Source organism: Astatotilapia calliptera, chromosome 4 (genome assembly GCF_900246225.1).
Source record: "Astatotilapia calliptera chromosome 4, fAstCal1.2, whole genome shotgun sequence".
NCBI lineage: Eukaryota > Metazoa > Chordata > Actinopteri > Cichliformes > Cichlidae > Astatotilapia > Astatotilapia calliptera.
The window spans coordinates 10,851,250-10,973,145 of NC_039305.1; the positions used below are offsets into that span (position 1 = coordinate 10,851,250).

General features: G+C 39.7%; 2 protein-coding genes and 1 long non-coding RNA gene across 5 annotated transcripts; all 3 read right to left on the reverse strand.

Moving 5' to 3' along the window:
* Positions 1-10,427: 10,427 nt before the first annotated feature.
* olfm2a (olfactomedin 2a) lies at positions 10,428-51,381 on the reverse strand. 2 transcript variants are annotated; one of them, XM_026164621.1, is made up of 6 exons: positions 50,869-51,381; positions 22,496-22,645; positions 15,992-16,147; positions 14,122-14,341; positions 13,147-13,253; positions 10,428-11,410 (listed from the first exon to the last, which is right to left on the reverse strand). In XM_026164621.1, exons 1-6 carry the CDS (start codon positions 50,923-50,925, stop codon positions 10,736-10,738), a joined length of 1,365 nt encoding a protein of 454 aa, XP_026020406.1. In that variant the 5' UTR covers positions 50,926-51,381; the 3' UTR covers positions 10,428-10,735. The 2 variants fall into 2 exon arrangements, with proteins under 2 accessions (XP_026020406.1, XP_026020405.1); XM_026164620.1 differs by lacking the exon at positions 50,869-51,381 and adding an exon at positions 31,875-32,318.
* Positions 51,382-62,092: 10,711 nt separating this feature from the next.
* LOC113020005 (uncharacterized) lies at positions 62,093-62,764 on the reverse strand. Its single transcript, XR_003272131.1, has 2 exons — positions 62,602-62,764; positions 62,093-62,504 (listed from the first exon to the last, which is right to left on the reverse strand). It is a non-coding gene; the product is annotated as an uncharacterized LOC113020005 (long non-coding RNA).
* Positions 62,765-70,529: 7,765 nt separating this feature from the next.
* On the reverse strand, positions 70,530-116,904 carry col5a3a (collagen, type V, alpha 3a). Of its 2 annotated transcripts, XM_026164623.1 has the most exons (67): positions 116,626-116,904; positions 106,740-106,904; positions 106,264-106,477; positions 105,898-106,060; positions 101,597-101,719; positions 99,770-100,183; positions 99,196-99,315; positions 98,971-99,087; positions 98,819-98,872; positions 98,691-98,732; positions 98,429-98,491; positions 96,969-97,043; positions 96,718-96,801; positions 96,519-96,575; positions 96,081-96,134; positions 95,880-95,933; positions 95,702-95,755; positions 95,073-95,126; positions 94,773-94,826; positions 94,201-94,245; positions 92,906-92,959; positions 92,669-92,713; positions 92,092-92,145; positions 91,558-91,602; positions 91,137-91,190; positions 90,298-90,342; positions 89,898-89,951; positions 89,393-89,437; positions 89,201-89,254; positions 88,984-89,091; positions 88,492-88,545; positions 88,097-88,150; positions 87,920-87,964; positions 87,652-87,705; positions 87,306-87,350; positions 87,142-87,195; positions 86,980-87,033; positions 86,795-86,848; positions 86,571-86,678; positions 86,223-86,312; positions 85,949-86,002; positions 85,645-85,752; positions 85,225-85,332; positions 85,086-85,139; positions 84,874-84,927; positions 84,666-84,773; positions 84,508-84,561; positions 79,376-79,429; positions 77,746-77,799; positions 77,565-77,618; positions 77,348-77,455; positions 77,187-77,240; positions 77,031-77,084; positions 76,825-76,878; positions 76,654-76,707; positions 76,451-76,558; positions 76,283-76,336; positions 76,107-76,160; positions 75,911-76,018; positions 75,772-75,825; positions 75,306-75,341; positions 74,796-74,849; positions 74,403-74,703; positions 74,072-74,184; positions 73,877-73,945; positions 72,900-73,133; positions 70,530-72,667 (listed from the first exon to the last, which is right to left on the reverse strand). In XM_026164623.1, the coding sequence occupies exons 1-67, from the start codon at positions 116,708-116,710 to the stop codon at positions 72,521-72,523; spliced, it is 5,619 nt and encodes a 1,872-aa protein (XP_026020408.1). In that variant the 5' UTR covers positions 116,711-116,904; the 3' UTR covers positions 70,530-72,520. The 2 variants fall into 2 exon arrangements, with proteins under 2 accessions (XP_026020408.1, XP_026020409.1); XM_026164624.1 differs by lacking the exon at positions 99,770-100,183.
* Between the last annotated feature and the right edge of the window lie 4,992 nt (positions 116,905-121,896).

Genomic DNA, 121,896 nt, shown 5'->3' on the forward strand with positions numbered 1-121,896 from the left:
CTGTTGGGGCAGGTGTGAATTAAAAACAACAGGTTCTGTTGTGAGTTGGTAGTATTTCACACAAAGTCAAAATATATTAGTTCATGTATCTACTATGAAAAAAAAATACAGAGCAAATATAATGCATATAGAGACAAACTTGTTCTGATTCACAATTAAAACTATTTAACTTTAAAAAAAATTAACCTATGAAGTCCAGTTTACAAGAGCGAGGTCCTGGAAATGGAGCACTTTGATCCAGCTATAGTTCTGTATATTTGTGGCTTACAACTACAGGTTTTTATAAAAAGGAGGTCTCATGGCCATGCTCTGGTGTTTTTTGATGGATCACATTTTTTTCTTCTTTTTAAAAACTGTAATTTGCCACAGAACAGAGAGGAAAGAGGAAAAAGTTCTGTCTCTTCAGACAGATCTTTTGATCTTCTGGGGAGAGAACAGCATCTCATTTCCGTGACATACAGTACATGAGGCCTGGTCTCTGACAGTCTTCCCACTTAACCTAGATTTCACTTTGTATGTCACTCTGTCTCCTTCACAACATTTTACTTTCCTTGCCTGAACTTTCTTATTTAGCCTGCCATATTTGATGTTTCCTGTATTCTATTGCTGCTCATGAGCAGCCCTGCATTTCTGAGCATGTTTCATATATCTGCACCCTGTCTGAAAACAGAAACTACTTTAATAAACACATCCATCCAGTTTAAATATTAGCTTCCAGCCAGTGAAAAATACTAGTAAACAAACCTGAGCGTTTTTCCCCCCATTTATAAGATTACAAACCTCCTACCTATACTGATTTTGGTAATGGGATACAACCCAATGGTGTTAAGTAGGTCGGACCAATTAACGCTAAACTAAAACATAATAACTTACTAAACACATGTCAAAATGTTTCCCGCTGGTTTAATGCAAAAAAGTAAATTTTGAAAATGCTCTCATTTGTGAACCATCCATTTACCAAACAGATTAAATAAAGCCTGTCTGATATCTGAAAATAACTGCAATTTCAACACTATTTCTCAGTTCAGTTTGCAGTGAGTCTATTGGCACTACAAACAAATTGTCATAATCCAAAGAAAGAAAACAAAGGCAATATTGTGAATTTTCCTGGTTAATTAGCAAGCTGTAAAAGTGAGAATGATTCAGATCTTTAGCTGATAACAGCTCCACTTCCATTCTTTACATGTTTAATATAATACTTCCTGAATCAAAATAGAAATGTTGCCATCTTCTCTGCAGTTTTTTAAATGGGCAATATTTCAAATGAGCTGAATTGGACACACACACACACACACACACACACACACACACACACACACACACACACACACACACACACACACACACACACACACACACACACACAAAAATTGTTTAAAAACACTCATTATGACTATTATCCTGCTTTGAAGTTATGTTCAGAGTCTGGGAGGTTTCTTGACTTAAGTAGGCTAAGCAGTGCTTAACCTGCGTAACAGAGAAAATATCCAGTGATTCATGTTTTAGTAACACTTTATAAGCAATTTATGAAAGCTTTTGGTCTGTGCTGGTGCCTTAGAATGAGAATTTATTCAAAATAGCTCCTTATAATGTTCAAAAGGATATCAGTTATCCCTTCATGTTTTGAACACTGCAGGCCTGATAGAGCAATGCTTTGAGAGGAAAGTGCCCATACTGTTTGCACCAAGTCTGAAACTGATTTCTTTCTTCAAACTCACCTCCACCAGAAGCACTAATATGTAAGCTTAAGAGAATTTCTGTAATATCATAATCATTCCTCGACAGTTTCCCGTACTTGGGCAGCAACAAAATAAAAGCTTAGCTGCTAAATATAAATGCTGTAGATATTCTGCATTGACATCAGCAATCGTCAGTTCCAGCAGGTTGCCTGAAACTGCAACTATTCTGCAGTGATTCTAAGCAAAAACATTATCCAGTATCTGTCAGAGACCAATGTAGGTTTGATAGGCCTAGCTGAGGAAATACCAGAGGTGGGACCAAGTCATTGTTTTGCAAGTCTCAAGTAAGTCTCAAGTCTTTATCCTCAAGTCTCAAGTCAAGTCTCAAGTAATGTCAGGCAAGTCAGAGTCGAGTCTCAAGTCACTGGTGTAAAAGTCCGAGTCAAGTCACAAGTCTGAAACTTTGAATTTCAAGTCCTTTCGAGTCATTCAAAAAAACGAAAAAAAGCATGTTGCAGTTATATGCTAAATGTAAATATTAGACCATGTAATTTTTAAATCTGTGTTTTTCTCAACACATGACAAAATAGTGAACTTAGAAAATATACACAAATTGTGAAATTGCACCTCTTTAAAATGCAGCTCAATTAAACCTAGCTCCAAGAATAATTTTCACGGACAGTTCTGAGATAAGCTGCATGTTATTCTTGGATGCGCTTGTAGGACCGGCTTTAAAATCGCATGACAAAAATATCATACACATTAAAAAAAACTGCATCACCAACGTAGCCTGGACAACATTTGCTAGTTAGATGAAGTCAGCTATCTCATCTTAGCATATTTATATGCATATTTATAATCATACGGTTCTTGGAGTGAGTGCATACACTCATGAAGTTTAGTAACTTCAGGTCACTGCAACAAGCCCAGGTACAGTTTACCGACGGATGGGTACAGGACCTTGAAATGCACCGTGTAGAACGAAAGACCATCGTACGTATCATAAGTTTACCAGTCTCACAAACTGTCGTCATAAATACACATTCCTTAACCGTTTATTAATAGGACCTTTGAGCTCAACGATAATTAATTAGTAGTGGAAATAATTTCTGGTAGCATCACAGAAATGTAGCAGTGACAATAATACTGTATGCTGTAATCGTACTGGGCAATTAGTGATACAAAAAAACCCGTTTTATCCTGTGAATAAAAGTATGTTTTTGTCAATGTACCATAATAACAGAAGCGAAACGCAATATTGTCAGGACAATTCACTATTTATGCACAATAAATAAAGGAGCATAGCGCGACAATTTCTGTTCAGCGCCAGACTTGCTTGTAACCTATATCACCAATTATGTTATGAAAATGACGTATTAACTACTAAAAAACACTGACCTTTGTGTAAATGCTTGGAGCAGACTAACCTGTGAGCTGGAGTGTTCTGGGACGTTATATTTGGTCTTTGAATGGCTGCGATCCAGGCCATCCGTCGCGTCTTTGTTACTTCGGAAACATGGCTCGAACAATTTCTCTTCAACGACGTAATCCGATAACAACCGATCTCTTTACCCGTCGGCTTCCCGTGGCTGTCATGCGACCGGCTATTGCAGTTAATAATACAACAGCTTCTTGACATTTTTGTGTTTCTTTTTATCGCTGTATAACTGATTTCAATTGAAAGTCTGTGTGCGCTAGTACTTCTTGCCACGAGTTCCCAGAATCCTTTGCGGTTCTACCCGTGAATGACGTCACATTTTCAATCTCTATATAATATGCGTGTTAAATTTTATATTTGGGGTAAAATATCAAGTCTTTTCAAGTAAACAGGTTCAAGTCCAATTCAAGTCCCAAGTCATTGGTGTAAAAGTCCAAGTCAAGTCACAAGTCTTAGAACATTTTTTCAAGTCAAGTCTAAAGTCATAAAATTAATGACTCGAGTCTGACTCGAGTCCAAGTCATGTGACTCGAGTCCACACCTCTGGGAAATACCAAATGAGCAGATACTGATACCACCTGCAGTATCTACAAGCTACACATACTTTATTAAAGTAAGCAGAAGGATTCAGGAAGTCTTCAAACTTTCAGGTTTTCCACATTTTACGTATTATTTTTAAATTGAGAATTGTTTTTTTTTTGTTTTGTCATTAGCTTACTCAAAGTACTCTATAATGACAGGGTTTTGAAGTGCTGGGCACAAATCTTGCAGGGAGAATTCTCAACTCTCAGAACATAAGGAGTAAAATCCTTTGGGGGTATAGAATGAAAGTTTACGTATTTGGCTATGATGTTCAGTGGTATATGTTTAGGAAACTTGGCATTGCAGATAGGAGTGGCTCTATTGTGCTATTCCAGGCAACTGATGATGGTCGATGTGAATACAGATTATGTACAGAGGCTATTTTTAGCTTTTAAAATATGCTTTTGTTGCTCCTCAAGAACAGGATACTGTTGAGGAGTGAAAACTGTGAGGCTTGCAGTGACCAAGAGGCTAGAGCCTCTCTATCCAATTTGGCTAACTTTGAACAATTTTGAAGAACTACAAAAACTTTCAAACAACATGCATGACAAAAAATATCAACTGAATAGAATGATTGAAATATTTTTGTAAAATTCTGCCCTCCACAATTACTGATGGCCCATTTAAACAAAAAGTTCCCTCTCTCTTAAAACATCACAGAGCAGGGTCACCTGCAGTTATCAGCGGTAAAAGCAAATGCAGTTTAATACTACTAATCATAAATTCTGGGACCTGCAAAACAAAGTGTTGTCACTTTAATGGATGAAGCAGACAAAGATTGGCCTTTTTTTTCCATCATTCTGGGATTTAATGCTGCATGTGGAATGAGTCTGAAAAACACAGTTTGGGGGAGAGTGACCTTTGCTCAAAAAGCCTGTTGCCTGAAGCTCTTCATAAAAGACTCTTAAACATTACATGGAGTAATGGAAGAAAAACTAATTTGCTGTAAGACATTACAGTTTTGTTGATTGGCAGACTCACTACAGGAAAACACGCTAAATTTGCAAACAATGACCTTGTATTTTCTTGGTAAAATTCATAATAAAAGCCAATGCATATTTCACCAGTTAAATACTACTAATGTGAAGCTGCAACAGTGAACCAGTTAACTCCACGATCCTAAAACTGCAAATAGCTTATATGAGACTTACAATATGTGCATCAGTGGGCCTGATTACAATAGATTTGCTATCTAATTTAGACAGTGATCGTGACTTATTAAGAGAAATATATGTACATTAAAAGCTTTGCAATTTTAATCCACCTGGTGAAAAAGTAATATAATAATTCCCTTTGTATATGGATGTGATTTGTGGCTCCTTTAGCATCTTTCATTTTTTTAGCTGGTGAAAAGTGTTTTCCTTTTTCTAAAAGTTTCTTTTTTCAGTTATATTGACTTACCAGCCTGTTATTGCTCAGCTTGTGGCTACATTGTGATGTTTGTATTTATGTATCCTGACTTCTTTTCCCTTCTGGCACACCAGAGCTAAAATTTCATCTCTTTTCTCCAATAGCATCTTACTGTAATTACGGAAAGAGACATAAAAAAAAAATCAGTTCAAGGGTAAACCTTTACTGCCTCAGCGAGGAGTGCATCAGGTTATAAAATGGAATCGCCCGTGGTTGCAGCCCAGAATGGATCTACTGTCCTTCCTTCATAAAACAGCACCTAATGAGATTAGGGATGCAAGTGCTGAATCAATGGAAGTTTAAAACACAATTAAAGAGGACATTAATGAGGAAGGTTCTCCAAAGAGGTGAGTAGAGTAAATTAGCGTCTTCTCCAGCTAACCCATTATTCCATCTCGACACCCCGGCACCTTTGCTTGCCTTTAGAGTTCAAACATGAATATGGAGTGTGGAAAAAAATTAGGAAACTGAGTGCAAGTTATGTTTAATCATGAGGAAACAAATGTTCAAAGCCCTGTTCATAGCGTTTCTGTGTCACCTCAAGGGGCAGGGTGTAGAGGAAATGTTTACTGTGAATCTGAACAAGAGGTGGGGTGTTGTTCCAAGTGTGGCTGAGGGCACAATTAATGAGGAAGGTGATGTAAAAGGTTACAGTGAAAGGATGCATAAAACAAGGCTGGGGTGATTTGCAAGTTTTCCTTTCAGAGGACAGAAGTTGCTGCATGACCTACTGTATGAGTAGAAGGGACAGAAAGCAAATGTACTCTCAAGTTTAATCAAAGAGGAGTGTCTCAGGACCAGCTGCACTCACAAAGATGATTGTGTTTCCATCAAAACAAACCCTTCTTCTCGAGGATGGGTGCGTGATTAAACTGGAACTGGCTTTGCTTCTTAATTCTCGAGCTGTTCTGTAGCTCCGCTCCTGCCGATGAATCTCACCCCATGCACTCTATCAAGCCAGTTCTGTCGCTGCCACCTGCACTCAATCAGTCCGACTGCATGTGCGAATGCATGTTCATAACCACTTTAAGGAAATCAAACCGGCAAAGCCACTCTGTCGCCTATTGTTCTTTTTAGATTTCAGCTCTCCATTAATGGAAGCTGCTCATGCTGAGAGATTTCTGTAGGTTAATACGTTCTGTCTTGGTTATTATTCATGCAAACTTTAATTTTAAAGTTTGTTGTTTTGTTTTTCCTGGGGTCCTGTAGCTGTGACTTTGCACCATGAGAAAATGTGCAAAGTCACAGCTGACTCCAACAACAATGAAAAATGCAACTGCAGAAATAGCTAAAGGTCTTTCCACATGAACTTTCTTTCATACTTTACCACAAATGATATGAATCAACAACTTTGCTGTAAAATTATTCTTTGCTGTCCAGCCTGGAATGATGAAATAATAACACAGCAAGTCATTTCAAACATTTTAACCATTAATTTAACCCTAATCCCAATTTAACATCTGAAACATTGTCACTATGAATTTTTAAATTAAATCCACAGTTTAAATTGGTGGTAAATGATTTTATTCAATCATTCAATTTACAGTACTGTGCAGTACAGCACTTCTTTCTTTATGTTTCACCTCCAATGAGGCAGACGTTCTTGTAATGTTTTAAAGTGGTCTTGAATATTGGTTCACTTATTATACTGATTGTCAGTCCTGCCCTTTTATTTGAGGACATTTAAGAGGATTGTGTTTTGTTTGTTAAACTGTTTTAACGCTGACCTATGTATCACTCAAAGGAAGTGTCAAAGACATCACAGTCTGACAGTCATAAAATAGCATTTTTGTATCAACAATGTGATTCCCAAATAGCTTTTAGCCAAAAAAGCTTAGCAATGAATCCAAATGGGAAGATTTTGTTTCAGATCATCATCAACATGTACAGAGGAGGTCTGGTAAAAGGTCATTATGGATCAGACTTTAATCCACAAACACGTTGTCTGATTGGCAGTGGCTTCTTTTTTCAGCACAACAACAATCCTGAACAAACTGACAATGCAGCACAAGCATACCTGGATAGATGCACAATGGAACAGTATCAACTATGCAGTGGTCTCCCCAGAGCCCGGACCTCAACATTACTGAAGCCGTGTGAGGATCATCTTGACAGAGAATAGAACAAAAGGCAGCCAACATTCAAAGAAGAACTCTGAATATCCTTCAAGAAGCCTGAAGGACATTCCAACGAGATGACTACTTAAGGAAATTACAACAAAGCTGCCCAAGAGCTTTGTTCAGGCTGTGTTGAAGAATAAAGTATACCAGATGCTTTCAAGCTTGTTAAACGTGTACTAATTTACAAATTCTGTTTTTTGCTTTGCGTAAGATTTTTCCTTGTACTGTTGCACATGTGTCAATTCTTATGCTTCTGTTATATCATAATCACTCCATGACAGTATCCCATGCTTGAGGAGCAATAAAGGCATAGCTTAAATGCTAAATATAAACTGTACTGTGCCTTCTCATCCACAATCAACGAAGGGTCAATCTCTGCTTCCATTGCACTTTTGGAATGGCATGTAATTTGAATTAATACAAGATCCCCTGCAAAATGTGGTGTAATGCACATACATTTGTAGTTTTTGTCAGCACTGCGTCACTAGTGTTAATTCATAATTAAACAGAACACATTCTGAAGTGTGTAGAGCTGCTTTTCACTTTAGCAAAAATCCAGTAAAGTTCTTCTCATTACACATAGAAAATCACCCAAAATGCTACTAAAGCAATGCAGGGAGTATTATAAAGCTAGAAAGTGCAATATTCTTCAGTAGCTAAGTTAGTTCCCTAATCTCATCCTGACTGAACAAGCATTTTACTGAAGAAAAAACTAAAGGTAGAAAGATTAACACACAAATAAAAACTGAAGATAACTGATATAAAGGCTACGCATATAACCAGAAAGAAGGAAAATCACACGTTGGTGATATTCATGAGTTTAAGACTTCATGCGTCATTGCTTGCATTTTTTATGATTAATTCATTGAAGGCCTTGCAAATAGAAAACTGTTTCACAGGGGTTGATGAAATATTTTTGTTCAGATATTAAATCTGAGAATCCACACTTTATTCATCATACTGTATTCATCATACTCTGATAGAACAATAAAAACACTTATTTAGCTAATAAGCACAAAATCACCATCTTTCACTAATTATTATTTTTTAAATTCAATTTATCTATTCAACTAATACCTCTTGCTCTAACTTATAATATATTTTTCCCTCATATATATTTTTTAAAAACATTTGACATGTCGCTTCTGAATTTTTACTACAGTACATTTTTACACGCCCTGAATCACAACCACCTTTTTCAGCCTACTGTCTTTTATCCTTAAGATGATCCTGAGGAAAGATACATAAGTACTGTTGCTTGGCAGCAGGGGTTTGTGCTCTGACAAACTGGCCTTAGCTGAAGATGATCTAGACTGACACAGATGTGATGATACAATACTCAAATGGGGTCACCACATAATGATTTGGTGCTATTCTTTATACCCCTGATCTCTATCTTTGTTATTGCCACACCTACTGGCACTAAGTGTGAGAACTGGGTGGCACAACAGCACATATGTTGGTCCTTGCAAAGCTCTCTTTTGATTCTTATCTGTTTTGAACTCTGTTTCTTTTGAAGAAACATTAATTTAAAAAAAACCCACTGCTTAAAAAATGTCATATTTTGTGGAATGGATAAATATTCCATTCACATTTCTCAGAGGAGTGCCTGTTTCCAGTCTCATGGCTTTATTTGTCTGTTTAGTATGGGTCACTATTTCCTTGCTTTCTTTATGTTAAGAAGAAAGCAAGAACGTTTGCTAGCTTGAAAATGCAGTCCTGTCTTTACCACTCATGGCCATAATCAGTCACGCCTAACTTCAAATACTATTTTGTGCTTATGAAACTATAAACTATAAAGTTTTTTAAAAGGTGAAATTCTATTTATACTATAGGTGATGTCTTGGTCTGTTGTATATATTCTTGCAAATTCAGGATGTGCTGCACTGCTTTTTAAAACCAGTTGCGTGTGTGTGTGTGGGCAGTGGGAGAGCAGTGAGTGGTGGACCTGTGTTAAGAGCACATTCAGTCTCTGTTAACTTTTATCTGTTTCTTTGTTAACCAGTTACTTTTACATGTGAAGTAATATTGTGGTAGCTCCAAAACCTTTATTTTTCCCAGTCAATACTGTTTCTGTTTGATGCTGTTAGATGCTTTGTACCTTTTTTTTTATTGCATTGTGCTTTAAATGTCAGCTGCTACTGTGTATGAACTCATCGGGGTTCTCTTCAGCGTAGCACTTATTGATAGAAAGGTCATCTAGGATAAATCCACCATGGTTACTACAAAGAAGAGAAAAGTTGAATCTACGATATTATTTTATGTTACAACCCCTGCAAAGCATGCACAAACCTTATAGATGAAAGCACAGAAATGAAGCACAGCGGGCTGTTGTCTCCTCCATGCAGCACAAAATGCCAGTATGGCTTCTGAAATATTTCAGTGGTAAATAATGACAAAGCTGCAATAAAAGGACTGCAGGTTGAGAATTTCATGCGAGCCGTGTGCTACTGTGTGGTTTGCATTTTATCATTTTTCTGCAGAAAGCATCTGAGAGGAGCTGTGGGACTAACAAGATTAAAGCAGATTGGAGCCTGACAAGCAGCAATAACAAAGAAGTGTCATCTCTAATGTAATACCTTTTACATTCTGTCTTTCATTTGCTGTGGATTCTTCTCGACCCTTTGCACCACCATCTGCTCTTTTTATCAGATGTTTTGCTTGCACTTTCAATTCACCTTGGTAAAATGAAATGTAAGTGGTTGCCGTTGCAGTTAAATTCAACGCTGTTTGAATTTTATTATCCTGCGTTCACAGAGTGCTGTGCTCTGTTGTTTTCAGATGGAAAATCTTTGGTGATTTTTCCAGACCTATAATTTAATGCAACCTTAGAAATGGTCTTGTCAGTATTCTCATGCTGTCCTTTCATCATCTTGTGATTTGGTAGAATAGAGTAGATATAATTATTGCATTATTTTAATTGGTTTAAAATGGTATCATTTGGCATATTTTGTGTGTTTAAGTATTTCAGGCTAGAAAAATAGCTTCAATATTATTCTAAATGCATCTTTTGTGCTTTGTATCTGTCTGAGCTAGGCTTCAAGGAAATAACAGGAACATTAACAACACAGACAAAGGAAATGTTACTCCTATTTGAGCCTTTCACGTTTGAAACCACATTTTCAGACAGATTTTTCACCTCTTCCAAAAATTCATCTAAGGTTTTTGAAATCAAAGTGACAATGAAATACAAAAGCATAAATGGTAAAGAGGATATTTATTTATCATCACAAATAAAAAGAACCATGCTTACTCATCACAGAAAGAAAAAAAGAGAGAGAAGCGCTCAGTCTTTGTATCTTTGCCGACCTTACTGTCGGATGGTTTTTTGAGAATGTGAGTAATAGCACTCTATGAAGTTTGAAATTCATTTAAAAAAAAAAAATCCAAGCCTATACCCATACATTAAAGCCCCCAACCCACACCTCCCATAGTCTGTGCCCCCCACCTCTGACACCCCAGAACAATAATCACAGCATTTTTTAAATCAGTCAGTCTGAGGGTCCTCAGTCTCCAGAAGTCTTAATAACCTGGAAGAGTGTGACATTGTACAGCACCTGGTGTCCGTTGTTCCAGGTATAAAGGACCCTCTCCCTGGGGTTATAGTCCATCATGGAAATATGGGAGTATTGATTGTGGAAGGGGATGTCTGTGTACTCATAGCTTGATGTGTTGGTGTAATAAGCAAAATAGATCTTGGCACCAGCCAGGTGGGAGTTGGTGACATATAGTGTGCCGCAGATCATAAAAGACTCTCCAGCACTGCGCTTAGGAAAGCCTGTGTCCCAAGTCTGCAGCACCTCCAGACTCTGAGGCTCCAGGCGGCTGATGACAATGTTTCCAGCATTAGGGATGGTGGTGTAAACAGCCCATAGGCCATTCTCGTCCGCCATCAGGTCGATGTCAGAGGAGCCACCCCAGGAGTAGGGAAAAGTGTTGTTATAGCCGGCCCCACTCAAACTGCGCTGCACCAGCACACTTCGAGAACGGAAGTGGTACTTGATGATAATGTTGCTCTGGTACTTGTTGTAGTACAGTGAACCATTGTAGACCACATGACCAGTGCCAGCCCAAGGGTGTGGCAGCAAGTGTTGCACAAAGTTCTGGCCCTTCATGAAATCATTCATTGTGCGATATTCCAGGACCCGACGTCCCTTGAAGTAACCGTCCATGGACCACACCTGTGGAAAAAGGAAAAATGAATAACATCGGAAAAAAAGGTCAGAAAAATAAGTTAATGAGAAGGTCTCGAGATTACTGGAGAAAAATATTGTTGTGTTAAACTTGACCTTTCTGTAAGAAAATGTAAGTCACAGTTCATTATCAGTAGCTGCAATGGCCTAAAATAAGAATGTTTAGTGTGCTTGTTTGAGTGTGTGTGTATATCGATTCTCTGAGTTGTGCATGCATCGATGTGTGTGCAGAGCTACTGATCTGCCAGGCATGTGGGAGTGAAGATGTTGCCTGCGCTTTGCAGTCAACCACTGCTTGTGCTCCTTGCCCTTTCCAGTCCACATTTACAGAAAATCAATCCATTTAGCAACTCTATCTTTTTCCTCAAGCACTCTCAGCGGATCTCTCCACTGACATGGCCCCTCTCTGGCTGCATTTCCCATCTCATTCCCTCAGTGCTCTCACTGAGGCACAGTTCAGCTTTTAATTGATTCAATTAAACTGCAGTTGGCTTAGATGGTTATTTTTCTCTTGAACATTTGAAGGAAAGCTTTGCTACGATCTACTGCTTTTTCTGATTCTCTTACTGCAATTTTTCTTTCTTGTCCCACTTTTGCTTGCTTCTCCATTGTAGAGTAAGTATTTTCAAATGCACAGAGGAGAAAGGAAGGGTATGGGAGGAGCTGATGGTGAAGAGACACAGCGGCTGAATTATGTAGGAGGGGAGATTATAGAGCATTAAGCGTTGTTTCTCCTATGCCTGCTAATTTGGGTCTCTAGAATAGAATAGGAGACAGAAATTGAGTAAAGCAAAGCTCTTGCACATTCCGATTTTTTCCTCCTTTGCCTTTGGCTCATGAGCAACAATGAAATTTCCCCAGAATGATTATGATTATTGCTGCGGATCTTAATGTGGCATTGCTGATGTATCTGCCTATTAATACTCGGAGAGATTGAAGTGATTGAGCCAGGTGATTAAAGACAAAGATCAGGACATTCAGTCACAAAAATTGACCTTTTCTGTCCACAACACCTATTTAGGCTGTTATGATTCATTGCAGGAAAGAAAAAGGCCAAGCTCATCTCTCCTCTTAAACTTAATCAGTTTCCCTTCTCTTCTACACATGGCTAATAATGCAGTCTTCCACTTTTCCAACACCACCATTTCATCTCAGTCACCATAGACCACCCTTAATCTTCTATATTATTCTTCCCTTGTCTCTTTCCTGCTGCTTCTTGCCATGTGCCTGGCCGTACAAAACTGCATGTCATGTCTGATCAGCTGAACCCATTACTATATCATTTGGGTCCAGAGCACACTCCTGGTAATTACCCAAGTGATTTGGAAAACTTTTGCCCAAACATCTCATTCATTTCTCCACTGATGATGAAGTGATTAATCAGCTGGAGTTGTAGTGACAGAGGAAGACAGGGAGGAGGGAAAGATACGCTATCCATCAGTGGCACAGCTTTGGATTCCCATTTTTCTCACTCTCTCTCCCCCTTGAAAGCTCATGAGAAGTCATTTTCATGGAAAACAGTGCATCAGTCACTGAAGTGCCGTATAGTGGCACTGCCCTGACACATATTTTCTTCTTTTTTTTCCTCACTGAGAAGGTTGACTGTGGTTATCCTCTTTGCTTGGTTATCCTAATAATAACAACAACAATAATAATAATAATAATAATAATAATAATAATCCTGTGTTCCTGTATTTGTGAAATGCAGCAGTTGAGAAACTCACTCTGTTGTCGGAACTGGGTATCATAGTATCTGTCATCCAGGAGCCGAACCTTGACCCTGATGCACGTACTGTGATGGGATTACTGACGCCAGTGAGCTTCCCACAGCCTGGAGGTCAAAGAGGCAGAAGAATTAAGAAAGCATGTATGCCTACATACCTAAGAGGCCACACAGACGCACATGCACTCAGGTGATTTCTCTATCAGATCACACTAGTTTTCTTTTATAATTCATCTGAAATATGGCATTGCATTTGTTTTGGTTCAGATTGTTCAGTTCAATTGTTTTCACTGTAGAAGTTTAAATTTTTGTACACTAAGAAAATGTACTATTTGTATCATTATCTCAGATAAATGCGTAGATAAATATTTTGTGCAGTCATCTTCTGTTGTCTTGTTTTCATTTGTGATTCTCCACAATGCGATCTTGTGTTTGCTTTTTGAAATCTGTAATACACAAAAACTGGTTCACCGACTGACTTTGCGGCATCATTTTTATATTTCCATTGTTGTTTTACTGTCCTGGTTTTTACCCAGTACTCAAAAAGTGAGCATTATTTTTTTTTTTTAATTCTCTTGGTTCATTTTCAAATGTAAAACTATAATAAAACGCAAATTAGCTAAGGGCTAAACTGTAACTGCAGTCTTTTTTGTTAACTCATCAGTTTATATGTGTGGGGTTTTTGTAAAATCATCAGTTTAAGCTAACATATTACACACAAATGCAATCTATTATTCATTCCATTTTTCTAGGCCAGTTTTTCTCAATTTATGCAGATCATTTGAGATCAGAGCAACGTGGAAATGTTAACTACATGCTACAGAGTTTTGACCAGCGATGATCCTAGTGTAATCATTAATTCTGTTCTGTGCAACTGTTGTCAAATTGATTAAATGCTGCAATGATATATGGTAATACATTTTTAATTGGGTAACAATGACCACATACAAACACCCACAATCGTTTCCATATATACCAAGTTTCTGCATGCAGGAGTGGAGTCTGGTTTCAAGTAGCAGGACTCTCTGTCGCAGCTCCTCATAATCGTAGGCCCCCATCTCCTCTTGGATAGCCATAAGCACCAAGGACAGATTCCTTACTTCCTCCCGAAGACGCAGGATCATCTTGGCATCAGTCTTGTACTGTTCCAGCACTGGCAACAGGGGGAGCAGCTGGGTCACCTTGTCTTTTAACTCCTGTGATAGTTATCACAGAAAAGGGGGAAGAGGATTACACCCTTAGAGAATAGTCAAGATAGGGGACACAACTGCCCTGTGATAGTCAGTACATGGGAGTGAGTGCAATCTTCCCTTGGTGTTTGTGGTTCATAAAGCTTATGTCTCCATTAGGTTCTGGTTTATCTGTTCAAAACTATAGACCTTTGATTTTTAATGAGATGTACAACGTCTATTCTTAATATTTTATGTCAATACCCTGAAATTAGATGTCCTTTTATCTTCTTTCAAGGACAAAAGGAATATTTTATCTATTTAAAAAGCAAATATTTTGTTTTTCCATGTCTGTAAATACAGTTTTACTTCCTTTGAAAATATTTTGGATTGGAAAGCCACCTATATGAGAAACACTATTCAAATTGGCCAAACGCCTGTGATCTGTTTTGGGTGATGAAACTTCACCTACTTGCTGCAGTTGCAGAGCTAGTTGTAAATAAACTTGGACTGTGACTCATCGTGTGTTTAGAAGTTAAAAGAACAACATGTCCGTAGGAGTACAGGAAGCTGCAGGAGAGCCTGGCTGCCTACGTGGAGAGAAGTGGGTTCAAGAGAGAATTGGGCGTATCAATAAAGTGTGGCCGCCACAGGAGGGACTGTTTCCTCCTTGTTAAGGTTTATCGTAAATCTGGTGATGGAGCAGCTCTCAGCCCTGTGGCGCCACATCATAAATCTCATTTTCACTTTTTCAAGAAGAGAAAATTCACTCTCGTTAATCTCCCGCACTCTGCCATCGGCAACTTTAAGCTGCACGCATTCATCAGCCAACCTGGTCTGGACAAATCCAGCTTTTTCCCCTCTTTGTTGAATTAAGATAGATCAGAAGATATAACTCATTTCATTCTGCATATTTTAGTCATCTCAGGCAGTGCTGATGAATTGGTTAATTTTATAAACATCTTCATTACCTTCTTTGGAATGGCTTTCATAAAACACACTGAAAGCAAAACACAGGCATTCGTGCTTGTCCTTGTGCTGCAGTATGGACCCAGCAGTAAAGCACACTTATCATTTATCAAGCCATCTTTTAATCAAACTATTTTATGGTCCATCTAATATCTGTAAGAGTGTGAGAAATGTTAAAAAACCCCAGTAGGACAGCCTGCTGACAGGAAGACAAAAAGGCTTACTAATAATGGCAGCTAAGCCCTAGCTTGTAGACAGATAAGGTAGAGATAAATGTGAATGTATGTGCCTGTTATCTAAAGGCAGACAGCAGAATGTTAAGTATATCAAGTAGTAAGCTCACTGAAGATAGAGAACAAATGGATACAAAGAGACAAATGCAACCCCCCTCCCCCCCATAAAAAAACCCCATACTTTTTCTAGGTCCAAGAATTTAATCACTCATGAGTGTGCGATTTACTTGGATTTCTCTGTGCATGACAAAAGAACTCATATAAGACTGGAAATGAATTTGTGTACCTATGTTTATGCTGCAGTGCATCGCGAGTCATACAAAATTTTATTGTCTGTGAAGAGCAAAAGAGATTGCAATGCATAAGTTTGGCGAGCAGTGCCAAATCAACAGTGTCTGCATTCACTTGACAATAATATACACACATATAAACACCAACACACACACTGTACATGAGGAGACACAGAGCCAATTACCTGAAAGCCCTTTGGATTGAGGCTGCGGGGATTTTCAGAGGCCACCTTCAGCTTTCCATCTACCACTTTCATTAGACTCTCTGTGTTTCTGACATACTGTAGATCCCTGTACGTCCTTAGGTCCAGCACCTCCATTGACTGGCTGATGTTCTGAACCTGCGTCACAAAAACAAACCCACAATGACACTAATGATCGCGGGTTATCTTAGAGGAGGAGTTTTTTTTTCTCATTTTACACCTCAATCACAGATCATTTATTGTAAGTTTCATTTTTGCAGTTGTTCATTATTTAGTTTAAATTGCAGTAAATGAGTCAGGCAAGAAAAAAAGTCCTGCTGTAATCCTGCCTTCGTAGTTTGGGGTTGGCATGGGTTTTCCAGATACACAGGTGGGGTGAACTGAAAACTTTGTGGCCTCAGCTGTGAATGTGAAATGTCTATAAACTTGTCCTTTACTTGTCTGTAGGCATCTTTTTTGTAGTACTCGTGTGCAGATACTAAAAAAAAAAACTAAAAAAAAACTTCTGCTCCCATTTCGTTCATATTCCAAGTTAAATATTACAGCCAAAGAAGAATGTGGAGGTGGCTCTGTTTTTGAATTTAAATATGTTAAGTTAAAGAAGTTGGTTGAAACTACATAATCTGTACTGTTTCATTCATAAGCTGTAAAAATTACTGAAATAAAGAATGGGCTTTAAAATGTACACTAATCACACTGAATATAGAATTAGGCATACAACTCTCAGTTTAAATAATTATGATGACAGGAATATTCAACAGTGATGACAATATTATTTCTATGGTTAAGAAATACAACTTCACAATCTATGAAATTTAAGAACATTCTTGAAGAGGTAGCTGCATCATTGTCACATTCTACAATCAAGAAATGCCTTCACGATAGGAAATACAGAGGGTTTACAAAATGTTACAAAATTGGTACAATCAAACACAGGAAGGCTCGACTTGGCTTTATCAGAAAACATTTCAAAGAGCCTACAAAGGTCTGCAAAGAAAAAGAAATCTACCTACCGTCTGTCAAACATGGTGGAGGCAATGTTGTGACATGGGTATGCGTGCTGACCAGTGGAACAAGGCAACTAGTGTTTATTGATGATGTGACTGCTGATAAAAGTAGTAGGATGTATTGCAAAATTTAAAGGGCTATATGCTCAGCTCAGATTCAACCAAATGGTGCAAAATTGTCAGATAGCACTTCCTAATGCAAGACCCAAAACATATTGGAAAAGAAACCCAGGAGTTTCTCCAGGTTAAGAAATAGGATATTCTTTACTGGCCAAATTATTAACCTGAAATCAATCCAACAGAGCTTGCTTTTCAGTTACTCAAGACAAGCCTGATTGCAGAAAGGCACATAAAGAAATGGCTAATGAAGGTGGCTGCAGTAAATGCCTAGTGGGGCATCTCAAGGGAGGGAATGTAGCTTTTCAGCTGAGTCTCTGAAAGTGGGGGACTATGTGCAGCTAATCTAATAAAACTAATCAAAATTAAAGCTGAATGTCTCTACTTTAATCACATTTTCACTATCTGGTCTATAATCCATGGCAATGGTGTGCAGAGGCAAAATTACATTAAAATGTGTCATTTTTCAAAAGAAGTGATATAGGGGTAGGATTTAGTCTATAACTGCTAACTGTGTGATTTGTGGACTTTAATACATTTAATGTGCTGCTAAACATTTTTAAATGTGCGTTTTGGCAATTTGAGCACCACAAGGTCTTTTCCATTTCTTTTATTTATTTTCAAGGGAAGGCAGGCATTTCTACAGCTGAAGGTGTGCAAATCGCACATAAAAAACACTATAGGTCAGAAGAAAGTTATATATGCTTTTATTTACTGTCAATTTATATATATATATATATATATATATATATATATATATATATATATATATATATATATATATATATATATATATATATATATATATATATATATATATATATATATATACACACACATATTAATATTAATAAAAATAAGTAATGAAAAAGAAAGTTGGCAGCATGGGGAGGTTAAAAAGCAGCACAGTCCTATCAAATCTGTCGAGATAATAAACAAACAACGCAGCTATACATGACTTTCAACATGCAATGAAAGTCAACAAGTTTCACTCATATAAAAATGCTACAGCTATGAAAATAAGGATAGTAAGCTCATGATCATGACAGCGTGCAAAAGGTAATGGATGCCTATGAAATGTTACTAAACGAACCTCGTGGAGGAGCAAACATGCTGTTAAGTAGGCGTTTATTGAACACTCAGTTTTGCACTATGTTTAATTTTTACTAAGTACTCAGCTTATTCACTTTTGACAGCCCACTCTGTTTCTGCATAACCAACCTACTGATTCATGCACCCCCTCATCTCCTGCACGATGCACTGAACTGGCCAGAAATCAGTTGAACATTGATAAATATTACTGGGCTGTCGTGTATACTGGAGGCGTATGGGTACATATGTACAACTCCCCACAGCAACAGACGCCCACCCACAATGACATGCGCAATCAAAACTCCAAGCAAGCAAAATATACTTATTCATATCACTCCTAACATAAACAAAAAACAGGCCAAGCTCTCAAAGGTCAGCGTTTGGAACAAATTCTACTTTGCACCAAATGCTTTGCTTGCCTACTCTCTGACAACCCACTCAATTACTTTGTGTCCCTTGTTTTCTACAACCAGTTCATTCCTCATGTGCTTCATGAACCGTTCTGGTTATATTTGGTCAGAAAATATATCCCTTCACTAATTAAAAGTTGCTTTACAGCACTACATGTGCATTAGATGGAAGAATGTGGAAGGGTAAAATGTTCCAGCAGGATGGACTCTAAACAAATGCAGTGTCACCACCCTCCAGGGCAGTTGACAGCTGGGACCACTCAGTCCTCTGAGTTGTGGCATTTCATGCTTACCTTTGGTCACATAAGATTCTCTCTACACTCACCAGCTCAGATGAATCAGTCACAGGTGTATCTGCTTCTTGTCCAGCGCGATGACTCACTTTGTAACAAATCCTAAAAACTGTCTTTATGTGTATGGCTGACTTTGGCCTCATATCACTTTTTTTTTTTTTTTACCTCAACACAGTTACATAGAGAGGTTAAAAGAGTCCATAAGGTGTTTAAAAGTATGTTGTGAGCACTCTTGCACAGTATTCTTCAGGTCAGCTCTGCATTAAATGGCATTTTGTCTGGCTTTACAGAAAGCTGAATAGAGATTTTGCACAAGGCTACTTTAAATTCTTTGAACAGAGGGGCTGTTTTGACATTGTTATTGTATCCTTGGCTTTCTTTGTCAGAGAGAGATTTTGTGGATCTGGTCCAATCAAACATTTCACCCGCATGCTCTGAGTTCAAATGAGGATGCTTGGTGGGCATGGAACTATAATGTGCTTATACACAGAGAATAACACGTAGTCTTTAAACTAACGTCTTGTGTGCAGCTGAAACAGCATTGACCCCAGGTGTCCTCAAGCTGGGCTGTGGACAGTAGTAGATGGGAGTGTTTGGTTCTAATAACTAGTGTCTTACAAGTAGTGTGCATGCAAGAAATTTAGTTTTTTCTTTTTTTTCTTTTTACAATGTTGCATAATTCCATTTGAGCATTTCACCCACCACAGCAATTCAATCAGGTCGATGTCTGGACTTTGACTTGACCACTGCAAAACCCTGATTCTTTCAGTTTTTAGTTGTTCTGCTGTAGATTTGCTGCTGGGTGTCTTGTTGCATGGACACATTTTGGACAAGGTTTAGCTTTCAGACAGGTGGCCTTACATGAGCGTTAATATTTAACATGCTAACTGATGCCTGTAGAGTCTGAAATGTAGCTCTCGGGTTTTTTTGCCATTTCACTGAACATCACATTGGGTGAATTTGTTGTGATATCCACTCGAGGGAAGATTGGCAACTATCTTTTCCACTCATGCATAATCTTTCTCATTGTAGAATAATGGACTTTAAATAGTTTAGAAAGAGCCTTAGAGCCATTCTCACCAATATTTGCTTCTTTGAGATCATTCCTTTGTCTTTTCTCCATGGCATTGTGTTAACACACACCTGGCCAGGAAACTACCTCTGCCGTTATAGAGGTGTCCACATTAGATGGTCAATTAATCAAGTGCATTTGATTAGAAGGACTTGTCTGCTACTTACCCTCTTCATTTCTAAAGAAGCAATGTACTTAGTTTTTCAGAAGACTGCATTTATATATGATTGTATGACTCATTTGAATCACTAAGGGGAAAAAAATGGCAAAGTACTGTAAGCCATTTATTTATTTTAATTTAATCAATCGCTTACTGTTAATCAATGCAGGCTGCTTTGTTACAACAGTGAAAAATAAAAATCTGGAGACGGGCAATAAACAAACTGACTTGATCAATCCATGCAACACTACTCCAGCCAGTCAGCAACAAAGGGGTGTTTGTACTTGTATGCAGGGCAGGAGGCCAGCGGGGGAAAAAGCTGACACCTTGCTTATACTGAACTCCAGGACATATTTGGAAACAATCAAAAAATAAAAGGTCAAAAGGGAAACCACTGAAAGAAACCACACTGGGATCTATGTCGGAAATGCTAATTATAATTTTACAATGGCATGCTACTGAAGAAAAAAAATCTATAAGAAACTACAAGCTTATTTTAATAAAATGTGTCATCCTCCAACCTGGATTAACAACACCGGTGCAACTGGCTGTGAGATAAGTACTCAAGAACTGTATGCAAAGTACAACACCAAAAATTATATGTCGAAAATGACTTCACTTTCGTTAAATGGGTGGCACCAAAATCGAGCAGCCCTCTACATGCCGGAACATGGAATTAAAGGAATTAAAGGAAAAAACTCAGACAAAAGAGGGGGATGAGGAAATAGTATTAATGTGCACTTGCTTTGCGTTCAGAATTAATCTAAAGTTTTCCAAATATAAACAGTATTTTATAATATGCACTTTTCATATACATTTTACCAGGTTATTTTTTTCCCAAAGGTTCAGAATGAAAATGAACTGAATCCTGTCAGTTCCCAAAGAATTATATTTACCAAAAATGAGGGGGAAAAAACATCAACATGCAAACAGACTAGTGCATTTTTATAGTGCATTATTATAAAACTGAACTTGCAGTCTTTTAATATATATAAAAATCTATTCTTTACACACACACACACACACACACTGTAAGAGCAAATATGGAGACTATAAAGGAATATATACTTTGCATCGCACAAATGTGTAGGTGAACTTCTCTCACCAGTTTTACTGAGTTTGTCTCTTTATGTTCAAGGCTCTTCCTTTTCTGTCGGAATATGCTTCGTTTCAAGTGTGGATGAGTGTGGATTTTGTTAGTGTGAACATGTGCTTTAAACAGGAGCAGACAGAGACTGTCAGGGGAAAAGGGAAACTTCAATGAGAATGAATGCAATATGTGAATTCAGGTGTCTCATTGATCCATCAGGGCCTCGGAGCTTATTCAGCATCTCAATTTACCACCACCTCTCCTCACAAGACCACATCAATGTCAACCCCTCCTGTCTTTCCTCTCCTCCATTCCGCTTCTTTGCTCCTAGGCTTTCAGTTACTCGGTGAAGCCAGCCTCTCTTTCACCTACTCACTGGTTTTGATTGTCCAAGAAAAAAAATCAACTGTACTATGAATGAACTGGAGAGCAGACCGAAGATACTCTGCCATAGCCCATCAAGTACTTGAAAGGTGTTTAACATCATTTCTCTGGTTTCTACTGTTTAAACAGACATGAATACAAATTAAATGAATTAAATAAATAAAAAGAGACAGGTGTGCTGCCTGTAGATCTGGATATTTAACAAGCCTCTGCGGGTCATTTATGAACCTACCTGTTGCCTGACCTTAGTTGTGTGTTTGTGTTTGTGCACTAGGTATTAGCATGCTCTACGTGTCAGTCAGTAATGCTTTACTGCATCTAAATAATGCCTAGATTTATTCTCTGCCTGTTGAAAACTGCATTCATAATACACACTACATCATTAAATGCTATCAATATCACAAGTAAGCACAAAAGCTCTAATGAAATGTCCTAATCAACCCAGATTTGGTGACACAGTATTTAATTTACAAGTCTCCACCTAAAGTACTTGTAATCTTCACTGACTTGTTAAAAGTTAATTTTATTAATTTCTATCTCATAAATTTATATTTATAATAGAAACATTGTAAGGCTAAGGTTCAGTGAATTCAATTACATGGGTTGGTTTTTGGATATTTTTCATTAGCAATTCATAATTCATTAATTTTCAGGTACTCAGCTGCTCAACAACAGTCTTCTGACTGGTGTCGTGTTCATATGCACAACTGATCAACTGCGGCGTAAAGGAAAACCGTTCACTTCAGCAGCCTTTATGTGACAGACGGCGTCAGACACGAGCCCATTGTGGCAGTTTGTGCTTGCATGTCTGTGTGGGTAATACTCGTGTCCCAGTGTGGGTGTGTTATTGACAGCTGTCACCTTCTCCATGAGCTGGCGAAGCTGCCTGCTGCGTGGGTCGCGGTTACACATGTTCTGGGCTGGTGCAACGACGGTACAGATACACTTCCCATCTGCGTCCTGTGCTGAACTGTAGATCTCCCAGCCCTCCTCTGGTCTTGGGTATAGAGCCTGCAGAAATACAGAGACACATATATCTTACAGGCATAAAATAAAAAATAAAATATGGTTGTTTATGTCTGCAGTTGTTTATCTGTGCTACTACCAAATTGGCTTTTCAAAATGCATGAGGGCAGACAAGATATTTTATTCTGCCAGCACGCATCAACGGTAATCTGAAAAGTGTTCCACCCTTATAAAACGTGTCTAAGACAATAAATTTATCTAATACTTAAAAGTGTTGCATAAAGCCTTTTGAAGAAAATAAAAGACTCTTTTATACATCCTATATCATGATTGGTTGAGCCTATTCTGTCACCATAAATTAGCTGCAAAGTCATAATTTCTCTATTACATTACTTTTTTCTTTGTGACTCTTTCAGAAATGAATCCTCTCCTAAGAAAATTAATGACAATTGCTCACCCCAACTATTCAAAACCATTTGCAGTTTAATTTCAGTTTTAACTGGAGATGAAGAGACTGACAGAGCTGGTAGTCACAGTAATAAAAGACACCAGCAGGGAGAGATAGAGGATAGAAGAGTCATCTAGAAGATAATGGAGAGGGTGAAAGCTGAAATGGGTGTCGATTAAGATAAGACAAGACAGACTGGTGGAAAATACACAAATGGATGGAGAACACATTGACGTGACAAAGACAGAGCAAGAATTTTGTGGAGGATGAAGAAAGACAAAGATAAATTGGTGGAAAATGGGGATTTCAAAGAAAAGAGGAAGGAAAAGGGATCAGAACAGGCTGTACAAAAGCACAGCATCTAATAAGTTTGGACACAGAAAGGAAATGGAGCTGTTCACGATCGATAATGCAGCCCCTTACCAGTGAAGGAGGGGAGAGGCTAAAAGGATGGATGTCTCTCTCTCTGTCTAATCCAATCAAAAGCAGCGCTGTGCGCTTGCAATCACACATGTATGCATTACACAATTTACGCAAAGGTTTTTCTATTCTGATTTGCTCATTTACATTGCATCTAGCATAGCCAGCATATGACGCAAGCTGTAATAAGACAAGAAAGAGCCGTTTTGGAGATGCAATTAAGACCCATCCATATAAGAGGTCGGAAAAGTCTAGAAATAAAATGTTATGTCTCAGCTCTGTGCCTGTCTCCTGCTTTCCTCTGAGCAGTGTTATGCTGTGATCTCGTCTCCTTGGGTCGGGGGATCAGATTAAAATGTCTTGGGGGACAGGGGGACTGTGTGATTGGAGTGTAAAGTAGCAACCACCCTGCGAGCCAATGTGCTCACTGTCACATCTTGTCATTCCTGCCAATCCCTTGGCACTCCACCCCCTCTCCACTCTTTCTGTTCCCTCTTTCACTGCCTTCTTCTTCCCTTGCAGTTGCAGAAAGAGCGTATCTTAAATCTGACTTACTTTAAATCGAGGGATGGCAAACAGACTATAGCTATGTGAGAGACTTAAATATCCTGTGCCAATAGCAACAATAAAGTTCTACGCGTAATTCTTATCACATTTACTCTTTTTCATTATATTCAATGCATATTAAATAGACTCATGAATTATTTATATGACTGCATCTAAATTTAATTAAGCTAAGTAAGGAGAAATATTCTATTCATATAGTATTAAATAGATATATTAGCTATATTTCAGGATGACTGAATTTCTACTTTCCATGTGAAAGACTCACCGTGGAACGTATTGGCACACTGGTTAAAATATCTTTACAGTATTATCAGTTTTGCTGCATATTTTCCAGTCCCTGCAGTGACTTGCACTTTTTTCTGTCACTCAGTGCCTTTCTTATCATTAGTCTTCCTTCTCCGAGGCAATCGACCATCAAAAGTCTATAATATGGTGATACAGAGGCACAATAGCCAAAGCCAGAGTTAAGACAAAAGAGCCAGTCGCCACAGCAGAACCTTTCATCTTTGTCTGATGGTCTGTTTCATTCTGCCATTGCCTTGGCATGAGGGAGTTTGTATGTATGTGTGTGGGTGTGGGTGTGTTTGGTGGGGGGTGCATCTTTTTCAGCATCTACTTCCCTGCTCACGTCTCACTCACTGTCAGGTTTCTGTATGTGCTGAAGTCTGTGGCTATTCTCGCGTGTGAGAGCGGTCATCTGTGCTAAAACTTGTTCTGTCATAATGTCTATGTATATCAGTATGAGTATGCTTCAACATACAGTACTTACATACATTCTTGTGGAATAATACATACATTGTGGGATCACACTGAAATGCAACTACACATCTGATCCACACCCTCAAGATGCTATGTTTGGAAATTCCTGCAGCTGTAATGCATGCTTACTTCACAACTATAGAGTCTATGTAATGGCTGATATAATACTGTGAATGTGTGTAAAATACTAGAATGTGAAGTCACAGCTGGTTACAAGCACTTTCATTAAAACTGGCACCCTGCAGTGTGAACAGGTGGAGGTTTTCTAGATACAAACGGCAAAATCTACTTAAGCTGCTAATTCTTAAGGTGTCTGCAGTCTTTGGTAAAATAATTCTGCATATCCACACACCTAGGGCTTGTCCGCTTATGCACGAGATATTCACTTTGGGCTTAGCTAGATTTTTGCCAGTGGATGCAGAAGTGTGCATTAATTTTTCATATTGCTATCAGCTTCAAAGGGAGCCACGGTCGGTGTCGCACCAACTTTTTTTTCTTTCCCAAATGAAATCTTACGTAGCGGGCAGTAGAAATTCAGCAAAATAAAATCAGAGGCACGTTGGGTTTCGTCAGAAAGGCATCTACTGTAAAAACTTTGCCAAATAAAACATGTGGAGCTACTTGCTGTGGCGACCCCTTGCGAGTAAGGGAGCAGCTGAAAGTAGCTTCTTTTAATATCAGAGCCATGTCAGCCTATTATCATGCTTTCTTCATTTTCCAACATGTTTAATATCACGCTGTGCTCTTCCTGTGCTTTTCCAAGCCAGAGAGCTTTCACAGCAACCAATCTTCTCTTCTGTTCATTAAAGTTTCATAAATGCTGAGCTGAAATTAAGAGCTTATTTGAATCACTTCCAGTTTCATTACCACCCACCTATCCGTTCAGCACTAACTTCACCGTTCTCATCACAGTGACAGTTTAGGGAGCAGGAGAGAAAAGGTAATTCTTAAATGCAAATGTGCCTTGTCCTTATATGCTTTGTGCCCAGACGGATCTTTATATCAGAGCTAGTGATCTCTCACATTGAACATAGCGTCATAAACTTAAATATGTTTTGGAATGTATTAATATGATATTAATATGAGGCATCTCTACAGAATGGGTCATTGACATTGGTTCATTTAAGACAGTCAAAACTATGTAGTCTAGCAAACATCTCATTAGTAATGAAAAAGGCTAATTTCTCAATATCTTCCTTTATCCATAATTATGTTCAAGATATGCAGAGTGAAAACGAGTGTGAGTAATGTTTGCATACTGTATGCAGCTCGTGTATTAGTTTGCTACACTTGAGTAGAGACGATAACATAACCTGAGCTGTCGCCGTGCTATCAGTGCGGCTATCTGGAGTACCTAAGGTTTAAAGGATGATCCTTTTCTCCCAGACACAGATGGTGGTTTCAGCAGAGGGAAGGCGTTTAGCTCCCTATACCAGAAATTTATCCATTAGATGTATGGGATGAAATAAAATATGTAATGGACAGGTTTGAAACTGTAACATGGCTGCTATGTAAAAGCCCATTAATGGCGAAGACAGCAGCAATGAAAACAACAGGAAACCACAAAGGGTTGGAGAAATTAAAAATCAATTGGGTTTGCTCACTAAAATGAAAATTACTCGTTAATATTTCTGGATTTCCCACTTTGTGCCAACTCAGAGTCTCCTCCATTTCCATGACCTCATATCAGATAGCCTGGATGCATGACGTCCCATCACCATCAGCTGCAAACATATCTTCAAACCACAAACTTCCATCCTCCCAAGGGAAAACTGATCAAAGGAGGAACAGCTTACTTTCATAAGCAGAAAAGGAGAAGTTGTGCTTTCAGAAAGGCTGACGGAGAAGAGAGAAGTGGCTCTAATTTCCTCTAGCTTGGTTTAAACGGTATTCAGTTACAATGCTGATTGACAACTTTAGGGGAATCTGTGCTGAGATAAGTGAAGATTAGATGCTTCTCCACTGTTTCCTGCTGCAGAGAAATCAGAGCTGATTCCACCAAAAAAAACTTACTAAGTTAAACCATTATCTGAGTGATTCTCTGTAGCACAAAGAAACTAAGACTGCTTGGTTTTGTTAATGATTAGCAAAGTTTAGAGGTATTATCCAATTAGACATTTGAGCTGGTGGTATCACTGCTGATTTGCAGGATGGACTTCCTCTGGCGTTTCATTAAACCAACCCTGGAGCTTGCTGCTGTAAAGCCAGAGTTAAATGAGATCATAAATCTACAGCTCCCTACTTTATGAGCATGACGGGAAGTCTATTATAACTTTCATAAGCAGCAGGCAGAAGGGGCAAACAGGCAGAGGCAGGCACAAGTTGTGAGATATGGAAGAGAGCTGACCACTACACTGTGAACTGTCAACACGGCTGAGAAATTGCAACACTACCGAGGATGGACAGGTTAAGAAGAGGAGGAGAGGTCGAGCTGTACACGGAGAAAGACAGAAGACATAGAAGAAGATGAAATCTAGACGTCATTGAGAAGGGGGATTCTTATTCAGGAAATAAAATATGAAGTTCTACCTAAATAATCTTTTTCTTTCCTTCATTGTCATCCAGCAGTGCCAGCTTTCATAAAAAATGCTTTACTTTCCTTTCCTCTCTGTCAGCAGAATGATGCTTTATGCCAGGCATTAACATCCATCAGTACTTGTCCCCAAAAAACTAGACATCTGTCTCTGTTGCACAGTGTTCGATTTTATCTATATTATACCCAAACAATCGGTTCTCATTTTCAGATTTGCCAGTTATTGCTATAATTGAGTGTATATAGATAAACATGTCAATGCACACATTCACTCTTCAAATGAACAATCAGTAAATCCCTAATGCCAAAGCCAGCTGCTGGGCTTTAAAATAATAAAGACACCAAGTGAAGTCCCAGGTCTCCTCTGCTCCCAAGGAAAGTGATTAACACAATCAGCTCAGCATGGTTGCCAGTCAATAATATGAGTCATAAACTCATCATGGCCCTGTCCCTACTGCCTCATTTTGGCTCCCTACTGCCTTTCTCTCCGTCTTTCTCCATCACCCTCATGACTGCCGCCTTTCTCAGTGGCGTCCTGCTCGCTTTCCATCTGCACCCACAACCCGTTCCAATCCACCTCACACTTGAGTGACAGTGGGGGTGGGCATATGCATCAAGTGTTTTTTGAAGAGGGGGGGTTCTTGGAGAGGTTAAAGAAAATGACACTCGCTGGCACTCGGCATGAGTGCGCAACTGCAACTCTACACTTTTTCCAGCCAGCGCCGTGCCAGGTGCCGTAGTGAAAAGCATTTGGATTCTGCTCTTCTGTTGCAGCGATGCAAGATAGCTCTATCATGTCTGGTGCTAAACACAGGCAAGAGAGTGCCAGGGTGGCTTATGTGAGAAAACACTGTGTAAACTGTTATAACACAGTTAGTGTTTCATTGGTAGAAATATGGATTACAGAATTGCTTTTGAAAAATGGAGGAATTGCAACAGGCGTGAGTCCTGCAGGGTGGAATTATACTCTTATAATGACAAATGAACCATGTCAAAACCCTGATTCCCTTTTCTGGGATCAATGCTTTATGCTAGACGATCACATAATTAATTAAAGTTTAAAACAATTGAAAATGATCTTTTATAGATTGGCTGAGCTTGTCGCTGTTCCCACTGCATCCCATTAACCTGACGTTAGATTACACTTGTCAGAATCCCAACTGAGATAAATTTAATCGAAAGCAGCACAATGAATGTAAAAAATAAAGTGTGCAAATAAAAGCCTGCAGTCGTATTTAATTTTTAATCCATAGCTGAGAATCAATTTTTACAATACACTTTATTGGATTCCGCAGTGGAAGTGATAAAGTTTACGGTCTCACATCCTGACAGAGGCTGCGTGACCCCAATCAGTTTCTGTGTCCTGCCTCTTTGTACACTGACGTTTGTTGTTCCATTCTCTCCTCTGATGGTGAGAATATTTTATTCAGACTTCTTCCTCACAGCTTTCTTAATTTAGATATCAAAGGGAGCGTCACCACATGCATACACATCCAGGCACCCTGCTGCAGTTTTATTGAGAGGAACCTATCTATGCCAGTCTTGTGCACACATACATGTATTTATTTATTTATTTTTATCTATAATGAGACAGTTATCCTTGACTTGTGCTGTGTTCACTGAAAGTGTTGAGAGATTCAGTGATTATTATTATTATGTAGAAAAGCAAGCATTTTTCATCTCAACAGATTTTCAGCTTTAACTTAGAGCACAGCAGGGTTCGATTCATGGACAAGCCTTTTTTTATTATGTGTCTCGCACTGTGAATGTGTCCTTTTATTTCTATAACTAAGGACAGACAGCTCTTTTTTTTTTCAACGACAGTTTTTGTAGGTTGAACATACTAAGCTGAAGAACGCCAAACTGCATTAGAGACTTGGTGTATCTTGTGTCTCACAATTTATAGCAGGTGATGTTTGAATTGCAGTAGTTGTTTATGGTAATTACTCTTTTTGGAAGGCAAATTTGGAAGTCTCATTATTTCTCCTAAACCTCTGCCCGAGATAATAAGTGCTCTCCTTGACACTGTTTTCAGCTTTGAACATCGTGCTACTTCTTTTACTTGAGTAGCACTTGTCACTTGTTTGTCTTGCGGTCAGACAGAGAAGATATATATGCTATACTAAGAAATTAAAACTCATTTTTAATCCATGCCTTTATGTCTCATTGACCAGAACTTGATAAATAATTGGAAAAAAGTGCAGAAATTTATCAGATATACCCCTGGTATCTGCTGTGTGTCCACACAGCACTTTAAGAACATTTCTTTTTAAATGTATAACACTCTTTATAGATGAATAAATCATTTTGCTATCATAATAAAAAAGATGATTTAGTGTGTACACTCTGTCTGGCAGGTTTATAGCTTTAACTTGTCTTAGCAATTCTTTATAGCCACGCTTCTTCTGTGTAAGTGTTTCCAGGGTCTCGTCTGCTCATTAAGGAACATGGTTCTGCACTACACAGATGTGTACAAGCACCCAGGCAGTGTTGTGCTCAGTGCCATCACAGAAAGGCCCACATGAATTCAGTCAGCTGTGTTCTTGGGTCAGCTGGTTAGAAGACAGGCACAGAAAGCAAGTGAAGCAGACTTGGAAAATAGCTCTGAGCTTAGAGAATATGCAATGCAGCATGCATGGGTGCCAGGGTGGAAAGCAGGCAGGCAACAGCTACTGGCATGTTAGCACCAGAGTGTCACAAGACCACAGCTAGATTGTCTTTGATTCAAACTCTAAACAATTTGTGAGTCATGACTGCTTCTAAGATCATCACAGGCAAAAGTCTCATTAATAGTGACGGGACTTTGAAGCAAGGTTTTACATTAAAGTTTTATTTGCTGCCATTGTTTATGAGCGGAGATTATCCCTGTCTCAAAGAGAAGACATTTCCCATCACAACAGACTGTTACACAGTAATAATTTGTGGCACCATCAAACGGGCTCATCAGTTTTGTTAAAACTTTGATGAAATGAACTTCAGTAGCAACATTTTTCCTCCTTTGGCAGTGAATTAGGGCTGCCTCAAAGAAAATATCCACTCATGACTATTTATTGTATTTTATTGTATCCAGTCTTTTGAAATGCAAATGATTAAGCTTCTGATCTCAAATCTTGTTTGGAAAGAGTTTATTGAAAATAAACATGGCGATGTTTATTTTTATCCCATCTGATCCTGAGCAGAATGAGTTGGTATAGAGAAGAAATCAGCGATTAACTAAGCCATAACCTCTAAGGAAAACTGGAATAATAGAATAATATAAAAGACTTATAATCCAAACATTTCTTACCTTGAGTTCTGCTCTAAATTACCCGACATATGCGCAAGTTGTTTGAAAGATTAACAGTTTGAAGCAATTTTCCAGGTGCTTGACATTTTCAAAAAAAGATATTACTGTCTGAAAGTGTTCTTTAAAGGGGAAACATTTCCACTGGCACACCACTGCTACATTAGGAAGACATAAAGTGGTAGATTTATGTTTTAACAAGCCACTTTACATCCTAAAACTCTTCTTACCACAGATGGACCTTCACCCCTGAGACAAGAATGTCTAAACATTCCGTGTGTACATGTCTGAACACACAAACACTGTCATGCACAATATGCATGCGAAACCACACATCCAGATGGTCACAGACCTCTTGGGACTTTCAATTTCATTCTGTCTTTTTGAACAGACCAGAACATTTACTTAATGGGTAAGCTGCCATAGAAAGACACTCAGGATAGAGGAAAAGCGATCACTTACTGCAGATGATCCGGAAAATATTACATTCATTTCTTTCTTTCTGTTTTTGTTTGTTCCCTGTCTGTCTCATTGTCTGTGTTACCTCATGAGAAAGAGAGTACAACATTATGCAAGCATTAACCACTAAAAAATATTCAAAATAAATAAATAAACTGCTGTTTTATTTATAAAACACCTTAATTGCCCTTATGACCTTTCAGGATGAGGCCAGTGTTTAATTTGAGGCGATAACAATCTAAAATGCTTAAAGATAGACATAGCAAGGGAGGAATAAGACATACTCAAAGCTGTAAAACTGTATTAACCTCTCGGTGTTCCTCATCACCTCCTTCCCACCCTGGAGGTGACTGACAGATAGGATCAGCCTGAGCATCAGTCAGGACAGCTCTCTACCTCCTGTCACCCTGGCAAAAACATATGGTCTCCTGCAAACATCCACACTTAGACTGTCCGCCACTCACCATCACTCACAATCACAAGCCAACAATTCTGCATCCTTATACTTATGACTCTCCCACAAACATATGCATCATTCATGCTTCACTGAAACCTTGTTCTCACATGCGTATCTGTCTCCATCGTCTCTCTGTTAACACAACGTGGGCTCTTTTATTCTTACTCGCGTCTTCACACGTCTCTCTGAAACCTCTCTTCTGCTTCTTCACTTTCTCCCTCTGTCTGCTGCTGTGTCACTCTCTTTAATCTGTCACATTCTCGCTTTCTTTCTCACATGCACAACAGCATGCTCAAACAAAAACACTGCACACGCACTTGCAAATAAGCAAAAAGAATTGATACGCACGCTGACAATCCTTTCTGATGTGCCCCCTCTGGAGATGGTGGTTCCGTTGAGTCCCACCAGAGAGGGCAGAGTCTGAGACATCCAGTTGGTCACCATGGCCATGGTGCTGAGAACTGCCCCGATCTTTAGCATAGGAACGCTCATGTTTGCTTCCTGTGGGGCCCTGGCACAAATGGCCCAACAGCCAGCCCTGCCCTGCCCTTCCCTAGACCTCAGCTCCAGTCAACCCCACTCTGCCTCAGACAACCTAGCCAGGGAACCAGCCAGTCAGCTTGTGCCTGAGCCTGAGCAGCAGCAGCACCCCCCACAGCTGGTACAGCACAATTACTAGACCCACACACCACTTTTTCAGTCAAAGGGATGGGCAGAGGCTGGTTAGAGGAGAGCAGCTCACATCCAAAAGCACCACACTGGAGCCTTCCCTCTCAGAGTGACTGCCTTAGCTTCACCCTCTCCCTCCCTCCCCCACATTCTCGCTCTCATCTCTCTCTCCCTCTCTTTCCACCTCTCTCACTTCCTTACTCTCCTCTTAGCTCTCTCCCTCTCTCTCCCCTCCTCTCTTCCTCAAGATGCAGAGCTCCGCATTGGCTGCCTCTCCGTCTCATCCCCTCCCAATCAGCCCTTCCTCTGTTCTTTCCAGCCCTGTTTTGCATGCATGTATCCATTCTTTTTCCTTCCCCTCTCGTTCGCTGACATTTGCCTGTTCTTTTATGACTCACATCTTGATGTGTGCGCGCGTGCACTTATTTCTTAAGCAGAGAGATCTGAGACTGATTTCATAGGACTGATCTGTGCTCTATGTTAAGTGACATGTGAATGCCCAGGGCAACTGAGTGCAATGTTAGGCACAGGAGACCATCCTGCAGTTTCATCATCGTGTTTGTACTAAAGACAGGACTGAGAATGTAGACCGGTGGGTGTTTAGATTAAAAGGTTGGCTAAGGGCTCATCAGTGAACATGGGCAGGTGGTTTGGCAAAGTGGGAGACATGATGTGGGAGAGATGCAGGTGCTCCAACCCACGGCTGCTTCTGACAGCTCATCTTTCATTCTGCTTCATGACATATCCTAAATTAGCCTGTAGCTTGTACTTTTAAAGAATCAATGTCGGAGTGATAAGAAAAGTATCTAATGACACTAACTTCTTGATGCTCACTGTGTTAATTTACTCTGATGTTACGTCGTGTAATTGCAAACATCTGCAAGAGGACTGCTTTTTTTTTCCAACTTGGAATTTTGGCTTAAAGTTATAATAAACCTGCGTTTTCTCACTCATCCTGGTGCTGTGAGATGACCTGCTGAAAAAATTATGCTTAGATTACTTTTCAAGTAGCAGAGTTTTATTGTTGTGATCAAACAGAAGGTAAATCAGTATCAGATAGCTTACCAACTGTTTCTGTCTCATTTTACTGTCATTTCCCTTGGTGAAAGTCTGGTTTGAGCCTGTGTCAGGCCAGACATCCAGCATGTTCTGAAGTCTAGACCGATTTCGTGGAAACATTTTGTCTTTGAGATCATAGCTGCTTGAATTTTCCGCTCACCTCTACAATGGACCAGATGGAGCGGTATGAAAATTGAACCATGTCTCAAGCCTCTGCTCACAGCAATTACTGGAAAGTTATTTGACGACTGGCCGTGTCATTTTATGCCCTAAATGATGACAGAATGGCTTGCTCAGGCAAAACGGCCAGGTCATCCCCTTTTCTTGCCTTCTTCCTGGTCTGCTGACTTATTCATTTTGTCTGCCATGGCTGGGCTCCCTTTCTCAAGCAGTCACATTGGATGAATGATATGGGCTCTTCTGTGTGGGGTGTACAGTGAAGTGATAATCAGAAGAGACAGCTTTCTGAGCCCCATCCAAAACACGTCAGCCATCCTCAACTCACCTGCTATTGCCTAAGTCGTGCTTGTTTGTGCCCTACATGTGGCAACACTGACCCCTTGTGGTAGCCAGTGGAATTGTAAACAAGAGCCGTCAACATACAGCAGGTGATGGCCACTGCCTGTCGTTGTTATTGAGCAACACGGAATTTGTTGGCAGGTAGCTGTCACCTTATGAAAATTCTTCAAGGAGATATGAGGGTGAATGTGGCAGCACTGTTTAGAGTCACACTTTTCCATGTCTAACAGAGGTTTTAGTGAGAAAGGTAAAATGTAATGTGCATGATAGCACACGCACGCATTCACACGTGACCGCGCGCACATACACGTACATGCTTTCACCTGTTTCTTAAAAAGGTTATTCTAATGGAGCCCACGGGCATTTTAAAAATATACTCTTGTATTCATCTTTCATTATTAAATTAATAATATAACAGTTTGCTTCTTTTATGTTTTCTAACAAACCAGTTATATCTGTATATTTATCTCTGGATTATAATGTGCATATACAGGTCTCTAATGTAATTATATTTTTTAGAGCTGAGTCTTTTTGATTAGTTTCATTTTATTTCAGAAGGTTTTGTTCACATATGGAGGTTGAGGGAAGCAATATTTTACAAATTCCCTTACTGTTTGCTTCCTTGAACACATCATCTGTAAAGCATGCAGTATTGATCATATTCACAGGGTGGCAGCAAAGATTTAAGTATAGATACAGACATCTCTGAGTCTTTATTCCGTAATCAAATGAGCCAATCTTCTCAGGTTTCTCAAAGAAAAGCTGGTAACAAAGAAAGATGCCTGAGCGAAAAGGAAATTTAGGATGATGCTTAATATAGATATAGATATAGAGATCAAACATTCAATGTGCAGATGTGGCAACTAGAAGAAGTAAAATATATTTCACTTTGATTCGAAGAAAAAATCTATTTATTTGTTTTGCTCTTATTTTGTTTTTGCTTGTTTTGTTTGTTTGTTTTCTTTTTGTTTTTTTGTTTTTTTGTGGCTCCAATTTGTGCAGTTTGGCTGCTGAATAAGAGTTCAATAATGCATTATGCAATAGCAAGATAGCACAGAAAATGCTGAGAAAGTAAAAACACACACATTACTCTACACTTCCAAGGATGTTTTGACAGATTGCTGTTCCTAGCCCCTACTCAACAATTTCCATCATCAGAAAGACTGGCATCATGCCAATCTAAAGTAAAAACAAACTCTTATCCCCTCCTGTGAATGAAAATAAGGCAATACAGCTTCCGTTTTTCCACTATGTCATACTCAAAATTTCACAAAACATAAAAGGACATACACAGATAAAAGTAGTTATAATTTGTCTTTTTTTTAAAATCACAGACGCATCTTTGCATCAAGCTCAAGCTCTGAACTTTCTATTTTCAGATCTCAAAATAAACCAAATTGGTATCATTTAGGTCAGTTCAAAGAAAACTGTTATTTCCATCAGCTGTAATTTATATTTGGCAGCATGGCTCTCGTCTGCAACCAGCAGAATGAGAAATGTGGCATTAGGTACGTCAGATATGCCATAAAAGTTGGAGCTGTGGTGGTGGGTGGGCTGCAGAGTGGCCTGCAAATGCAGTAATGGTGAGAAGGCTAAAGCAACCTAAAGACCATGTCCTTTCTGAGATTTGCCAATTAGATGAGTAGAAGGGTATCAACTGAGCCTTCCGCTGGTGTAGGCTGACACAGGTCTATGGCTGAGCTGGATTTAATGGCCTGCCTGAACTATTGCTATGCTCAATTAAATAAAATGACCAGAGTTTTGATATAACCATCTACAGTCAGCAGCCATGAAGTATTCTGTACTAGTTATGTACTGCTCCAGCAATTAAACAGAGCCCCAGACATTGTCATATAATGTTCTCAGAAGTAATAGTCCAAATAGGTCAAACTAGCCAAAAAATAGTGTAGTCCTGTAAGGTTATTGTGATGGCTGCTTTGGTGTGCAGAACGGTACGACTGAAGTAGATTTGATATACATAACCTCAAACAGAGAAATGATTCATTCTAAGGAGCATATTTTTTTAGATGAAAGATTATGGCTGAATAAAAATGCATCAAGTTTCACATGGGAGGAGTTTTCTTAGCCCTCTATTTTCTACTAGCAGTGTACACAATTATGTATTCTTCAGTCTGATTTTTTTAGTGCCAGTAACAAAACCACATTGATTCCGTGCCTGCTAATTGTGCTGGTTAACAATATTGAAGGAGGCTCATGTAAGATCCAGCCTCATATCTTTTCCCCGACGTTTGACTTTTGCACATTTATCTTGCTTTTTGAAGCATCACTCAATCAAAGTCCGCTGCTGATAAGTGGTGCTTTAGCGGTTGCTGTATAGATCATGTTTCCACTGAGCTCTTTAAAATTCCTTTCACAGACTATGGGTCATATGCCATCTTTTGTGACTAGATGGACTAAATAAATGATGGCAAAAATGGGCGATGAGGACAATCTGTTATACTTCAAAGAATTCCAGCCTCTGCCAATCAACTGTCTAATCACAAAGTCTGTTGGCGGAACAAGCTTTTATTAAATATTAGCCAGAGAGGAAGTCAGCCATTTAACCTGTATTAATTTAATCCTTTTTGATTAATTTTCACTGCCATTCCATTCCATATCATTTTGACTCGAATAATTGGCCAGCATAATTTTCTGCATAACTCTGCTGTGTCATTGTCTGCAGTTTTTTGTCCCTCCCTTTTGTACTTCTTCACTGTAAATGTTATATAGCCTCTAAGAACCCTCACTGTCTCCCTTTTGTTTCTCTGTGCTTTTTGGGCAATGAGAAAAGATGCACATGATGTTTAACTCTTGTTCTGGCAATACATACATTACTGTGGAGGGATGCATGTTGCGAAGCTTTGCAGCACAGTCACACCAACATGGCCTTGTGTTGTTATTATAAACATCTAAAAAAAAGGCCATTCTGCTCTTGCCTGTGGGTGTGGATATAAAGGGCATTTTTAATCAGTTCAAATGGTGAAGCTGCCCTCCAACTACAGAAATGGAAACACTTGTGCACACCCATGGGTGGCAGTAGAGCGCTACAAAGTCCAGAGGCTATAGGGACAAGCTTTGGGTGAGACTACAATACTAGGGAACAGAAAGCACCAAGCACAAGCAACATTGTCACCAAGCATAAATACACAGCCAGCTACAGATTCACAGCTAAAACACAGAACCAAATTACACCTCAGCTAATTACACAGACCTCTATCATCATGATGCAGAACTGTTATGACTGAAGTAGCAAGACTTCGCAGAAATAAAGCCCCCGCCTGAGCGCTGAACGATAGCGGAGTCATCTGGCTCTAAGAATACTGGCTATTTTTCTGAGTCATAATTCATTAATTAGCTGATGGACACGGAGGCCCACTTCCTTCTAAATGTATCAAGATCAAAATCAGCTTAAACAAAGTGTGACCTCATTACCATGGCAACTATTTAAATCCCGTAAATAGGTTGTACCCCAAGGTTCAGGCCAACAGACACACTGGTATTTGCAACATGGAATGATTAATCTATTAATTGCTCCTGCAGGCCTCTGATTAAGGAAATTCATCTGGCGTTTTACATTTTACAGTAGTGACAGAGACCATGTGAGGACTGTATACACAATTCAAGACTTGCGTGCATAAAGTACAGAGGACACGCCCTTTTCTGAAGAATATGGTCAATAATTCAAGTAGTGAACAATCATCTGACCGCAGAGATGACTGACGATGATGAGTATGAATAATGACAGGATATATGACGCTTGCATTCAGACCTTGCATGGGAGTCTGTTAATCTTGAACTTGCATCAGGGTAACTTTTAAGCTTAATTAATCTGATGACAATTAGGTAACCTTAGGTACATACTGCCCGTGAGAGCTACAGTACAGCCCATTTGTTATGTTCCTCCTACGTTTCGATTTAAGTGTGGGTGTGTTCACATATGCATGCCGAGTTTTGCCTGTGTATGTCAAGGCTTTTTCACATTTGTGTCCACTTCCATGAGCAACAGCACTTTTTCTCCACTGAGCTGTGAATTTTTCTGCATTACCCTTTTATGGTGCTTGCGTGACAGTCCTGGTTAAGCTGTGCAATGCGGGTTAAAGTAAAATAAAACAAGGAACGTGACAGCATTAGCATCAGGCTAAAAGCGCTTAGCTAAAATAAAAGTCATGAACAGGTGAGAATTTGTTCTTCTCACCTGTGGTGTAGGAATATGTAGTAAAGGAAATTAATTTGGTTAGTGTGTCTGCATGGCTATATTGACACCAACACAATACCTTACTGCTGAGCTTATTTACTGTCTTTACAATATAGCCCATAAATCCCATCTAATCAAATCACAATGAAAGCAAGAAGATCCATCCACAGACAAAGCAAGACTGAAGATTGAATACACATATCAGGCTCCTGAACCTCTAATATTCTCGACTGAGCTCACAGAATGGTCAAACTTACAGTAAGATTTCAAGAACTATTGTGCAGAGAGTGAGTAAAGCATTTAAATCCAAGCCAAACTCGCAGACAGTATTTCTCTTTTACCCAGCACACATGACATGAAAAAAAAAACAATCTTGTATAATATACCGGGTAGCTTTCTGAATATACTGCTGGAACATGCATTCAAATTTATTCACAGAAGAACTGATTGCTCCTGATTGCTCCCTTGATTACAATCCTAACTGTCTATGGGGGGTTGTACAGTATTATTTGTAGGATACGATAAGCTGTATGTGTTTGGTTGAATCTTAGATAGCTCAATCAGGCACAAGCAGGGTGCCACATTTTGCTTTGGGCTTGGAAAAAGAAATGCCTTGATCAAACCAATACACAAGGACTACATGTGGCAATCAGCAGCAATGCATTCTGCAGCCCAGCATGGCTCTATGTTCTGCTCCTTCTCGTGCCCTCATCACCAGCTGAATGTGACTCAGTGCAGCCCTTCCTGAGGCTTGATACGCCCAGTTAAATTGCCCCCCTCCCCACCCAGACACACACACAGAGCCACTGCACATATGTAGATGCGTGCAGACATGCATTGACACTTACAGATACTGTAATACTGTAGTCATTTTCTGGATATGTGACCTGTTTACCAATGTCCCACACACCAGACCAACAGCAGAGCCCATGCCACATATTGACCTTTTCTCCCAGCTAATCATTGATTCTCTGTAACATAGCGAAAGCTATTACTGTAAATGGAGTAATTACTGACAGCAATTTGGAAGTCTTCTTCACAACAGAAAGGTAACAAAAGCTCAAAGAAATCCTCCTAATTGAGACAGCCCCCCCATAGCTACCTGCCTCTTCAAAACAGCCTTTACTGAACTTACAAAATGATTTTTTTCATCCAGATTTTAACTTGTCTTATTCCGAGTGTTAGAAACCCTCAGATATTGAATCACTTTAAGACATTTCAGTTGATAAAATACATGTAATTGACATAACATTTACAAATCTCTATATACAATTTTGCTGTTTAGTCTTAAGAGCATTTTCAAATCTGCTTTAGCATGCAGCATAAGTGCTATTCCACCATCTTATCACTTTACTTTCAAACTGCTTTGTTTCATTAATGTTCTGTTCATGTGTGTTTGCAGTAGAGCTGGTAGCTATTCTTAGATAGCATGTATCTAGTACCTTGTTAGATGACCAAAGAGACAGCCAGTGGACAAAGTGGCTGTGTTTGGTCTTTGTCTGAGTCATTGTTTACAAATGTCACCAAGTCACAAAGTGAAGGTATCACAGTGATTAGCTAAGCACAGTGGTCGGTTACACAAAAGGAAAGTAAGCCAAAGATAACTCTGGAAACAGACAAAAAGGTTATAAAGGAAACTGTGATGCTAATAAGAGGCAGAGAGAAAGACAGCAAGACAAGGAGAAGGGTGTAAGATGTATTTTGAAGCTCCCTGAGGTAATGAATTTACATCTTTGTCGGTTTTCTGCCATGTCTGCAACAGTGAAACTAACAGGACCAGAGAGGAGTGGTGAGGTCTTGCCAATTGTACTTTGGTTTGCTGAGAGATTGCAACAGTCAGATACTAAAAAAAGAAAAAAACATGCTTGACATAGACAAGGAGCAAACAATGACCAGAACCTAACAGCTATGTACCGTATATTAGTAATTAAGGGACAGAACCAGCCTGCAGTCTTGTGTCCAACCTCTTTGTCAGAGCTCACATTGAAGCCTCCATTTGTATCCTCTGTCTTCAGGTCATTAATGCTCACAGAAGCTGTAACATTTAATTAGGGAGACATTATTAGTACAACACAGGCCCAGTGTGCAGCAGAGAGAAATCCCCAAACAGCCCCTAACTGAATATTACATTTACAGCCACATGGAATTATGAGGGTAAAGGTTAGCAGAAACTTGTAGATAAACAAATTAGCTTGTCACTTTATACTTTTTTGAGTTGGGAAGAAAAAGCCTGAAAAAAAAAGGCTTATTAGAATAAACAGTCCTGTAATAGCCTGTGTTCTTCCTTTGCCTTCCTCCAACTCCCTGCCGATTTCAGCCATATACTATAATCTGCAGTGTCTGTGCTGCACATCAAAATGAGGAGCCACTGATCCATTCAGTGATTACACAAACAAACAGACAGGAAAATATCAGCAAACTGCAATGCGGTGCAAAAATGAGAAGTTTGTACAAATATTATAAAGCGGTAATATTGTGTGGAGTTAGTCAAGTGTGAGATGAGAAGATTGGGTGAGTTAAGTGAGTGGGGAGGTGATAGTGGGAGGAGGGTGGATAGGCCCTAATGGTAAAGAGTAGTTATAACGTCTTCTGCTATACCACATGGGACATTAGTCTGGATCTCTCAGCAACAGATGTAATGTTTAGCAGTTACAAAGCCGTAAACTAATAACTGTAGTAGCATTTGCTATGTTACTGTCTCTAGTCAGTTCTTCTTCAAACATATGAATTACACTGCAGGATTTATGTGAGTTTGTCTGTGTGCTAAACAAAGACAAGCAGCTTTGTGGATTTGTCTGCAGAAATTCTGTTGATGCAAGATGTTGTACAGCCTGCGTTTCACAATGAAGGCACTGCAAGATCTGCAGTGCAACTCGTGAGCGAATGTCTGCGTTCAGATAAGATAAGAGAAAGGTCATTCTTTGCACTAATATTTCATGCAGCACCAAGCACCACCTTTCTTTGCTAATCAATAGCATAATTACTTTCATTGGTGGTCTTTAGGACATGGCAGTCTCCTATACTGCTCGATCCTCATTGGACAAACCATTGTTGACTTTTAGCTGATTGCCATGGGTAAAATGCATTCAAAATAAGATCTACCCTTTAAACAAAGGAGTTTCTAATAACAGGGAAAAGAATTCTGGTGATATTTTTTCTCCTCATAGACTAAATCATTCATTTAAATTTTAACGACACCCGTGCAAGGACCCACATCTGAACAACAACTGAGTGTTTGTGTCATTTTGAAAAGGAAAGACTTATGATTAAAGATGGCCCTTCCGAGATGCAGTCAATAATAATTACATTTTCTAATTTCCTTGATAATTTCCACTTATAAGCAGTTACCAAAATCCAAATCCTTTATGCTTAGATTTTTTTTTCCTCATTTTAAATGACCTCTTAATTCATCAAACTATGTATGGGCACAAATCGGTTAGTTTTACTTTGAAAGGAGTCCCACAGTTCACACGTAATACCCTCCTTCTGGGCTGTTTGGAAAAGTTTAGCCCTGATTTTAAGTATGGCAGCTGCAGATATTGATCCTGACATGCCAAGTAGAAAAATGTGGATGACATGTGAGATGTATTCTTCTGTGAAGATACTTGCACCAGCTCATTGCAAGCTGTTACTCTCACTGAGAAGAGTAAGAGATGAGAGCTGGGCCGAGAGGGCCGGTAGCCTGAGGCACTAAGGCGTAAAGAGAGAGACCTCTCCTGAATACCTATTCATCACATCACCATTAGTGTGGCTAAAGCACTCAGCTCTGCTGCTCATACCATATAACAAGAAATACTGCATTAGATCCCATTTCATAGTTTGACATGACTATCACTGCTGCCTGATACACAGCAGTACTTCAACCTGCTTGCTTTTCTCACCTTGTTATGCAACGAGATACAGACATAGTTATCATGCAGCTCATCTACACACACACACACACACACACACACACACACACACACACACACACACACACACACACACACACACACATAAACTCAAAAGTAGACAAACAAGTGTGGACTCTAATCATCATGAGAGCAGGTTTTTATCAGAGCATGGCGCCTTTTTTTCCTTCCTCCAACAAAAATGCCACTCTACATCACATTCTTGTCGCATCTTGTCTGTCAACACTCATCCTGCTGCTTCCTGTGCCTCCCCCTCCCAAGCGACAGGATGCACATGTCATTGTTTTGTCATGGTCATGGCCGTATTGATTAAGCGATGTGAAGCTAATTAAAGACAATCTGCAAAAGAGTGTCGTTGCCAGTGAGGGGAATAAAATCACAATGACAAAGTGGTAGGCCTCTAATTATTATTCTCTTCTCGTTCAAGATGCGAGAGATAAAAACCCTGCAGACACAGTCGTAAGGCTCCCTCTGACTATTTCTCCTTCTGTCCCTGCTCACAATCTGAGTTTTCATTTTCAGTAACTCTACTCTGTCTTTCACTGTCTTTTCAGTTTCTCTCTCTCTCTTTCTATCACACACTCACTTACCAGCCATGCTGCCCTGCTCGGCTACTCCACTGGGCACTAATTCAAACTCAGTTCACATCCTTTCACTTTGTACTGATACTGCCCACCAACCCTGATCAACACAGCAGCTTTAGTTCACAGCATCTGTCCACAGTGTGTGTGCCTGTGTGGCAAAAACGTATGCATGCACACTATATGGTCTCGGTTATAGTGGATTAGCTTTTGGAACTACACTTTTTCCTACACACACACACACACACACACACACACACACACACACACACACACACACACACACACACACACACACACACACACACACCCACACACACACACACACACACACACACACACACACACACACAGAGTAGCTTTAATATAATTTAGATGCAATATGCATACGCATTTCCAAGAGTATTGCTAAGGGACAAGAGGGGGGAAAGGATGCTTTCTTTTCAGTACTTGAAGTACATTTTGTCCTTTGTGCAGGATATCTTCGTGTTTCTGAGACTGCCATTATTTTTTTTTAAAATAATAATAATAATAATGGATTGGATTTATATAGCGCTTTTCAAGGCACCCAAAGAAAAAGATGAAAACATTTTTGTTATGAAAAGTTGCTTTGCTCTAACAGGCTTATCTAAACCTGAGCTTTCTAATTTAGCATTGTGTTATCCATGACCCTACTTATTTCAGGACATTCAGCAGTGTCATGAAATAAGCCAATGTCCTGTGCATATCATAGTTCTTGGTTAATATATATTCATGTGTTGGTTTTTAGCTGCATCATGGTCTCTACTTCCAGATGTTGCATTCACATCCAGTACTGCGCACTAATGTGTCCATGTATGTTTTATAGAGTTGGAGAAATCCTGGGGGTTTAGGCTCAGCTATCATAATGTAATGCAAGCTGGAGTTCCTTCCACTGGATCATCTTGTTATCGCCCCCTCTCCGGCATGTAGTGTCTTTATCAAAGGACCTTTCTACCTTGCTCACCGTGGGGCTGCAAAGAGCAGCATTGCCAGCCTGCTTGATATGCAGCAGTGTCTGGTCGCTGCTGGGCTCCCACGCCTCCCTGACTGGAGCCTTTAAGCCCTGGCGCAGTCAGAGAAAGTGAGTCTCCCTCATCAATGGCCCTACTGAGTGGCTGTGACAGTGCCACGTGGAAAACACATCGATTAAATGGTTCCTCTTGCCTTCTACTTCCTCCTCTACTGTGCTAAATAGCTCTCATCCTTCATTACCCAAAATTATCACCCTGCAATTGAGTTAGCTTTCAACATGGGAGGCAATGCTGTCACAGTCACACATGGCGGCGAGCAGACGATTCGATGGAACAAAGGTAGCAGGGATCACGAGAAGTAGAAGCAGGAAGAGATGAAAAACTGAGGAGATGAAAGGGAAATGAGAGAGAAGACGAAGGATAGCACAGTTTGAGCAATTCAACCAACATTTACTCTGTCACTTGTTTATCACCCCTCATTTAGTGTCAGTTACTGCTACAGCTCTCTGCTTCATACGATGGATGTCAGCAATTAACTAGGACGTTGAAAAGGAAAACAAAATCCACGACTGAGAATCTGACGTGAAAACCAACCGCTTTTAAAAGAAACAAGTTTGTATGTTGCCTAACGATATGAGCGAGCAGGTAGAGGCACAATCTGTGACTGGTGTTTTTGAATGCACAACGCTCCTTGATGTGTTTCTTCCAATAAAAGTGAAGAAATGTAAAGAGCAACGTTCAAGTAGCAGCTTGCCCAATCTGCTCAGTCTTATGAAAGCTTTTGTATCAGAGCGGGAAGAGGAGCTCTAGGCGCAACAGCCATATTTATATTCCAATCTTCTACACAGAAACCCACATTGCCAGGCTCATAAAAGATTCATCGAGCAGGGGAAAGCAAGGTCGTACAGAGAGCTGGTCAGGAGGTGCCTACTGCAATGCAAAAAAATAAATAATTTTTTTTTAAAAAGAGCCGATTGGCACACACAAACCCACACTCACGTACACCCCAAAACACTGGGTCACTCCCATAGTGACTGTTACTAGGGCTACATGTGTTGTTATCCTTATTACAGGCAGCTGTGTGTTCAGCACTGACCAAATGATCAAGCACGTCTGTGCACTAATTAGCATCTGTCACTTAGACCATGCACTTCAGCAGCCTTAATAGCTTTAGCCACGTTTGTTTGAATCGATTCTGTGAATTGTCTGGCTCTTTGTCTACTGTGGATCCGATTGCTGACATGCTTGGAAACTAGAGCGCAAAGGCGAGAGAGAAAAGGAGACAAAGACAATGTGTATTTGCGAGAAGAAAGAGTGTGCGTAGAGGTGCATGTGTGTCTGTGCTGGGTGTTGTCAGAGAAATGTCACTCTTGCTTAGAGTCACAGACATAAACCTCTGGGAGTCCTGCACCCTCGAGCACACTCACACAGAAGGAAAGAGAGAAAGTGGGGTAGAGAATGCGATATAGGGATGATATTCATCCCACCAGTCAAGCCGATGCTTCTATACTCTGTCGACAGGAAGCATACAAATAACATCCTATGCGTTATATTAGCAGCCAGAATGTTTTGAGAAATTATTTATGCATGAGTCAAACATTGTAAATGCTATAGAAGAGAGATCAGGAGTCAAGGAGGGGGACATAATTTCAAAATATTTTTTAGGTCTCCTGTATGATTTTTTTTTTTTAATCATCCAGTTATTGCTGGTTAAATGTCAGGTTAACCAACCATTTATGTAGAAATGACAAAGCTAAGCTTTCTAATAGTGATTGCAATCTGTCCTCCAGTCAGACAGCTTGGTCCATGTGAATTCTAATGGTTGTTATACGACAGCAGGCTGCTGGATTTTCAACACGACAGAAAACAGCAATAGAGGTCATTTAGGGCCCACACATGCCTTGAGCAAATGTAGTGGACAGTTTGTGACTCGGAATGAGTAAGCGGTCATTTAAAGTGAAACTAAACTGTAATGTTCTATTTGATGCTGGCAAGCCCCTTTTCAAGTAATATTTAAATGTCTGCCAAGTGTGTTGAAGGTTTTACAAAACCTATTTTTTGGTTTGGCAATTGCAAAAGCAAACAAAACAAACACATAACCTATGTAAAAAGGTTATTCCATATGAAGAGGTATGGCCAAGCTTGTGCTAGCTCTACCTCTGGAGGCAATCATGACAGGGAGGCAGTATTAGTCTGAGAGTCAGGCCACTGACCTCACATGCTTCTCTACTCAGCAGTGCACCCGTTAACCAATTACCATGCAGACCACTGCCTGCCTGTGAGGCTCATCCAAGGCACCGCAGTAGTAAAATCAGCTACCCGTTTCACTTTGTCATTGAGACACACCTCAAATAAACTCCCCAGCATCATCAGAACCTAAGTCACCCAGGAGTGAGTTGCGAACAAAGTGATGAAGAGCAGGTAAATCATCATTAAGAACTCAAAAAGCACAATAACCTTCCTTTATCTGTCCCTGCACAGTACTACTTGATCTAAATATAACCGGCATCATTCACAGCTGTCCCAACTTTCAACTTTAATTTTACAACTCATTTGCTCATAGTGGGGTCATCTAATTGCTGGGGTTTTTTATTGTGGGGTCTTTACCTTACAATGGAAACTGAGTCAAACTGAATTTAAGTTTTTTTTTTAAAAAAGTCTTACAGCAAAAAAAATAACCTCTTCAAGTCCTGATTTCCGTTCTTAGTCGTGAATCCATACAGTGTCGGTGCTTGTGAAGATTATTTGTCCCTGCAAACGCGATCACACACACATAAAAACGCCTCTGATGATTAAGCAGCAGGCTACATGAAAGCACATCAAACATTAAGATGAGGGAGTGAACAGTGGACAGCACAAAGGCTCGATAGCTCTCAGTGCATCAGCCCCTTTCTTAAGCAGTATCTCTTTTATAAAACAAATCTCTCACACAATGTGGCATCATTATCGTGCCCTAATTCAGGCCCTACCCTAATCAGTCATGACACAAGCACATACTACTCAATCTCTCCAAGCAGCAGTGAATCAGATATAACGCAACCTCATTATCTGTGGCTGATTGTGAAGCAGCACCTTTGTATATTGATGGGGAGCGCATGAAAGTGGATGCACAGAGGCTAATATAACCCTGCCTGCTCACTTACTCACCCACATCATGCTAAACATGAGTCACAGGCAACACAGGTATTAGTTCACATAGGTAATTATGTGGTGTTTTATTCAAGAAACAGATGAAATTTACAGTAAACTTACATATTGTTGCCATGTAACGCAAAATATGTCTTTAAAACCACATTTTTTAGCAGTGAGTCAATTGACTCATCAGTTATGTGTAAGCTACACCAATACTATGTAATGCTCTTGGCGTATGAAGATATATCTTTGTTGCTGCTTGACCTTCTAATTACATGGGCTTGTGTGGTCATGCAGTGTTAATAATTCATTCAAGCTCTGGAGCTGTCTAGTCCAGCAAGGTGATTTTATCAGCTGTGTCTTTGCCTCTCGCTGGCAGATTTACACCCATGCTCCTGCAGCTTTTCATTTGTTTAATTCTCTAGTTGGAGGTTATGATGCGGCTTGGCAGAGCACACTCAGTCCAGCGTGCTACTTAGTGTCCTTCTTCCTGGAAAACATAGATTCACATCTCTATTCTTAGAACATTATCCAGCTACACGTCTGTTTTCTCAACATTTATATAAACCTTTGCCTAGTGGGTTCTCTGATAATAATGGCAGTGGGAGAATTTCTATAAAGAAATATTTCTGACATACAATTTTTTTCTCTTAGATTTCTACTGTAATAGGCTTTTGGTGTGGAGACGAGGATGAACATTTAACATGGCTCTGTCACGTTCGTGTCTAGGGAAGGGTTTTTATTATGATCATGTAGCTTTGCTCTCATTCAGCTGGCACCAGGCAAAGCCATTTTTTTCCAAAGGGTCAATGCCAGGGTGGTGGATTATTTAAAACTGTCTCATGTGGACATTCGCCAACCAAGCTTTTTGTCCTGTCTGACTCTGAATGAACAAAGGTCTGTCCTTTTTGTCCTCACATGTAGAAGCACTGTAAACAGCTTTACATTAGGTCAGCTTACAGCATTATCGTTACTGTTTTTTGCACTTGTGTTACTAAAAGCATCTAGATTCTCTGACACTTATGCTGCATCGCTAAACTACTGTATAATTAGCTGAATGTAAATAAACGGAATGTTTGTGCCAAATGATGTTTTAAACAGCAGCCTGATTTACAAGTGCTTGTTCTGTTACACTGCTCGCCTTTCAGCTATAAATTGGCCCTGGCTGGGCAAGTTCCTCCTACAATCATGACACCAAACTAGAATGAGGAAACAAAATTTAACAAGGTCTTACAGGGTAGTATTTTCAAATTGGTTGTTTATCATGATCACTGGCGACAGAAGGGATCAAGAAAATTACTGAAGAATCTAGCCAATTGCTTACACAGGCTCCTGTCTCCCTCTTTGAGAACAACAAGGATTTCTCCCCCAATGCACTTTGTGTCTCAACGGCAAAACACCAAAGCAAGTGTTCATTTCCATCAGTCTCAACCACACTATTATCGGCAGGCTTCAAGGTGAGGAATCTTAAACCAATAAAGGCATTTCTCTGGCACTCACTCACTCGTCTGGGATAGAAGCGTTTGTATTTATTTATTTATTTATCAATTTATTTATTTTCCTTGCCCCCAAAGCCTAAGAGAGAAAGTACACGAACCAATCACTACGCCTTAACCAGTAATTGTGCCGCTCTAGAAAATGAAACAAATAAATCATTTGTTTAATTGGAACAAAATACACATTACATCCCCATCAGGCCCCTTGCATGCTTTTTAAAAGAGCTTGATTGTCGAGCAGGAATATAGTATTCTTCTCAAGTCTTTGATTGTAACATTAAAGTTATATCTATTGATGAAGAAGTCACCTTATTATTCATCTTTATTTCAATTCAATAATTCATTATTTTTAATGTATTACATTAGAGTAATTTTCCAAGCTGCAATACATTACACTCCCTATCTTGTTAATGATGAAACAAACAAAGTATACAATACATGCAGTATCACATATTGATGTAAATCCTAGCTCTTGATTGAGTTTACCTGCATTCTGTCATGCGTCACTTGGTGTGCACATTATAGCAAGACATCTGTGCCAAGGTCAAACAGGTGCCCATTTATATCAGTGGCACTAAGGACCCCTGGGCTTTATGGGCACTTAACAAACACACGCAGTGAACGAACAAGTGCATCTGTCTCATTAAAGCTGTCTAAATATTTCATAAAAGCCTGTGTTGAAACTGTGACTGAAGCTTACTGTGGATATGAGCTCTGCTGGAGTGTTATCCCCGTTGCAGTACATATGCAAGAATTCATCAATACTTTATGTTTGCAATGCAATCTTAAGACGATGGGTGGTGTCATATTTTCTTTCAAACCGTTCAATATTTAATGTAAACACTTACAACAAATTGTCCCCCAAAGGCAGCTACTATATAAATCCACTGAAGAAGAGGTTGAGATATAAAACTGTATCATCAGTTACGTTGTCAGGATCACATTTGCAAGTGTTTACCATTTATTGAAGTGCATCTGTGATGCCGTGTGAGTATTTGTTGAACAGAGAAAGTTGTGTAATTTACAAATTTCCTCCAATTTTGGCCAAATATTTTGGTTTGGATTAGAATATATCAGTTTTTACTCCATAATTAAGCATCAGGGAAGTTTATTCATGCTGGGGTTGTGCTTGAAAATAAATTAGAGTTTTGCACGTTGTTACCACTCTAGGAGTTACACACAGTTCTCCTCTAATACCAGCTGTGCTGTACATGATTTATTTTAAATCTACCAAACAGGTGTATGGCACATCTACTCATCTCCTATAAATTGAAAACGCACAACAGCTTTCCCTCCTTTTACAGGTCAATTGTAATTGTTTACTCGGCTGGTAAACATAAATGAGTGATGTATGGCTAATGCAAATGCAATGCGAAATATTAGTGAATCTGAACAGTTCCAACAATATACTGCATTTTACAATGATAATCGACAGCTAAATGGAGTAACAGGCTGTGCTCATGTTTGAGATGAAAAGTCCATTAGTTTAACAGTATACATTTACTGCAAATACCTAAAGAGCCATTCTGAAAAAGAAATGCAATCGAAGACAATGTAATAGAGAGCTGATGCAATTCTATTGTCCATGAGTGACGGCCATATTATTCACTGTTATTTTTCATACCATTTTAACGTCGAGTATTTCACTGACCTTGTAAATGCACATATATTCCGTGTCATTTGATCTTTGGTGTTATATCTGCAAGACCCTGAGGCCTCTAGATGGCCTTTGCCAAATGGTGATACTCACCTCCAACGTATAAGGAGGCGCTGTCTTCGGTGCTAAATTGACTCAGGCGCGACACAGCGCTGTCCACGGTCCTGAATATAGCTTGGTTTGTTATTAAAGGTATAAACAGCGCTGACCTACAAGGACCATTGGCTAGTTTGTGTGATCCTAGTAAATGTGGAGAATTGTAGCTGGCTTCTCTGTAGACGTTACACTTTCTAATCCATCTGAGTTATGCTCATCACTGCACGTATGTTGACCAGCTGAACCCCTGCAAGTTCAAATGCTCTTGCCTTGGCCGAAAGCTTTTCTGGGTCAAATGATTTACCGTCCTTCACTTTAATTTACAACTGTCACATCAAAGCTCGTCATTTTTCCAAACTGGCACGGCTTTTCTCGAGTGTCATACACGAGAGCACGCCACACAAGCAGGCACACATCCCCAGAAACTACAACCATTTGTTGGCGCTGGTTTGGTACAGTATAGTAATTACTCATGTCTTGCATTCACGGCCACAAATCACACTTCGTTGCGTGACGCTTAAACAGCGCAATATCTGATTCTCGGTGAGCCCCGGGACCCCTCTGTCACTGATGTAGAGGTTGATAGGAAGATCTGTAAACAACGACCTCCAGGGCATCAAAAGCATCAGAGCGCCGACAAATCAATTACTATACTGTCAGAGGAAGATGGTACTTTATGTATTCTTACCATTCCCTTAAGGCAGTGACCATAAATTGCATGACGATATTCTTTTTTTTTAATGTGTAAGGGCTCTAGTTTACGTGGATATGCCATCGACTGTTACAGCCCTTCTTATTGTTATGCTTGAACTTTCTCTCTATGTTTCAGTAGCATGATAGATTGCAGACTGAACTGCGATATTTTCGGATTAATAGGTCTTCGCAGTCGTTTAACATATTTTACCTTCTTTGAAATTGCGATGTTGTTCCAATCAAAGCGTTGGTTCACAGGTATAATGTCAATTTTGAGATTCGTAAATAGGTCCTTCAGGAACTTTTGAGCAATGCTTATTCATCGTATACATGCGTCCTTACCTCACCGGGCATGACAGCTAACATCACAAGTAGGAACATGGCACTGAAGAGATGCATTCTTGTCGAAATGTTCGCGTCCCAGCCGACACCGGTTCCGGCAGCTGTTCCTCCGTGTTTTTTTTTTTAATCGTTACTGGGGCGGTTTCTTCACATACAGAGGGATTCCTTCAATGCTGTATCGGCTGTGCGCCACCAGCCTCATCACCGGGACGCAAGGCAGCCCTATGTGGTTCGGTAAAGCAACCAGTCGCGTGTCTTTTGTGGAGCATAGACAGTTTTGCGGGAAGCGAACGCTGAACCTCCTATCTCTGAGAAGGAGAGAAAGGAGGTGAGAGAGAGAAAGAGAGAGAGCGAAATAGAGCGCAAACTCCTGAGATGCTGTAATGAGTCAAAGTGAACAGACAGCGGTCCCCTCCGTCCTGCAAAATAACTGCGACTGAGCGCCAGGAGCTTGGGGGGTGGGGGACCAGAGGTTGGAAGGTGACTGCTGTGCTTGCAAGGTGCCGACACTAGGAGCAGCACGTCTACGTGCCACGAGTCCAGAGAACGAAGTACCACTCTTTGATGCAGCCGAGGTTGGCTGTGCACCTGTGTGTGTGTGTGTGTGTGTGTGTGTGTGTGTGTGTGTGTGTGTGTGTGTGTGTGTGTGTGTGTGTGTGTGTGTGTAATAGATAGATAGATAGATAGATAGATAGATAGATAGATAGATAGATAGATAGATAGATAGATAGATAGATAGATAGGTCCTTAAGAATCCGACATTTAGCATTAATGTCTTCCTGCTCATTATGATTGATAGGTAGAAAGGCTGTTAGATCAACATTAATACCATCAATTCAGCTCTGACGTATATCCAATTACAACATGCCAAAACAAAGGGTTTCTCTTGGGTTTAGGAAAATGATAAAGATTATTATTGTTCCGATTACAATTAAAATAATGAATGCTCCAAGCTTTATCCACTCAATTATCTAAGAGATAATTATCTAAGAGATAATTGAGTGATTCTGCTGACATTCATTTAATACCTATTGTCCGAGCCAGGTGAATATAGAATGGGTGTGCACACAGCTTCTTTGGTGTGTGTTCATGTAAGCTGTGACAGGCTGTGTTTGTGGTGATGGTGATGCTTTCTTGGGTATAAAAAAAAAGTATATATTTCAGCCTCTGCTTCCATCTTGTCCTAACCTCTTAAGGATGTTCTGGCTTAAAAAAATCTTTGAGGTAAATGCAAAGTGTGTCATCTGTGGCTCTGGAATCTCTTGACTGACCAAAGACAGCTAAAGCTGCAAAGGCAGGACATGAAACGAAAGGTGTATTGCTACTGAATAAAACATGCCTGTTTATAATTTTCATTGTCAAATCCACACAATACGGCAGTGTTGTTGTGTTTCTTATTTATTTTTCTTCTAAGGACACAGTAGTTAATTCCATAAAACATTACTCTTGAAAACAAAACCCCGTGGCTGCAGTTCAAAGCTTTCCAAAGCTAAAATAGCATAGAATAGTTCAAATAAAGGATATCAACTGTGATGAGTTGTTTCTACTATCCCTTTTGCCCCTGTATGGTTCGCGAGAGGGTTGACTTTCTCCACCCCTGCTGCTGCCCTCAGTGACATAGTGCACACCCCTCTATTTTCCCAGCAGGAAAAACTACAAGGAGGTGAAATGAGTAGCTAGAGGAGGGCGAAAGGCAATGGTGATATCTGAGAAAGACAAACATAAGAATGCATGAAAGATTCCTCCTTCCAGTCATGCTCTTTTCACCAGTGTTATTGTATTTTAGTGTTTCATTCTGGATGCTGTCTTTGCTCATACATACAGTAAAGCATGAGAAGCTCAAGATTGCCATAGTGTGTAAAATTGGTGATAAGTCATTGGCCAGGGTGCCACTGTTATTACTGAGGAAATACTGTACACTCTACTAACAGACTCATCCCTTCTCCTGGTTGCTCTACTCCATCTCCATCCCCTGTCACACTTTGCAGTCCTGGGGCATTCGGAAAATTGTGGGACTGCTTCTTGGGTAAATGCAAACAAAGCATGACCCATTTGTCAAACAATTGCACTATTTTTCTCTTGTTATCCTCAAGTCAGGCCAAAAAGGCCAAGGGAAAGAAGAATGAGACCTCCAGAGCCACTATATGTCTTCTCAGGCAAGCAGGCATGATCTCTCTGTTTCTGTATAAGGCAGATGTAGCACTAAAACCATGATGATCCCAGGGTTACTCTCAGTGATGATCTTATTAGTTGACTGATTCAAGATTCGGGGATCAATTTGACTGTGATCATGGAATATAGAATTGTGTAAGTTAAGTACAAACTTCTTTCATACTACTGACAAAAAACAAATAGATATATTTACATGGATGAATAAATAATTATTAAGAAATGTCGTGATATTGTTGTGGTGAAGGAATAATGTATTCTCACAGCCTGAGGAGAATACAGGCTGTGATAAAAGTTTGGTGGTATGACAGATAGCTCTATATTGCTTGCCAGATATTGTTTATAGCATCCTTTAGGCTTTGCTCAGACACCTCACATAACCAGAATAGCTGATTTAGCCATTTTTAGTTTTCTTAAAAAGAACTATGTGATCAGCATCACAGGTTTCTGTGATATTGATTGCCATGAACCTAAAGCTGTTGACCTACTCTCCCTCATCTTCATGGAGGGAAATGTGTCTTTACCTTCTTTGTTCTATAAAACCAGCAGTCAGCTCCTTAGTTTTGTTTACTGAACAGTCGATTGATCTGGTGTTGTATCTGTAAGAGTAGAGTTCTCTCCTTATTTGGACAGTGCGGTTGTACTTCTATAGTATGAATTTGGGGTGGTGAATACACAACTGTAGGGATGCTTCAATGCTGAGAAGATTTGATTTGCGATCTCAACTGTCTGGTATTTTTTTGTTGGGATGTCCAGTATCCACGCCCAGGGAGGTTAATTTGTCAGTCAGTTTCATGGGGAATTTCTATTTAGGTGTTGTTATTTTCCAGACAGTATGAAGACAGGGAGGAGGGCATTCAACATGGCATCCTCTGTGGATGCAATGCAAACTGGTAGGAAGCTGTCTTTGATGTACTGGCGAACCAGCTTATCAAAACATTTCATCAGAATAGAGTTGATTGGTTGTGTGAATGCATTTCATGCTTTGTGGTTCAAGCTAGGATTACCTGAGGTGCTTTTCTCCGAGTTAGTGTGTGCATTGCAAAAATATTTGCAATAATGGAACACACTCAAAGTGGCCTAAGGACTATATTTAACAACCATGGCATCTTGGTGCTTAGGTGTATGTGTGTGCAAGTACGAGTTTGCACGAGTGTGTCTGACTGCCTGCAGGCATCTTGCTTGTCAAAGCATTCTTAAGCATTAAAACACAGCTGTGCAGATGGGGCCATTTATATTGAGCCACCGTTGCCAAGCCTATTATTATATAGATTTTCAATTTCCAAGACTTGACTCTCTTAAAACAATTGGAAAGCAAGAAGAATATTAAGAATACTGTGAGAATGAACTGTGGTATAGAAGCGCTAGAGAAAGAGTAACTACGCTTTGTTTGTGGTTCTAGTAAATCTAAGACAGGTGCATGGACCCAGGGAGTGACTAAATTGCAGAGCGCAGCACAGGCATACACAGACAGTCTAATTGGATTGTGTGACGTTGGAGTACATGAGTGGCTCCATCCATCTAGAAAACATTGGAGTCTGTCCCATAACAGAGCTTGTGGTTTTCATTGATCTTTGTAATGTTACTGCTGCTGCTACTGCAGCTGAGTTATTATGCAGTAGAACTGAAAGATCATGTGCTCCTTCAAAGTATCCAGATCTTTAGTCTATATATAGTATGTTCAGCTGGCATGTGGGAAAGTGTAGAGTTTATGGAGTTCTTAGTATCTGGCTTAGAATGTATGAGCAGACATTAATAACAATGTAAGATACTTCACTACAACATCAGCTTTTTGATAATAGTACAAATAGTGTAACCCTGGCATTCCAGAAAACATAACACAGATTTCTAACAACAAAAAAGCAAAGTGCACAGCTTCCTAGAGCATGCATCTCACATTCATACTACCTAATGAATCTCTAATGCCTAAACAGCATGAAACATCTTATTCAGCAGTCCCAAAAGTACAGTGTCTTTGTGCAACCGAAGACTGCCACTGCTAACACTCAGCTGCCTGCTGAGTTTTCCTTTTCACTTCACTAGGGGAAAAAATCGTTGTTAATCTGACTTTGAAATTTTCAAATATCTAGTTCCAGAAGTCTAGGCTTGGTGAAAAGGGCAACGTGAAGTCATAAAATCTATTATCCTGATGTTTAAAGATTAATAATACAACAATGACAGCTTACTAAATCTCATCTTTCTCTCATATCCTGATAAACCTAGGAGAGAGCCTGGGTTTATCAGGATATGTCAAATAATATAAGGAGAAACACGTAAATGATGGCAAAGTTAAAGCAGTCAGTAGGACAGAAGGTTAAGAATGCAATGTGCCCGACGCAATTCTCGGCTGAGTGCCCAAAGGGAGAGGTGTGAAACCTTCAGTGTCTGCCTGAAGATAGAATTTAACATGGCTTTTCACACTCATCTTAAGCTGCTTCACTTCACTACCTGATCATAACCAAGGCAACGAAGACAAGGACAGCTCAGGTTCAGTTGGATTTTTTGCAAAGAGGCCTTGCCATTCTTCCTGTCTGCGCCTCGCCATAAATCAGCAAACATCATCAATCACCATCTAGAAGAACTGTATGGCAGTGTGCTCATGTTGCAGAATCAAAACGGCGAGTTGCTGCCCAGCACAGACTCACAGCAACATAACAAATGAGAGGAGACGCTGGCTGACCTATCAAACATAGAAAGGGATTGTTTGCCAAGAGTTCCATCCTTAAGTAAAGCTATGTACACGCACAATCTTCCTATTGTTTTATCTTGTACTATCCTTTTTGTTGTTCATTGTTTCATTGACAAGTCTTCCTCTGTTTTGCTCTGCTTTTCTCTCCCAGAGTGAATAGTAGTGAGATGCTCCCTGAGTTGTTCTGTTGCCTGTATTTGTGCTTAATTGGATGAAAAGATGATGCATAATGCGGGAGGAAAGAAACATGAGAGAACCAAAGTCCATGTCGCCTGTGGCAATAGAAACCAGCAGCTATTTGTTGTTGACATTTTTCTCTGCTGTTTTTTTTTTCTGCTCCATTGAAACTGTGGCAGCTTCCTGTTTTTTCATGCATTTAGGGTTTTTTCTCCCTTTGCAGCCTGTCTTGGCGGTAAAGTTCCCAAGCATCACAAGATTTCACTCTCCACTGCCACACTCTCAAGGGTGAGCATGTGTTTGTGTGCGTGGAGCTTGTACACTGCGATATGGTGATCTCTGATGTACTACCGAAGGGGAGCTTTGATGTGGGTCTATCTAAAAAAGAGTACAGTCAGGTTCTCTCCATTAGGGACAGAAAGAATGATGTTTACTTCATTGCAAATAACCCGCAGCAGCCAGCGCACATCTTCACTTCCATAAGTGTGAAGCAGGAAATGTGTACAAGTGAACTTGAAAGAAAGAAGATATGAAAATTGCATGCACATTTCTTTTGAGCTGTACTATTCTTCTGATCAGTACTTAGGAGGGGTAACAATAAGCTCCTCCACCAATAAGTGGTCAGGGCTTTGTGCTCATTTTTAAAGTAGCTCCAGCTAGTATAAATCCTTCAGTGCCCATTTTTATTACTCATTTGCCACTGTACTCTATTTTCCAACATCCACTGTACTCTATTTTCCAGCATCCATTAAGACCCAAATATGTGCCTCAGGTTGATAAGTCCAAGGATGTGTGTCCTTTTCTACTGCATTTTTACGATTTTCTTGTACATTATTTTCAAAATATGAGACAGAGATAGAGATTGAGAGGGAGAGAGGAAGAGATAAAGACCTAGACATTAGTAGGATAGAAAAATGGTTTTACATAATTAAGCAGATAGAAGTGATTACAGCAGCTTATCCACAGAGCACGAACTGCGCACATTCAGCCTCATTATGATGTCAAAGACTCCAAACTGTCGCTGATGACTTAATTACAGTTTCACAGTGGTGCAAATGTTGTAGAGCCATTGTGGCGATTCACAAACCTTTCTCCTGAATGCAATCATCAGAGAAATCAGAGACGGCGCTTATATTCCACTCTATTTTTTGTAATCTTTTTCCTTCTTTTTGCTTTTCTCCTCCCACTGATATGTTTTATCATCTGATTCTGCTACATTTATGGTGAAAAATGTAGAAATGAAGGGGATGGAAAGGTTCACTTTTTCCCTTCTGCTTGCATCACTAGGGCTCCTTGCAGTCCTCTGAGTGGTAGTTGTGGGCTGAAGTTGTCCCTCCAGCTTTTGCACTGCTTTGCCAAGCTCCATAGAGGAAGGCCGACAGGCAGCTGAGTGTGGATTCAGCACTTCTCCGGAGTTAGTTTCTAAAGCCAGTCACAGGGGTTCTTATTCTCCAGTCTGCTTCTGCAATATTGAATAAGTGAAGTGCCTGAAGCGTGGAACTGGACACAGCCGAGAGGCAAGATGCAGATTTGATTAATCATTATATTGCAGGGGAACACTGTGCAGAAACGACATGTAGAATATATACACTGGTAGAATGGATGGTATAGAACCAGAGCAAAGGATATCTTATATCTGCTACAATTGCTTATCTTTCCATTCTGCAGTTTTAAATGCCCACATATGTATATAGTCCTTGAGCGCATACATTGCATATCACACCTGTACGTACATACAGTCACACACACATCCTCAAGCACACACATACAGATATAAAACACATAGTCCCGTGCTCCTTCCCCTGAAGGCCTTCATTAGATAAAAGGAAAACAGCTCTTTCCAGAGCTGCAGTGCAATTATTCAGTGTAGTCAAGCATGTCTCTGTGTGACAAAGCAAATTGCTTTTTCGGTTTGCTGTTCCTGATACAGATAGGGCTTTCAAAATCTGAGGGGAAGACTCGCGCCACTGCTCTCGATGCTGCAAGAGATACCGACAGTTATTTACCCCACTGTGTGTGCTCGTGTTTACAGATGACTTTATACATGCCTGTGTGCCACCTATTTGCGTGGAGATAGCAGTGTTTTGCGCTACATAGTGATGTGTGACAAATATCCTTACTGCATTTCACTGAAATCCACCTTGATTGATAGAGGTTTTGAGTGATATGGTCTGTTATAATCTGTGCAAAATAACTTCAGGCCCTGCACACTCCTTTGATAACATAAGATAAAACAGAGAGGCACCTGCTTTTTTCTGCTATGTAGTTTAGCATGCTCAGTACATTAAGGCTTATGTCCATAAACTTTGTAGCTGCAGTCTGTTTAATTTCAGTTTTAAAGAATAGACTTATAATGAGTTTCACTGACGAACTATAGTTCATACATAAAATATAATACGACTGAGTCGACAAGTTCTACCTTGAGTCTACAAGCCATTAAATTGTTGCTGAATCTAGTAGGTTTAGGAGCATGTTACAGTTGGCCCTGGGGATCCTTGTGGTGAAGGCAATAGTTGAGGCACTTTGCATGAAAGTAGCCTGAAAAAAATACATGACCACTTCCTCGAGCCTGGCAGATGATTATCCTTCCCTTCATGTTAGGGTGAGCGAGAGAGCTGTTCATGGCCACTGACTCTTTATTTATCTTATCCCTGCACCTTCCAGTAGGGTCCCAATCAATAACCTGGAACCTGAAGCGAGAGAGAGAGAGAGAGAGAGAGAGAGAGGGAGACAGAGGACAAGTCATCTGAAGAGAGGCAGAGAGAGGGAACAAGGACAGAGCAAAGCGTGGAGATTTATTTCTGCTGCCCGGTGGTTTGTGACCACACACAGGGAGACAAATGCATATGGGAAGCTTCAGGAATCTCCCCTGCAATTATGGAGACTGTCAATTGATTTTGTAGTGGTTTTCATCTCTGTACAATATTGACTAGCTGTATTTTATTCAGAGGTAATTTTAGTATATAATGAGACTTGCAAATAGGAAAACAGAACAATGAAAGTTTGGCATTTATTTGGAGGATTAATTATTGTTTTTGTCCAATAATCTTTTACAAAGACGTGTTAGATGGGAAGTCTTCATAGTGTGTTACTGTGGTGCTCAGTGTGTCTGTGAGAGGAGGAAAGGGCAGGTTAACCCCTTATGGCTCAGAAGGAGGTATTGATTATCATCTGCTCGCCTTTCACCATGTGACCAGGAAAACGCTTGAAACAACACGACATGTTCAAACAATAGTGATTATTGTTGCTGGCCAGCCTGTTGCCATAGGAACAGGTTGTTGTAATGCTGCCAAGTTAGGTAGCATATAAGGGACGGGGTGAGGGAGGAGACCATCTTTCAGGCTGTGAATGCACACAGCTCAGACAAGGAGGGCTTGGAGGTTACATCAGTATTAACATAGGATGAGAGACACATAGAAAAAGAGTCTCGAAGTCTGCTGAGGAAGATGTTACACACTTTGGAAAGCAAAGTAAAAGAAAGAAATTTGGCATGAAAATGGAGCTAGAAGAGGAGGATTTCATCCACTGGTTCCACAGAGCTTTGGCTGCTCACTATAAGCAGTCTGAAGAGCCCTGCATGGGCACTTCAAAATACTCATGATTTATGCCCATCAGTGCTGTCCATATGTGCCTGGAATATCTGATCAATTCTACTGATGTAGCTCCACGCCTGCTGGGTGGGGGAGGGATAGACGGATGGAGGGAGGCAGGAAGAGAGAGGGAGAGAAGGTTGAAAATGGTGGAAAGGGAAGTACACATAGAAAAGAACAGGACAGGATGAAAGAAATAACAAAGGAAGTGCAACAGTGAGAGAGAAAAGAAGCTTGGGCTCACATGAACATACTGACATTTGACTTAGAGATGCTAAAAAGAGGCTAAGAAATGGGAAGAGAGTGAGTGAATGCAGGGGAGATAGAGAAAGAGTGAATGTGAATGGTGTTAGACCCAGTGGAACCCCCTGACCAGTCTAATTACACCCTATTTTCTTCAGAAATAGTTGGGTTTATTGTGAGTCAGTCTTCTGGGACCAGAACCAGTTCCTCATTTTCTCTGAGATTCAATTCCACTCCATCCTCCTCTGTCTTTTACATATAAAACACTTTCTTCAATTATCCCTCTGACGTTCATATCTGTATTATTTGACGCCTTTGCCTATTCAGAGTGACTGCTCATTTCGCCCCACTCTTGTGTGACTAGAATCAATCCCAGGCTCATTCCAAGATGTGCGGAGAGAGTGAGCGTGTGTGTGTGTGTGTGTTGGTGTGTTCATACACCCTCTATCTAGCTGTGTGTTGAGTTTGATTGAAGATAAGACACAGAGCAAGATTGGAGAAAAAGACAGACCAGGGGAGGCAGTGAGGGGTGGAGGTGAGGGCGGATATAATTTAAAAGGAAAGTGCAAATGAGTGTTTTTGTGTGTGTATGTGCACGTGCATGGAAGAGTTAGGCCAAGGAAGTAAGTGTGCTGGAGTGTGTGTTTGGTGTAATGAAGGTGTTTCCAGCTTATCCTTGCCCTGCTCTCTCCCTTGTGTAGGACAGCATGGTTTATTTGAGATCAAATGAGGCTACAATTACACAGTGGATGCCTTTCTCTCTCAATCGATTACAAACAAAAGGAGCATTCCATCAGAGTATTTTAACTTGGCATACAGCTGCATGCATGGTCATCTATAGCTTACTCCCTTATTGTTCCTCAGCTTTGAATCTTTGGGCTGTAAGAATACAGAGAAAGTGATTTTAAAATGTTTTCCATCTAAATAGATGTTTAGTATAAAACTGAAATTGGACTAAGCAGTCTTTTGCAGTTTCTCTCTCACGGAAAGCAGGTACTAATTACTCAAAAGATCTAAAGAAGTGTTCAGCAGATACATTATTTGATCAGAAATTGAATATTAATGTATATGCAACTTAGTTTCTGTACTGTTTTGTGTGTACTAAGCATAAACATGAGACATTTGGACAAAGAAAAGAATTAGTCATGAAAGTAGAGTAACGTAGTATGTGTCACAAATAACCTTTCAAAGTCAATTAATTTATTCTATCATTGATGCATGATTATTAGAACTGAGTGAAAGCATCATGATGGCCAGGTAAGAGTGATTCTCAACACAAAATGCACACTAGTGTAAGAAAATATTCACAGCTCTTATAAAAAACTTGATTGTGTTATAAAAATGTAAATGAATAAAATTCTTATTTCCCCTGGTGAATGGTATTCAGCCATTCACCAGGGGAAATGTCAAAGTAAAAACATAATTTTAGATATCTTTGCTAATTAATAATCAAGAGCACCTAAGCGAGTCTAACCGAGACAAAATGAATGATTTGGCCACAATTAATCCTGAATAAGGCAGTTATATTTGCCCTCAAATTTTCTACTACAAGAAAACTATTAAAGAAAATCTTTTTAAAGTTTATGATTTGGTTCCTTCTGAATGGGAAAAAGTGGCTTTTTATTATTTTATAACTAGGTTAAAACACAGCAACTGATCAGTCGCAAAGTTGGTCCTGGCTCAACACAGTAACGCAGAGATATCAGATGTGCTCCTAGAATCAAAGAGCACTCAATAATTATGAGAGGGGAGCAGTTTTAAAACCAGCATGGCTGGAGGTGGCCAGAGAGATGACCAAGAATCCACTGATCTCTCTTAAAGGACTTCATAAATACCATCCACTTCAGTAAACCAGGCCTTTATGACAAAGCAGAAAGAAGCCACCCTGAGTTGAAAGCATATGACAAACCGCTGGAAGTTCCTAAAACAAACTCAGAGAGCATGGAGAGAAATATTCTTTGGTCTAGCCAGTTAGAAACTGATCTTTTAGAGCACTGCTAATAACATTACATTACCTTAATAAAGGAGAATAAATGTAGAAAAATACAAAAATGTCCTTGAAGAAAACTTGCTCCAGAGTGTACATAACCTGAAAACACAGCTACAACATACAGATAAAGTAATACTTTAGTGACTTTAGGGACAAATCTCTAACTTTTGGTAATTAACCAAGCCACAGTTCACATTAAAACCCCATTGAACATCTGTGGACAGTTTATAGATGGTTCTATTCTTGTCTGAAAAGCTCGGCATGATCCGTTAAAGATGAATGTGATTAATACGCATTTGTGTTACGGCCGGGACCGTTTCAGACGAGTGACAGGACTCAAACGCAAGACGCCGAACAGCTCGTAAATATATTTTAAGAATAATGTTTAATGTGCACACAAAATATTCATAAACAAAAGGTGAGCGTAGACGTTAACTAAATAATGATCTGGTCCGGGTCCGGGGATTGGACTGGAAAGCAAGTCACAAAAGGTCCAGGAAAAGGTCGGGGTCACTGTAACAGAATGCAAATGTTCAAAACATAGATAAGGAGGCATATGAATATGTTGTTTGGCTCAAAATCCTCCTTCGTACTGTGTACTTGCCAACGGAGGTCGGAGATGACATGGAGGGGGAGTAATCCGGGTGTGTAAATCCAAAAACTCCTGGCGTGGAGGCAGAGAGGCAGGTAGGTAGTTTTGGTGGTAGCCTGAGGGACTGCCAGAAAGTCCAGCATCCAAGTAGAAGCTCTTCGCCAGGGGTTTAACAGTTAGGTGTAGCTGAAAAAGGGAGGCGCACAAAAAACAAACATACAGTGAAGCAAAGGTGATTCACAAAAAAACACGTAAGGAAATTATGGTGGTGGCCTGCACTGACTGATGTTTAGCAGAGAATCTGGCGAAGAGAGATTGAGAACGCTGGCCTTATGAGTCCCCCGGCTAATTACCCACAGATGTCAACGATCAGCAAAAACACTGAGGCCCCTCCCAGGGGTGGAGACGCCGGCTCGGAGGGAGACACACTGGCACACACCCGGACCATGACAATTTGTAAAGCCAGCTGAGTCTCTGGGAAGCTTTAAGTGCTGCAAAATGAATTTCCACTAAATTAAAGATCTGAATACTTAAAGCTGAGATTCTAGCTTTTGAAATTTAATTTTAGGGTAGAACAGTTGCGCAGTTGTTAGCACTGTAGCTTCACCACAAGACAGTCCTGGACTTGAATCTGGTCAACTGGGGTCATGCTTTGTGGAGTTTGCGTGTTCTCCCTGCATGAATTCTCCCTACATTTGCTGGCTATCACCCATGATCTAACCATGTGCATGCTAGGTTAATGGGTTATTGTAAATTGGCTATAGGTGTGAACAGTTATCTGTCTCTTTGTTAGTGCTGTGATAGACTGGAGACCTTTCCAGAGGGTAACTCAACTTTACACACCATGACAGCTAGGCTGCAGCCCACCCCGTTACCCTCAAGTGGATCAGTATAAAAATGTCATTATTTTGTGGTTCTAGGTTATTGAGTGTAGACTAATTGTAATATTCAAAACTTTTCAAATATTATATTATTATAGTATATCTAGTTATATTGCAACACAGTGTATGAAATGTGAATGAATCTAAACAATTATGAAACATAATGCCCAATCCAGATGTTTTCATTGCCAGATAATCTCTGTTATTTCTGTGCAGTTCTGCCAAAATGTCTGTAGCCTACATTAGTTTACCTGTTACATTATGATTGTCTTAGCTCTTGTGATTTTGTCCTTTATCCGCCTGTCTGTTCTTTGAAAAAACCTGTTTTTGAACATGGTTCTAAGTAGACTGTAACTGCCAAGTCCTTTGAAAGCATTTGAGTCCAGCGTGTGTCCTGTTGCCAGTTACTGTGAGCATAGCTATCCAAATGAAAGAGAGAGCAACATGTACACCATTGAAGTTCTCTCTCTCGGCACATCTGAGATTTAATGCTAGTGGCATTTGATGGCTGAAAAATATGTATTGACTTCTTTTATTTTCTTTTATAATCATTCACTTAATGAGCACTGTGTTTGAAGCTTTCACTAAACTGTTTTTTGTGATGTGTTTGTCTGAGGTTTCAGCAGGAATTAGCACCCCTTACATATTACTGACATCTTTTCATTTGATCATACAATCTAGTCAATAATGCTTTAACTGAATTTCACAACTATTATGCATAGTCAGTTTTGTTTTTGTTCTTTTTAGAGCTCTAATACTGATTAGATAATACATTTCCAGTACTCCATGGCCCATATTTTTCTAAATGACAGATTATTTGTAGTTGTAATTTCTTTTCACCTTTCTACCAGGACAGGTAGCATTTCATGCTTGTTGAGTTTAATTGTCTTAGCTGACAGTGCCAATAAAATAAGTTCAAAACAGGGATCAGTGCACTGAAATCAACACATTTCACACCATATTTGTTTTTCACACATCAAGCATCAGCTCAGTCAAGCTTCAAACATACGCCACGTATTACACAAAGTTATGCAATGGCTGAGTAAACAACTGACTTCCACACAAACAATAATTCCATGATTTCCACTATAAATCCTCAGAGCTCACAGAGTGTGAAAGCAAGCCATGCATATCTAAGATCAAAGACTACACTATTATACATGCACAAATTAGTTTATAAGAATGGTTGAGATACAAAAGCTTGAATTAGGGCCAGGAATGAAATGGTGACAGGGGCTTAAGTGACTGGGTGAATAGAGACGGGTGAATAATGGGCTTGGAAGTACTCTGGAAGTGAGACCGTGTGGGTGGGGTGGTGCTCATTGAGTAATGATGTCATCATTCAGCTATAGCTCCTGTACAATAAGAGGAGGAACTAGCATTTTGGGTGAATGGATGGTTTCTGGGAACTAATATAATTACAAAAGCTGCAGCACACGGACACCTCCACACATATATAGATAGGGGTGGAATTAGGGCAGTGGATGTTAATATTTATTTTATATTTCTAATAATTTTGTCATGCTTAATAAATAACTTCAGCATTCACTTCTGTGTCACTGAGGTCTCAGGGCCTTTTGCTATCTTTGATTGTAGTAATGAATGTTAAGCGAACATCCAGAGACAGGAACTCTGATTTAAGACTGTGTCTTATTTAGCTGTTTTGCTATTTACTTTTTGATAGATAGAAAGTTAGTAGTAAGGCTTTTGACAGATTTTTGCCTTCTGGCTTTGTCCGAACAGAGAAACAATATCAGCAGCTGCCCTCTGCATTTCTTTTTCCCACCAAGTAAGCTAAAGAAACTGTGAGGAAAGAAGAAAAAGAAACTTTCTTTTAAAAGTGTTCATTTTTTATGTCTTGACAGCTTTCAGAAATGGGATATGTTGTTTTAAAAGAAGAAAATGAAAAAGCTTACTTAACTTTTGACATGCCATGTAATATATCACATAATGCTTTCAGTATCCTCCTGGGTTTGCCTTCTGATTTCAAGGAGCTCCAGTTTCAGATTATTACATGTTTAAGACTGAATTATTTGGAAGAACAGCATGTCACCATTAGAAATGTAATGAAACATGAATGTATGTCCAATATCTAGGTCACCTTTCTTTGGAACTTTTACTTTAAGTTGTTAAAATGAAAGAGACAGACTCTGGAGGTAGCACACAATTCCTCATAACAACAGCATAAAAAGTACTGAATGTCACTTGTTCTGCCTTAGCTGTAATCTTTTGTGCCTTTTGCACTCTGGACCTCATTCAGAATTTACATCTAGAAGGTTTTTCCATATTCAGCAAGGGTCTTGCCCCAGTGGGAGTGGTAGGTGCATACAGGTAATAGCACACGGTGCTCATGCTGTCAGAGGGAAAGGCATGATTGGCCTCCACTCGACAGCAGGCACAAGGGATCCAGATGAAGGGGATATGAACTGTGTGGATGTCTGTGTGGTGCTCATGTTGTTCACCAAATCCCCATAGGATTGCACATATGTGTGTGTATTTTCATATTGGTGTGTTTATGTGCAAATGTGTGTGTAAACATAGAGGAAGGGCTGCTTTTCCAGTCTGCTGGCTGACAGACAGTCTCTTGGTTAATGAGCAGCTGTCGGCCATCACTATTCATGAGCCCTGTCACTCACCTCCTCTCTCAGCGCACCAGCACCTGAAACCCTGAAACCCCTAGTCTCTCATTAGTACTGCAGCAGCAAAGAAACACATCAAAAGTCTCTATATCACAAGGATACATTCAGTCTACATCATGACTGTAATACTTGTACTTGCACATAAAAAAGAAGATATACCGTACGCAGAGCATAAATGAAGCCTGGATCTTCATTAGAATTCAAATTGAAGCATTGTGCATTAGAAGAGTAGGTTTATTCAGGAGGCAATGAATTCAATCAAAACATCATTGCATTTTCATCAGATGCTGAAACAAGCAGACATTTGAGAGTTACTGTAACTAGAAACCTCTGTTTGGTGTGCCCTGGAGGAAATGAATAGAGAGCTGGGGGTTTAACTAAAGACCTCTGTCTGTGCTCCATTCATACGAGAAAAAGTGAAAGAAAGCGAAACACCAGCATGAGTTTTTTATTTGAACATTGGCCTGTTTGCTATGTCTTTGTCAGCTATATCCCAGAGAAACAGGTCAGGACTTATCAGTAACAAAGACAGGAACCTTTATCTATGTGTAATGAAATAAAAAATAACCTAATGTTTGAGGGGTTGAATTTACAGAAGACTTTGTCGAAAAGCTGGAATTCTTCATGGATTTCTTTAGATTGCAAAGTGTAATTTATAACAGACACTGATTCTGTCACCAAAAAAAGAAATGCTATTCATTATCAACTTTTCCTGGATGCTTTTGCACCAAAGAATTCCCACTGTAGCAACCAAAGCCAACAACACACTCCATTCGTATGCACAGTAAAGACAGCATGGGGCTTTTAAGCGTTAGTGTTCGATTATGTAGCGAAAAGAGGGAATCAGAGTAAGTGAGTAAGACAGACGGGTAAAAAAAACAGTGCCTGGAAGAAGACTAATTCCCAATTGTAGTCTGAGAATATTGCTTCATGTCTCCAGTTAGTTCTAAATTATTAAAGAGCGACAAAGTCAGGCCCAATTGTACTCATTACTGTTAAACACATGAAAGCATAATTCAAATGCTGTCAGTTGCGCTGTCAAGCCAGGAGCAAATGATGCAGTTTATCTTTCTAGAAAGAGTATTGATTACTTGGACTTATCCATTTAGGTAGTATAAATATAAGCTGGTATAAATATATAGATTACATTCCACTGGCAGGTTTATACAACCAACAGGGAAAATGTTATTTCCTACCATTGAATGGCGTTTAGCACCCGCACACTTCAAGCAGAGTATTTTGTCTTTGCAGTTCACTTCTGCTTTGCAAGATTTATGAAAAGTGTCCAGGTGCCCATGAAATGCTGCCACTTCTGATTCTCTCTGATAGAATAACAACCTTGTTAGTGCCACTACTGATGCATTGATCACTCAGTGAGTGAAGTGAAGACAGAGGGAAAGGAGGGGGAAAGATGGAAGGGGTGTGACTGAGTAAGAGGTGGAGGATTTCTTTGCATTCAGGTCCACAGACAGGAGACAGGACTCACTGAGGTGAATGGAAACAATTTGTTTCCCTCGCTTTTCAACTGAAGTCTGAGCCAATGTGTTCTCAGAGCTGAATCATTCGGTCTCTGTCTTTCCTTTTCGCTCTTTTGCTCACAGCCTTGTCTGAGTTATGGCAAAAAATCATTTTGTATTGAGCGATGGGGTAATGCTGCTACCACTCTCTCACTTACTCTTGCTCACTAACAAGTCAGAAGCACACATGCATGTGAAACATAGCTGAATACAAGCCCCCTCTGATTATTCCTCATGTCTTTCTGATCAGGGCTAAGTTTGTTCATTAACACTGTCTGCCTTGAATTTATGAACATCTGTTCATGTTCAAATTGCTCTGAGTAATTCATCCAACTCTTGCCTGTCTAGTGAATGACTACCACTCTCTTTTTCTCCCATCTTTCTGATTTTCTGCATTGCTCTACCTCTCATTCTGTCTTTCACCCAATCTGGTAAGTAAGACACACTGATTACTTTGGCTGTCAGGAAAGACCAGCAAAAAAAGTTGTCTTCCTTTTACTTAGGACTAAGTTAACTTAAGTGAGGCTGGCATGGCGGTAGCAGTGCTTGCGGATTTAGCCGTGGTGGTGCTGAGAGTTGCAGCAGACGGAAAATTACGAATAGGATGTGTGTGCTGGAGGTGGCGGGGGTGTTCTCAAGCTGTGTGTTTAAATCTGGGCTCTCTGTCTGCCAGATAATCATCTGACACTCTCAGACACACAGGGCCTTGGGCTTCCGAATCATCACTGAGCTGTTTGTCCACTCGCCCAGGGATTTCTGTTTCCCTCCCTCGCCTTCAAGTCATTTTTTCAAACTGCTTTACTAATGTTAGCTTTGTTGATAAGCGCTTGACGGAAAAGGCATCCGTGGAAATGATTCCCCCAACCCTTCATGAGATAAAGGAGCTGTGGATGGGACCTGGCAGGCGAGGTGCCTGCATGCACGCTAATAAGAGAACCCCTGCTCAGCGGCAAATGCTCATGATTTTTACATGCCCACACAGACACACACATCCAAGCCTATGCATGAAGGACCATGCTCGTGCTTGAAATGATCCAAGTTATTCCCCACCAAATGTACAGTACAAGATGCTAAACTGAGAGCAGCATGCACACGTGCACACACATCAGTGGGTTGGAAAATAATGTCTGCTGTTATCTACTGTGACACAACATCCGCATTTGGCTGGACGCATTGAGACCAAGGATATGTCCCCGTTCTCCCAGAAATGTAAATGTTTCCACTGACTCTCTCTAATTAATCGTAACATCTGTTTAATTTGTTCATTTCTCACTGTGACTTTGTGACACGTTCAGCTTAGTTAGAATCAATGTCACAGGAGAGGAGCTGAGGGAAGGGAAAACTAGAGGGAGAAAGCGGGACGACCAGACAGTCCAACAACAAACAATAGAAAAATATCTAACATTTTCAGCTCCAGAATAATGAGACACTGCGCAAGAGAGTAGCAGCCACAGGGAGCGAGATAAGAGAGAACAGAGACAAAAAGGATAGTTCAGGAGATGCCATCATGTTCTTTTTCCCAGTATGTGGTATGTAAGAATTTTGCAGCTGCGTTACAAATGTAAACCTGGGTCAACTCATTTGTACCAGCTCCAACCATTCATAGGTCTTATCAGATTGTTCATGGAGTAGATGCAATGCAAAGCTAGCCAAGACCAAAGCTTACAAGGTGATATATTGTGCATCACACGGATAAGGGTTTTTCATTAGAGTGCAAACGTAATTAAAAAACAAAACACCACTGTACCATCTTGTGGAAATTGCGCCTTTAGCAGTATAACATTTAGCAGTATAACAATGGTCAGCAATATGAAAAAAAAAAAAAAAGATAAATTCGTTTTTGTTTTAGTTTTTTTTGTTTGCTAATCTTATGCAGAATTATAATTGTAGAAAACAATTGCTTACATACAGTTTTACCTTTCTTTTCAACATTATATCTTGCATTGTATTTTTTTTTAATTTGATATTGGTAATATGAAACACGTCTGAAAAGAAATAGAAAATCCGTATTTCATGGTACGTTGTTTTCCCATCCACAGTTTTAAGCACCACTCTTTGTATTGGGTATGTTCATATCTGCATGCTTAAAATGCCATTTTCCTGACACGAAAGAGCAATTCCATGGTATTCTCACAGGCTTTCACAGAGCTGAGCTCCCAGATCAGTCGGATGAAGAGCTCCTCTCAATGCTCTGTGCATCTGTGTGTGATGGTAAAAAACACACCACAGTGGTTTCCAAATGATTGTCATATTTGACATCGCAATTATGAGGATTTATTTGGCTATATCAGCATGTCAGAAACATTATCATCTATCAGCAGAGATGGTATTTGTGCACAGCACTAACAAAGGCTTAGCACACAGCAGAAACAAAATTTTGGAAACAATGTCACAGGAGTGGTGGGCCCTAAGATGGAATGTGGACAAAAGAAAAGGGCACAGTACTGTGGAAATACCATATTGACAGTCACATTGCTCTTTTGCTTGATCATTATTCTGAGATAGTGGCAACAGATGACCTTTCGTGGTCAAGAGCTTAGTGTGGTTAAAATTCAATTGAGTGGAAGAGAGCAGAAAGGAGAAAAACATGGTAACCTTTATTCTGCCATTGATGCTAACCTTGAACAATGGTCCCAAAGGGGATGAGAAACTTGTACTCTAATGTGAGCAACAGAATGGGCTTTAGAGTGTGTGTATATGTGAGTGCTGTGTATTGGAATGATTCTGTGAGAATTTACTAATCATTTGAGTCTATTTCACATAAATAGTCATTTTCACAGCTCTCCCTTTTCTAACAGAAATGATTACATTTCCACAGCTTATCGTCTATTTCTTTACTGACCCCGTCTCTTATTCCTGCTATCCACTGTTTCATCATTCCCTTTCTGTCTGATCTCCACCTTCCCTCTTGAGAACCAAAAGAGCGCTAATTGAAATAAATGAACTGGAGAACACATCAGAGTAGATTGCATCTTCTCTGTGAGGATTCTGACTGAATGCTTGTTAGGCGAATGTTGCAGAACTAGTTTGTATTGAAGAGCATGTCTTATGTATTAAACTTTGACCAGTCATTGCAGACAGTGACATGTAATCATGGCCGTTGTTCTAACCTGCTTGCCAGGTTGGGAGAGGAAAACAAAACTAAATAAACAAACAAATAAAAAAAAATCTGAATTATTTTTGTTTGTTTTTATTTGGACACCAACGTTTGACAAATGCATTCGTTTTTCATTCACACAACAGGCTATTGCTCATAAAGTTCTGTACAGTATATAAAATTAGTACAACAAACACTATACATAGGAGGGGCAGTGCATGATGGGACAGGAGGAGAGGCGTTAATGATGGCACTGTATAAATGTTAGGAAAAAAAAACAGAGCAAATTAAACATGCTAGATACAATTAGTCAACTAATTATGTTACAGGAGGTATTTGGAGGATTAAAAAAATGTAACTTGCTAAAGGAAAAACTAATAAAACTTGCACAGAAATCTAACTTCTGTAATATTTCACAGCTCCATTTGTTAATTCAAAGAAGACTGTTTAAGCCAACGTACAGAGACAGACTGTAGTAATAACATTATCTAAAGCGAAATCCCAGAGCTGCTCCACAGACAGTGAATAATGGAATTACACTTGTGACACTACAAGTGCACCCATGGTAATTTTACTGAGACGTGACAATCTCTGATGCATAGCTCTACAATAAAAAGGATTTTGAAAAAAAAAATCTCCACGGAAAATGTATGATGGATCTACTTCTGCAACATTATTAACTCCAGTTTTGATGTTATAATTTCTACTTTAGGGGCTATTAAGCTGCTATCTAACTGTAATAGCAAAATATAAATTTGGTTTAAAGCTGGTTTTTCCATTTAAAGCCTAAGTGTTCTGAATTGTTCCTAACCTCCTCTTACAGGCCCTGTGAAATTGGCCAGAAGATGTGCAAAAAACAGGAGACTAGTCCCCATCCTCTGAGGATGGTTCATGCTGCTGAAAGAGCAGTAACCCTCTCACTCTCTAGTCCTATAATCCTGCCCAAAGATACAAACAAACAACATAGTGACACAAAAATAACAAAATCGTATTTAGCACCACTGAAGAGCAAATTGTTCCAAGTGAACAGCAATGCACTTTGTTCAGATAGCAAGATATGAACAATACAGAGAAACAAAAACCTCTGAGCAGGGCAGAAAAATGAAAACAGGTTGTGTCAGCAATTCTAAAAGCCTTTAAGAGAAGCTTGAAATGTCTTGTGGTTTGAAGGACTGCAGTTCAGACTAGAGAGCATTTAAACAGCATATTCTCAATTTGTGCCTTACCTCAATCCAGGTATTGAGGTATGCCACAGCAAGTATACAGTATACCACAGTAGGGACAATATTACGATGACTTACACACTACTCTGGTCTGTAGAAACATGGGCTCAAAAAGCAGTCCAATCAAGGAAACAACCTTATTTGTTCAAGTAAGTGTCGAGTTCAATAACTAGCTACACCAAATGAATACAAATCAAGGCAATTCACTGAGCAAACTGCAGTTGAAGGGTAAAAAGGATAATTTATCATTCCAGCACACAAGAAATTAATTATAGTGCTTCTGTGTAATTAATATGCAAGGCTAGTTCACAACTGCTATGCAATTGGCTTTAGAGTAAAATCCAAGCATGCAAGAATGGCAACATCTCTGACTTTTTTCAGTCTCAGTCTTTGTTAAACATTAGATACGAAGCACCACTCAAGTGACCATTACCAGTAAAATACAGACTATTCCTTTGTGTGATTGGAGAGATCCATCTTGTTTGTGAAAGTGGTCATGGTCAAGTGGCATAGTCCTTGAAATTCAAGAGGATCATTTACAGCATAGTGAAACAATGAGGAAAAAAACAAAGACACAAGAACAAATTAAATATATTTAACTGAAATAATTCCCTTTGGTAAACGTGCTTTGTTCTCATTGTTGCATATCTTCTTTCTTACTATTATTCCCGCTGCTGGAAAGCCATAGAAACCATGTCATTGGCTGTTGAAGAGTCTTAAATAAAACCCACCACATACAGGATCATAACATAATAAATATTGTTTGGGGCAGCAGTTAAAGCCTAGTTTCTCTTGCTGAAAACTTGCTGCGCAGGCCTATGTATGGGTTTGTTGTTGCCAAAGCGTTAACCATTGAAGCATACTTTTCCAACTTGGAATCCAAACTTCTGGTTGCTGCCGCCAAAGTCTGCCGGAGCAACATCTATAATAGGAAGTAATTCTGCTGAGGGGGAGTCAATCTCTAAGACAGTCTTTTCCTGACCTTTGCGAAGCTGAAAGAGAAGAATGAAAGCAATTAATGGAATTTGCTCGGTTTAAATCGACTACTACCTCTCTCCACTTTCCTCTTAATCCTAATTCAAGTCACTGATTTGGTAGTCACCCATGTACTGAATCAAACACTAGCCGACAACAGCAACACAATTGACAAACACATTAGCTTCATTAAGGTTAATTCCCATTTGTGCAGCTAGTCCCTTTCCCTGGCACTGTCACTGTACTGACCTGGCATCCATCATGCACTGCATTGATGAAAGGGCTTTTGGCTTGTGTCAGCTCCTCATCGTTGCTCCCCCGGAAGCGGAGGGCATGCTGGTAGGAGAGGGAAGTGCTGTCAAACCAGCCTGCTGAGTTCTGGCAGTTATAAGTGAAGGACTGCTTGGCCGTGGCACTTAGTAGTTTCAGGAAGGTCAGCTGAACTACATGAACAGGGTTCCCATCTCTGTCATTGTAGGAGAACTGAATGCCACAGATACACAGGTATTAGTGTTCAAGCTAAGCAAAAAAAATGTTCAAAACATCACTCAAATCTCACAGAGTACACGGAACCCTCCACTTTCACCCCAACAATAAGGCTGCACCTCACTGAGATTAGGAAAAAATAACTTGTTATTAAATAGTTTCAAATTATAATGAAGGCATTTACATGTGCAAGGGTGAAAATGACAGTGAAGGAAAATTAGAAAGCAATGGAATTAAGGGAAGGAAAAAAATAATCTATTCCAATGACCTGGTGTGAATGAGTCAGTGAATTACAACTGGCAGCTCTGTGATTATCTGAGAGGGTTATGAGACCTCTAAATAGGTGCACATGAGAGACCACGAATACTAGTCAATGAGACACAGCTGCCAGTGACTGTGTGAGTCATTCTGACTGCTGAAATCAAAGGCTGGCAATATCATATTAGCTATGTCATTGCATGTGATCTACTAAATTATTATAAAATTACACAGTAAAGAGATTTACAGAGAAGCACAAAAATATGTTTGCAACCAGGTGCACTTGGATGGACACACAAACGTACATCTACAGAATCACATGAACATAATCCTAAACATTAGTATCACTCAGGTAAATTACCCAACAGCAGCTCGGATAAGTAGTTTACCTGAAAAGAACTGCCAGGCGTTTGGAACTACTTGAGATTAATGCTAGGAGGTGGGGTTGGTTAGGTTTAATAATATGTTTATTTTTGTTGTACCTGCTTGCCTCTCCTGAATTGGCTGTACCAGCTTCCTGGTTTCTCTTTGTTCCATGCTGCTAATTTCACCTAGATACAAAGAAGAACACAAGTACTGTTTGTAGTGCAAAATTATAAGGATCGAGGGATATAGTGAGCAATTTGTTGTCTGATTTGTGCATTTCAAAGACTTCTATCAAGAGACTGGAGACTCACCATCTCCGCCTTTTTGTCAGGGAAGAGACAGGTCTGTCCATCAGCAGTGAAATTACAGAACACCTTGATGGAGTCTCTGTTACACCCCTGGTTAGGATCTATCCAGTAGTCACCTGCAAAACCCACAGAATAATGGCATCAATCAATTACACCAAATGCTGATATAATGAAAACAACTAAGGTAACAAAATGGTGAGCAGCCTCTTGACTTAAAAGGGTGAGGGTTAAAGAAGATGCACATCACTTTTCTTTGAAGTAGATCTCTGATTAAATATTTGTTGGCAGCAAGTGGTGAAAGAAGCATTAATTACTAAGCATATTTCTTGCTAACCATCTTTGTATTTCGGTTGAACCATCATGAGCTCTTTGCATGTCCGAGCAGGGCTCTCAAAGGATCCAAGAGGCCGTCTCATGAGCTCCACTTCGTTTTTCATAGAAGACAGCGTGGCAAACACTTCTTCCATTCCTTCAACTTCCTCCAGAGGCTGGTCTCCTTGGAGGGGCTCCTCCATGTCCAATTCTATATTGTCATCCCTAGGTGGGGCTGCTCTTCTTGTCCGTTCCGAGTGCCTTCTTCTCTTCCGCCTGCCTTCCATGATAGGAAGGGGCTCAATGATTGTTGCAGGCAGTCCCTAAGGGAAGCAGAGTCAAAAAGGGGTCAAATAAAAAGAAAGAGGATAAAACCAGAACTGAGGTCACAAAGTGGATTATTGCAGGTACTCACTGGAGGTCCTGGGGGACCAGCAGGACCCGGATCTCCTCTGGGACCAATGACACCCTGGGAAATAGAAGGGGACAAAACTTTATGTCAATCACGTCTCACCTGTAGCCTCTCTAGGGCCTCTAGGCTAAATTCTGACATTATCCGGCCAGATATGGATGCCGCTTTAAAGGATTATCCAGCTGTGTGCATCAGCACGCTGTGGTCAAAGCCTTCACTCTCAAGACACACTATACTAGTTTTCATAACATCACACAAACCAGAGCCAAATCCTATTAAAATGGAAAAATGGAAAAATCAGACACAAGGCAAGCATGGCTGTACAGCAGGCTTTTAGTTCCAAAGACATGCCGTAAACACAGCAGAGTATTATGATTATGAAGCATGGTACATTTAAGCCAACAAAGGTACTTTCTCTCTCTTCCCCAGCATATGTTCCCAGCAGCTGCTTACGAAGCAGAGGTGTGAACACAGGAAGAGCAATGTATAAATAAGAGAAATTACTTAGCTCACCGTTTCTCCCTTAGATCCTTTCTGGCCAGCTGCACCCTAAGAGAGGAGATGATGAGTATGTTAGTATTAAAAACATACATAAATTTTTAGCAGCTATTAAAGATTAGAAAATGATCTAATTACTCAAGAAAGCACTGCAAAATACTAATCAGGCACCTTCTCAATAGCAACAATAATCTGCAAGCCAGCTGCTATGTTGGGTCATAATAAGTTATTATTTATTATTTATGCATTTCAAGCTTGTTGAGGTGTGTTTTACATTTGTACAAATTATTTTACGAAAAAGTATAAACAAGACAAAATTTACTGACATAGCTGCATACAAATGCTCATGCAAATACTAATGTTTTGGCCTTAGCAAAATCTAAGGATCCACCATGTATGGCCACTCAAAACGATTATTTATACATGTATGCAGTAGATGAAAAAGAGGACACTGTCTTAAGGGCTGCTGTGTAACACTTACTGCGAGTCCAGGTGGTCCTGGTGGGCCAGTGGGTCCAGGAGGACCATTCATACCCTGGATATAAGCAAAGATTTATCATATCTTGTTTGTAGACTGACGTTCTGCATGTATTGGTGTTCCTTGCTGCAACCATATATACCTCATCTCCTTTGGATCCTTGTGCACCCTGGTTTCCTGGCAGGCCTCTGTCTCCTTTCTCACCTGGTTCTCCCGGGGGGCCAATTAGACCAATCAGCCCACCATGACCCTGCAAATAGAGACATGGTTCATCATCACTGTGTCATTATATTTAGACTGGTGCAAAACGGCCTCTCTGTCGAAAGCTAAACACTCACTTTATCGCCCTTGCTACCAGGATCTCCTCTTAATCCTGGGAGTCCTGGTGGCCCCTGTTTACACAGTCAAATGTATTATTTACATCAGTAATGTAGAGTGTACAAAATATAATTTTTTCTGTTTTCATTATTTTATGAAAACCGATTCAAATATTAGCCACATATAAGAATCCTACTATTGGTCCTGGTGGTCCAGTCTGCCCTAGCGGTCCATTTAATCCTGGTTCACCCTGCAAAAAACACACACACAAAATATCAATGTGTATGGTATTCAAAGTCAATTTCAGTTTCCTAATATTATGCCACCTTTGAATAAAAATACAATTTTGCATCCATATACATACCGCTGGACCTGGAATGCCTCGAAACCCTTCTGGACCAGACCTTCCTGGCTGTCCTTGGGGTCCCACTGGGCCTGTCTTCCCCACTGATCCCGGGGGTCCACTTGTCCCCTACAGAGCCAGGAGACAGATGCAAGAGCAAGGCATCAATAGCAAAATAGATCAAAAAAGGATTCTTCAGAGAGATCACTGTTTTTTGAGCTTACCTTAGCTCCCTTCATGCCTTGCTTTCCTTCTTTTCCTGCAGCACCGACATGGCCCTGAAAAAAACAGCAGAGAATGGCATGAGCATGAGTATTATCTGCAAATAAACACTTCATATACCTATACATGCAAAAAAATATATATACAATATATATACTGTAAACTACGATTACCCTCCTTCCAGGTGGTCCTGGAGGACCAGGCTCTCCTGAAGCCCCTGGCGGTCCCTGCAGAAATAAGAGGGGAAAAAAAGAAAAAGAAATTCCCATCAGTTGGAAAGAAACTGGCAACCTTTACTTAATGTCACTGTGTCAACAAATGAACAAGATTTCAATTAATCTTATAAAAAATGAATGTTAAAAGAAACATTGCTGTTTACTGCTTTGCCGGGATCTCCACTATCTCCTTTAGGTCCTGATGCACCATCGACTCCCTGAACAAATCAATGTAATGTAAGAATAGAGACTAAAAAAAATCAACAACAACAAAAAAAAAAAAACAGAATACGACAGTAAATAGAAACATTAGCTCTGACCTTGACACCAAGCTCACCAGGGGGCCCTGCATCTCCAGGGAATCCAATAGGACCCTACAGGCAAAAGCAGTGAGTTAAAAAAGCATCATATGTGGCACTAAAGGACTAGCCGGCCTAATAGCAAGAAAGCAATAAAATGTCACTGATCTGCAGAGACTAACAAGGTTGCCTTTGGGTCCGTCTTCTCCTGGTGTTCCTCTGGGCCCAGGGGGGCCAGCTGCACCGGGAGGACCAGAATCCCCCTTTTCTCCGACATCGCCTTTGGGACCCTGAGACACCAGCAAATGTAATGACAATCCTTGAAAGGTTAAGGAGCCTAAGGAAAGATAAAATGAACTTAAAAAGACCAGAAGATGGCATAAAGGTAATGTGACTCACAGCAATGCCAGGCTCTCCAGCTGGTCCAGGGTCTCCAGCTTCTCCATCATCACCCTGATGGTGAGGGAAAAATTGATAACACTCTATACACACAAGTTCACGTTTACACACACACAAACCACTACTATTCTACTGTATGTGCATATGCACACACGTGTCTTTACTAATGGGAAACGCTGACCTTCTCTCCAACAAGTCCAGGCTGTCCGACTCCACCAGGCATTCCAGGTGGGCCCTGTGGCAGGAGGAGAGAGAACAGCTTGAACTGCAGCATCATAAAACAAGAGTGAGTTTCAAATATTCATCTGATTTTTGAAAATCAATTTTTGCAGCATTCTGCAGTATTTTGTGTTTGTTTGTCAGCAGTTTTCCCACAGAAGGCAGAAACTGGAACAGAGTTTTCACAACACAAGAAAATACTGTCAGATTTGCTGTGTGGATATTGTCTAAATCACAGAGGGTGGATATTCTATTTCCTCTCTTTCTATCACTTGGTTTGTTTGTTTGTGCAAGTATGTTATTATGCACACACATATGTCAGTGTACTTTGCCCTGTGTCTAGAGACAAACCCAGAAAAAAACATGTTTTTGGTAGAGTGCACAAGCCTGGGAGTTGAATACAGCCACGCACTACTACTGAACTCCTGCTGTCAACTGCTTTCCTCACATGCTGTCTCACCCCCATTTCACTCTTTCCCACTATTCCATGTACCGGTCCATTTATGGATCCAACCACCTCTGCACCGCTGTATTTCCAAGCTTCCTGTGATGAAGCAAAAGTGTGGCTCATATGCTTTCTGCAACTTGCTGCTAAATAATTGACTGGCATGAGAGGCTGTAGAGGGACGGCCATTACTAGAGGTAAATATAACTGCCTCTCAAGGATAATAGTCTAATACTTCTTAATGATTCATAGAGCAGTAAATATAACTCTCTCCCAGGGATTATATCCTAATTCTATTTAATAATTCAAGTTTCAAAGGCAGCGTGGAAGGAAGTGCTGAAAAGAGACTGTATAGATGAAGGGCTGGAAAATACAAAGCATTGTGCTTTGTATTTCACCGCACGAGCTATTACATTGGTATTTTTGATAGTACTGTGTATCTGTTATTTTAATGCTTGCACAAGGTGTGTGTTACTTCAGTATTTACAGACTTTCTACTTTTAAAATGTATTAAATGACAAAAATGCTAATGAAATCTTAATGACTAATTTTCCTAAAGACCAGATCAAGAACAAAGAATAAATATTTTCAAAGCTCTGAAAATGATCTGAAAAGTTACAGGATCATGGCAGAGTAATTATGAAAAGTTATGCACATCTATTCATCACGAGAGGCAAATTAGAATATCTGGTAATACTGATTATGCTGATTAGCATTACTAAATCAAGCAAACTGTGCTGGTGCATTTATTGTTTTAACTAATTTAACACTTGTTTCTTCACTTTGTGCATTTTCCAGTCCATGTTTTGCATGCACATGAACAGCTTTATAAACATTAAGACTAAGTCCTGAACAAAAATCTATCAGAGAATTTTGTAGCCAAAAAAGATTTCAACTTTCAGGAGAAAATGCCTCTGACATTAAAATCAGTTTAGATGAAATAAAAATGAATTTAGATCATGCTCCACAATGAGTGCTTTGAGATTTTTCAAGACTATGGGCAAGTGATGGAACTTTTTGTACATGTATAGTTGTCTCTTTCTTTATGTTTATTGAAACTACCTTTGTAATAAATGTAGTATAATAGTGCAGTATTTATATCTAGGTATGTAATTAAAAAAGATATTTTAAAAAATGAAAAAACTACCTCTCCCCCAATTGGCCCTTGAGGACCGCGTGGACCCGGCTGTCCTGGAGGCCCCTGTGAAGACAGAAATGACATGTTTAACTAAAAATTATAACGATAATAATAACAACAGAAATGCAGCTGAATGTAACTGAATGTAAGTAGTGCATTAGCTAGTGCTTTTAAATTAAAGTCCATGTTGAATTGTTTATGAAATGGAACTAAGTATCTATGATTGCTATCGTAGTGACACGGTGAAGACATCCACACAGGTCAGACAGTTATCCTCAGTATGACACAGGCTCCGATTCATTCTCAAATTCCCCAAACATCCTCTCTCATATTCTCTCTTATTAATAAGAAACATCTATCCTGTGATGTGCAAGACCATATTCTTCAAACCAGGGACAGCATGTGATTTGACTCTTCTGTGTTGCTCAAGAGAGCGCCAAGCAATTAATCCTAAATGTGCTCGGCTTCAGTTTCAGTTGAGTAGATGCTGAGCCGCGCTCTGAATCACTCTGAAGTCTTGGAGGGAACCTTGTGTTGCAAAGACACTGAAACAGAAAGACAGACAATCTGCCCAGAGAGAGACTATGTGGCAGAGGTGGGACCAAGTCATTGTTTTGCAAGTCTCAAGTAAGTCTCAAGTCTTTATCCTCAAGTCTCAAGTCAAGTCTCAAGTAATGTCAGGCAAGTCAGAGTCGAGTCTCAAGTCACTGGTGTAAAAGTCCGAGTCAAGTCACAAGTCTGAAACTTTGAATTTCAAGTCCTTTCGAGTCTTTAAAAAAAACAAACGAAAAAATAATGTTGCAGTTATGCTAAATGTAAATATTAGACCATGTAATTTTTAAATCTGTGTTTTTCTCAACACATGACAAAATAGTGAACTTAGAAAATATACACAAATTGTGAAATTGCACCTCTTTAAAATGCAGCTCAATTAAACCTAGCTCCAATAATAATTTTCACCGACAGTTCTGAGATAAGCTGCATGTTATTCTTGGATGCGGTTGTAGGACCGGCTTTAAAATCGCATGACAAAAATATCATACATATTAAAAAAAACTGAATCACCAACGTAGCCTGGACAACATTTGCTAGTTAGATGAAGTCAACTATCTCATCTTAGCATATTTATATGCATATTTATAATTATACGGTTCTTGGAGTGAGTGCACACACTCATGAAGTTTAGTAACTTCAGGTCACTGCAACAAGCCCAGGTACAGTTTACCGACAGATGGGTGCAGGACCTTGAAATGCACCGTGTAGAACGAAAGACCATCGTACGTATCATAAGTTTACCAGTCTCACAAATTGTCGTCATAAATACACATTCCTTAACCGTTTATTAATAGGACCTTTGAGCTCAACGGTAATTAATTAGTAGTGGAAATAATTTCTGGTAGCGTTACAGAAATGTAGCAGTGACAACAATATTGTATGCTGTAATCACCGCGCGGATAGGAGGCGGCTGGCTTGACCGCGGCTCACAAATGACGGCTCACTTTACCGCAGTCTGTAATCGCACTGGGCAATTAGTGATACAAAAACCCTGTTTTATCCTGTGAATAAAAGTATATGTTTTTGTCAATGTACCATAATAACAGAAGCGAAACGCAATATTGTGTCAGGACAATTCACTATTTATGCACAATAAATAAAGGAGCATAGCGCGACAATTTCTGTTCAGCGCCAGACTTGCTTGTAACCTATATCACTAATTATGTTATGAAAATGACGCATTAACTACAACAGCAGACTGACCTTCGTGTAAATGCTTGGAGCAGACTAACCTGTGAGAGTTCTGGGACGTTATATTTGATCTTTGAATGGCTGCAATCCAGGCCATCCGTCGCGTCTTTGTTACTTCGGAAACATGGCTCGAACAATTTCTCTTCAACGACGTAATCCGATAACAACCGATCTCTTTACCCGTCGGCTTCCCGTGGCTGTCATGCGACCGGCTATTGCAGTTAATAATACAACAGCTTCTTGACATTTTTGTGTTTCTTTTTATCGCTGTATAACTGATTTTAATTGAAAGCCTGTGTGCGCTAGTACCGCTTGCCACGAGTTCCCAGAATCCTTTGCGGTTCTACCCGTGAATGACGTCACATTTTCAATCTCTATATAATATGCATGTTAAATTTTATATTTGGGGTAAAATATCAAGTCTTTTCAAGTAAACCGGTTCAAGTCCAATTCAAGTCCCAAGTCATTGGTGTAAAAGTCCAAGTCAAGTCACAAGTCTTAGAACATTTTTTCAAGTCAAGTCTAAAGTCATAAAATTAATGACTCGAGTCTGACTCGAGTCCAAGTCATGTGACTCGAGTCCACACCTCTGCTATGTGGGACTAGAGGAAACACATATCCTTCTGGTGGAGAAATACTTCGGCATTAGGGGGAAGAATTCTGTGATCCGCGGCACTCACACATGAATGAAACTTCCCCACTGAGTCCTCAGCATCTCTCTTCTCTCCCTCTCTCTTGTTTTGGTTCCATTTTAATGCATTCCCTCCCTAATCTGGCTGTGGAGAAGAGGGGCTATAGAGAATCTTGTTGAGCGTGTGTTCATGGCTGACAGCGTTGTGAGATGACTGTCACAAAGGAGGATGCTCATTAGACGGCCAAGGCTGAGGCTAATCTGATTAGCAGCTGTCACACCGTCTTCCTGCTCACAATAAGAGCCCCGCCTCTTCCTTCCACTCCATTGCTCCACTGCCTCCTTTCTGTCACTGCTTCTTTTTCTGTTTTTATTTATCTTATTTCTTTCTTTCACATACAGAATGACCTATTCATTTCCTGGGATAATCTTTCTTACACATGAAGCCAAGGTCTATTGGGTACTACTACTTTTCAATCTTGGCCTTAAATCACAGATTAAAAATGATGTAGCGATATTACAGGTTAATGCATTTAAATAGCTTTCTTTCAACTAATAATAATTATTTATAAAATATAACCAAATGCCCAAATTTACATGCCAGATTTTAATGACTGACCTGTCAGCATAACATTGACTGCTATGGAGCTAATGAGGGACTATAAGAAGTCTTAAGGATTGCTCATTTGTTAAGCGTGTCATTATGTCACTGCTGTGATATGTCTCTACTAAAATCTTTTGCTCGCTATGATATTGTGCATGCTGGCTCTCTGACACGGCTTACTGGGATCATTACCTGGAGCGGAACCGTAGTTAACATTATTAGTTTCACTTGTGCTTTTGCTGTTATGACAAGTCACACTGCCTGCGTATCAAAATGTCTGTTATTGGGAAAACACAAATATAGCTAGGTTTTCATAAATTCCTCCAAGGTGGAATTTGTCAGCTATTACGGTTTTCAAGCATGTTTTAAGGGGAACACTACTGGAGGCATTTTCTTAAGCACTTGTCCACATGAGGTCCCAGAGCAGCTGGAGCTCAGCTATCACTGGCCAGGAGGTGTTGGGCATCCTAGGAAGGTTGCCAGTCCATTGCAGGGACACATACAGTGATTCCCACTCACATCCATAAATAAAACCAATTTAGAATCACCACTTAATCTAATGTGCATTTCTTTCGACAGTGAAAGGAGACCAGTGTATCCACAGAAAACCTACACAAGCTTTGACAGAACACCCTTATTTCAGGATGTAGTTGACTCCTCTTTAATTTGTGTGCATTTGGCTCACAATAAACTGGAAAAGCCAAGACTGGATTTTCTTTGGATATCAGTCTTACCTCTTGTAAAAACATCAGCACTAATCACTGACCTCAGAAAAACCAGCCCCACGCAACAACACATCCCCCAATTTCAGGGTGGTAAATGTTAATGATTATCGGCAGAGGAAAGGGTGACTCACAAGTTTAAACCGCAGCAGCAGATTCAGCACAGCTGGTGCTAATGAACTAAATAGGTAGTACTAATTAAAGCTCAGGTGGGGCGTCTGTGTACCAACTATTGACTGCAGATACCTTAAAACTGTGCAATACAAACACCAGAATCTTAAAAATAAAACAATTTTGCCTCCTTTGTTGTCTCATTAGAAGTCTTTTTTTTTTCCATAATAAGCAATTTAAAGAAAAAATGTATATCCTAAAATAACATTTAGCTATTACATCTTTTCATTGGAGCCATCTCTCTAAAATAAAGACATATTCTATTATACACTTACTGAATTTCATCACTTATTCTTTCTTTAATTCTTTTTATGTTTATTGTCCTGGAGAAAACTATCATACTCATAGATATTCTATTATTTTTGTGCAGCTGTGTATATCTATCCAGAAACAGAAATTGTAACAAAACATAATGAACTAAATAGTGGTGCATTTTTTAATGAATTATTCTAATCTTGCCAGCTTTGTCTTTCCATCTCCTTTTAGTCCCACAGAAAGGGGATGGTATTTGTTGTTCCGCGGGAAAATGCAAAAGTAATAAGTCAAAAGGAATGCTGGGACCAAGAAAAAGCAGTTTCATTTGTATGAGCTGGGCAATAACTTCTATAATCTCACACATAATAATGCTAATAAGACCATTTTCCTCCACTTATCCAACTCGGGGCTAGAGTGGGGGCTGAAGCCTATCCCAGCTGTCATAGGACGAGATGAGGGTTACACGCTGGACATGCTAGACAGCCTGAAATTTGCACTCACACCTACAGCCAATTTAAAATCATCAAATAATATAACTCAGATAATTGCATGTCTTTGCACTGGGATTCAAACCTTCTTGCTGTGAGGTGACAGTGATAACCACTGCACCACTGTAATGCCCAATTTCCTCATCATGGATGAGGAAAAATGTATATCATGTGAATGTGTAAAGTGTAAATTTACACACTATTTGCAAAGGCTACGGATCCTATGGTCTAATATCTTTCTTGTAAATAATTGTTTCCCATTACTAAATACATACATACAGATACAGTTTTCAAAGAGATTAAACTGTTCTTGATAAAGTGAAAAAAATTAAAGAAACATATTTAAAGGTTTTTAGATGAAGTGAGAAATAGTGTTTAATACTGAAAAAGATTATGGGTAGTCAAAAAGATAATGATGTAAGATCTCAGAGAAGTGATGAGTCAGAAGCAACCTGAAAGCAGCAGTGGACCTAATGGACATGAGATGAATGATGTATGTGCTGAGATTGCTGTGCAGTATTCACCATTGAGCCAACATGCCCACTCTCTCCTTTCTCCCCTGGTGGTCCTGGCATTCCCTACAAAGAAGTATAGTGATAGGCATGAGAAGGGAAAGGAAATACTCTATTATAATTATGGAGACATAGTCACTCTTGAAATTCAATGCTTTTTTTTTTTTTACCTGTAGTCCAGAAGGACCAGATCCTCCCTTAAAGCCTCTAGGTCCTTCATCTCCTTTTGCCCCATTCATACCCTGCTGCCCACGAGGACCTGGTTCACCATCTGCACCCTAAAACAAACACAGACGCAGACAAGTCCGCATTGCACAATTGCACAGTTCAAGCCAACCTTTATGGGTTTTTTTATTGTTTTTAAATTGTGGCACATACCGGCAGTCCTGGCTGACCCACAGGTCCTTGAATTCCAACAGGTCCTGGGGGTCCCTATAAAGGAGCGGACTGAAAGTTCAATACATATTTACTGATGGAAGAACACGATTAAAGGCTCAGGCTTTCTAAATTATGACAAATCATTCATAACCCTTTATCCCCCACCTCCTGGTGATTCACAGTCATGCTTATACTTAAAAACGCATACTCACAGCTTCCCCTTTGTCTCCTTTGCTACCCTTCTGGCCTGGTACTCCTGTTTCTCCCTATCAAGGTAAGTGCAAACACATGAAAAACTAAGTCCAAAAATCAGCAAGAACAAAGGTTGCAAATGTTAACTGTTCACTACACCTTGTCTCCATCCTCCCCTGGAGGCCCAGGAGGTCCTGCAGCCCCTGGCAGCCCTCTTGGTCCCAGTTCTCCATCACGCCCAGCTGGCCCTGGAGGTCCTTTCTCTCCCTAGCAAACAGATAGCAAAACAGCATATATCTATATTATATATTATAACTGTTATTCTCATTAAGCAACACAACACATTGATTAATGTGTCACACCAGGAAAAAAAACCCACTTTCAGGAAAGCAGACATGATCACACTTATATATCCTCTCACTGTCTTCTTTACCTTTCTCCTGCTCTCTGGCTCATAATATCACATTCCAAAGTGAGAGCACACGTTGCTTATTACCCAGTGGTGGGAGGTGATTGTACCATACGTGTTAGTGGACATTGTTGCGTAAGAAACAAAATTAGCAATGTTCCAAATCTTACTGGCTCGCCTTTCTCTCCCATCGGCCCAGCAGGACCAATGCCGCCAGGGCGTCCTGGCTGGCCAATAGCGCCAGCCGGCCCAGCGGGACCCCTCTCTCCAGTGGAACCCTGGAAAAAAGAAGAGATAGCGAGGTGAGAGAACTATATCACATGATTCACTATTTGATTTAACGCAACGGTCACGATCACTGGTCACCATGGAAACAGCCTCCTGCTTCATATGTCCTAGTATTCTATAAAACATAGCGGCAGAAAATGGAGCAGGGAATAGGATGGGAAAGCAATTTCAACAAATTAGACGTACAATAGGTCCAGCGACACCTGGTAGGCCTTCTCCCCCCTTCAAACCTGCAGGACCCTGGAGACACAGAAACAAACAGCCTTCACAATCCTGGGACAACAAATCTTTTTACACCTTTAATTTGCAAAATTCTTAACTTGGGATCTAAAGGCAATCACATGAATTAGAGTACCTATAGTAAATGTAAGTACTCTAATTAAGTGCAAAAACCTGACTCATCAATTGCTGTTAGCAGTCAGCACAGTATAGATATTAGGTATATGAAAATTTTTGTTACTGTTTGGCCAGGCGTCCCTCTGCTCCCTCTGAAGCCTTTAAGCCCAACAGGGCCACTCTTCCCAGGGGCACCTAATGGACCTGGGTCTCCCTAGAAAGAGCAAATAATTGGCCTTCATATACCAACCAGACAGTCACACCAAGGAAGAACATTTATCACTTATAGGCCATCATACACTCGAAACTGTCTGGTTTCATGTGTTGTTTATTAGAAAATTAGAGGACAGGATGAGATCCAAGAGATATTCTGGCAGTGCTGAGAGAGTCTTTGGGCTTTATCTAATATAACAGTGATAAGGCAATACTGGTAGGTGATTATGAGCCAAACATCATGATGAAAAGTACTCACCTTGGCACCCTCTTTTCCGGCAGTTCCTGGTAAACCATGCTCACCTGGTGGCCCTGGTGCACCTGGATGACCTCTATCTCCTGTTGGTCCTGTCTCACCAGATTTGCCCTAAAAGCAACCATAGCATACAGCACATAGCAGATGGTAGGTAGTTATTGTAGATGTCATTTGTGAAAAACAACCAGTTTATTAAAAATTGAATTAAAAATTGTTGATTTTCTTACCTGTGGTCCAACCACACCCGGGGGGCCTGGGGGCCCATTCTTTCCTTGGAAGCCCTACAGAAAAAGAAGTGCTAGTTGTGACCCTCTGTCACAATTGAGGGGAGCTGATCCTTTTATATGATGATTGATTATCAAAAGGCATTGTGTTTTTATCAATTGTTTACAGTAGATCAAAAGTGACTCACTGGTTCTCCCCTCTGACCTGGATGGCCTGGTATTCCATCCTTTCCAGGTGGACCCTGCAAAAGAAGAATTTTCTGATATGACTATAATAAACAAATCATCAAAGGTCAATATAAATATTGGGTAAAGTAAACCAAAGGACAAACACATTGTAGCCCACTCACATTAGGCCCTTTAGGTCCTGGTTCACCGTGTCTTCCCTGTGGTCCTCGAGGACCCTAACAGATAAGGCAGGTTATCAAAACATAGCTATGATGCCAAGATTTCACACACAAAAAAAAAGGTGCTAAATGTATCATATTTATTATGAAGTAGTTAAAAACATTACCTGTTCTCCAGGGGACCCTGGAGGACCATCTTGTCCAGCAGCACCCTAACAAATTAAAAAGGCAAAAGGCAAATGAATGTATAGCTAGACTCAAACTCAACTCAAACATTTTTAGTTTTCGGACTGCCAACAAATTTTTAGCTTTCCCAAATTGCTCTTTGAGGGTGAGAGTATAAATTGAAGTATCCCCTTCTAGACAGTAGCATGCCAGATGGCCTGCCATCAAGAATTGCAAAGCAACAACCAGTTTGCACTTTGTCAAAGCATTAATCCATACTTTATGAGTTAGCCAGGTGTGTGTAAATGTGTGCATGGACATAATCTTTGTTTATGACACTACATGTACCTTTTCTCCAGGCTTTCCAGTTGGTCCCTTTCCTCCTCTTCCCCCGTGGGCTCCCTATTGGAAAACAAACAGCAGGCTTATTAGCACATTGATGAATTATCAGGAGGTGGAACACAAATATGTTGTAATATGACAACATTGTAGTGATGTAACCGTGTGAGTCACAAGTTATCACATTGATATACCATATATAATTAGACTGAGTATACTTGGGTTTCTATATTAAAATAAAATGGTGTGTAGGCAGGGCACCTAAAGCTGTACTCACAGTAGGACCTCTTTGCCCACCGGTGCCTTGCTGACCAGCTGGGCCCTGCATTGTAAAGGGTAACAAGTATTCATCAGTCAGTTACTTCAAATACATATCCCCTACATAATAAATGTAAATGCAAATCGTGTGAAAGTCAGAATGTAATGTGTATTAAAATGTTCATATAGCTCTCACCCTTCGTCCTTTCTCTCCTGGGACCCCGGCCACACCAGGGAAGCCAAGTGATCCCTGGAGACACAAGTAGAGGTTAATCAGCCTCAGCCCTCCATTTATCAGACATCACCCCTAATGTCTCATTAACTTATAATTAACTACTGTATCAAATTAAAGCAAATCTAATCCATGAGCTCAACACAGCCTTAAACACACCATTCATCAACATGTAATGAATTGATGTCACTAATGAACTATAAATAAAATAGCCTTTTTTAATATGCTATTCATCATCCTTTATTTTTAATCAGACAGGAAACAGTCCAGCCAGTGACACACATCTTTCTTCTTAAAGCTCTGATAAAGGACCAGGGGATACATTAACTGATCATAATAGCCCATCAACACTAAATCACCTTAGGACCTTGTCTTCCTGGGTATCCTGGCAAACCGGGCACTCCAAGGTTACCCTGGAGAGAGAAAAGACAAAAAATTGAGAAGGAAGAAATAAGGCAAGTATTAAATAGAAAAACCCATAACCAGTCAAGATATTTATAATGTACTGCACATTATTATTGTGCCAAACCAGCAAGCAATGTCTATATTACTGCATAAAGTGATGACATAAAGATTAATAGCTAATACATGCACACCGGTGCAGTGGCAATTTCGCCTCAGGACTGGGGTATAATGCGTCGTAATAAATGTAAGGCCATTAAAATCCATATGTTCAGTATTTTTGTGAAATTTTAAACTGTGATTTTATAGGAAAGGTTTGTCATTAAATAACTGAAAACTAAGCAAAACTAATACATAACTTCGCTGCTCAGTTAGATACAAGTTTTCTTCTTTGGCAGTCTATCTTGAAGAAAAATGTTTGTTTGTTGTTTTTTTTTTAATAGCTCCACCTTCTCGCCAGATATCCCTGAAGCACCAGTATCTCCTATGGGTCCAGCTTGACCCTTTGATCCCTCTGGTCCATCTTCTCCACGAGGACCTGTAACTCCATTATCACCCTGAAGTCATGAATGAGAGCAGAAAGCAAGTAAGAAAAATGTATCTTAGTCAAAAGACAATAACTAAGAGAAAACAACATAGAGGCTTGTTATTAGATGTCACTCTCACCATGTCTCCCTTGACACCCATGTCACCCTTGAACCCAGGGAAGCCATCTTCTCCCTGTCATTCATTGTGAAGTGGTAATAACTGGACTTTAAACACCATCATAACGATAAAATTTGTCAAGTGTCCTTGTAGTTGCAATCCATTGTTTGGGCATCAGCAGAAAAAGAGAAGTTCACAATCTATGTCACTCACTTTCTCTCCTTTGCTCCCCTTTAGACCTCGAACTCCATCTGCTCCCTTTGAAAAACAAAAACATCCAGTTTAAGAAAACTAAGAAACCAACATTCAAGAAAAAAACTCTGGACTTTATATATTATGCAACTCACCTGTATTATCACAAATGAATCAACTTAAAATAAAACAACTGTAAATCTCTATTGATTTTCTCTTTACATAAAATTGATCCATTTTCCAGCAGTTATTGGCATTACATTCATTTCATGGTAAAAAATCCAACAAGGGCTTCCCCTGGAGGATTTAAGAAACCCAAACCCAAGCAGAAAGCCTTTCTATGACAACTTCATATTTTATTCCACTCTTTCAAAAGCATAGTCAGTCAAAATGGACTACTTTACTACTGTATGTAACATTTGTTCTATCCATCAAATGCTTCTCATTTGTCTATTGGCAGTCCCCTTGAGAACTGAGGTGCTCTCCCTCCATGTGTCACCATGTAGCTTGTCCATCATTGTCTCACCTTTACTCCCCGAATCCCTGGGTAACCAACTGGTCCCTGAGCCCCTGGTAAACCCTACATGAAAATATAACATTATTATAGTACTCTTTTTAAAATAAGAAGTAGCCAGCAAAGAGGCAATTCTCTTATTAGATATGGATAAACAATGCACTCAGTGACTTTTTCTCTTGTCAGACAAAAAGGAAACAAGACAAGCGGATGAATCTGAGTGCATGCTGCTTACACTAATGGACTTAGGCTTTTTTATAATAAAGATGGCATTGTAGGGACACAATGATCATAATGATAAGCCTTAATGTTAATACACAGATGTAGATTTGGAAAAAAAAATATGACATTGGCATTTTGATATCTTGATCCATTACTGCAATAGACAAGCTTCAGACATGCAGATACCCACTTGGATGCCTTTTTCTCCTGGGGGGCCCTCTCTTCCTGGGTGACCCTAAGCAGGAACAAAAGTACCCGTTTGACTTATCAGTAAAATACATGATTATTATATCACCTCAACATAGGAATTTCTGTTTGAAAAGTGAAAAGCAGGAAGCTGCATCAGGGCTGAGAGTGAAGCACCATTATATCTCACCAAGTTTTGCAAAAAAGTAATACAAGAACCATTATGTATAAAAATGTGTTTGACTTCCGTCTAAAATAAATCCTTGTAAATGAGAAAAGCTTCACTGTAAAATGACTATTATTCAAAATGCCTTGCCTTGGATCCATGGATCCATTTCAGAAAATGCCTCCTATGTCCCCCTACCGGCAAACCACAGAAAGTGTAGGTTAGCCAATTTAATCCTTGCCTACTTTTCTGCATTGTGTGTGTGTGTGTGTGTCTACATACAAACAGCTGTATGCATACACAGTTTGCTTAATTTGCAAGGCAAGTTTATTTATATTGCACAATTCAACAACAAGGTGATTCAAAGTGCTTTACAGAGAAATTAAAAAATAAAAACATATAAAAAGGATGATTTAAAATGGAAAAAAAGGAAGTTTTAGAATTTAAACTTAAAAATGAAACAGATGCAGTGGGTAAACAACTCTCTGTTTCATAAGCTAGTATCTTTGTCTAGATACTATTAAAAATTAATAAATAGGCTTATTTATTAAAATCTGTACATAAATGCTATGTTTAAACTGATTGCAGTACATCAGCTGATGGTGACTGGTGCATCAGTAGAAAACTCTGATACTGAATATAAGTTGTGCACAGACACAGGTTTGCGTGTTACTTACGGGAGGTCCGTCAATGCCTGGCAGTCCCTGCATGCCTTGTTTCCCCTGGGGACCCTGTATGGGACATAAAGAGGTATTAATACTAGAGTCAAGCTTCAGATGCATAAAACCTCAACTCATCACTGAGTGAACAAAATTTCCACTTTGCTGCTACATATTGTATTTGTGACCAAGTCTTTATTATTTCTTTTATCAGTCTGGCTTTATGATGTGCAGCACCCAAGACTGTCCCAGGTGTCTGTTATGCCTGTGTGTGTTTCTTGTGTATTGATTTCTTGTCTAGCTCCACATTGCCTGAATGGGAGCCAGAAGTGGCTTGGTCATACTCCCCTGTTCAGCCTGTCTCCTTTGAGTGTGTGATGACAGGGTTCATAAGGGCACAGCTTTAATTTTAAAATTAAGTGAGAGACATGCTCCCTACCTTCTCTCCTGGCAATCCAATGGGACCCTGAGGACCAGGCAAGCCCTACACCAAAAACAAAGCATCAATCAAGTTAAGTGTTGCGTTTAGCAGACGGCTGGGAGCCTAGATTTGCATGACTCTGTGTGTTTTAATATGGTGCATTTATGTAAGAGCCGTGAATAATAATAGGATCTATCTGAAAATATGACAAACACTTCTTTACATGACTGTAATGTCATTGACAGCATTTTAAAATGACACTTTGTTGCTGTCGGGTACAAAATGTTGTTTCTACTGAAACAGTCCTTTCGTTAACTAACAAAACAGCCTCTTATATTGAATCCTTTATTGAGTCATGCAAATGTATAATTAATTTTTATATGCCCAAAAGGCCAAAGATACTTTTTAAACCTAGAGAAGAGCAAGTAAACCGTGAGATGGAGTAACAATGCAAAGAAACAAGTCTTCATGCACAGAAAATGCATTCTAGATGCCAACTGTGTAATACTGAGGCGATTAACTCTCAAAGTAACTTTTCTGATGATGAAATACCTGCACTCCAGGATTCCCCTGTTGACCTGGGGGCCCCATCTCTCCAATTGGACCCTAAGAACAAGAAACCCTGGTGATCATACAGTCTGTCCTCACATGATCTTGGTCCAATGGTTGTATGCTGACATCACATGGGGCGATCGTGGCTCAAGAGTTGGGAGTTCGCCTTGTAATCGGAAGGTTGCTGGTTCGAGCCCCAGCTTGGACAGTCTCGGTCGTTGTGTCCTTGGGCAAGACACTTCACCCGTTGCCTACTGGTGGTGGTCAGAGGGCCCGGTGGCGCCAGTGTCCGGCAGCCTCGCCTCTGTCAGTGCGCCCCAGGGTGGCTGTGGCTACATTGTAGCTTAGCATCACCAGTGTGTGAATGTGTGTGTGAATGGGTGGATGACAGGTTGTGTAAAGCGCTTTGGGGTCCTTAGGGACTAGAAAAGCGCTATACAAATACAGGCCATTTACCATCACATGACTGGTTAATATTTCCATTAGCAGTTAAACCTAAGTTGCTATGATTTTTCTAGTGTAAATAAAGCCAGTAATCATTGGTACATAATAGTAGGTTTGAGAAGATGTGACTGACCGGGTTGCCCTTTGACCCTGGTACTCCATCAGTTCCTTGAATTCCCTGACAAAAAATGCATGTCAATAAATGTTAGAAAACAGCAAATTTAATGTCAAAGTTTGATCAAAATATGGAGATAGTTCGACAGTTTTCTTGTCCATCTTGCATATCGATGATTCATGCAATAGAGAGGCCTTTATAGAGTTGAAGCAGCTGAATAGCTTTGATCCTGTAATTCAGTCGATGTTGACTTACCGGTTGCCCAGGTGGGCCAGGTGGCCCCCTTGGCCCAACAAGACCTCGAGGACCCTGGAGACAAAACACAGCAAATAGTCAGCAGCTAGCCTGCATTCATGATGAGACTGAATGAGAGTGGAATACTAAATCATGAATAAAAACTAAGGAGAGGGAGAAAAACAAGGAGAGACATAATACACTTTGGTGTGTGTGTGTGCATGCATCTGCTTTGTATGTGCTAGCCACGGAGACTGTGCTAGCCTGTTAGCATGAGTGTGTTTGTGTGCTCTGTTTTTGTCAGCCTTCCTCTTTGTAGGCTGGCCAAGCCACCTGTTCCAAAGCCACATCTGTGATCTCCTGGGAAGTGATTGATATGGAAATATAATCATTCGGGCCAGGATTTTATCTCTTCTCTCTCCTACTCTCTCTTTCCACTTTCCTCACTCCATCTCTCTTATCTCATTCACCACCAAACAAATTTCTGTCTTGTGTTTGTCTCTTACTGTGTCACTTTTTCTATCTTCCTCGCTCTCATCAACAGTTAAATCCTCTCCTCTCCTACGACTTTGTAGTTGAGCACAGTTTTCCCAACATGTCTTACTGCGCTCCGTTTCTTCCTGCACTCAGTGATCCATTTGGAGGGACAGAACCCTGCTGAGCCCTAACCTCATCTACGGGGAGAAAGACAGTGTGACTCATAACCAATTAACCAATGTTCACTGCAGATGCACAAAAACGACAGCCTCTTCAGTGGTGCTGTTAAAATCTTTCAGGGATCCTATAGTAATCTCTAGGTATAATCTCTATGACAGAACTAGAATGCTATACCTTTGTATTTGAGATGCCTTTTTTCAGTGACCTTTTCATTTATAATGCAAAGGTGAACCCTGTGACAGTGTTACTTTAATAAGGTGTGACTGTCCTAGTGTTTTTAACTAGGCGCTGTATATTGCAAAATATTGTTCAGTGTTTCTGTACATGAGAAATACAAGCAGCACAGTTTATACTTGTGTAAGTTCTGCTGTATGCTTTGGGCAGAAACTTCAGTCAGCTGCTAAATAAAGTAATCACCGGCAATCCCCTCTGGGTTTGCTGGAGAAATCGGTTTCTGTTTTACTAGTTTTTTATTTTATTTCTGTATTAAAGAGCGTTTAAAGCACAGACTAATGCATAGATTAATGCATCCTTTGAATCAAGAATTTATCCCGTCGAGGAACGCTACAAAATAAATATTTTCATTAGAGACATGCTGTGATGTGTAACTACATATATAAACAATATCACATTTAATTTTTCTGTATGTGGATACTCACAGGTTCGCCTGGTTGCCCTCGTGGCCCAACAGGTCCATTAGATCCCTAAAATAAAAGGAAGGACACACATTCGACACAGATTTTGTGTGCCTTTCTTACTCAACCTTAGGCAGGGATACATTTATATCCCCAGAGACATAATCTGTGGAAATAGCTCATTAAAGAAATTCACTGCCTGACAGATAAGGCTCAACTATCTTTGAGCAAAGACTAATAGACCGCCCTCTCAAACCTTACCCGCCAGCTTGCATAAATTGATACTATCCTGACAGAGCTTCTATCTTTCATATTTTCAATTCTATTGCAGGGTTGTATTAGCTAGCTTTTTAATGTATTTTGCAAATGTAGTTACCAAATGAACTCAGGCTAGCCAAGCGGAAATAAAAAAAGCAGGAAGTTATAATATAGACCTTTCATCTACTGTGAAGTCTGCTTCGACATGTCGTGGTTAACTGAATAAATGGTTTTATTTAATGCTCTGTGAAGACCTTCCCTTTAACTTTCCATAACAGAAAAATTAGAAAAACTATTTTCAGCGTGAAATTAAATTTTGAGAGGCATTGCACACTTACCCTCTCTCCTGGTTCCCCGACAGGCCCCTGAGGACCAGGCTTTCCTCTGTCCCCCTACAAGAAAAAAGCATTAGCGACAAGCCTCAAGATGTTTAGGTATGTTCTGTTTATAGCGAATGCTTTTTTTTAGTGCACCCTGTCATCACAGAAGTCACAACAACCATTACGGTCACATAATGGAAATAAACATCTACTATACGATGTGTAAGGTATTCATGCATGCTATGTTATCATGTTGGTGTCTGAATGACTAAGTGCTTGAAGTACAGTGACTGTATCAAGTAGCCATACGTAACTCACTCTGTGCCCCTTGTTTCCTGGGAGACCTGGGAGGCCGTCAAAACCCCTGTCGCCCTGCAAAGTAATAGAGAACCAAGTGCATTAAACCCTGAAACACACACATATGGTAATGTGTAAACATTAGCAGAATTGTAGTGAAAGTCTCCCCTGGCAGAGCCTCCCATCTGCTCAGACTGTGCATCGGGAAGAGAAAGTGTGAAGATTAGCTGTAGGTCTGCTAAAATGCTGCTTTGACTGATAAAGACTCTGCTGTTCTGTCAGACACATCAGGGAAGACTGAGTTTTTTACTAAGCGCTTCCTGCAGCTCTTATATATTGAGTTGCCTTGTTGTCAGTAACGTATAATAAGCTGGGGGACACTCGACACCTAAAGGCTTACTCTTGCAAGTGGAGATAGTTTGTTATTGTTTAAGACCTCGCCACCTAAACATGTGTGTTACTGTGTTCATGGAAACAGGACAATGAATTCAAGTAAAGTTAACAGGAACAACAATAATATCGTCCTACAAATTACAATGCAGCATTCACACAAACACACAATCTAAATGAGATTGTAGAAGAGCCAAATGTGTGTGTACTGGGTGTAGCTCATTTGAAGGGCAGTTCAGTATAATTACAAAAAAACTCACCTTTGTGCCAGTTTCACCTGGAGCGCCACGACCACCGTCCGCTCCAGCACGGCCCTATGAGATACAACATCCAGATCTGATTCACCGTAGGCCACTCTACGCTACAATATACTTTTTACACAAGCTGTAGACATAAATGTTTTCAGCACTTAAATGTCCAATATTTAAGATATCTCACCCTCTTGCCTGGCCTCCCATTAATTCCAGGGGAGCCTGGCAACCCGCGTGGTCCCTTCATGACAAATGAAGAGAGCAAGACAAATAGGAAAAGGTGTTAAAAGGAAGGCAAGAGGACAAATGGAAATCAATACCATGACAAAAAAGATAAAGAGGCTATAATCCAAGGTAGGCGTGAGGTAAAAATTATGTCTAGTCTTACAGCAGAGCCACTTTCTCCACGTTCTCCTTTGAGCCCAGAGGAACCTGGATCACCCTGGGAAATAAAAGGTCATGCATGACATGACAAAGAGGGGAAACTCAACTTTTTCAAATGTATATACATGTATACAAACATACTCCTCAAATATAGACCCAAACCAAAAAATTAAGAATGAACTGAAAATAAATCATCTAAAAATTGTTTCATTTTTCCATCTCTTGGGGTTTTTTTTGGTTGTTTTTTGGGGGGTGTTTTTTGGAAATACAGACAAATTTCTCAATTTAAATATACCGAGCAAGCGTAATGATGAGGTTAGGGTGGGAAAGAGTGACATGAGATTGAGCTTGGTCAGATAGAGTTTAAAGCTGGGGGTAGAGGACGTAGGAGCCCTTGAGATATGATGTAAATTTGATAAAGGTCAGAGAGAGAGATTCATACCAATGGGCCCGGTCGCCCTGTAAGACCAAGCGGGCCTGGAGGCCCCCTGAGTGACATCTGAAAGAAAAACAACATTATGCTTTATGTAAGCTAAAGAATGTACCTTCTGACTTGCTACATGCTAAAAAATATTCTGATGGAGAACTAAATCTCAGTATGCAGTAATGTTGTATTGTGAATTTGCTTCTTTGAACTATACCTTGGCCTGTTGCAATATAGCTTGTGCTTGGGCCTGCTGGGGGGACACCACTGGCCCCTTCTGGGAATCACCTCCAAACTGAAACTGGAGGCAATGACAAGCAGAAGTCACTACTCACTGCAGATTTCCCAAGCATAAAGCTAGTTCAGTCACACAGCCCCCCCTTGTGGTCTTACTACTACACCACATGTGGAAAAAGTGTACTCTTTGTGCGTTTGTGTGGGCATGTTTCAGTGTGTTTAAGGTCTTACTGGTAGCATTAACAGTGTTCCTGGAGGGCCTGGAATCCCATCAGCCCCGGAAAGACCAGGCCGTCCTGGGGGACCCTGAAAAGTGAAGACAGGAAAGGGAAGAAAAATAGCTTGGCAGTGAGTGAGTGAGTAAGATTGAGAGAGTAGAGATTGAGAGAATTTTAAGAGGATGGGTTTTGTTTTTAAGATTAGGGGTTAAAATGTCACAAGATCCAGTTGTGACTTAGCTTGTGAAATCAATGCAAGTCAAGAAGATGTCCTGTGAAATCATGAAAGTTCTATGGTGTGTGCAGCATATCACTGGGAGAAAGTAAGAGAAACACTTGGAAGCTAGACGAAGAGGAAAACAATCCAATCTTTGAAAAAATAAATGTTGCTTTGTTTCTACAGCTTGTCTCACAAACGCACACATGCACATCCACACACAAGACTTTATATTCTGTATACACATTGTGTGAGTTGTTTTATATTTTCTGACTACTGAATGAATATTTTAATAAATCAATGATATTTTTCCAAAAGTTGCCTTTAGTCTTGAATTTTTAAACCATTTCCAACAGTAACACATAATTAGAAATATTTACAATTGTGTGATCTCAAGGGTAAATAACTTTCCTTATAACAACACGTTGAGAATAGCCAATAAAATAAGTGTTAATGATTTGCTGAAGTATATGTCGACAAAGTGGACTTGAGTAAGTGTTATATAGTGCGTTAAAGATATTGTCCGTGAAAGTCTATGTCAAAGCATGGCAAAACGCTGGAGCATAAACATCAGTAGAGTATCACCATAATGCTTTTCACATCTTCATTTGTAATACTTAGAATAAAAGTTAAGCTATCCAAAAGCATTATATGTGATAAGTAAAGATCTGTGAAGAAGAAGGGTTGTTGCATTTACATTAGGCTATTAAAATAATCCAGTAAATATTCTATCTCTATAAAAGTGTCAAATTGTCCTGTGATAGGAATAAATGTAATACTAAATAACTGTTCAGATGCAGTTCCTCAAAAGATCAAGCCAAGGTGAACACTAAGGTGGAGGAATGTTGTTAGTGCTGCTTGTCAGTTTGCCTTTGTTTCATTAAGATTCAGGTGCGACTCTATCTCTAAAACTGCAAGATAATTTTCCTTTGTGGTTGCAGTAGCATTTATTCATCCACTCAATTTGTTTTTTTTCTGCTACTAGGAAATGACAGAGCATCTGCTGGTGTCTCTGTATGTAATTTGGCATATTTTCTATGATGAATCATAGACAACAACATTTGTGAGCCAAAATGAATCCCTGAACTCCTGCAGGTCCATTTCAGCAAGCCAGGACATCTTGATACTGCGGATGTGTTTCACATTAAGGTCACAGTTAAATTCAGAGTTGAGTCTCACAGGTGATGGAAAAGACTGAGGTCAAACTAATTCACTCTACATTTAATGAGTGAACCCAAGTCCTAAACCTCACTCACCAAGTCACCGGGATCTCCCCTGGGTCCTGGAGGTCCTACTGGACCAGCTGGTCCAGGAGACCCCTGTGGAAGATACATTTAGTCCATATTTGCTTACATAAACGCAATAATCGTTTAATCGATAATCGGCTATACATATCAATTCTACATACTAACTACTGTTCAAAAACTTAAGGTGCAAGTGTTAGGCATAACAATGTCTAACACTGAAAATCTCAGCATTTTGCACCTCATCTGAAAAGTTCAGGTGGAATTTGTTTACCTCTGGCCCTGGTAGCCCTGGGGGTCCTTTCACTATTGTACCCTAGAAAAACATGGAGAGTATCAAGTTATTTTCCATACTCATAGCCAAACTACTAGCCTATTCATTAAAAGTCTGTAACAGTTCACCGGTTCATGAATAGCTGGCTCTCCCTTCTGGCCTTTCTCTGCTCTGAGGTTACCCTGAGGAGGGGTAAAAGATGAAAAGATGCGGACTGTCAGAAATCACTTAACACAGGCATGACCACTCACTTGATGTATGAGGTCACTGTGAGATTTACCTCTCCATCCCATGTCTGAGCCCTTTCCTGCTTTGCAAAGTCAAAGCCATCCTCGTACATTTCATACTCCTCATACTCTAACTCTGTATCATTCTTGAAATCCTCATATTCAAGAATCTGTTAAGGAATAACAAACTATTAGCGACTGGTGTAGTGAAAGCCAAATAACCTCACAGTGTTTCTATGCTGTGCAGAAGACATTTCTTGCGTTTGCGTTTAACCTACCTCATATTCAGTAACATTTGGGCCGACTGTTACTGTAGAAACTGAGAGATTATGATAAAGGTCTTCTAAAAGGTCATCTTCATACTCTTCCACCACTGGTTCCCTTACAGGTGTGTCCTCCTGCAGGCGAGCACACAGACTTAAGTGAGTCAGAGCAGAGATTAACCAGGCGGCACTGGGCATGTCTCTGTGCCATGCACTGCCTAATAAAAACACTGCATTGTACCACATGGATGTTAGCAAAACAGGTGGATTACATGGGAGTACACTGGTTAACCAAGATAAAAGCTTACAGGTGTGCAGTTAATTACAGTGTTTACAGTGTTATTAATTGACAGACTACATCAGAGTCATGTGACAGCATGAGAGAGGCTGCTGCAGCAGCAGAAGCAGTGTGAGTGTGACAAATTAGTTTATGTGCAAATTATAAACAGACAAATACATAGTGGTGGTAAGTGATTGCGGAGGTGAGAGGAGGAAGAGGTGCTCTCTAAATATTAGGGGAGTGATTGGTTAGAGCTGCAAATAGTGGGAGGGATTGGAACGGACAGCATCTACAGGCAAATTTGTCTACCTCCTCGGTAACCTTTGACACAGGCAATGTCCTAGGTATGAAAGTAGAGGCTTCAGTTGTGAAGTCAGGTTCATGTGTTGGTATCTCCGTGAAGGTCTTGTAGAAAACATCAGTTGGAATGGTAGTTTCTAGGGTACTCTTAATTTCTGGCAACTTAGTTGCCTGAAAAGTTTCCTGGGTTTGATATGGAGGCAGTGTTGTGGAAACTCTAAGGAAGCCTTCCTCCAGAGCTTCCTCTTCGTGTTTTTTCTTTCTGGATCCCCTCTCTCCCTTGTCCTTCCTTCTACGTTTGCCTTTAGAGTCTTTATCCCTCTTCTTTTTGTCCTTTTTTCCTTTCTTCTCCTTTTTGGGGACCTCCTTTGGTTCAGCTGGCTGGTCACTTTGCATCAAGGCAACAGACCCATATTGGGAGGTCTTTTATGAAAAAGTAGAATGCAAGATGAGGACATAGATGGAGGATGGAGAAAAAAACAAACACTGCTGTAAATGAAAATCATAGAAATAGCCTGCTTCAGGAAAGCCAAGAAATGTAATCAGGTCCCATGACACCCTTACAGATGCCCACTGTAAGTTCCAATGAGCTGATAAAAGCCTGACACAAAATATGAAATGAGAAGGAATACACAAATATAGATTCTAACAAAACACATTTACTTGATATTTACTTGTGTGCTTAGAGGTCACAGTGCCTTTAATGCTACAAATTTGTTAATTATATGCAAAAAGTGTTCTCTACTAAGTGAACAAATGTGAAGGACTGCACCCTCCACAGCAGCCGTAGTCTCTCATGTTGCCCCTTGGGAAAATTAAGTGCCCACCCCTGCTCCAGACTGACGTCCGTTACATGTCAGTGTTAGGAATGGCCCCTGCCTGAAAATGATGTTGTAGGTAAAGTCTGTAAAAGACATCAGCGACATGAATTAGAGCCACTTTTAAACAAGCTCAGCGTGTAAGGGAGAATGATGGGAAGTAGGTCAGTGAAGTGACAGATGCTGACATATTCTGGACTCAAGAGTTCATTGCTCAGCTGTAGCTCTTTAAAAGCCAGCTGGATGACTATCGAAATGGACACACAGTCCCATTAATGAACCGTTCTTACATGATCATCAGTGGCTTGGCTCAACAAGTTGTGCACTCATAATTTTTTCACCTATGTTCATGTGGCATATGCACAAAAAACAGACAAACACAGAAAACATTGCGTGTGGTTCATGAAACCGACACACACAGCTGCTTCCTTCCTTTCATCTTATCTCTATCTTTCATACAGCACCAAAGACATATACAGTAATTTATGTCTATGACAGATACATCCCTTAAGGAAAGGAAGAGCTATTATATCATATTTGAGTTATGGGCTTCTGGCACTGTCTATTTTGCCAAAAGAGCATCTGACCATAGAACTGCTCCACTGCTGGCTGTATTTAAAAGAAGATACACTTACTTGCCCTATTCTGTGGTAATCGTCCAAGTCTCTTTTTAAAAGCCCTCAGAACCTTTGAAACATGTAGCTGTGTGCTTTTGCTTCTTTAACTGATTGGCTGTGAATTAAGTGTTTGGCAGCCAGAGAGACCTGCCATTAGGGCAAGAAGGAGAATTTCACGATACTGCTTAAGCGTTAATACACAATGTTGGGCTAGTATGAAAAAAAGACAATGACACAATATGTACAGCATTTTAAAATTTCCAGGCCTTCATGTTCAGACAAAAACATAAGCCAGGATTCTACGGTTATTTAAGGTCACCAAAAGCTTGGCTTCACTGTAATGTTTGAAGTGTCAAACATTTTTCCAGTAGGCATCACCTCCTCTCAATGGCAGTACTGACCTCCTGCAGGTTCAGAGCTTGGCTGTGATAGGGCAAAGCTGAGTCACAGTCTGGTATGTAGTTTACACAGTAGTTGGCAGCAGCCTCACTGTCCTCCACAATCAGCAGTTGTTGAATATCTCCCTGAAATAAAAAAAAAAAAGTCAAAAATAAAGAAATCATGCAGCTGCTACTGCATGCTGAAAAGACATTTGGGATGGAACAGAAAATAGAAATTAAACACTCCAACTTGACAGATGCTATGAGAACATCTGGCTACATAGCTAAATGTAAAGCAGAGGGTTGTAAAGGAGTGCCACAAACTGTCAGCAACAGTAAAATTGTTACTGACTATTGGACCTCTTTTTGGCCATAACCCCATGAGGGGCCCAAGTGTGTGCACGAAACAGTCAAGCAGCTCTCTACCATCCTGCCCTGTGGGCAATGCCAGAGTGTATATATAGACACACAGAGAGACAGCATGGCTGTACCCTGCAGCACTGAACCCAGAGCCTTTTTTGGCTTTAGCGGCCTTAAACGCAAGACAACTGTAAACTTCTATCAACATCATATTTCACATCAGTCCTTCTTGTACTAAAATTTACAAGGTTAATTAGTTTATAATGCCAATGAATACTCATGATACAGATATTATCAAGAAAAATATCAAAAATAATGTTTAAATAAAATTATATAAAAGTATATTTAAGAAAATGTTATATTTTAACTATTTTTTTGGCTGAGATCACAACATTTTAAAGGATGAATAAATACAAAAATAACAAACACAAGCTTCATAGTAAAAGAATAGGAGCTGCGGGGCTAATTTCTGTGAGACATGGATCAGAGAGTAATTGACAAAAAAACACAGTGCTGCCAGCCCCACAGGACAGTGGCTGATGAGGTTTTGATTGAATTAGTGATACAAATCTATGTAACTGACACGCTATAGCAAACATACTGCCTGGTGAAATGTGTCCAGGGACAGTTGGGCAACCATTTATAATAAATTAAGTTAGATTAAGCATTTGATTTTGTGGTAATTGTAGCCCCATTGTAATCTCTTTAATTAAGATTTAGCTGCCAGAGGTGAAATAAATCTAAACACATCACTTCTCCTTTACCCACCGCCTCATATTTCTTCCAGCACAACTCAAATCAGCAGAGCATGTCTATGCAAAGCTTTGATCATCGTGAAGAAAACTATAATCCTAGGAACTGTTCAAACAGTCATTTATGCTTTAATGTATTAAACATGAAAGGATTTGTTATCCATTTATCCCTTTTTTCTTCCTGTTTTGGCCAAAAGCCCATGTCAAGCAAAGAAAATTATTGCACTCTAAGGTGTGATAGAGAGAGAGAGGGAGAGAGAGTGAGAGCTGCAGGGAGATGGAGAGAGAGCGGGAGAAGGCAAAAAGGAGCTAATCCAATCTAATCCAATCTCAATTCAAGATCAAAGGAAATGCTTCCACAGACAAGTTTTCCTGTTTTTCTTGCCTAGCAGGAGCCCTCTCTTCTTGAAAAACACAGCAAGTGAGTGTTGCACCAAATTGTGTGTACGCTGCCATTATTCATTTAGATTGGGGCAAGGACATCTAAAGAGGCTATGTGAGGGCGTGTTGAAAAAGGAGTACACCTCAGCTGAACCTGCAAATTTCCAGTGACGCCCAATCTTCTTTCATGTTGTCACACATGTCACTGTGGGCACAGGCTCATTAATGTTTAAAAGTCCACTCCACTTCCCCCTGCTGTCTCATATAGGGTGTGTTGTGCCAGATAGCCAATAATCTTCACCAAATCATAAGTAACTAGGCCTTCTCTGTGGAGTTGTCCAGCCTTCGCCTAATCAGATTTCTTGTGTGAGTCATAATCTTGTGTGAGTGAAGGAGCTAGAATATAATAAGCGATCTCACTGCAATAAAACTGCATTTTGACACTAACAGATGCTCACGTCTAACCAAAAACATCTGACTATCATCAGCTATGAGTCATTAGCGAGACAAAATTAACTTTGACTTAAAGAGACTTTGATTAATACTTCTCTAGTTTTTTAATGGTAAATCTATGTATGCATTTCAATAAAGCTAAACTTTAAAGATATGCTTGACAAACTTTGTTTCAACATGCCTTACAAGCAGAGCCAAAAATATTTCTTATTTCCTGTACTAAGCGAGACAGAAAGAATTTCCTAACAAATAAATAGTGGGCTGGATTTTATCTGCGCAGTCAGCATGTTGGAGACATACAAACAGGGCACATAGCAGCCAAAAAGGAGTCCAGTCAGACCTAAAATTTGCTTTCCTATAAAGAGCAGGGTATGAATGCAAAACTTCTGCAGTCATTTGTAAGCAATCTGGAAGCAATAGAGACATTAGTGGCTGACCAAAGTCCCCATGCTCCCACGCTGAGCTCCCACGGTGGGAAAACTGGGCTGGAACACTGACCTCCTCCCCAGAACCAGGGTCTGGGAACAGAGGGCCAAAGGTCAGCCTACTTAATTTTTTTTCCCCTGTGGCACCAGCCTCACCCAAGGTGTACAACTTTGATAATCAGATAACATATGTGAGAAATGTGTCTTTTATCGACACTTGTATCAACAAAAATATAAAGTTGAACAAACTATTTTGGGTTACTTAACGCTCTACAGCAAACAAGATTTAAAGACTCTGATAGACTAAGCTGATTGCACACTTCCTTACACGTGACCACAAAAATTGCATGTATTAAAGTAAAGGATGGATCTGATTAAGGATGGTCTGAAGAGCATGGGAGTGTTTTTGGAGCAAAACCTGAGATTAAACAGTCTCCATTGCTTCTGAACAGGGAAATTTATAGAGCCCACAAGGAGACACATTTCTTAACTGAAGTGGGGATATAAAATAATTGAACAACTGGAATGCCTGAGAGGAAAGGGTATGAAGGGAAGAGTGACTTACAACATGAGATGGTCAACTAGATTATTGCACAGGAAAGATTAAAAAATGTATGGACAGGGTTAAGGAATTAGTTATTGATTATATATGAGGTAATCTGTTTCTATTGGTCAAAAAAAAAAAGACAGAGTGAAGTTATAATAACCCTTCCTCTGGATGTTCATAATTTCAGATGCAGTCTTCCTTTTTGCAGACTGTGTCGCTGATGGAGAAGGAAAACTATTTTATTAACCCAACTATATAACTTATACCTCTACTAAAATTAACATCTTATACCTTCTCTTTTTTTAATTTTTTCTTGCTCAATCGCTGAATAGAGACAAAGCCCTGGAGATATAGCAGGGGAAGGGGCTTGAGCCCATCTCTATTTTATGCTGTGGATGACAGACTTAGAGTGGAGCTTCATTGGGAATGACAATGGGGCAGGGGTTGTGTATTGTTATGGAAAGCACACAGAATTATTTATGACAAAACAGAGGGAAAAAAAAACACAAGTTTTTTTGTTATGGGTTTCTTTTTTGGCTTCTCCTTTTTTCCATGCATATTGATACATGTGAACAAATCTTTGTAAGTGAACAAGGATTAAATCACCAGCTGTTTCAGGTAGTTATATGCTGGCAACCCCCCTCAAGAAATGCATAATTATTGGATTTGAGGTGGGCTTGATTAAACTGGTCATATCTCCTTGCTACTTCCTCTGAAACACATTTCTTTTTATATTTTTTTTGTTCAATAGCACTTGATTAACATTAGTGCCCTGTCATCCCATTCTTTCTGCATTTTCCCCTTTTTATTCTGTAAAATGTTGGTTTTTTTTTACAGTTTATACTTTAAAGTTTGTATTTTGTTGTCCTGTTTCACAGGCTGATGAATGCTATATTATGGCAGACAGACAGATAGATAGATAGACTCATCTTAGGCAATAAAGAGCTAAATTGGTATTAGTATAAAACATTAAGAAGTTCGAGAGGCTCATAAACACGAACAACTCATGCAAATGAAAACAAGGTCATCTTGTCAGATCATTCAATGTGCCCTGCACTGCATTGCATATCAGTGAAACTAGATATTTGTATACCTCAATAAATTAATGCACAAAGAATGCACACTTGATAGGAATTGACTGCATGGTTTGCCTCAACTAACTCTGGGATGCAATGTTTTGCCCAAGAATATTTTAGCATGTGGAGACTAGAGGAACAATTCATAGCCAACGTAAAAATAATCTATTCAAACTTTTATTTTTTGTCTGCTTAAACAGATGTGCAGAAATCTTGAGTGAATACTAAAAAACCCAAAACAAACAAATAAAAAAAAACAGAAAATTGTACTGCCTGAAAAACTATAGAAACATTTAGATTTGAGCTTTATTTTTTCATAATGCCCTACCTCAAATATTTCTTCATCCAGCAGCCGTGTCCCAAACACAGTGACACCCTCTGTGCTGACTACAGCATTGTCCCCTCGCAGCAGTTCAACGGTCTCTACTTTCTTGCAATCCAAGTAAAGGGTCACAGTTTTATCCTGCACACTATAGGCTATCCGGTGCCATCTGAAAGAAACAAAGATAAAGGGAAACTTAACAAGCTGCTAACCTTTGTCTGTTGAAGGATTAAGAAAGTTATTGCAAATGCAGTTAATATCATTTATGTATTTATGCTGGTGCGCTGGTTTGATCTACCAAACACACAAATCACCTTCACTCTAAATTTTTATAGGTCTTATGTAGAAGATATCAGCCCTCAAACTACCCACTTTCCATCAGCAAAGTTGACCTTCTTGAAAATGGGGTACAGTTCTGGTGCTGGCTGCCCGTCCTGATCCTCATATAGGAAGACAGGTGACCGGCCTACTTCGAGCCCCAGCTGTTGTACTCCCTGGTCATCATACAGCGAAAGCAGGAAAAACTGGGAGCCCTCTTTAGCTCGCATGGTAGTCATCAGGGAGAAATTCTCAGGAAATGTGGTATCTGAAGGGAGAGAGGAGACAACAGGAGAGAGTTGAGAGTTGATAAGTCATACAAGAGAGAGCACAGCAGGGACCCGTCACCCTCACTATAGTGACAACTGAGTAGAAATAATAATGGTAAAAACTATTGCCAATGAAAGACGTCAGCCCAGGAGGAGCAGTACGTGGAGTTTGTTCATACTTCTCATGGAGTTTCTTTCTTTATATTACATTGAAAAACTACTCTGTATAAGGTCTTGTAGGAAAAAAAAATAGCCCATTACCAGGGAAGAGCTGTTTGGTGGGAGCACTGAGCTGGATCTTTTTGATCCTGTAGGCCAGGTCTGTCTCCTCTGTGTCTCTCCTGCTGGTGCAGAGACCAGCCTCCAAGGACACCCCCTCCATGTTCTCTGACAGCTTCAGCATTTGCAGAACATCAATGGAATTAGCTGGAAGTGAAAGAAAAGAAAAGAAATTAGCCATCTGTCTGTAGTTCTACATCAGATAAAACAATTTAGTGGGTTTTTTTGTTTCTCATAAACTGAAGCTAATTTTCTCTCTTTCAACAAGGTGATGTTAACTTGCCTGACTTCCATATTTTAGCTTTATTTCTGTATTCTTGTATAAAGAACTATAATAAACATGCTGAGTGGAGGTTGTGTTTTTGCTTGTCACTTTAAAACTTAAATTCTGCCAGTGTGACAGCACTTTTGTGTCTGGCTGAGTTAAGTGCTGGTTGCTACCAAGCTGAAAGGCAGGGTTTAATGAGGCTGGAAGCTTGTTTGAAAGTGTGGAGCCTTCCTGCTTCCTAGGAGTCGGAAGAGAAAAGCTCCTCTGAGATGTGGCGGCAGGTGGCCAGACTACTGTGGGTGTTATTATAGGACTGGGGTAGTACAAAGCCTAACCATAATCCTGCTCTAGCACACCTGGCAGCTGACACCTGCACACCACTCACCCTGCAGCAGCTAGCAGCAATATGCCCCCCATCTTGTTTATCACACTGAACAATTCACTGGTTTAAATTAGTTCATCAGTGATTCATTACTTAAACATATTTAAGTAAGATATCTAATTTTAATATTAATTTTTTTCCTGAAAAATGTAACATCTATGGTAACGGGGTGACACTTCTTTTATTCCCATGAAATTCCCTTTGCACTTATCTGAACAATAGACAAAGAAATCAAATTAATACCATGACGGTACCTGATCACAGTAAAATGACTCATTCCAAAGCTGTTGAAATCTAAATGGACTAAACTTCATTACTACATCAAGCAAGAAAAATCTTGAAAGTAAGAATTTGTTTTCATGTAAACGCATATATCATTAAATTATACTTATTTGCAATAAGCAGAGCAACTTTTGGCCTGACGGATATGAAATGTACTCCAGTATTAAGTCTCTCTCATTATAATGAGCCTGTGCTGTATGCTGTTCGTGTAATTTTAGATGTTCCGCTGATAAAATGCTGCTATGAGCATTAGCCAGGATCAGAGCTTTGTGTGCAGCCAGTCCCCCACCAGCTGCTAGAGAGAGCCACTCAGCACTTAGCATTCCAGGCATCTGAAATGAGGATCCTAAACCCAAATTGCCTCCTGAAGCTCTTGTCCCTCGAACAGAACTCTCCTTTTATCTCCTTGTTAATTAAACATATGGAATGAGTTTACTGTTGTCCAGACAGTGCTTACCGAAAAAAACACTGTGTTACATTTTATGCCATTATTTATTTGCATAGCATACATCCTTTATTCAAATAAGCTCTGGGAGCTCACCCTCTCAGAAAGCCAGCATGGCAACAGGGTTGTAAAGCTAGTAGCCAGGCTTGAACAATGTAAAACAAAAAGGACAGATCTAAAAGTGTTTAAGATCTCAAAGATTAAATTTTGCATTTATGCGCAGTTTTAAACAAGCTTTGTAAATTAAGTAGTTACAGAAGGTCCTATCTTCTTTCAACAGAAACTTTGCACTGTTTTACTCCCACACACTGCCCACACTTATAACCTGATTGAGGACTGGCATTCCTTCCTGTTGCAAATTTCTGGTTGTGGTTTTCAGTTTCTCATATTCTCATATCTTTAGGGAGGCTGTGTTAGTTCTTGTTATTTTCACTGTGCAACGTTTTAAGAGTTTTCCTCAATACCTCAAAATTATCAACAATAGTATCACAGAGATATGTTAGAGGTACCTGAGTTAACACTATAATTGTATTAATTTCATATTATCTTGTATGTCTCTTTGCTGCGTACAACCATCAGGTTGAAAAATAATGACAAATGGCTAATGGCAGTGTATTTATGTATGTAATCCTTACATGTAGCATTACACACGTAATAATGCTTTAATCAATTTATTTATTTATTTATTCCCTGCAAAAATACATTTATACTGAAACTTATTAAATGACTTCATTACAACACACAGCTTCTCTTCTACCAATCCCTGCACACTAACATCTATAGCCATAGTTACTATTGAAAATACACGAAAAAAAATGCATTTAGTTGTACCTTTAATTTATAAATTTGATATTTACTAAGCTCAGTTTTCCTTCTAAAGATTTTGCTTACTTTGAAAGAAATATTAGAAAAACATGTTTTTTAATTTGAACTCGTGAGTATAATTAGGCAGAGAAGAGTGACATAATAAATTAAGCACATATTACGTATATTACAGGATCAGGTGCTGAGAGAGGCAATAAACAGATGGGTAGGAAAAGCATAGCAAGACTCTTTGAATTATTATTGAGATGTGATCAATAAAAAATTATATGCGCTGTCCTGCTGGTTAAATTTGCTACCAAAATGAACTTGTTATAATCAGTTCACCTTTGTGACACTTAATATAAGCAAGTCACCAAAAAAAAAAAAAAAAAGGAATTTTCTTAACTGCATGTGCAGTTCAGGGTTGCAGGAGCCAATCACAGCTGTCAGGAGAAGAGATAGGGCACGCTGAACCTTAAACATGCAACCAGCCGACCATATGATGCCAGAAAACAATTCATCCTCACATTCATTCTAATGACCAATCCAGAACCACCAAGTAGCCTAACGTGTCTTTGGACTGTGATAGAAAGCCAAAGTGAATCCATGTACAGAACAGCCAACTAGTAAAGCCAAAACCAAAACATTTTGCCACGCGACATCAATGACAACCTATAACCACCACACCATGGTGCAAATTGATGGTCAGCTGGATGGATGACCAAAAACTCTCTGTTGACTGCCTATGGAGAAGCAAAAGACGTAGCACTCTAGAGTCCCCTTTTTTCATCCAGCTAAATTCTCACTAAATAGTTAAGCGTTTACATTTCTGTCTTTATTTCTAACAAAAGTTTACTTTGGACTTCTCCTCATGTCTGGGATCTAATCCTTAATGTTTGTATTTCATTGAATTGGTAGATTCTCTGTCTAATCCCAAGAGAGTTCTTCATTGCTCTGGTGTGGCCTTGTTTGATTCCTGACTGCAAATCAATTTCCTTTGCAAACGTAAGTCCAAATCCAGTATACACACAATGTTCCTCTGTCTGAGGATGCGAGGTCATGAGGCAATGATGTTTGGAACAGTCTGAATAATGTTTTAAACTAAAGTCTTGTGGTTTTAATTATAGAGGATTTGTAACATTCTGTCAGCAGAATTTAGACCAGCACCTGACAAAATGACCAATGTAAGCTAATATAATTTGCTTTTGAGCACAATTGTTAAATTACCATCCACAGATTCATTTAATAATGCAACTACTGAGTCATAGAAGATTTTTTTTCCTCTAATCACTATGAGCTTTAAAGCTGTTGACCAATTCCAAACATTTTTTTAAGTATGGACTGACAGGAGACTCTTGACCTCTGTCTTTCACAAGATAACAAAGAAAAGTGGGAAAACACAACAATGTCACGGGGAAAACTCTGAGACAAGCAGCAGGAACTCCTTCGAAAAGGATCCATCCATCAATTTAATGGGCTACACTGAAAGAAAGAGAAAAGAAATGGCCATGGATCTGTTTGGTAAGCTGACTCAGAGGGCATAGGAAGTCACTGTCCTGACTTCCTATGTCCTTAAATCAATCAAACTTTCACTGCTGTTACAGCTTGATAGATTTAAGGATGACTATCCCTATTTCACCTCACACCTTATCTGGCATAAAAGGAAGAACTAAGAGTGGTGGAAGATTGCCAAATGAAGTCTGGATCAGTGAAAGAATGTTATCTATTCCCTGCTTTGGAGTCTCTTATGTCACCTTGAGTTGTGTCAGTTCTTGCATCCTCCTTACCTATCCTGCAGCACTGACTGTCTGAACAGGTTCTGCTCGCATCTCATTATGCTTTGCAGTATTCGTGCCCTTACCTCACCCTTCAAATTATGTTAATTCTACAGAAACTTGGGAAGAGTAGCTGAGCATAAAAGAGAACATCTGGTACGGGCTACTGATAAACAAAAACGGTCCCCACCATTTGGCTGAATGTGCTGTGAAACAGCATCAGAAATTCTCAAAGGACTGATGACTCAGAATGTTTTCCAATCACGCCAAAAGGTCAGACTGTTTGGAAAAGGGCTGAAATGTCCAGCAATTGCACAGACACCAGGCATTTTTTGAGAATACTCACAGCTAACATGCACTGAACACTATATGATGATACACAATCATCCATATAAATGCATACAGTTCAATGCCGTAAGACACTTGTCAGTCTGTTTTTTTGTTTGTACTTTTATCTTTGAGAACACCATGTCTGCCCCACAAGAATGACAGGCACAGTTTTCCTCATAGTAAAAAGCTCTGCAGTCCAACTCAGAGTTCCCATGTAAATACAGCCAAACAATCCACATCTCTCTGTGCCTTCTCTGGCTGTGTGACACTTGACATAATCTCTCCATCGCCTGCGGTCATACAACTTAGCACCACTTCAGTCGTAGATAGACATAATGTGTTCTCTGTGTTTGAAAAGCAAATGTCTCCAAAGACATTCTCCGTGACTCATACCACCTACGCTCACAACCATCCCTGAAAATACCCCTCACACACACACTACTCTGTCAAAAAGTACTGAATCCTGAAACTGGGGACTTTTAAAAAGAAATGCAGCCAGGAAGAAATCTCAGCAATAAGAACTTCCCATAGTATCTTGGGCCACACCCTGAGATGAGTGGAGGAAGAGAATCTCACATTTAAAGACTGAAATACTTTTCAGATGTAGCTTATAACAAATGAGACAGAAAACATGTGCACATGAAGCTGAAATACACAGGCAGTGAATTATTCTTTTTAGATGGGTATATGAAATCCATCTAAAATCTATTTATTAAAATCCAACTCACCACAAAATCTGCTGTTGTGACAGAATTTCTTCAGAAAATGGGAAATGTTGTAAAATATTGAATGGTATTGAAAATGATGACAGACACAGTGGTCGAATAAATCCAGACACATTTTCCCCCGTGGCTGCAAGAAAAATGGCCTTTAATCTAATTAAGACTTGGTGTGACCTTTTGTCTGGGTCACGACTGTGTGTGGACAGGAACTCTCTGAGCTGCAGAGAGCTAATGCATGCAGAAGAGACACGCAAGCACAGAAAAAGAATAATAAACTGTCTGCACACCTAGTCACAGCAGAATAGACAAAAACTGTTTATAGCTCAGTTCTAGCTTTAACATTCCCAGAGGAAGAGAAAAGCACTTTGGAACACTGCCTTTGTAACAGTTTCTCTCTCACTAAATTAATTACTGTGTCAAACACTTTACTCGTTTGCTTATAAATAAAAGTAACTGAAGCACAAGAATACATTTGTGCAAACTACTGCAAAAGCATTTTTTTCGTTCTTTGGACATTGCTTATATACTGAGGCCACAATAACCTAGTATTGACTAAATATCTCTCGTGCCATTAAATCATCAGTCATAGTCAAAGGATCTTTAGAGATCTGTGTGCATGTGTGGATCAGGCTTGTTCTGGCACATTCAGCTGAATCTCTCTGAGCTTAGGATCCGGGGAATCTGGAGGCTGGATCAGTGCCTTGGGCTTTTTGTTGTGTTCCTCAAGCTGTCCCTGTGCCATTTTTGAGTTGTGGAGGGTGCGCTGTTTAATGCTGGGGAAGCTGCTGTTTTGAGAGAATGCCTTTGCCTTTGGGGTTGTGTTTGGTCTGGAGCAATGTGTAGGTGAGAGTATCCCACACGAATGCCAGGACCAAGGACTCAAGGTTTTGCAGAAGACTACTGCATTTGAACAAGATGATCTGTGTCATTTATACAACATGGCAATGGTTTAAATGTTGTGGGTGATAGGATTATGTCTGTCTGTCTGGCTGCTTGTCTGTGGGCAAGATAAAGTCATCACACTGGTGACCAAAATAAAGGTTGACTATGAAGAGAAATATGTAACAGCCCACAAAGAGACTTTTTAGTAAAGGGCACCAGAAACAAACACCCAAAGTCCTCCTTATCAGATGTATGGATAAATATTGTTACCCTGCCAAGCCAACTTAAGTGCTTTTTTTCCACAGCATGTGACTGTCTAAGAAAGTGTGTTTCACAGTGTCATCATGGCAAAATTTGCTCTAAGATACACCTTGGGGGTGGGGAACGTCATTGTCATTTTGGTTTTTTGGCAGAAGCTTCAATGCCTGTCTGTATGTCTTTGACCGGATTTTGTCAATATGATGGATGTGGTCGGAGTCAAGTCAAAGTATTATTTTGAAAGCCTGCAGTGCATAAAAATGCAGAGATATTTATTACACTGAATTTGTTGTGTTTATAGATCTGCTTTTGGTTATCACTGACAGTTTAGGAGCGTGTCAAGTCAGCAGTTGCACAGATGGTGGCTGGGAATTTTTGTTAATCATTTTCTCAGGGGTAACGAGTTAGGAAGTCCTATTAATGGGGTCAATCAAAGCAAGGATGTGAGTAAACAGGACAACCTAATTAAGTGTTCTGTATTATGTAAACCAGGTATCTATCATATGCTCTCTTCATAATAAGAACTTGATCTATCTCAAGTCTACGCTCAAAACAATCCAAACAGGTGAACGGAAACAAATATTACAACAACATTGCTGATTGTCAATGTAGGTCACTGGGCATATGTGGTTGTTTGGGCTAATGCCCACATCAGTAATACTTTTTGTGTTGACACTAAATGGTGGAATCCAGTTACACATTTTGCTCCAGTTCACATCAGTACCACATTCTTCAGTCTCCACAGTTTGTTTTGCTCATGTTTGCTCACAGCACGACAGGCTAACAGGCCAAAAGCTGTTTGGCCCATAGAGAAAACACCTGCCCATGAAGGCCCATAACTGGACAGGCAATACACACAAACATACATAGAAACACACACATTTATACTACTAGGCTTGTCAGGACTTTCTTTCACTAATGTAAATCCATTATCTACTGCAAGGCTCACAATGGTCCTTGTTGATTCAAATCATCAAGCCCTGGGCAATAGTGAGGAAAAAACATGCACATCTATGCATGACCAAGCCCATTTTAGTTTCAAACGCAAGCTGTCATCTAGACTTTGATACATAACATTAAGGCAGCTTTATGGAGAGCAACAGGGTTTCTAAAATCAAAGCAGAACACAGTATTATAAAATAAAATATTCACAAACTATGTGTAATACAGGTACAGACATGACTATTTCATTTTTGCTCCAGAGAAACAGTATAAGTGGAACTCAGAGACCAAGATTACTGCAATGTTAGTGGTTGTACATGGTTTTAAATGACTTTGATAGGAACTCTTAACGATTATTCAGAGATGGTGCACGTGATGGATGACTTTGAAATAACTTTTCTGAAGTTCAGAAATGTGGATATTAAAGCAAATGACAGTCCACAGGAAGCCGTTCCAGCTAGTCTCCCAAAAAGCTGCTTGGAGCATCCAGTGATCAGGAACTCAGAGTCATAGAAGCCTGAGGGGAAGGGAGTTTCTGGAAGCCAGATGTCCATTGAATACTATAGATTGAGGTTTGGCGCCACAAAGTGTATAGGCATCATATCTAAAGATTAAACACTTGGGGGAATTCCAAACAGTCTGCTTCATCACAATGTCAGAGAAGCAGTTTTGATGTGATACTTGCAGCATCAGCAAGTAAGGACAGATATCAGCATATCTAACACTTCTCATGTTTAATGATTCAATTAGAATAGCTTGAACTCATTTCGCAGGAACTAACACTAGAGCTGTAATGCCTCTTTTCTCATTCTCTATGCTGATAAATGCAGCAGCCTTTTTTCATGTGTTTTTATTTGCCAGTAATTTGTTGCTGGATCAAAGGCGAACAAGCTTTGCTGCCATCCTTTGGGAGTCTGGTGAAGGATCGGCAAGAAGACTGAATCAAACGGGACACAGTGAGGGGGCTGTATGCACAATTTGCCCCCTATCACAGGCAAAAGCAAGAGGAGCAAGATGATGTAAATGATGTGATAAGGCACATAAAATAAAAACAAATATCCCATACACCCAGACTTTGAGCGGACTAAAAAAAGAAAACAAAGAAAACAAAACTGAGCAGAAACACATCGAGGCAGCACAACAGAGGATTCTAAAAGAAATGAACCATGCACATGTCCAAGAACATCGCACTTCCTGTTAGCAAACATGACTACAAAGTACTCTCTCATCTCCCGAACACACACAGAAAGCATATGGGAAAACATTCTTGAACTGCAGTACACACAACAAACACACACACACACACACACACACACATGCATGCTTAAATTCACAGGCACAAGACACACACATTATCAGCCACATGTGCATATCTAAGACTGTCATATCTGTACCACCATATGTCCTATTCACTCTTTTAATCATGTGAGGCTCTCACTTCACAGATCCTCAATAGAAAGCAATGGACACCATGGACAACCGCTGTGCCGCCTGAATGCCACTTGTGTCTATTGGCTCACTTCCTCCTCTCTTGATGTTGTTTGAGCCAATGAATTCCAAAAATCTTGCCAGTCATAAAAGTAGGTGAAGCCAAAAAACCAAGACTGACAACAAAATATGTGTAACTACTTTGGAAAGACCACAAAATCCCTTCATCACCAAATCTGTAAACTGCAACTCTTGTAAAGAAGTAGTCTGCATCAGTTAATGATACTTGTGCCAGAGACCTGCGTGGGTGACAATTAGAAGTGAGCTACTTGCCATGTCGGCAACAAGCAACTCTTAAAATGGCTGCATCAATGGCTGGTTTTTATTTATTTATTTTTGAAAGTGCAACAAATGTGAAGGCCTGGACACTGTGACAGACAGATACAGCTGTTTGATAGTCACCAGATGTCTTCTTTTTTGCAGGTGGATAACTGGAAAATGTGTCCAATGATTACATTCCACCATAGTGGAAGTGGGTCATATCAGTTACTGTGCAAATGTGATCTGAGATTCAAGTCTGCAATAAAATACATCACTATAAAAGTGTACCAGAATCAGGAAGGCAGTAGTAATATGTGCATTAATTTAAGATCTGTGTGCATTAAACAGATCTATGGAAGGAATTTTAATCTGCCCACTTGCAGTGTTTCAGCCATTCGCAAGCCAACGTCATACCCTCTTTCACAGTAAACCGACGCCGGTCACAAGCAAACTCAAACATGACATCACACATCTCCTTAAATCGCTGATTTACACCTGACGCATGAAGGACATAGCCCAATTCAAATCTTGGAAATATCTTTGATTAAAATGCAACAAGAACAGGAAAAGCTGAGGAAGCTGCTAAATACCCTCCCAGTGCAATGAGGCGGATAATTAATCTGTCATATGCAAGAAGGGGTTATATTACAATCATCTGCACACCTCTCAAGCATTCCGACAACTTCTAAAAGTCATTTGAGTCAGCTTGCAATTTTAATCCCAGCCCGAAGCGACTCTGTAGAACACGTAGCAGCATCAACAAACCATTTGCAAAGATTTAAATGAGTCTAACACACCAGGAACCAAACTGAATCTAAGATGAAGGTGTGAAGATCTGCGCTAATAACTTTGTGTTGGCTAAAGGCCAAGTTATCAATAAAAGAGTCTTTAAAAATAGTCAGGGAAACTTAGATGAAGGGGACAAAGCGTCAATCAGACAACAGAAAAGTCTATAAGGGGGCATAAAAAACATTTTTGCATTTTCAAGGATCTGTATTGTACATTTGAGTGTCCAGCTAAATACTTTACCCGCTTGTGTCGTTGTTACATGAAGCAGAACAAACAGAAACAGTGTTAGTCTCCAGCGCGACCAGGTCCTTATTAAATGGTCCATCTTTCAATGCGGAGACCTGTTTCCAGACCCAAAACTTTAGACTGCAGGCGTTGTTGCTGCTGGAACTAGGCAGCCATGCGCGAAGAAAAGGAGACAAGCCAGTGTGCAGCTCCACTTGCTTGACTGTTGAAAAGTTTTGTTGTGGTGTCTTCTCTGAGGTTCGCTCTGCTCCTCTAATTCAATTTCTCCCTCTCGCCATCACTCCTTCCCTCCCTGTTCTCCTCCTCCGCCTTGTCCCTCCCACAGGACGGTGCACTGCGTCGCATGGCTGCGCGGTGCGCCTCCAGGGACTCCATCATAAATCACGTTTATTACTCGCGTAATTTGTCAGTTCCCACTTCTGAGAGGTTGTCATTACCCACAGGCAGCGTGTAAAGTACAACAAATTTACCTGGTAACTTGTCATATAGATTTTTTTTGCAGAACTAAATTAGAACAGGATGACACCTGAGTCAATTAGATACAAGATTTTTAAAAACGGATCACTGGAATTTTTCGTATTTTTATTTTACGTAACAATGACCCTACTAATGCTCATGTTGATGGTAATATATTTTTTAATATATGTAAATGTCAGTATTTCATTATTGTTATTTTGCTTGAACACTGTTTGTTTATTGGCTGAATGAACTCAGAGAATGAGCCCACCACAGCTCAGAGTCATCATTTTAGAAATTAATAAAAGGGGCTGGGCGGGTCCTAACTTTAATTTTAGTGGCTATCCCATAGTAGATGTCTCTAATTTAGTCAAACCCACGAGAAAATAGCAGGGCTCTATCTGCACAAAACACAAACATCCACATTGTCTCACTTTTTTGCAATTTTTAAATGCCAGTTAATCTGACTTAAAATATCAAGAAGTAATTTCTGTTTAACGCTGCTAAGAGGAATGAGAAGAAATGTCTTAGGTATAGGTGACATCTTTCCCAGTCATCTGAGCTCAAACGTGTAGCGATCATCACTTCTGGGAGCTGAATACATTCTGCCAAAAATCTAATTAATTCCAAGACAACTGTATTCAGTTGAGGCATGCTTTAAGATAAGACTTGTGAAGGCCTTGTCTAATTGGAATATTACCAAAGATAATGATTCTAGAATCCAAGCTACAGAAGGCTTTTGTAAAAATAACTGGGAGATGAAATCCCAGAGAATATTAAAGACAAAATGAGCCAAGTCATAATATCTCAAGGGAAAAGAGCCTCTAACCACAGAATGTAGAAGGCCTCAACTCAGTCATTTTCCAACAGAGCGTTTCCATATCATTTCAGTCCAAGCCAAATGCTAAGCCCCAAATTATTCAACATCATTGACCTATGATCTGAATCCAGAATATGTTCTTTTTTTTCTTAATGGTTAAATAAATAAATTCAAACTGTTAAGTTCAGTATCATTAAAGTTTGTTATCATTTAATAATCTTCCTTCAAGTTCTTTAAAATAAGAAAACCTTTAGGAATATGAAATATAAATGTATTTCCTGAATTTCCTCAAAGTGAAATAGTCCAAATTGTGGGAATAAGTGTGGGCCTAATTAGAAAGAGTACAGAAAACTAGTGGTAGCAAGAGATTAGAGGAGCGTTGACAGAAACAGATGACTGGACACACTGATGTTGATTTGTTAGGTAAACAACAGTCTCCCTGACCTCCCACAGTACAAGTTTAGCTTTAGCCTGATTTAGGGCCACATTCCTGGTAGCTTTTAGCAGATAGTTACTAAGAGTCTAATAGGTAGTCTGAACTTTGAGTGAGAAATACTTTTAGAGCGTGTGCTATGTACCTTTGTCCTGTGTAACTTAAAATCACATAACGATGGACAAAAGAAGTTACAGTTTCTCCTTTATTCAAAACAAACAAACAAAAAAACATGACATTAATTTTTACTACGTGAATTGAAAATTGGGACTCAAGCATAATTATAATTATTCATATAATGTGATAACTAAAATTAGGTTGATCCTTTTGACTCATTGCAGCATTTACTCATCTTCAATGAAGCAGAATCCATAAAACAGCCTGATGATTTAAATAGATTTACCTTTTCAAGAAATTTACAATAAACACACAGATGTTTAAAAAAAAACTCCCAAATCAGTTATTCTCTTTATCCTGAACTACTGGAGCCACTTTTTCTACAAATTACAACTCACGAGGAAACACAGAGACTTTTTTTTGGTGTGCATTTATTAGTTTAAAAGTAGGAAATTGGAGATGAAGTTTGGCAAGAAATGAAGAAGAAAAAACAAACAAACAAATGAAGAATCTGTTTCTGTTTTAGTTTTCATCACTGACATTCCTGTTTCTACATTTTTATTTCCTGGAAATGATCAAATTATAAACACAGTAGTGGAGTGTAAAGTTAAAGGCATGTGACAGACTGAAAGCAACTCTTTCTCCCTCTGCAGGTCACTCTTTGCTGATAAATAACTGTCCAGTGTTTTTTATTACATTATCACAGAGAGAGTGGAAGTTAAGAAATCTGTTGTTATCATGTATTAGACTCTACTGCAAAACCCAAGTAATCCACAAGATGAGCACATGAACACTTAGTATTACATACTAGAGATACAAAGACGAGATTTCAGTAAGATCTGTCTGCTCCCAGTGTTGGAGAACTTGCTATAACAAGACAAGAGGCCAATAATCAGGAACAGAAATATGTATGTTTTCAGAAGGAAACAACAACTGACTCTCTCAAAATGCCAAAATATGATTTATGATCAAAGATACTTTTAAAGTATTTTTTTCTAGTATGCAGTCATTATGAAAAAGTTGAATTACAGAGCATCTCGGATCTCACAACATTATTTCCTTATGGGCTTTCAGTGTCATTCATTTACGAATGATATAAAAACAATGTTATTCACTTTAGCCACTGTGGTAACTAATCCACTATGACTTAATTACCATTACTTATGAAAGAATTATGACTAAGCCTTGGACAAAAAGTGTTGCATTTTTCTCTGCAGACTGCTAACATCTGTCTGTAATACAAATTACACAGAGAAGCAATGCGGATTCGGTGCTCTTAGTTAAAACAATGAAAGATGTGGTTGGATGTTGGCGAGTTCACAAGAAAAACAAACAACTGACATCCCTATCCGATCAACTGACGTTTCCTCTATTTGTGGAGAAAAATGTAGGTTAATCTGTCAAAGGCTGTAAAACCCCTGATCTGTCAACGCATCCCAAGAGATACGTGAGCGTGCCACCCACTGTCTGCTGATGATAGGACTTCAATATATCAGACAGCATGTGCTCTTACATAAGAGTGTTCACATAACCGCAATTAGCCTATATACCAAATCATCACATAGTGGGTTCTTTTGGAACAACGAATGGATGCAGGATTGCTTCATTAAACATATAACTCTACTCTACACAGCTCTTTACCAAATCCTGCTATAGTGACAGTTTCCACATTGTTCCTCTGACTCTAAGGAAGTATGTGGAAATTTTCACTTTTGCATTTGGCTGGCAACTAAAGGAAAACCGCCAGTCTGGTGATAATTATAAACATTAGAGATGGGAGGGGGGGACTAAACTAATTAACATTTAAGGACCATGTCTGTTAAATGAGCTGCTCAAACAAATAGGCTAAATGAGCTGAACCAATGGCCACACTCATGCTTACCCTCCTGTGTATCCTTGTCTATGCCGTGCCACCATGATTGTGCTTTCTTCTCGAGACAGAAAAGTAATTAAGAGGAAAATTGGTACGGTAAAAAGAAAATTTCAACACCAAATGAAATTCTTCCACACATATCTGGAAAGCTGCAGTCATCCACAGTCCATGAGGACATTTAAAATCAGCAAATTATTTGGTCTAAAGAGTTACAGTATGGTTCCACAGTGGAAGAGTGAACAGCCCTCGCAGGGATCCATCTGTGTACTTTCTTGGCAAGAATCAGATGCAGCTGGCACCATGCTGTTGTTTGTCTTTGCTTTCTTTTTTGACCGTCCTTTTACTAACCTGTAGGTGCATGACAATGTTTTCCTTTAATTTATGCAAAGAAATTAAGGGCCATAGTAAATGTTTCTTTTTTTATGTAGCCACACAAAAAAGGGTTGTGAACCAATTTTTTTTGATCTTTGAATATTGAATGCTGATGTCCAAATTATGCAGAATCGTGAGCTGTTATAAAAAAGGGCATTTTTTGTGCTTAGAGTTGTGACTTTGTTTTTAGAATTGCTGTCAAGGTTGTTCATTGTATGTTCATTGAGTGATCTGTTACAGCAGCAACTTGAACTCTTCTTCTGGTGCAGCCTGTGAGCTTTTCTTTTAGCACTTCAATTAACACTTTTTTTGCCCCAGAAGCCCACAAACACTATCACTGCTTTCTTTGCACCCATTCTTCCCCTCTTCGAGTCTCCCTCCCGTGCATCGACCCCTAGCTTCTCTTTCCCTTCTTCTCTTTCTTCGCCTCTGTTCTCATGAAGTTTGCATTCCACACCTCCTCTGCAGACTGGACACAAAAGAGCAGAAAGCGCCACTCCTGACCTGTAGCAAACATTCCAGTCCTCTAGACCTTTTCAAACAGCTAGAGTCCATTATCCATTCAGGAGCATCAGCCAGAGCTGTCTTGTTTTTAATGTTACTGCACTGAGATACAACTAACAGAGGGTTAAAACGATTAAAGTATGCCTGGTACTGTTTGATGTGAAGTCGTGAAATATTACTGAGAGAAAGAAATGTACATTTTAAGCATAAAATTTAAAAAATGAGAGGAAAATGTTTAAATGCTTTGCTATTAATTTGTTATAACAAGTTTTAAATTTCACTGTACATTTAGAACAGTGTCTCTAATCACTAAATGTATGTTCAATTATGAAGGAGGAAAACTTTATACTGTCAGCTGGAAAAACAGTGGAAGCTCAAGGAGCATCTGTTCATGTATCCTTAAAGTCTGTATACAGGAAATTGACTATTAAGCTATAAAAGTTAGGGTTAGAGGGAATAGGAGTGCCATTTTCATGACTTGGACTTTGGCAATGAGGTTAGAGATGATTTGGGTCTTTAGGGCACAGCTGTGCTCAGAGGTGTCTGAGTGAGGTGAAAAGTTCTCAGCAAGTATAATGAAAACCATTCTGCTTGAAATGAGGATTTGATGCTGCAGGCATACAAGTATAGATGTGCAGAAGAGAAGGTGGAGAGGAGAACATTTGAGGTTAAATGAGGAGGAGGGTTTAC

Coding starts and splice junctions, on each gene's coding strand:
- olfm2a (XM_026164620.1), bottom strand. CDS start 32,018: ATGAGCGTTCCTATGCTAAAGATCGGGGCAGTTCTCAGCACCATGGCC. Junction 14,342..15,991: donor TCAATCCAAAGGGCTTTCAG/GTAATTGGCTCT, acceptor TAACTATCACAG/GAGTTAAAAGACAAGGTGAC. Junction 11,411..13,146: donor TACCCAGTTCCGACAACAGA/GTGAGTTTCTCA, acceptor CTTTTTCCACAG/GTGTGGTCCATGGACGGTTA.
- col5a3a (XM_026164623.1), bottom strand. CDS start 116,710: ATGGACCATTTAATAAGGACCTGGTCGCGCTGGAGACTAACACTGTTT. Junction 101,720..105,897: donor TGGATGAAGAAATATTTGAG/GTAGGGCATTAT, acceptor TTTTTATTTCAG/GGAGATATTCAACAACTGCT. Junction 84,774..84,873: donor TGGGTCAGCCAGGACTGCCG/GTATGTGCCACA, acceptor TGTTTGTTTTAG/GGTGCAGATGGTGAACCAGG.